Source organism: Podarcis cretensis, assembly GCF_951804945.1.
Source record: "Podarcis cretensis genome assembly, chromosome: 2".
Classification (NCBI taxonomy): Eukaryota; Metazoa; Chordata; class Lepidosauria; order Squamata; family Lacertidae; genus Podarcis; species Podarcis cretensis.
In genome coordinates this window covers 18,746,930-18,891,108 of record NC_137171.1, presented here as the reverse complement: position 1 = coordinate 18,891,108, position 144,179 = coordinate 18,746,930, and the positions used below count along the sequence as shown (strand labels likewise).

The window sequence follows — 144,179 nt, the reverse complement described above, 5'->3', positions numbered from 1 at the left end:
AGTCTGTGGGCAGGTAAGGTCTCAGCCTGCGTACCAGATGGAGCTGGTAGACAGCTGCCCTGGACACAGAATTGACCTGCACCTCCATGGACAGCTGTGAGTCCAAAATGACTCCCAGGCTGCACACCTACTCCTTTGAGTTGAGTTCCCAGATTCCTGGTCCCAGTTGAGCTAATAAAGGATGTCATTCTGTCTCACCAAAGCCTCTGCTGCAGCCTGGTGGAATAGCTCCTAACAAAACGCAGTTTCAGAAGAGGTGGAGCCAAAATGGCAGATGGTCCCAGCTGAGTAGGTGAATTATTATATTTAGCTAAATAGATCAAATGAGTCCAGTATACCACCCTGCATGACATTCTGGACCTGAACCCCCAAGGAAAAACTGGCCAGCTGCCAGCACAGCATCTCAACTGGCTGGTACTGCAGCAGTTGCCTCAGAAACAGGGATGGTAGAGGGTGTGAGCAGCTGAATAGCTGTTGACAAGAACCTTTGCTCCATTGCCAAGGCAACAAAACCAATCAAGACCCAGGGATCATGCTGGTGTGGTTTAGGGGGTTGACAGGATGCAAGATTTGCAGCACTGCAAACAGACATTGAAAGTTGGGTTGTTGGAGGTTCGGCTTCCCACAGCTCCTTTGACTAGATGGGAGAGGATACATGGGGAACAGGAGCTGACCAGATTGCTTAAAACAAATCACTCCAAAGATTAATGAAAAGACAAGTATTTCAATTAGTTTTGGGTCAGGCCCCAGGATAGATTACTCAATGTCAGTGCCAAACATTGGGAATTAATCATGAAATGTAAAGCATGTCCCGAAATTGTGACAAGCATTTAAACAATAAATAAACCTGACACATTTTAAAGCTTGATCGTTGAAGACAAGCCAAATGTCTGATCCATCTTGTCTTTCCCAGAAACAAATTGGTAATATTACATTAGTCAATGAATTCTGCAATGTCATTGAAATTCAAGGCTGACAACAAGCAATACAACAGAAGGTGCCTGAAAAATTGCTTCCATATCAAGTGGGCATCTGTGCCAAGCTGTTGTCCTCCCTTCAGTACATCTGTTAGTCTGGAAAAATCACCAGGAGTTGAGTTTATCAGAAATTGTGCAAGCCAATCATAAACCTCTGTAAATCTACTTTAATGCAACAACAGCAAAGAGTCATGTGGCACCTTAAAAGTTAACAGATTTAATGCAATGACCTTTCCTTACAAGTTGGCAGAGAGGGAAAGATTTCTTAAGATGCACAGCATAAACTATGCAATGGAAACTTTCTCCGATAATTTTGTTCTGCACAGACTCTGGATGAAGTGCTAAATCATTCTTGATTACTTTGCAGTAGGAAAGGAAAAACAGGATTTGTATGCATTGGCATTCTACGGTCTTAGCTCTGTAAATTGCTGGCAGGGGTACCAACTCAAGCAGGGGTACCAACTCAAATAAAATATGGGGGGCAGGTAAGCCTCACCCGGCTTAATCGATCACATGATGTGGTGCATGCACACCATTTGAATAGCAATGCTCATCAGCTTTGGGGGGCCTGGCCCCCTCAAATATTTTATTGGGGCCCCCAAAGACCCCTTTGCCCCTAGGAGTTGGCTCCTATGTGTAAAAACATCTAAGGCTGTATAATAATAATAATAATAATAATAATAATAATTTATTATTTGTACCCTGCCCATCTGGGCGGCTTCCACAAAGACCAAAAATACACTAATATGTCATACATTAAAAACTTCCCTGAACAGGGCTGCCTTAAGATGTCTTCTGAATGTCAGGTAGTTGTTTATCTCTTTGACATCTGATGGGAGGGCTTTCCACAGGGCGGCCGCCACTACCGAGAAGGCCCTCTGCCTGGTTCCCTGTAGCTTTGCTTCTCGCAATATGTGTACACACCATACATTTAAAGCACATTTAGAGTACATCTCTCCCCGAATCCTGGGAACTGTAGCTTGTTAAGGGTGCTGGGAATTGTAGCTCTGTGAGAGGCAAACGACAGTTTCCAAGATTCTTGGGAGCAGAGTGCTTTAATGTATGGCTTGTACACAGCCTAATACTTAAAGCAATTCCACTGGCTTCACCTGAAAGAAACAACACATTTGTGTGCTTCATTTTGGCAGGTATTTGGGCTTCGCACCATTTGGTTGGGGGGAAAGGCCGACCTTTGCTCTCTAGGTCATTCTCCATCATACTTTGTAAACAAAAGCTCTGTTCTGAAATTCTGCAAGACTACTACTTGCCAAAACAGTCACATGAGTAAGACTTGCTAATCTCTTACTCCATACCCATGTGGTGGGCGGACTAGTTTTTAAGTATGCCAATCCCAACTTTTTTTCTTTCCATTCTCACTCTTCAAGAAGACTGAACAAACTAAATCAACATACACCAGGAGGGAGCCAGGATTCCTGCCTGATTACTCTTCTGTTACTTAGGAGGACTTTGGTGTTAAAGAATGTCCAACAGCTCATGGGGCAAAAAAGGGAAATCTTTGACCAACAAGGATTCATTTGAGACTACTAAAAACCCAGAAAAGTGAGTATTCTCTGGGCAACAAGTCAGAACTAGCAGGTAACATCTGCCTCTGAAATTATAAGCAGCAGTTCCATGCTGCACTCACTCAAACTAGCACTCAACATCTGCTACATCAAAAGTTGACTGATCTTGCTTCTATTCTCCACCCCTATCCCAATGTTTGCTCCGAGACTTGTAAGTTTCTCATGCATAATCTTATGTCTGACTGATTTCAGTTGAGCCGTGTTTTGGTTGAGCCATGGACTGTGTGTGGTCATTATGACAGCACCACTGGGGCTTCTGCATGAATTTACAGATCTATATTGTTATCAAATGTTTCTGTGCAGGGACTTACTCACTGCTAGTACTAACCTTTAGACTTACCATGTAGTGTTGGCTCGCAGCACTGGAAGCTTTCGAGTATGTCCTTTTTCGTCTTGGTTGAGGTTCCTGTCATTTGGCTTGAGCGATCTGTGGTATGAAGGATTTGATTTGGTTATAAAATGAAGATCGAAAAGGCAGCTGTTAGAAGAACTGCAAGCACCTCGTTTCTGACCTGTCACTCTGCTAGGTTTCTGTCTCTCAAAATGAACAATATGCACATATAATTCAAAGTGACTGTGATACGCATGAGGGTAGGGGGCTGCTGCAGAGGAAACCCTTGTATATCAGAGATTAAAATGACAACACTGGAGTCTTCTAAGAAAATAATCTGTGCTTGTTAAATTCACCCTGGTGAGTTGCTGCTGGAACAGATATTGACAATAATGAGAAGTTGCATTTTGTAATTTGAGTCTCTACCAGGAATGATGCAAGTTTAGTTTTTAATGGCAGCTCCCTAAATTTACTAAATAGCCTTCAGAAGGCACCACCTATGATTATATATACACTATGTTACCACGCTATTCAGGAGGAAAATGGCAATCCAAAGGGTATATAGGTCTGTTATTCAGATTGTGCTTTTTGATTTTTGGTGTAATCCAAATATTTAAATACCTAGAAAAGAAATAGTAAAGCCAGGAAGAGATAGCATTGGTTATATTCAACAGACAATTCAAACTGGCATTTCTTGCATTTAAAGCTTCCCATTTACAGCATCTACTATAACCTCCCCTTAGAAGGAAAAGCCTGGAACATAATAGCAGCAGCCGGAGATTAGAAGAGATTGCCATAATCACATTCATTTATATATTGTAATTTTTGAAGATATTTTGTTGTAAGCCACTGATATAAATATAGGTTAGATATAATGAACAACCCACTGATTTCTATGATACTACTTTGAGTATGACTTCATTGTTTGTTTGTTATGGGTTGACTCCAGAGTTTGACCCTTTATGTCCCTGAAGCAGAAAAATAGTGAGGATGATATGCTAGTACTTGACCCATACTAGTGACGAGGCTGTTCTATGCTTTATTTGGCAGCAGGCCCACTGGATGGTAGGTAGAACCCAGGTTACAGCCAAAAGTGGCATATCTATACCCTGTCCCCCAAAGATCTGGTCCAACTTTCTGCACAATGTGACATCAATGTGACATCATTCTGTAAGTTTCCTTGCCCCTGCTAGTGGGAGCCAGTGAAATGGAATAGGGCAGGCTTCCTCAACCTCTGCCCTCCAGAAGTTTTTGGCCTACAACTCCCATGATCCCTAGCTAGCAGGACCAGTGGTCAGGGATGATGGGAATTGTAGTCTCAAAACAGCTGGAGGGGTGAGTTTGAGGAAGCCTGGAATAGGGTCTGGGTGAACCCCACAATTTAATGGGATCTCGTTACACAGGGAATTTCTTTTCTTTTTTCGTTAGGTGAACAAGAACTAGGCGCTGGTATAGCTATCCCCCTGGTGCCTAATTCTACCCTGAGAAAGGGATCTGAAGCCAATCCTGCCTCACTTACACGTGGGCATGATTTGTGTTTCCCAAACACATTTGTCTCATTTGTACTATATTTTTAGATGCGCACTTAAAGCTTAGGTGTGTACCTAAAAATGTAATGTTTGAATCAGTGTTAGTTTGCACTGCTTCAGTGACTGGCACAGCATTACTCCTTTGCAAGTCTCACATCCATAGGATCAAGCTGTCAGTCCGAGTCAAAATAATGGGACAATATGAAAAGCAGCTTTGGGAATGTGGCGCAAGCTGGCTTGAATGCATCTAAGTGTTTTTTAAACTGCAGACTTAAAGGATGTTATTCTGATCTATACTTTTCGGGTGCTTGGCAACAATGCGGGTTGACAACAATCATTCATGATACTTTCCTCATCAATCATTTCCCTCTTTGCTATCATTTTGCTATTGCTAGCCTTTTTCAAAGCAATTCCTTTTTGTTCTTGCATTCTTCTTCCCCATAACACCTCTTTGATAACAAAACTTCCCCCCAGCTTTGTTACTTCTTTATGTCCAGCTGCAGTTGATGTGCTTTGAATACGGCCTTTGTTTTTAAGCCTCAGTTACACACAAAGGGCTAAGCGGGGGGGGGGGGGGGGGGTGCTGTCTTTCCGCTGTCATTTGAAGGAAATTCAGTTTGTTTGCCAGCCTGGTAATTCTTTTTCTTTAAAAGGACACTTCTGCTTGGTTTCAACTGCAAGGCTATGTACTTCGTAGGACAAAGTGAACTGTATTTAGCTGCGCCTCACATGGAAAAGAAATTATGAGCTTTAAGAGGAAAAGAGAAATAAATGTGTTTCGAAACAATAGTAGTGACGCATAAAACATCATTAGAAGTTGCTACTTTGGCTAACAATCGCAGAGCAGCTCCCTCACAACTGAATGTTTAAATGACTCAGCTAAGAGGGCAGTGTTTGATTCCATGAGTCTTTCAGACATAATGGAAACCGTGAAAGATGCCAGTTATATGATAAAGGTAAAGGTAAAGGGACCACTGACAATTAAGTCCAGTCACAAAAGACTCTGGGGTTGTGGCGCTCATCTCGTTTTACAAGCCAAGGGAGCAGGCATTTGTCCACTTCCGCAGACAGTTTTTCCAGGTCATGTGGCCAGCATGACTAAGCCACTTCTGGCGAAAGCAGAGCAGCACACTGAAACGCCATTTACATTCCCGCCAGAGTGGTACCTATTTATCTACTTGCACTGCGTGCTTTTGAACTGCTAGGTTGGCAGGAGCTGGGACCGAACAACAGGAGGTCACCCGGATGTGGGGATTCGAACCACTGACCTTCTGATCGGCAAGCCCAAGAGGCTCAGTGTTTAGACCACAGCACCACCCATGTCCCAGTTATGATAAAGATCCATGCAACTGGGTTCTCATGCTGTTAGTTCTTTCAAACATTCTTCTGTTTGCAAATCAGTGACTCTCATGCAACTGGAAGAACATCTCTTAGTATCTGGCTGGTGGTAGAGACCACTGCTTCTGCAGCACCTGACCTGCCAATTGACCAGCATCCTAAACTCCTACCTCTTTCTCCCTCACCGCCTGCAATTCTAGGCTGCGATTCTGTGACCTCTTCTTCAGCAGAGGCTCAAAAGAATTTCTATGGTCAGTTTACCAACACACCTATTTGCAGCTCAGCCATTGCAAATTGTTACAAATAGGCAAAGAAAGGTGTTCAGCAATGCATAATGCCGTGTTTCCCATGTTAGCAACAGCTGTGTGTGTCTAAGCGTGAATCCTGACCGAAAAGAGGTAAGCCCAGGCCAGCGACTCATGCAGAGATGCAATACTAAAGTCAGTTTATGGTCCTGCTTCATCTCCAATTCGAACAACCCAATAGCATGCCAAAACCACTGGATCCCAGCAGAGGTTGAAGGTCCAGAACAGTGACTCATGAAGAGAAGCACAGGGCAGCCTCTTCTGTGGAGAAGCGCAAGTGTCTTGCATCACACTGTTCTCTTTTTCTTCAAGCACCCAATGTGAGAATTACAAGCGGAGCATCTCTCTTGAGGGAGATGCGCTGAGCGGGGTGAGAACAGGATTGGCACAGAAAGGCCCTCGAGAAACACCTCTTTTGGACTCAATAGTTCTTTCTTTTGGGGGCTCTTTAGAGGTGCTTCTTTGTGTTTGGGTCAACAAGACTTGAGGCGGCCTTCAAGAACCGTCCCCATTTTCAACCATGGAAGGTCAGAAGAGAACAGCTCCTTCCAAGAAGACCCTCTTTTCCAGGGCCAGTCCCTGATTTAGAGAAGCAGTCCCGGTTTCTGATTTTGATCCTGGAATGTCCCACTTTTCCTTAGGACGTCCCTATTTTCATTGGAGAAATGTTGGAGAGGATAGCAGTTATCTGGCCCCTGAACCAAGGAGATAATTAACTATACAGCCTTTAGAAGACACAGGAAAGCAGGCCTGTATAGGGAAATTGTTTAATGTTTATTATGTTGGAAGCCGCTCAGAGTGGCTGGGGCAACCCAGTCAGATGGGCAGGTTAAAAAGAAGAAGAAGAAGAAGAAGAAGAAGAAGAAGAAGAAGAAGAAGAAGAAGAAGAAGAAGGGTGCCAAACTGGGTCTTTGACTCAGGTGAAACAAAGCCTGTTTTCCATTATTATTATTATTATTATTATTATTATTGAATAAGATGTCCCTGTTTTCATAGAAAGGAATGCAACAAGCCCCCTAGGGGGGTTCCTACACGTCCCAAATTTTCTGGACACGTCCAGGATTTAACTGGCGTCTGGGGGAACTTTTGGAAAATAGGCAACAGTGTCTGGGATGTTGAGGTCCCTGTGGAGATGGCAATATTGAGTCAGTGGCTCGTGTCCTTCTGGCTTGCACTCTATTTATAAAGATTTGAGGAGTGAGGTTTTTACCCCTTTATTATTGTCCACGCTGGGGGTGCCCAACCATTGCTACTGTGTCCTTTACTTTTAGCAGATCAAGATGATTAGGTGACAGCAAAAACTGCAAGGTTTTTTAATGGGGGGGGGGCGATGAGAATAAGATCTATATTTGATTATGGTTGTAAACCCCCCAAATGTATTTTCTATTGTTATGTTTTAACAGTACATTTTTATTTTATCCCCATGGCTAGTGGCTGATGCAAATAAAGATTCTTCTGATTATACCCTGGTACTGGTTTGAATTAACTAAATACTGCTTTTTGTTTGATAGCTTGTTTTGCTAATTTTTCGGTTTTATCATCATGCATTTTTCTTTTTCTTCCCTCTTTTTATTTCTTTTATATATTATTTTATATAATACACATTTATTCTAGATGCTTGACAACTGTAATAACTACGTAAGATTAGTTTGTGGGTTTTTGTTTTCTTTTTTGGATGTAATGTTTGTTTAATAAAAGTTTTTTTTAAAAAAAGATTCTGCTGATTCTGATGTTGAGGTCGATTGCCTAAAAAGAAGAAGCTTTTCAAGGAAACTTTAGAGTTTCCATAAAAAAGAGAGAAAGAGCTCAACAAGTTTGGAGTCCTGAGTTTTACTTCTAGAAAAAATGGATGAAAATAAACTCAGGCAGCCAGAGGGCTCCTCCTTCCCTTTCTGAGGTGGATTCCCCTTTGAGAGGAGAGGCAGCCGCTGCCCTGACTCATCCTCGCCCCGGTTTCTAAACCGCGTTCAAATCGAACCACCCTCCTTTTTACCTCACCGCCCGCCGCCTCCCTTTTCCCGCCCACCGCGCGCGCGCTCCCCGCTCCCCGCCAACCGCCCATTGTTCTCCCGCCGCTACCCTCCCTCTCCCTCTCCCTCTCCCTCTCCCACCCCCTTCTTCCTTCCCAACCAATCGGCGTCTCCGGCGGTCGGGCGTGGGCGGGGCTTCCCGATACGGCCTCGGCACCCGACCCGAACTGACAACCGGCGCGCGCGGAGGGGGCGGGTCCGAGCCGAGGGCCGGAGCGCGCGGCGCGAGAGCCGACGGCGCCGCTTTAAAAAGCGGGAGCCCCGCCGCCGGCCGGCCGGCTGCCTCTCTCGACTTCGCGCGCGACCCCAAGGCAACGGCAGCGGCAGCAGGAGCCCCGGGCCTGGCTTCGCCTCGCCTCGCCTCCTCCAGCTACCTCCGCTCGGGGCTGGCAAGCCAATGAGGGCCCGGACTCCGGCCCTCGCCGCCTCAGGAGCCGCCGGGAGCCCCCCGTGCCGACCCCCAGCTCGCCTGGCTCGACGTGAGGCGGCTGCGCTGGACCCCCATGCGGCGCCTCCAGGAGAAATTCAGGAGGTGAGGCGCGCGCGGGCGCCTGGGCGTATGTGTGCGAGCGGCAGATTTCATTTATTGGGATATATTCAGGGTTTCTCTCCCGGGATGATATTTTTCTCCGCTTAGGGTCGAGGCGGATTCTTCTAGTGCATTTCCCTCCGAAGCCTTTGATCCTCACCCGGGGAAACTCCGCTCACTCTTGGGGATCCCCTTCCCCCCCCCCCCCCCCGCGATCGTCTCCTCCCGATTGCACGGGCATCCAGATCACTTGGTGCAGATAAGATACCCCCCCACACACACTTTTAACATGGGGTGTTAAACCCACCTTCCTAGTCTCTAGTCGCAGCCTTTCTCAACCTGTGGGTCCCCAGATGTTGTTGAACTACAACTCCCATCACCCCTAGCTAGGAAGGCCAGAGCTCAGGGATGATGGGAGTTGTAGTCCAACAACATCTGGGGACCCACAGGTTGAGAACCGCTGTGTGCTAGGCATGACCAAACTTGGCCCTCCAGATGTTTCGGGATGAAAACTCCCATGCCTAGCTAACAGGACCAGTGGTCAGGGATGATGGGAATTGTAGTCCCAAAACATCTGGAGGGCCAAGTTTGGCCATTCCTGCAAGTTTAGTCTATTGAACCCTCTTCTCCTACACCCACACCATAGTTTCTTACGTTTTCCGCGAATGCATTTGGGGAGGCTGCCCTGGTGGTTTTGCAGAACCCCAAGATGCTGTCGCCTAGGTTAGTTTATCCCTTAGCAAGGGTGCAAACTTGAATAAAATATTGGGGCTGGGGAGGAAGGGGTAGGTAAGCATCACATAATTGCATGATACACCATTTGAATGGCAATGCGCAATGGCAACCTTTTTGGGGGGCGGCCCCCCCCTCAAATATTTTATGGGGGGCAAAAGTTGGCCCCTATGTCCCTTAGCCTGTTGTGATACTATCACAGATCTTAATTCCACACAGGGTAGACCTTGCCTAAACAAAGCAAAGTGATTGTGCGGGTCATGGAGAGATTGCGACAACAGAATTGAGTGGTGGTAAATATTATGAATGAGTTAAAACTGAGGGAGTGCTGTGAATGAAGTAAAGTGTGTATGTGGCACCAGGGAAGGTGCTGGAAGTAGTTTCCTTTGGTTGATGTAAAGTAAAAGGGTGTAGCATGCAATCCTTTGTTTCCTGTTTATTTGACTCGTTTGTTTGGACACTCATGAGGGCCTTGGCTTAAGAAATCAGTAGGAATTTCTGTAGTTGATACGGATTTGATATTTCTTGTCTTGGAAAGTGCTTTGGTCTCCATCTATAAAACATTCTCATAACAGTGTTTGTGCAAAAGAGCAGCTGAATAGGACTAAGTACAAACAGGTTTGGGAATACGTGTGCTGGGTGAAAATCAATAGTGAGAGAGAGCAGTGGAATTGGATAATTCAAATATGACTTCTCCAAGATGGTGTGGAAAGGGGAAATGAGATGCTTTTCAGCTAAATTTTCCTTAAGAGAGATCTTACTGTAGTTTATAATGTAGTGAATTTTCTGCTTCATTTTGCGTCTCCTTCATGTTCCTGTTGTACCTTCATTGATGGGGTACAGATCCTTTTAACTCTCCCAGGGCTCTTCCGCATATTGCACTGTTCAGAAAGTCACACTTAAAATCACATTCTTAAAGTGGGGATGCTCTGACAAAATTCTTTTATTTTCTAGAGGGGGAAAAACATCTCACATATTTACTTGCAAAAGCCAGTGGAATTTGATTGTGCATTCCTGCACTGTAGTAACATGCATTGTTCTTGTATGAGCAAAGCAGGAAGGTTGTTTTCATGCATCTGACCAGAAAGAAGTCACCTCCAAGATTAATCCCTTGAAGCAACAACACATTTACCCCAGAAATAGCACTTGACTTGACCTGTTGGGTCATATTCAACTAATGTTTGCTCAGAGTAGTCTTATAGTACTGTACCTCCTTTACTGCCATTCTTCCTGAGAGTGTTAGCAATGATCTTAGGGAGGCAAGTGTTCCTGGCCCAAGGCTGGGTATGAAAGGCATTTGAAATTCAACCCCCTGCACTAATTTCATGCTCTTGCTTCTCTCCAATTCTTCCTATGATTCTGTATTTTCCTGTTCATCTGTGGTTTTCATGACACCCCCTACCGCTTTACCATAAGGGTAAAGCAAACAGAGTTAAGAAACTTTTTGAGAATAAGAGCTGGGGTTTTCAGAGAATGTGGGTATCCAGTACTGCACATTGCTGTTGTTTACTGGACTCTTAAAACTTTATATGCAAGTGGAAGTCTTTGTTTGCACAATTTTCTCTCTTCGAAAGGTGGGTAGGCATCGGATGGCTGAGAGAAGAGGTGAGTACAGTATACTGCTCTGCTTTTAGAAAGGAAATAGATCACGGTGAAAGATGAGGCTTTTCCATCTTCTGGAAGTGGGTGAAAGTTCATATATCCGGTGTTTGTCATACTCATGTTGGTTGAACTAAGCTTCTCCTTCACGTATGGCTGTTAGAGAGGATTTTCAGCATTTTTCTCCTCTCTCTTTTGGATGATTGACTCTGCAGTGAGACAGGATTCATCTGTTTGTTTTGGCTATGTTACAGTCTAGAACTGGGAAAGAGGGGCAGCAAAGAATGTAAAAACAATTTGGAAATCATTAAAAAGGGGCAGAAATAGATTCTTGCTCAAATTAGGTCATTTCTGTCCAGCAATGTGTTGGTTCATAAATGGAATTAAGATGTCAGTAGGAATGTTTGTATTGCATAAAGAGGCTAATATCTGGAATTTAGATGTTTATGATATTTATTTTTTCCATTTGTACAGTATTGCTACTTCAGTGCTTGCAAAATACATCTATTTATTTTTTAAAAGGAAAGGAATAATAGAAGTATGGGGGAAGGAGGGAGGCGTAGTTTAATGATTGAGCCAGTTTTGTACAAGGTTCATCCCCATATTGATAAGCTTGCCTCCATCTGTTTTACACATGAGGCATACTGAAGCAATGGCTGCCTTTTTCCTCTTGGTTTCCCAGCTTTTCATTCTTACTTTGAACAGACCTTTCCTCTTTACTTGTATGACCCTGGAACTGTTGACTATGGTCAAGTAGGTATATTGTTAAAATTTGGGCTCTGGTAAAGAGGTATAGCAGTGTTATATTTTATCTATTTCATTTCACTTTGATACAGCCTCTGAGTTGTAGCCAACTAAATTCTACTCAAAAGTAGATTCATTGAAATAAATGGAGTTAAGTTAGTTATTCCCATTGAATTCAACCGGTCTACTCTCATGTATGGTTAACATTGAATTTGACTCTTTGTCAGAATGTTTTTGGCTAAAGCCAGAATCACCTTTCAGGTACAGGCAACAACCATTTTGCATGGGGGTTATTTTCCTGACCCCCACACATGTTGGTGGAGCATGCATAAATCTGCTTTGCCAATGCCTCGCCCCTTTTCCAGACACTTCTGGGTTGCAGTGATGTGTGTGTTTGTGTGGTTGCGCACATACTGGACAAGCATAAAATGGTCATTGCCTGTGTATACGTTCCAGCACCCAAATTCTTGGGGCCAATATAAATTTTCTTGGTACCAGCCTTGGAGAAAACTAAGTGGTTCTTAAGTGTCGTTGGCTGTGGTACTTGCTAGAAGCTTTTACCAACACAACTAGCACACTCTAGCCATAATGCCTCAAAAAGCTCATAACCAAGTTATAACAATATGAGCTTTCCAATCTTTTTCAGTTATCCATACAGCTGGACACAAGGGCAACTGAGATTCGTACTTGGAATTGCAGGCAGAACAGCTGCAATTAACTAATCTAACCTCTGAACATTGACCTAAAAAAATTAAAAATACTATATTTTTATCTAGTAATTGTTGCCCCTTTTGTAGATAGGCAGGCACTAATCCATATGTGTTTATAGGTTTAAAGACATGTTTGAATCTGTAAGGAGAGAGATGCAAAGCTGTGCCTTCTGGCAGAGGGATGTTGCCAGGCTGCAATATTGAGTTATTCAGTCCGCACAGCCGAAGACGTCTTTGAGCAGCTGTACCTTTGTGGATTGTCAGGCAGCAAAAATCTTGGTGGTGGTGTGGCAATGGATAAAACACTGCAATTCTTCCAATGTTTTGACCCTCACAAAAAATGTTAATCACAATGGAGGGAAATGGAAGATATTTACCTTAGAGTGGGGAATATTTTTCTACCTGAGGGCCACATTCGCCAGTGCTGGGTGTGGCCAGATGCACAAATGAACAAAGTAGTGAATGCAAATTAACCATTGCACAGTCGGCTCGTTTTCTACACACACTTGCATAGCCTGTTGTATCCCCCATCCAAGCAAGGAAGAGGCGTTGCCTGAGTTAGGCAAGAGCACTCAAGGAGAGGATGAACCATAGGGTGTGTGTCTGGGGCAGGGGTGTGGCCTGGGTGTGGTGTAGTCTTGAGAGGCACTTCAAAGTCGGGAGTAAGGCTGATCACTTGTCACACTTGCCATGGTAAGAGTGGCATTGACAGAACTGTAGAAGCCTGAGCATGTGTAATTTAATACCTGTATCTGGAGCCATATTTGCAGAATGAAAACCCCTAAATCGGGATTTTCTCCAGATTGTCAAATTGCCCAGATTTATCACTAAAGAGAAGGTTTTCCAGGGCAAAAACCTCTTAGACCTGTGCACAGGACAAGTGCAAGTCTGAATGAGCCCTCTATATCCTCAGATGAGGCTTTTGGCAGCTGGGTGTAGCCTGGAGAATAAATTCCTGATATATAAGATCCTGTGTATTTAGGCCATCAGATTCTTTTTTTCCCCTCATCAGCTTTCCAAATTAAGAAATAGCAGGCTAAGTGTATAGCACAGTTGATATTGCCCTCACAACCTGAGGCTGTTACAAAAAGCAATTTAGCAAAACCATATCTTCCCCTTGCTTCCAAGGCTATTTAAAAATTGACTCCTTTCTTTTTAGCATGCACACTGAGCAATGTGTTATATAAACTCCTGTATGAGACTTTACTGGCGCAGCATAAAAGAACTTGTATGAATACCCATTTCCCCATCTCTTTTGTGTGTTACTTCTAGATTTTATTTTATTTTATTTTGTGTCTCTCTTAGATGGTGAGCCTGTGGGCAGAGACTGTCTTTCAAAAAATTAAGTGTGTATAGCTCTGCAAAACAAACTATTGTTATGAGTGGAAACAGGATATTGTCTGTCTCCACAAAGTTCAAAGAGTTTCTTTAAACAAATTATTTGTTAAGGCTGCAGTTCTAAACACATTAGCTAGGGAGCAGGCCCTACTGAATGCAGTAGGACTTAAAGCACAGTCCTATACATGTTTTTTTTGGAGATAAGATGATAGGTTTTTAATAATTGTTGGTGTTTGCAGCCATATGAGTTTTGTTGCCAAACTGCTAGATTGATTCTGTGGTCCTCTGCTGATATAACTGCAGATTTCAGATGGACTAAAACAGTCTGGTGTGTATTATCTACACTGTGACAATATAATTTTTGAAAGCAAACAATTTTAGTGCAAACAGCTATCCATTTACTACTTTAAAATCATCACTTCAGTAATGCGGTTTCTAGCAAGAAATTTACCAAGTGGCACTGGCACTATAGTTGTTTATAGAGATTAGCACAAAATTTTATGCATGTTTTGGGAGTAAATAAAAATATATAGACTTTGGCTCACTAGTATTTGCAACTAGTATGTATTATGAAGCTTGTAATTATTTGGTCACCCAGTACAGTAAGATAGGAAAATAGTATTTTCATATTGTACAGGTGGGGCACTGAGAAACAGAAACAAGATAACCTAGAAACAATAGAGAGATCTGCATAAAATTTTATATTCAGATGCAAAGTTATTCCTGTTCATAGCAAATGGTATTTGCATAGCCACAGTAGGACAGGCAGCAGTACTGAAGACTATAGTTAGAAACATTCATACTATTTCAGTCTACAAACCTTCTAGATGCGCCTCAGTGTATTTATTTGAGATGAATCCCATTGGGTTAAGCTAGATGTACTTCCCAGTAGTCCAAGCAAAGTTAGGCTTTGGGGTTAACTAGTCTGTTTGCTTATTTGCAATGGAATAACTCCATGGAATTTTGCAGGAGTGGAATGGAATGGGTTGCATACATCCGAAACACAGTTGGATATTTCAGTTTCAAATCTCAACCCTTGTACGGGTTTTGAAGGACACCATATTGAATGTTCAATGTGGCATCTCCCTTGAAGATTGAGACATCAGGGTGGAAGCTGGTGTGCATATCAGGACAGCTCTCTACATTTTGTGTACAAACCATAGTTTTATCCTATGTCTATTTTTGAAAGGGACCATGAATAAAACAAAATAGATTGTAAGATCATAACGTAATATATGCACTGGTGAGTGAGATATTAAAATTAAAGTTGGTGTGTATGTTCAGGAGATAGTTATAAATTACATGTTAATGTATGAACTTGCCCCCTACCCCCATTTTGAAAAAAGGGTCCAGGAGCAAGTGAGATCTCTTAAACACTTCACTTCACTACTGTTGCTGTGGTGTAATCTTGCCAGACTACTCCAGTTTGTATTATTATTATTATTATTATTATTACTATTATTATTATTAAATTTATATCCTGCCCATCTGGCTGGGTTTTCCCAGCCATTCTGGGCGGCTTACAACATATATAAAAATGCAACAAAATCTCTAGCAGTAAAAAAACCAAGTAGCCTATAAAAGCAACAAACAAACCAATAAATCAATAGAAACCAATAATAATAATAACAGTAACAATAACAATAATGAACAGTTTACAGTTATGCCCGAATTAAAATATCTGCCAACCCCAACTAATCATTTAACCAACCCAACAAAAACAAAACAGAGAAACCAAAATTAGAACCATTTAAAACATTTTAGCTAGTTGCCCCAACCCAAGAGTTGTTCCAGCAATGTCCCTTCGGCCTCCCAGGAGCCCTTTAGCTATTCAGGGTAAGTCTGGACCCTACCCCCTAGGCCAGGTGGAAATGGGCCTTGCAACGGGAAGCAGTCTTTCTTCCAGCCCTCATGGTGGCAGCAGAAGTCATAAAACCAGACTGAGCAAAAGCAGTGTTTCAGCATTTGTTTGATAAATACTTCAGAGTTGTGCAATTTTTTTAAAAAAGGAAAGTTACTGGTATGAGAGCTTCAATGTATCCTGATAATCGTGGTGTTGTAAGTGCCACACATAATTTCTTAATTTTATCATTTCGGGTGTTACTTGTTAAAGTATCCTTATTGGGTTCATAAAAACAGAATGGCCTGCTTAGTAGTTTCAAAAGTGTCTGTAAGCTTCCAGCATTTGCTGAAAGTCAGTTGACAATTGGACAATTGGTGTGTTTGGCCCAGTTGTATGCTGATAATAAACGTTATTGGTAACTGTAAAAGCTTGTGTTGGTGGTGTGATACCAAGACAACAGATGAAACCAGTTTCTCATATGCTTGTGACAAGAACACCTCTGTATGTGTCTCTCTCCTCCCCATTTGTGGAAACAAAGACAAAGTATCTGCAACTGCATTTAGTCATTGTTCTCTTTCATCCCTTCCATTTTTGTAAACCCAAATAAGTCCATGGTGGTATATGAATAAATAAAAGGCTTGTGGCAGTCCGTTGAAGTCCTAGGGCTTACAAAAACTTTTTTTTAAAAAGATGCCTGTGGTTGGAGGATGTGATGTGTATGTTGAGATTTTTATTTTATTCGTAATTCACGTAGGCAGCTAATTGAGAAGTAGGTCCCTTGACGATAAAATCTGACTTGCTTTTCTTGTCACGAGTAAAGAAAATACTGCTGCCTTTTGTACTGTAGGAAAAAGTGTGGAACACAGTGCTTCCAAATGATGCATTACATTTCTTCACCTCCCAATTAACCTTGGTCTAGGTCACAAACTGCTATTGCTGAGCGTTCTGAGCTTGTTCCTCTACATCCTTTTAAGTTAACAGTTTGCATCAGTAGTATGCTTTGCTTGTCTCAACAGATTCATGAACCACCCAGCTCCAGCAAATAGCCGTTACAAACCTACCTGCTATGAGCATGCTGCTAACTGTTACACTCATGCGGTAAGTAAATTGATCTATTGGCAGCACAATCAAAAGTAATTCTAATTCCCATCTGTGTAAGATTTTGTTTTATTCATAGTTTGAATATAGGCTGGTACTGCTGAATTGTCGTTGATACAGTTGAGACTGCTGCAATAAGTAAATGTTCTGGTACAACAGCCGAGTCCACACATTCCATTGATTACTCATTCATTCATTCATTCATTCACTCATACATAACACATACGATCTTTTTCCATTCTGCTCCATGTTTAGGAATCAACAGTTCGCTAAAGCCTCATGAGGATCTACTTTCCCTAAACTAATAATTGCTTAAAGATTTTTCTCCCACTTTGGAGGATCTAGAGAGATTTATTTCAAAAACGTTTTGACACTCTTTTTAAAAAATAAGACAGCAGCAGTGTTTTAAACTGAAGCATATGTTCCATCTCAAAGTGGCTTCTAAGGCTGCCTAAAGTATTGTCCCACAAACAAAATATTTACTAGTCTTGCAGCCCATGCATACTGTTAGTAATCCGTGGCCTAAAAAAGAAAAAGCACAAATTCTTATAAAGCTTTCCTATCCAGAACCTAAAATGGAATTATTTATTTCTCTCCAGGCTTTCTGCTGAACAAAACTCTGATTAATCTTTCAAACAAGGCTGCCTTAACTGTTGCGCACAACATATTATACCAGAGATTTTTGCTTATGTTTTGCTTTTTAAAAATTCTAGTTTGTTCTGCTTTCAGGATAAAGGTAATGATAAATTATTGCCAGAAAGAACTTTGTCTTTTGATTGTTGTTTCTACTTTGTCTGAGTTTTATGTTTTGTTTTATGTTTTATTTAGTAGCATTGATTCATTCTTTGCCAGCTCATGGTGAAATGTGTGGTTTATTCATAATACAGCCTTGGTGGTGTTTGTCAGTAGTTTCCAGTGGGCCATCAGTAAAATGCAAATACAGTGGTACCTTGGTTTAAGAACAGCTTAGTTTATGAACAACTTGGATTAAGAATGCTGCAAACCGGAAGTAGGTGTTTTGGTTTGTGAACAGTGCCTTGGAAGCAGAACATGTTCCGCTTCCTGTTGTGTAAATTGAGTCCCACACTGCTATGGGAAAGCATGCCTTGGTTTAAGAACGGACTTCCGGAACGGATTAAGTTCGTAAACCAAGGTACCACTGTACATTTGTATGTTTAAATGTCAGGTTTCATAGAAGCACTACAGCGGAAGTCAGTCCATGTGGTATCATAATGTGCTCCCAGTGTTCACTCTCACAGGAAGTGGGGCTGCTCTGAACCAGCTGATTCTTTTAAACAAATAGCAGATAATATTTCAGTAGCATAATGCATAGCAGCTTTTCTTAAAATTTAAAGGCTTGGGACATTAAGAGATGAATTACTTTTATCTTGCTGTCGAATGGATTGCTTTCCTGCTATAAAGCTGATAGTTTACAACATCTGCAATGTTTGTATATTGGCATTAAGAAGGCATCTGAAATCACCTCCTGACATCACAGTGCGCAGAAAGTTTTACCTTGGGTGTGTGCCATGGATCACTAGATACTGCAGCTCTTCCTCAGTTTTAGAGTATTTAATAAACTGTTACATTGGTGATTCAAAAAGCAAAATGATTCATTGGGCTGGAAAACCATCAAGCAGGTACATAGTGGGCAAGATGTTGAAATATTTTGGAAGTCTCACTTTGTAGTTTGAAATCAATGAAACAGTTGCAACAAATCATAATGATAGCAATAGTAATACCAATACTTTAGACTTTCAAGTAGTCACACTTCACCGACAATATCTAGTTGTGATCCTCACAACAACCTTTTAAGGTAAGCCAATATTATTGTGCTTAATGCAGGGTGTGAGGGGCTGGATGAGACTAAGAAAGAGAGGCTAGGCGGTCTCAACTAGTGAGTTCACAGTAGAGGAGAAATTCAGACGAGGACTTCCTGATTTGTAGCTTAGACTTTTAACACCACATCCACCATTACTTTCCAAGCTCCCTCTTAAACTGAAAACTTAGTGGTATTTCTAAGGGTCATGCCTTGGTTCATAATTTTCCTTAAAAGAAATTCCTATCTGTAATTTAAAAAAAGTAGGAACAATTTACCGTTTTTTTCGCTTTATAAGATGCATCAGACCATAAGACGCACCTAGTTTTTGGAGGAGGAAAACAAGAGGGAAAAAATTCTGAATCCCAGAAGCCAGAACAGCAAGAGGGATTGCTGTGCAGTGAAAGCAACGATCCCTCTTGCTGTTGTGGCTTCTGGGATAGCTGCGCAGCCTGCATTCGCTCCATAAGACGCACACACATTTCCCCTTACTTTTTAGGAGGGAAAAAGTGTGTCTTATAGAGCGAAAAATACAGTAAGTACCTAAGAGTGAGTAGGTTTGTCTGGAGAACTTGTAAAAATTCCAGCCTTCAGTAATAAGGCTAGAAAATACTCTTCGATTATTGAAAAGGCTTCCGATTAAAATGAAGCACAAAGGGGTAGCCGAAGAGGAACCCTGATCTCATAATAAAAATATCTTCTGTAAAATCTGCAACTTGAAAGGCCTTCCTTATCCCAGTCATGCAGTTTCTCCATTTCCACTTCCTATTTTAGTAGCTTTCATTATTTTGAAATTCGAATTGCTGCAGCTGCTGTTGACCTTGGAAGTAGCATTGAGGTTGACTTGTATGACAAGTTGTTGTTTGAGTGTTTTAAAGGGCGGGGAGTAAATCAGGACGTTATTTATACATCAGTGTGTCTGCATTTGTGTTAGTCCTTCTCTAAGCACTTTGCAGTTTTTGCTTGCACAGTTAACTTTAACAAAGTGTTACTTCCAGCATATTTTAATCCTAGATACAATATACCTTCTGACATTTTGGCACAGCGTTGGGATGGGATGGGTGGGTGACACAGCAGTTCTGTGACCTTCAGCCTAAGCAAATTCTTAAAAGTCTTACTGATGTCTCTGATGTAGAGATGTTTCTCTCTTCCATGATAAAGACAGAAATAACAATGTCTTTTCAACTGTAACAAACCTGGGTATAATGGACAACTTATAAAAACCACTGCTTCTTTTTATTCCTCTTTGAAGCAAAAGGTAGATAGTAGGTGACTGGGGCCTAGGCATAGCAAGTAGAATGTTAAATGAGGTTTGGTAGACTAGCAAATAAACATGTTCTGTTGTTTCCCTAGTTTCTCATTGTTCCAGCCATTGTGGGTAGTGCCCTGCTCCATAAGCTCTCTGATGATCGATGGGAAAAGATAACAGCATGGATGTATGGGATTGGTCTCTGTGCGCTGTTCATCGTTTCCACAGTGTTTCATATAATTTCCTGGAAAAAGAGTCATTTAAGGTATAAATCAAGTATCCATTTGGGGTTCATTCATGCTGCCGTGCACACAACTTGCTGCTTGTAAATTAGGTTGTGATTTATCCGTGCTGCAGCCATTACTGCCGTTCTGCTCATGCAACAGACATCTGCTTGAGCAGCCGAACTTCCTCTCCCATCCCTTGCAGGCCTGCGTGCACCCTCAAAAACCACTCCAGAGAGTTGGAGCAGAGGTGAAGGCCACGCAGGGAGAAGAAAGGGAAGTCCTGTTGCAGGAATAGAATGCCGCCTCTGTGCCATTGGATGCAAACATCCTTGCCCAAAGGAGGTTGGGATGATTTACCGTAGTCACTCTGGGTAATAAGAGTTTTCCTGCTTGAGGATTCTACTGAATTTTGCGCATTATTGGTCTTAAAAATGTTACGTGTATAAAGTTTCAGAGTAGAATAGTGAAAGACACAAGATGGAAAAGATTTGTCGTTGTGCTGCTACTTTTACAGTATAGCCACAGACCACAAAACATTTAGTTAAGGCATCTGTATCCAATCTGCTGCACAGGTACAGGAGAGGAGGGAAGGGATGCACTACCTGTGCTGCTTCAGCACAGGTAATGCAGCAGCAGGTAGTGCACCCCTTCCTTCCTCTCCCACACACTGTTTCTGTACTTCTTCACAAGGTGTAGCTGAACGCAAACTGTATTTGCACAGGATTCCCTGACTTTCTAAGTGCCTGTCTGTCTATCTGACTTATCTATCTACATACATATCTATCATGTGATATGTTGGGATTGTGATTGGCTTCTTTAACCTTAGGTGAACAGCAAAATACCTTCAGTAAAACTAAGATTTAGGGCTACCTATTCCTGAAGAAAGGAACTCTATGGCATGCCTACCATCCTGCTTTTAGATTTTTTAGAATAATGTTTCATATTGGCTAATGTTTCTAGTAACATACCAATTTTTTTAAAGTGATCTATTCCCTTGTTTGCCTTTCCATTTAGGACAATGGAGCACTGCTTTCATATGTGTGACAGAGTGATGATCTATATCTTCATTGCAGCATCATATGCACCATGGTAAGGGTTAAAAATGTGTACTTACTGATAGGACGAAATGGTGATGGCATATTATCAGTGACAGCTTCCACTTAATGGATTGGTTGACTAATTGCTCATGGCCTAATCTGCTGAGAGTTAGAAGCAGGGCAGTGAAATCCTTTTTCCATTTAATAAATAAGGGCTTTGCATTTTTGACAAAGCTGTTCTGATCCATCAAGGACAACGTGCATACATAAGGAGGCTTCTCCTTAGTCATCAACTGCATTCTTGGTAACTGCATGGAAAACAGTGTGTTGCAGATGTACAGGGGCCAGGATGTTTCATATATGACTATAGTAACTGATACTGCTTTTCAGTTCTGCTCTCCCAAAACATCAGTGATCTTAATAGGATTTATAGCATGTAGGGAGTTACTCATTTGTATTGCTTACAGTAGGGGGGGCCGGCCTTTTGGGGCCTGGGGCGCATTTGAAAATCAAAGTAATTGTTGTGGGCACCACAAATTACCCGTTTCACACAAGGAAAACTGGCAATACTCAGGACCTAACCCTGCCACCATACAAACAAAAAGCCTATGACACTCCACAGCAAATAAAACTAAAAACAAAAAGCAGGCAGTACCCTCCCCCCCAAAAAATAGCAACCCAGAAAACAACCCCCAAAGGGACCAAAACACGTAGAACCCGGGGTGCAGGGGAAGGCACCAGTGGGATATCTGAGGGCATCATGGTTGCAGTAAATTCCTTAAAGTTGTTGTAAATTGTTTTATTAGTAAATTCTTTAAAGTTGTTGTAAGCCACCTCAAGAGTAAAAAAAAAAAATTGCTGTCAAGCTGAAGGTTAAAACTAAATATTTGCTGTAAAATGTAAAAACTTCATAGGTATCATCTTTGCACACATCAATATTTTAAATTTACTGAACTAATTTGGGAAAAAATACTTCATGAATTGAATGGTGTAGAAATGAATATTTCTGTCTGAGTAGTTTTAATCCTTTTGTTATATCTGCACGTGGAATACAAATCGTCTTTGATTTGATCTGCCATCAGTTCTGCATTTCATTTGATCACCTTAATATTTTTTTAGGTTAAATCTTCGTGAGCTTGGACCTCTGGCCTCCCATATGCGATGGTTTATCTGGTTGATGGCTGCTGGTGGAGCCATTTATGTGTTTCTCTACCATGAGAAGTAAGACAACATTGTGATTCGTATTTGAATTGGCGTTTCGTAGACTTGGAATCTGTGCAGATGTAAATATTAGTCCTGGTTTTTGGAACTGGGACCAGTTCAAGTTAAGGCCAAGGTTGTGAGCTGGAAATCCAGCATTCCCGTAAGTGGAGTTAGGACATGTTTAACTGAGTTTAGCAATGATCAGGCATAATGTTGAAGCAGTATAGAAGAGAGGAGGACTGGAGCCCTTATCCCCATTAGCCTGCTTCTGATTTCTGAACTATGGTTAAAACGTTGTCAACACAGAACTCTAATATGTGTACTTAACTTACGATTTTGAAAATGGCAAAAATACATAAATGGAAGGGTATCGTGGCTTGTGAATGAACATTCTACATTTGGAGAGACACCTCTTCTTTGTGTATTTATTTTATACGTGGTGTTTCCTTGTAAGAAAAATTGGAACAGATAGTCATCTTGCTTATTTTTATTTAATGAAAAACAAAACAGTTTTAACATAAGTGTATTCTCTTATCTCTTTTGAGAAACACAGACTGAAAAGGCTGAATTAATAGCCAGGCAGTCTTATTACATGTTGGCACCAGGCACATCACCAGAGTGTAGAAAATTACTCCCTTTCACTTGTGAGATTTCTTTTTGATAAATAATTCAATATGAGTGGGTGAAAAGAACCTGGATTTCTATCAAAGAAATAGAAACTCTGGGTGCAATCCATCTTCTATTCCACCAAGTGGAGACAGACTGTCTGCTTCTGATATTTGATATTTATCATTTTCTAGCAAGATTAATAGGTGTAAAAATTCTAGCCACATCAACAAGAGGAAGGCAGATTCTCTTAACGTATGTCCCTGCTCCTTTTCACGTCACCCAAATTTCCTCATCCCACCTCCCAGCTTTTTTGCTTTCGGCTGCCCAAAAGATCTCTGTTTTCTCTGGAGGATATCTTTCCAATGCAGGGACACACTGAGCCGTCAAAGGATAAAGCCTTCTTTTTTGATATCTGTTGGACATTTGTTTTTCCAGATAATGGAATGCTGAACCAAAAAAAAAATATTTCCATTCTGTGGAAGCCCAGTGCAGTAGAGGGTATAACAAAAGATGTGCCACTAAAATTGGCACTGTATTGCTGAGAGAGATAAATGTATGCAAGTGAAAACTGCTGTCTTTTTGAGGCGGGAATGCATGTTTCTTTTGCTTGATTGCAGGCTTACTTTACTTTATTTTTGTAGGTATAAAATTGTGGAGCTCTTCTTCTATCTAGCAATGGGCTTTTCTCCTGCTCTAGTCGTGACTTCCATGGTAAGTATGCTTGCTAAAGAATTTTAAAATCTAAATCTTGGGAGCTATTATTAATACTTATTATAGGTTTGTTTTTTAAAAAGACTTCTGTATTCATTTAGAACTTTGCTGTGTTTCTGTTGCCTAACTTTTTCTTTTTCCCTCCATTTTTTAAAAACTCTAAAAACAACACCAGTAGCAGCACCCACTGTGGTGGAAGTGGAGTTGCCATCCCAACCCCAGTATCTCTGCAACTTACCTGGATGGGACCAACTGGCAGCAGCGAGGTTGGGGTCACATGGATGCCCTGGCAGAACCAATCAGATGCAGGTTCGTTCATGCAGCCCCAACCTTGCCCCAGACCCTCCTAGGTAAGCTACAGCGACATTGGTGTAGGGAGGATGACACCATGGCTCCATCCCACCACTGCTGGCAAATGTATCTTCCAGTGAAGCAGGCACCAACTTAAGGCATCCTGTTTAACATAGCAGAATGATTATATATGGCACCATCCAAATGTCTATAGATTAACAGTGTTGGCCCACATATGCAGTACAGTGGTACCTCGGGTTAAGAACTTAATTCGTTTTGGAGGTCCGTTCTTAACCTGAAGCTGTTCTTAACCTGAGGTACCACTTTAGCTAATGGGGCCACCACGCCACCGCCGCGCAATTTCTGTTCTCATCCTAGAGCAAAGTTCTTGACCCGAGGTACTATTTCTGGGTTAGTGGAGTCTGTAACCTAAAGTGTCTGTAACCCGAGGTACCACTGTATTGTCAGTAAAGGCAATGGAATTTGGGATATACAGTCGTACCTTGGAAGTCAAACGGAATCCATTCTGGAAGTCTGTTCGACTTCCAAAATGTCTGAAAACCAAATTGCGGCTTCTGATTGGCTGCAGTAAGCTCCGGCAGCCAATCAGAAGCCAGTCAGACATTCGGGTTCCAAAAGAACGTTCGCAAACTGGAACAATCATTTCTGGGTTTGCGGTGTTCGGGAGCCAGAACGTACGAGTTCCAGGGCGTTTGACAACCAAGGTACGACTATACTGCTAGAGCCTAGATAAACCAGCAATGCCACACTTGTGCTATTAGCAGATTGAAATGGTTTCTTGTTTGATGGAGCAGCATGCAATGTTTTTTCCATTGGCTTTTAAGCAGTATATTGATAAATTACTCTTAGTTTGTCAGATACGCAAAGCGGATGCAATTAATTTCACTTTCACATATCCATTCAATTAAACTTCCATTACATTCACGTAAGAATATTATTTGGACTAATGCAGCTACCCTTTTGGAAACGGTTTCAGTTTGGCTCAGCTTGTAAGCCTTGGGATAAGAAGGATGTGATTAAGAATAGATGTTGCTGGAACTGCAGCCAGAAATGGTAGCAAACTGGTGCAATATATATAAATTGTAGACATGAAAAAGAGTTGGAATATTCCATCCCCACCCCCAGCGTGTGGCTTCACACCAAAGATGTTTGCATGTGAAGAGTTGGCACTTGGTCTCTTCAACCTGAGTGAATGGTCAACCAATTGGCAGATGAGATTTGATATAACTAAATATAAAAAGGTACACACTAGAGCAATATATCCCAACTTAACATATGCACTGATACAATCTGAGTTGACTTGTCATTCTCCAGAAAAAGAATCTTGGTACAGTGGTAGATAGTTTAATGGTGAGAGCAACTGAGTCTATGCTGACAGGGGAAAAGGCCAATTATGTGTCAAGTGGTATTCGTAAGAAAATGGAAAATGAAATTGCCAATATTGCAATGCCTTTCTGTACAGTTATGATGTAGCTGCACTTTGAATACTATCTACTGCTCTAGTTACCCTATATAAAAATGGATATCCAGGTTGGAAAAGATGCATAAAGGCAAGCAACACTGTCAAAATGTTGGTGCACCTTCTTTTAGAGAAAATGTTAAAGCAATAGAATCTTATTATTTTGGCGTAGTGTGGGGGAAGGAAAAGAGAACAAAGACAGGGAACAACATACCGTATTTTTCGCCCTATAGGATGCACTTTTCCCCCTCCAAAAATGAAGGGGAAATGTGTGTGCGTCCTATGGGGCGACCCCTCTCGCTCTCCAGGCTTCAGGAAGCTATCCGCTAGCCGTGGGAGACCCAGCTCTCCCAGGGCTAGCGGAGAGCTTGCCTGCACCCAGAAGCTTGGGGCGCGCTGAGCTCCGCACGCCCCAAACTTCGGGATTAGCACAGCGCTCCGCTAGCCATGGGAGAGCGGCGTGGCTCTCCCACGGCTAACGGAGACCTTGCCAGCAGTCAGAAGCTTGGGGCACGCTGAGCTCCGCACGCCCCAAGCTTCGGGATTAGCGCAGCGCTCCGCTAGCCGTGGGAGAGCCGTGCAAAGTTGCACGGCTTTCCCAAGGCTAGCGGAGACCTTGCCGGCACCCAGAAGCTTGGGGCGCGCTGAGCTCCGCATGCCCCAAGCTTTGGGATTAGCCCAGCACTCCGCTAGCCGTGGGAGTGCCGCGCGGAGACCTTGCCGGCAGTCAGAAGCTTGGGGCACGCTGAGCTCCGCACGCCCCAAGCTTCGGGATTAGCGCAGAGCACCTGGGGAGAAATAATTTTTTTCCCTTTATTTCCCCCCAAAAAAACTAGGTGCATCCTATGGGCCGGTGCGTCCTATGGGGCGAAAAATACAGTAATAGTCTTTATAAGCCTCAATACAGTGGAGACTGCATAAAGTGGTGCTTTTATCTCCATTGCATTGCGACTTTGAGTCACCCAGAAAATTTGCAATAGATTTAGGAGAGACAAACAAAATTACTTTACACAGTGCAGGATTCATTTGTGGAATTTTCTACTGCTAGGTGAGATGATGGTTCCTGGATTAGATGGGTTTTAAAAGTGCGTAAGACCAGTTCTTCTGGAATTTTTCTAAAGGCCATGATAGCTAAATGGAACCTGCATGTTCAGAGCCCGCATGCCAGCAAATACCAGTTTGCTGGTATATCAGGATAAGCTGTTGTGTTCAAGCCCTGCTTGTAGCCTTTCCAGAAGTCTTTTGCCGGCTGCCGTGGGATCGGGATGAAGGACTACATGGCAACTCCGCCTGAAGCTGCAGGAACAGCTCTGTGCTAACACTCCTTAATAGTTTGACAGCTTTTGCTTGTCTGTGTATACAGTCTCACCAGGCGAGATATTGCTGTACCACTCAGTAGGGGGAGTAGAATGTTATGACCAGCCTCATTCTCTCACAAAGAGTGCTTTAAAAATAAAATAAAATCTTTATTAATCCACAGAACAACACCGATGGACTTCAAGAACTTGCCTGGGGAGGCTTAATTTATTGTATGGGAGTGATCTTCTTCAAGAGCGATGGGATCATTCCATTTGCCCACGCCATCTGGCATCTGTTTGTCGCCACGGCTGCTGCAGTTCATTACTACGCTATCTGGAAGTACCTTTACAAAAGTCCTGCAGAAATCATCCGTCACTTATGATATTAAATACACAAGACACGCACACGTTCGAGCTGCACTATGCCTCCGACTCAGTATTACTTGGGTAAAAAAAATAAATTCTGGGGAAGTGGGGAAAATATTGCACAGGGTGGGGGGGGGGAATGCACTGACTGATAGTTTTTCAAACACATTTACTGTGAACTAAAGTGACAAAAATGTGTCCTTGAATCGCTGTTCATATATCAAGTCCTGGGCACACAGTCCCCACAAGCATTTTTCCTGTGGAAGCCCCTAGTGGAATGAATGGGAAAAGCGCAAAATCACTGTACAAGGCCCATTCTTTTCAGCTGGGGTTTCCACAGAAGCATTTCCCTTTCGTATTGCATCTGCTGTCCGTCAGCAGAAGCTGCACTCCAGCACACAAAGTTTAGTGCACTTAAGCCAATTGGGTGTAAGCATGCCTAACTTTGGTTTGTGGTTTAAAACACCATGCTGCATTATTAATAGTCCATTCTACATTAACAGGGAAAACAGTGTAAAAATGGTTGGTGGCCTGATGTTTACAAATTCTTTTTTTTAAAAAAGATGTATTTAATGGGTTTAATTTCTTCGGTTTTTAAACTGCATAAACTTTTTGAAATGGCAGTTTTGAATTGAGGAAGTTGATGTAACAGCAAATACTTAATTCTTTTCTTTTTAAAGTTGCTTTCTACCACTTTTTCACAAACAATTTAATAAAACGCAAATCATGGAGAGATAAGTTTAAGCTTCCTCCTCCCCCCACCACTTGTACTGATACGACTTTTTATATAAAAATGTTTTTTTAAAAAAATAATTTTTAAAGTATATGCAGCTGCTGTTGTGCAGTTGCAGCTGCAGTGAAACTTTGCAAGAAAACAACTACATTCCACATACTGTCCTGACCTTATATACCTCTTCCAAAGCTTTTTATTAAAAGTGTGTGAATGATCATTATGAAGTTTCAAAATTGGCTCTGCCAAGCTCTTACCTAACAACCTGCTACCCTCCACATTTAATTTAATTATCAGATTTGGATTTATTAAAAAAAACAAAAAAAAAAAACAAATAGTGCTAACTAATACAAAAAAACCCATCCCACAGTGCCATTTCTAGACATAGATGCATGTGTTTATGTGAAAGCACTCTGGAAATAATTTGCTCTTGTAATACAGGTGGTTAGCAATTAGCAGTAAAAAAAATGAAATTACTCGTAAAGCGTTGGTAATTTTGGGAGGTGCCTGAGAGACTGGTGCTTAAAGAATGAGGCTTACAGAGCAATCCATTTGCATATTAACCTGAGAGTAAATCTCATTGTGTTCAGTGGGGCTTTCTCCCTAGCAAGTGTGTTTGGGATTGCAAGTTGAGGCAAATGACTCCCAGAGGAAGACTGTGGGAAGCAAATACCTTGCTCATTCTCTCATTTTCTAAAAGTTATCCTATTAACAGTTGTTTATAAACTTTTGAGTATTAATAGTGGTTCATCACACACCCAAATGGCCTTTTCAGGGAGGGAAGCTTGAAGAACTAGATAGGTCTCATTGGTCAGGGACTTGGTAGCGAAACTGGGCTTTAAATGTGCTGCTCTTTAGCATCCGGATCAATGAACTGTGGTAGCAATTTGATTGTAGAGCTTGTGTATTAAGTAACAAGATGTTAGAATCTCCGTTGTGATGATTGCTGTCCAGTTACTGTAGCATGTCCCACTGTATTATGAATGTCTTATATTAAGATTGAATTTATTCTTTTTCTAACTTGCTCTTTTTCATATCAGTGTTTTAAAAACTAAAACGGAACATGTTGCCTTTTTCAGATTTTATCTGGATATTTTGTCTGTTGGACCAGTAGATATGTACTCTGGGGATGGGAGCTTCCTCCCCAAGGTAATATGTAATTCTCTTCTAGATCTGCTGGTGCGTTGTTACATATATTAGAATTGGGTGCACTTGTATACAGTTTGCAAGAAGGGGCAAATGCTCAGATTAAAGTGGGGCGTTGGAAGCTTGGCTTCCACACAGTATTAGTGGATGACTACAAAATTGTCCCACATCAGGGACACTTCCAAAATTCTTCAGGGCTCCAGGATTTGCATCTGGCTCTGGCAAAGTGGTTGTTGTGTGCCTCTCTGGTCAGTATTGTAAGGTTCCGCATCATTGCAAGAGAATGGAGAAGTTGACACAAAGATCTCATGTGGATATTGGAATCCCTGAATTGGAGTAGACCACGCTTATCTTCTGAGCAGCATGCAAACAAAACAGCAAAACAGAAAATATTTTCTGTGACAGCCCTGGAACATCTGAATGCCTCAGTTGTCTTTGTTGTCGTCTTATTTTCTTGTTTCAACTGATGTGTCTGACTTTAACATATTCACTTTTTGTGAGTTCTTGTATTCTGTCCAAGTGCAGTACTGTTGAGACCACTGAAATGTGTACAAGCTCTGGTTTTTTGTCAGAAACTATGAAACTAGCTCCAATTAATTCCGCTATCTTCATGATGATTTCTTGTGGTCTTTTTAATGTGTTTGTTTTTACGAGTGAAAAGTGTTTTGGTTAAAAAGAAGAAGAAGAAAAAGAACTGAACTCGCCAAAAAAAACGTTGAATCCAGTCTAGCTCCTACAATTTTAAATGTAACTAGATGAATGCAAATAAACATTTTGTGCAATTTGGAAATTTGTATTGTCCTTGTTAAATTGGGTCACAAAAGGCTTCACTGCTGCTCTTTCCTCATGGTGAATACATCCTGATCAAGATTGTGGCCAGCCTAGACAGCCACTAGACTAGCTCTAGAAAATTCAGAAATATCTATGCAGGTGCAAAGTCTAATTTTTTTGAATGTACAGATAACCCCTCTAAAGGGAAGCAACCTGTTTTCACCAGTACTTCGGTACAATATGGCAAATTGCTGCTTCCCCCTATTCTCCCCACTGAGAACATCTTGCAGCTGTTTCCCTAATTGCACCCCAAAAAATTCAAAACAACCTTACCCTATGGTCATTAAGCTAGCCTACATCCCCTCTAAATCCCTTCACTAAAAAGATTTATCCACCGTTGTTGGTTCTGGGCCACAGTCTTGCTATATTGTCTTCAGATCATGTCAGTTTCTTTAAAAAACCCATTTTCATAGATTTTTAAGATCCTATTGTGTTGCCTCTGTTCTATACAGCATCAGGCATGATGGCGCTGTGTTTTTGTTAACCAAAACAATTCTTTGTTTAACCTCAGGAAAGGATGCTTGCTGCCTTCATTCAATTTAAGTCTCAAGTGCTTATTAAAAGTATGTGTTTGAATGTCCCTCTCATTATTAAACATTCAGCTGCTCCTGCCTTAAGACACCCATCCCCTCATTCTTAACAAAGGCATTATAATTAATCAGTAATTGTATGCTTTACTTTTGTTCCCCTTTGCCTATATATCCTGTGTAAATAAAAGTGACGCGCAGGTTTGGGTGGTGGTATACAAAGCCCTTGACCCCCTGTGACATTACAACCGATAATAATCTTTTTGCAGTTTCCTTGTTGTTAGCTGAGTTACCTGGATGCCAGTTGCCATCTCTTGAGTCCTACACAGCAGGAAGTTTCTACCAAATCTCAGGAGACGTCAATGGTGGCAGCAACTGACCGCTAAATCCGTTTTCTGCTGTGTTTAACGTAAGCCAGCAGGAGAAGCAACTCGGCTACATTTGAAAATCTGCTTTTGCACTTTACGTAGCGTCATGATTTTTTCGAATGTGCCTTGCACAAGTGGCCGTATGATGTTGCTTGCTCACTTTAATCACTAAAACCTTTCTTTGGTGATGGAAGCAAATTATTTCTGAAATCGCATACTTGGGCAAGCTGAGAACACCGAGGAAGTGCAATGCTACCACAAGACCGTTAAGAAGAAATGGTCTATTCTTAAATATAGCCTCCCTAATGAAGCTAGTCATTCCTGGTTACTATCATAGAATTTTAGAGTTTGAAGGGACCATGAGGGTCATTTAAGCCAACCCTGCAATGCAAGAATCTTTTGCCCAGTGTAGGACTCAAACCCTCAACTCTGAGATTAAGTATCTCGGGCTCTACCAACTGAGCTATCTGAATCATCACACTGCCCCATTTGTAAGGCGTCTTGCTTTTAATAGTGTGGAAATCAAAACATAAGATAATCATTTAAAACATGCCAGCGTCACTTATTTTTTTTCTGATACGCATATCGAGAGAATCACCTTGCCCATCTGTGCCATGGTGTTCTGAACATTGTCTAGAGTGCTGATTGCACAGTAAGGTAAAGGTAAAGGTACCCCTGCCCGTACGGGCCAGTCTTGACAGACTCTAGGGTTGTGCGCTCATCTCACTCTAGAGGCCGGGAGCCGGCGCCGTCCGCAGACACTTCCGGGTCACGTGGCCAGTGTGACATCACTGCTCTGGCGAGCCTGCACCAGCGCAGCACACGGAACGCCGTTTACCTTCCCGCTATAAAGCTGTACCTATTTATCTACTTGCACTTTAAGGGTGCTTTCGAACTGCTAGGTGGACAGGGGCTGCGACCAAAAGACCGGAGCTCACCCCGCCGCGGGGATTCGAACTGCCGACCATACGATCGGCAAGTCCTAGGCGCTGAGGTTTTACCCACAGCGCCACCCACGTCCCGATTTCACAGTAGTTGACACAAAACAAGCATGCGGCTCACTTCCTCAAATACACTGCAAAGTTAAATGTTGCAAGAAGATTTCAGCAAGTTACTAAAATATATTTGCCCTTTGGAAATCAGCTTGCCTGGCTGTTATTTTGCTTTTCTTGCACTCTGGCTACATGGGTTAGAACAGTTTGGCACAACTTGGTTCTTGGTTTCCGAGCACGATTCAAAGTGTTGGTGCTGACCTTTAAAGCCCTAAACGGCCTCGGTCCAGTATACCTGAAGGAGCGTCTCCACCCCCATCGTTCAGCCCGGACACTGAGATCCAGCACCGAGGGCCTTCTGGCGGTTCCCACATTGCGAGAGGTGAGACCGAGGGCCTTTTCGGTGGTGGCGCCTGCCCTGTGGAACGCCCTCCCATCAGATGTCAAAGTGATAAACAACTACCTGACATTCATAAGACATCTTAAGGCAGCCCTGTTCAGGGAAGTTTTTAATATTTAACGCTGTACTGTTTTTAACACTTGATTGGGAGCCGTCCAGAGTGGCTGGGGAAACTCAGCCAGATGGGCGGGGTATAAATAATAAATTATTATTATTATTATTATTATTATTATTATTATTATTATTATTATTATTACTATCTATGGCTAGGGCAGAATATGAACTAAACAAACTGCACCCTTGCACACACTGTAATGTGTAATCATTTGTTACATACACCAGAGGTTTTCAACCTTTTTGAGTCCACGGCTCCCTTGACCAACTACATTCTTTTTGCAGCACCCCTGTGGGGCTCAGGAGCCCAGTTATGTCACCCCTTGCCTGCAGAGCTGGCAGCCTCTCGTCCTTTTTCAAACACCCTTGTGGATTGTTTCTTCAGCCTCCCCTCTTTCCTAGGGAGTCCCCTGGGCAGCTGCAGCTGCTGCCCCTGGTCCCTGAGCTGCCCCCCCCTACCCCAAAGAGTGGTGCCTCCTCACACTGCCCCACAGGGCCCTGGGAAGCACCCCCTGGCCTGCCCCAGAGGGACCATTCACCCAGGGAGCTTGTAGCCAGGGCTGCTGCAACAAACAACTGAGCAAGCCTTTGGGAGGAGAGGGCATCAAGAGGAAGAGAGGGAAGGGAAGAGGGGACAGAGGCCAGGGTTGCCCCCAGCACCCCTGACCATCATTCAAGGCACCCCAGGGTGCCACAGTACACTGGTTGAAAACCACTGGCATACACACTTCAACTGCTAACCGGAGCAGAGTTTGTTAGCTTTAATATTGAAGCCCAAGTTTATTGATTTCTCTGACAATAGGTCTCCCCCTCCTTTCAAATGTCAAGACATGGATGCATAATTCTCAGGTGACAAATCAGGCTACCTTTAAAAATCAAACTACAGCGGTACCTTGGTTTACGACCATAATCCATTCCGAAAGTCCGTTTGTAAACCAAAACAGGTTGTAACCCAAGGCGTGCTTTTGCCAATGGGCCCTCCAAATTTTTTTTGTTCGTAATCCAAAAAAATTGGGTTGTAATCTAAAAAAAGGTTGCAAACCGGGACACACACTTCTGAATGTGACGTGTTTGTAATCCAAAACATATGCAAACCAAGGTACTACTGTACTCCTAATAGGGTACAGAAGAAGGCTGAGAATTGTCATCACTTCCAGATGACCCATTTCGTGACCAGAGCACTCATCCTGATTTTGCTTGCATAAAGTTTGCAGGGAGGTTATATGGCATTGGCTGATTGAGCATCCTTTTTCTTCTTTTTTTTCAATTTATTAAATTTTATTTAACATAATTATTACAAAATACAAATACATACATATATATTTCAGATAAGTACACATATATAAAAAAGAACAAAAAAGAATAAAAATTGGAAGTATTTCTTCCAAATTTATTCTACAAATATCTCAATAATAAAATGTCATTGATTGTCTTCCATCATTTACACTGCACTTCCTATATACATTTTAAGCAAAATTGTATCTGTTATTCCATATTTTCCCCATACAATCTCATACAAATATTCTAATCAATAAGTTTTCTAAATCTTTCATAAATCTATTCTAAACACAACCAATACCTTACACTTAATCATTGTCTTCATAAATAATCATTTAAACATTTCCAATGCTTCTGGATTATATTTTTTTGTTTTTGTCTTATCAAATCAGTCAGTTTTGCTAATTCCAAGTATTCATATAATTTATTCAGCCATTCTTCTTTGGTTGGAACGTAATTCCCTCTCCAATTATTGGCTATTAACATTCTCACTGCTGTTGTCGCGTACAAGAAAATATTAATTTTGTCATTCAGGTTGTCACCATTCAAAATTCCTAATAATTATGATTCTGCTCTTTTATTATCTTATCTTTTTATTAGCTTTTAAATTTCCTCATGTATCATATTCCAATATTTCTTAATTTCCGGACATGACCACCACATATGGTATAATGTTCCAATCATTCTATTACACCTCCAACACCTGTTATCACCCAATTTTTTTCATTTTTGCCAACCTATCTGGCGACATATACCATCTATGATGCGTCTTTTCTGATTTGTTTGCAGGGAGGTTATACAGTGACTTACCAACTGATAGCTATACTGCACTTTCCAGAACACTTTCCTGTCGCTTTCCTTCCCACAAAATTGCTAGGTGGGGTGGAGAGAATCCACTTTAGTTGGGGAATCTGATGCAGTGATCTCTTATTTTGTGGGTGGGATTCTGTCTCGATGCAGCCTATGTATAAAAGGTAAAGGTACCCCTGCCCGTACGGGCCAGTCTTGACAGACTCTGGGGTTGTGCGCCCATCTCACTTAAGAGGCCAGGGGCCAGCGCTGTCCGGAGACACTTCCGGGTCACGTGGCCAGCGTGACATCGCTGCTCTGGCGAGCCAGAGCCGCACACGGAAACGCCGTTTACCTTCCCGCTGGTAAGCGGTCCCTATTTATCTACTTGCACCTGGAGGTGCTTTCGAACTGCTAGGTTGGCAGGCGCTGGGACCGAGCAGCGGGAGCGCACCCCGCCGCAGGGATTCGAACCGCCGACCTTTCGATCGGCAAGCCCTAGGCGCTGAGGCTTTAACCCACAGCGCCACCTGCGTCCCACATGTATAGCTGTATTCTAATTACACAGGATTTTTTTATTTTTTATTTTTTAAGATAAACTAGACTGGCTAAGTCAATGGTACTGGGGGGGGGGAATGAGGCTCCATAGCAGTTTTCTCAACCTTGGGTCCCCACTCCCATCATCCCTAGTGAGAAGGGTTGATGGGAGTTTTAGTCCCAACAACATCTGGGAACCCAAGGTTAAGAAAGGCTACTCTAATCTCTATTTAAAGCCACCAAAATAGTACCATAAAAGGAGGGGTCAACCTCTAGTCTTCTAGATGTTGTTGAACTACAACTCCCATCATCCTTGACCAGCAGTCATGTGTGCTGGGGCCAATGGAAGCTGGAGTCCAGGAACATCTGGAGGACCAGAGGCTCTCCCACCTCTTCAACAGGTAGTTAGCTTGGGTGGAGGTTTTAGAATTGAATGTGCAATGATCTTAATGAAGGGTTCATTTTTAAATCATGCCACCCTCCCTCAAGGAATTCAGGAAGTGGGAATTCACACATTCCTGCCCTTTTCACATCGGGGCTGAAATATACTCAGAGTTGAGAGTGGATTTCATGTTCTTTATTCAGCTCAGTGGTGAAGAGGAATGGAAGGTCCCCAAGAATGTCTGCTTTATATACATTATTTACACAATGGGCCCCACATGATTGGCTAATTCCGGGATTCTCCTGTAGGCCAATCAGGTTGCGGATTCACTTCCACCTGGAGCCGGATTGGGTAGCTCCTGTGGACCAATCAGACTGCTGCATTCTGGATCCTATTGTTCTAGGACCAATCAGACTGCTGCATTCTGAATCCTATTGTTCTAGGACCAATCAGACTGCTGCATTTTGGATCCTATTCAACTCAGTACATAACAAGGGCTTTTTTTCTCCATGTTCGTGCCAGAATATTTGCTTTCCTTCTCTCCCAACAGTGAAATGTGACCGAGACTGTGAATGAATTTGCCTGAGGGATTGAGATAGACGATGGTTGAATATGTAGCTCTTGAATGACCCCTTGTGTAGAGAGAGAGGACTGCCTTCCTTGCTTAGACAAGGGGAAAGAGCTACAAAAAAAAAAACATGCGCACAACACACATCAGTAATATGCAATGGTAATAAAAAAGGGTATAATCAGATCGAACCGTTTGCCACAAGAGGGCACCAGCCACTGTAGAAATCTTGAAAAAAAATGCTGTACTGAGCATGGATGGAGTTTTCAGAAACTTGCCTTCTATGCAACACTTTCCCCCGTCATTATCTTCTTAAATTATCCTGATACATACTTTTTACAAAGTAAATGTGGAGGTGGGGAACAAGACTGCACAGCTTCATAGCCTCGTCTTGTGCCTGCACATAACACTAGGGTTATAACTTTTTTACAACCTCATGTTCCTGTAGCTAAGTTAGAAGAACATTTGCTGAAAAACAAAGGAACAAACTGTCATTTCTAAATCTTGTGAAATAAGGTCACCCCGAAATCAATAAATTGATTTTTGTATATATATACGTAACTGAAATGTGCATAATTATGTAATGTGCATAGCATGTATACAGGAAAAATAGAGCTTGCAATTTTCCTAATACTTGTACAATGTTTTGTACATTGTACATCACTTCTTATTGCTTAGAATAAATCGAGATTGCAGCTTGTTTTTGTTTCTGCTGCAAGGACCATAAGGTTCCCACATTACTCTGTTTGCGCGTTCTGCGCATTGATTACTTCTTGGTATCTGGAGTACGGATGGCTCCTGCTTCCAGTGATTCTCCAATAAGGTTTTAGGAAATTCCAGACAGCTGTAAAAGTTCTAAACAGTTCCACAAAGTTTTTTAAAGTGCTAATTCTTATGAGTAGTAACATTATGGGAGACCTTTTTTTCACAACTAAGAAGAATTGGTCTCTTTTTCAGCATTTCTAAGCAAAAGTTCGTCCCTTTATGACACAGAGAATCATTTTTTTGAAAGAAAGAAAGAAAAAGTCAAAAAGTTAAAAAAGGAATGGGATTGGTTTAAAAACTACCTGATAAAATATGGTTCCAAAATTAATACCTGGTTGTGCTTAGATTAATGTCACAGTTATATGGGATAAATGGTGTTAATAAATGAATACAGAATAATTGTTGCTTAAGGAAAGTATTGAAACCGCAAAGAGATAAGAGGGAAGTCAACCAACATAGAAGGGATTCAAACTAGTTTTCCGGAACAGAAAGAAAGTGACTGTAAAAAAAGGAAGGAAGGAAGGAGTACAAATGTAATCTCCTTCTGGGAACTAACCAAATCACTGTTTGTTTCCTTTGAATAATTTGGTGTGTGTGTGTGTGTGTGTGTGTGTGTGTGTATATATATATATTCTTTTTTCTCTTTCCTTTTTTCAATTTTTTCTTTTTTCTTTTTTAATATTTGTATTTGTGTGTGTGTGTGTTTTCTCTTCTTAGCTTTGAAGATTTGGATGTAATGTTGAATACATGCTTTCTTTGTAATTTTAAAAATGCAATAAATAAATTTTTAAAAAGAAAAAAAAAACAGAAAGTTATACCCCAAGTGCACACACAAATGTATGCAGGTTCTTTCCCATATTTCCAAAGAGAAGCATGCAATAGCTACTAGCGGCAATGGCAATGTTCTTTCTCCACTGCCAGAGGCAGTACGATGGCGGCCAGGACAGCACATGCAATCGATTAGCTCCCATTCCTTCTTCCCCATCATCACATTCACAATAACACATCAATATGGCTTTCCTGGTGATCTCCCTTATGCTAGTCTAGTTGTAGCTACCTCCATGGGAGCTGCCAAAGGCAACATGGCCTTATTCTCATAGCCACCAAGAAACTGCAGCAGCTTTAGACAGGTCCATGATAAACCCCAAACGAGAGGAATATACATTTACAGTTTAGTTCAGCCAGGACTATACCACTCCAGCCTGCAAGCCTAAATGTTTCCACATGTAGAAAGCTTCGTGAGCTTTAAGAAGGAAGAAACTGGCACTCCAGAATGAAACATTAGTGTACTTCTCTCCCATATGCACCATTTCCTACATGGATGTAGAGAAAGGGATTCAAACATGCATTCTCCCACCTGCGGGATAAATTTATTTATTTATTTATTTATTTATTTATTTATTTATACATACATACATACATACATACATACATACCCTGCCCAGCCACTCTGAGTGGCTTCCAACAGAATATTAAAAACGATAAAACATCAAACATTAAAAACTTCCCTAAACAGGGCTGCCTTCAGGTATCTCCTAAAAGTCAGATAGTTGTTTATTTCCTTGACATCTGATGGGAGGGCGTTCCACAGGGCGGGCACCACTACCGAGAAGGCCCTCTGCCTGCTTCCCTGTAACCTCACTTCTCGCAGTGAGGGAACCGCCAGAAGGCCCTCGGAACTGGACCTCAGCGTCCGGGCTGAATGATGGGGGTGGAGACGTTCCTTCAAGTATACAGGGCTGTGGCTGTTTAGCGCTTTAAAGGTCAGCACCAACACTTTGAATTGTGCTCAGAAACGTACTGGGAGCCAATGTAGGTCTTTCAGGACTGGTGTTATGTGGTCTCGGCAGCTGCCCCCAGTCACCAGTCTGGCTGCCGCATTCTGGATTAGTTGTAGTTTCCGGGTCACCTTCAAAGGTAGCCCCACGTGGAGCACATTGCAGTAGTCCAAGCAGGAGATAACTAGAGCATGCACCACTCTGGTGAGACAGTCTGCGGGCAGGTAAGGTCTCAGCCTGCGTATCAGATAAAGTGGCAAAGCCTCAGCAGGGCTGCACCACATCATCTTTCTGGGCATGTATGTTCTCTCATCTCACAAGCAGTGGCATTTGGTTTTCACTCGCATTGGCCCTGAATAATGTGGCAAACACCAAATAAAACACACCTCTCTTAGCTGCAGAGGAGTCCACAGAGTAATGTCATCAGAGTATGTAAATCAGGGAATCGGAAAGCTTTCCCAGCCCGAGGGCAACATTCTGGGCTACCTTCCAAGGGCTGCCAGCCAGTGCTGGGTGTAGCCAGAAGAAAATGGAGCAACCATTGTATCTTTGTAGAGCAGGCTAGTTTCTGCACACACTGAAACACTCCTCTCCTCTATCCAGACAAGCAAAAGGCGTCGCCACAATCCAAGGACACATCCCAGCTCTGCATCAGCATATACCCTCCAAGTGTCCCAGTTTTCCTGGAAAGTCCTGAAATTACAAAAGCCATCCCAGCTTCTGATCTGATCCTGGAATGTCCCCATTTCTTCCGCCAGTGCTCAGGGAGGAGCAGGGCGGGATTTAGGTTTGATGAGGCCCTAAGCCCTTTATATTTCCAGCTGTCCTTTGTCAACAACAAATAGTCACTGTTTTTTTGTGTTGAATATATGCTATATGGTAATTTAATGACCTAGTTGCTCTGGTTATCTCCCGCTTGGACTACTGCAATATGCTCTACATGGGGCTACCTTTGAAGGTGACCCAGAAACTACAACTAATCCAGAATGTGGCAGCTAGACTGGTGACTGGGAGCGGCCGCCGCGACCACATAACACCAGTCCTGAAAGACCTACATTAGCTCCCAGTACGTTTCCAAGCACAATTTAAAGTGTTGGTGCTGACCTTTAAAGCCCTAAATGGCCTCGGTCCACTAAACCTGAAGGAGCATCTACACCCCCATCATTCTGCCCGGACACTGAGGTCCAGTGCCGAAGGCCTTCTGGCAGTTCCCTTGCTGCAAGAAGCCAAGTTACAGAGAACCAGGCAGAGGGCCTTCTCGGTAGTGGCGCCCGCCCTGTGGAACGCCCTCCCACCAGATGTCAAAGAGAAAAACAACTACCAGACTTTTAGAAGACATCTGAAGGCAGCCCTGTTTAGGAAAGCTTTTGATGTTTGACAGACTATTGTATTTTAATATTCTGTTGGAAGCCGCCAAGAGTGGCTGGGGAAACCCAGCCAGATGGGTGGGGTATAAATAAATTATTATTATTATTATTATTATTATTATTATTATTATTATTTATCTAAAGCCATTTGCACATAACAAAATATGTATTTTATCAAAGTAATTGTTGAACTGAAATACAATTAAGAAGAAGTATATTCATAGTGAAATACAATGTTTTTGGGGTTGTTTTTAAAAGTCTGGAACAGATTAATCTGTTTTGCATTACTTTCTATGGGAAAGCGCACCTTGGTTTTGGAAAGCTTTGGTTTTGGAACGAACGTCCGGAACGGATTAAGTTTGAGAACCAAGGTACCACTGTATATAGAAATGAGCAAACCAGTGATATTTTAGGGAGCAGGCTAGCAGGCGGGGCCCATGACTTACATCACAGGGGCCTACACAACACAAAACACTGTTGCTGTATGTAGGTTTTATTTTATTTGTTTTTTTATCTTATATTTTGGAAAGGTACATCCAGGTTTTTTCCCCTTTAAATCTTTTGGGGGCCCCCAAGAGAGTGGGGCCCTAAGTTGTAGTTTGTTTAGCTTATACATAAAACCGGCACTGGGGAGCAAGATGAGCCAGGGCTTGCCCTGAGCAGCAGTGGTGGTGGTGGAAGTGGCCACAAGGGAGCATCTTGTTGCCTTCCCTGGTCCTTTGGGTGGCTCGTAGTAGCTGCTGGAGAGCAGTCAAGGAGGGAGAGAGGGCACCACCACCGCCAAGGCCCAGCCTCTCATAACGCGCCAGCTCTGAAAGGCAGGCAAAGCTCTGGGCCACTCTGGGCATGAAGAAAGGGGAAAGCAGAGCATGAGGAGTGGAATCTTGATTCTTTTATTTTACAAAAAATGCTTGGTGCGTCCATGCCTAATCTTTCCCTTTCTAAAATTCATTTATTGGTGTGTAATAAACCTACCAGGGATGCGGGTGGCGCTGTGGGTTAAACCACAGAGCCTAGGACTTGCCGATCAGAAGGTCGCCGGTTCGAATCCCCGCGACGGGGTGAGCTCCCGTTGCTCGGTCCCTGCTCCTGCCAACCTAGCAGTTCGAAAGCACGTCAAAGTGCAAGTAGATAAATAGGTACCTCTCTGCCGGGAAGGTAAATGGCGTTTCCGTGCACTGCTGTGGTTCGCCAGAAGCGGCTTAGTCATGCTGGCCACATGACCCGGAAGCTGTACACCGGCTCCCTTGGCTAATAAAGAGAGATGAGAGCCGCAACCCCAGAGTAGGTCACGTCTGGACCTAATGGTCAGGGGTCCCATTACCTTTAATAAACCTATCAAAGAATCAAATCAAATCAAAGAGAACTACCTGAAAATGATTTACAGATGGTATTTAACTCTGAGTAGACCTGCTAAAATGTTTAAGACTGAATCAGTTAAGGGCTGGAAACGCAATGAGACTGAGGGTACCTTCTTTCATATGTGGTGGACTTGTAAAAGGGTAAAAGAGTATTGGGAAATAATTTATAATTAATTGAAAAAAATGTTTAAAAGTACTCCCCCCCCCCCAAAACAGAGTCCTTTTTGTTGGGGATAATTCAGACTGAAATCCCCAGATATCAGAAAAGGTTATTTATGTATTCCACAACTGCAGCCCATGTTTCGTTAGCCCCAAAATGGAAAACGAGTGAGGTCCCAACTACATATTAAAAAAAGGCAACTCAAACTGATGGAATATGCGTGGCTGGAAGACTTAGAGAACAAGAAGAATATTCCTTTAAAGAAGATTGGATTTTTTAAAATTAATATATGGGTGAAAATTGTGTACATTTGAAAACTTGGGCAGCATTAAGATAAATTGAACAGTGTGAATAAGTTTTGATGGATCTAAAAATGGAATACTAAATGGCTTAGTTTATGTAAAATATGCAGGGATCTATGGCATGCAAATTGAACCACGGAAGGAGGTTTTGAATTGAATATTCTAAAATGCAAAATAGAAAAACCTAATAAAAATTATACCAAAAAAATTCTAATAAAATCAGGATTAAGAGGTTTTCTCAGGACGGTGGAGGGCTTGTGTGCTGTATCCCGTTGGTGAAGTGGTGGAGACACTCGCCCTTCTTGTGATAGGAAATGCTCTCCAGGGGCAGGAGGACACACAAAAATAGTGGGTCGAGGGGGGTCAGTTGGGGGCATGGCCTGGGGGAAGCCCCGAGGGCCAGATAGCGAAGCCCCGAGGGCCAGATAGCGAAGCCCCGAGGGCCACATTGCCCCTCACCCCCTGGTCTGAAGTTCCCTCCCCCGGTGTAAATTCTCTGCTTCTCTCCCCCAGCCCTCCCTCTGCTTTTCTCTTTTGGCATTTCAAAATCAGTTACGATTTATGAAACCATTTTACAATGCCAAAGGGAGGCAAACTTCACAAGCCTGGTAATAATCCAGTAGCTAGCTCGTATAAAATATTTTTAGGGGACATTCCCACATCAAAGAAAGAACTTTTTTTGTCGTTACAATTAGGCTGAACAGTGTTCCAGTAATTAAAACAACAACATAACCCAAGACTAATAAAAATGCCTGAAGGTTATTCATCTCCTCACATGCTCCTAAAACAAGGTATGTTCAAGGTAATGACAAACTTAATGTTGTTCAACAGGCTGATGTTACCCAAGTTCTTTTCCATTTGCTTATTAATTTCATGTGCTTTCCTTTCTTTCTCCAAAGTCTTGGGGCAGGGAAGAATACAAGCATCCTTTGGGTCACAACATACGTATCACAAGTCAAATTTTGCGGGGTTCACATAACACAGGTTTCCTTCGTTCTGTTCCACCAGCACAGAAAGGCAGAAAAAATCCATTTGCTATGCTATTCCTGTTCTTGCTATTCCAATGCCGTCTAAGAAATTATGGGCTATGGGAGCTGGAGGGGGTGAGCAGAAGATCATGTTTTACACCCGTCTCACAATTTGACCGCCAAAGTCCTGGAAGTGTTTTTTGGTGTGCTCCAAATGGCAGGAGACCAAAGTTCCCATCTTCCAAGCAGGTATTTCCAAAGAGCTTGTCTCCATGGTGACGTGGCCTTGATATAGTCATTCTATACGCTGAACATTTCTCCCATGATTCCTCTCTGGCTATATACCTAGACGCCACGTATGTGCTCCAACTTATTCCACAAAAATTTCCATATCCTCGCCCAAAGACAACCCGAGACATTTCACTCCCTATGGCAAAGAACAAGATGGTTTGGTCATTTCCCACCCCCCGTGTCAAGCGGGGAAAGTCCTTGTCTCCCTTCGGTAACTTCACAGATAAGAATTAATGAGCAGTTGATATATTTATAGTCCTTTTATTACAGCATCAAATTGCAAGCACAAATGCACAGAGGGCAGGTGGCTACTCTAAATCTTCCTCCCGACTTCTGCAGCATTTGGGGCACCAATGCGAATTTCCTCCCTCCCTCTGACTCCTTTGCTCTCTGATACATTCGGACCTCCGATTCTGTGAAGAGGAGAAGGTCACCCACACTCTCAAGTGACGTCTCTGCTAGCTGCTCCCTCCCTTCTGGCTCCCTTGTCATTATCTCGAAACTGGGTAACTCCTCCCTAAGCTGTTCAGCTTCTGTCTCTCTCTCTCTGCTTCTGAACATGCTGTGGAGGGGGGGGACTCTTCCCCCTCCAGCTTTCCATCAGAGAGAAGCTGGCCTGCCATAGAAGGCCTAGGACCCTCGAACCTATGGGACCGCCTCTCCCAGTATGCCCCGCGGAGGACCTTAAGGTCCATAAATAGCAACACCCTAGAGGTCCCGGGCCCTAATGAAGTTAGATTAGCCTCAACCAGAGCCAGGGCCTTTTCAACACTGGCTCCGGCCTGGTGGAACACTCTGTCTCATGAGACCAGGGCCCTGAAGGATCTGATTTCTTTCCGCAGGGCCTGTAAGACAGAGTTGTTCCGCCTGACCTTTGGCTTGGAATCAACTTGATCCCCTCCCCCTCTTTCCTTTCTCCTTCTGTGATGGAACTCCTATTTGGGGACTTCCCTGGCTTTTTTCTGGCCCACGTAGAACTAGTCTGGATAGTTGGCCTTGGTGAAGATTTGACGTTTTCATCCCCAAAAAGTTTTTGATTTGAGTTTCTACTGAAATGAGGCTGCATTTTAACGTTGTATTCAATCTTGTTTTTAAGTTGTATTTTAATCAATTGTTTTTATACCTGGTGTTAACTGCCCTGAGCCCGGTCTTGGCTGGGGAGGGTGGGGTATAAATAATAATAATAATAATTATTATTATTATTATTATTATTATTATTATTATTATTATTATTCCCCAGTCCTTGTCTTCAGATCACCCCCTGAAATCCCGACTCCACCTCTATTCCATTTACAAAATCTAACTGGACTAGCGTTTGAGTGTTACCTCAATGCTGGCGGTGGAACAGCGTCCTCCACTGTCCTCAAGAGCAGCAGGCTAGCTTAGGAGGTTGGCTTATGGGACATGAGGGGGATGGTGGGAAGGGCTGCTGCTGAGGCATCCCAGCATCTGCTGCCTGAGGTAGCTGCTTCACACTGCCTAATGGTAGGGCCGAGCCTACGCCCAGCTTCTTTCTTCTAAACAGGGACTGGACGGACAAGTGAGGCAGATTTATTTGTAATTGTATCTTAGGAGTGAGCTCAAAGCAGCAGGCAAGGATAATTAGAATGACTCTACTGCAGAGGTTTCCAAAGCACTGTGGCAAAACGTGACCTCAAGCTGAGAAGGAAGATTTCATCCTTCTTGAAAGGAATGCAGTTGTCTTCCTTCCTGGGGCTAAATAGTTCTAGCTGACCTCCAGGAAAGTGAATTTGGGTACAGCTGTCCTTGGCTCCAGCTTGGCCCTGACACCCCGTATATAGAACTAAAGGGATATCTGAGAATAAGAGTCCATTTTAATTAACGGTTCTTCGTTTCCCAATCGAGGCCTGAAACCTCTGTGTCCCTCTTTGAATAAATAACAGTCAAATGCGTGTCTCTGTGTCCTCCTTTAAATCAATAGCAATATAATTCAGGATCAGCTGATGTTAATTGAAAACAGGAAGCGATGCGGGGCTTTTAAATATGAGATAAATGGTGTCCTGATTTGAATGACTGGAATCTGGAGAGAGATGGGTAGCGGTGGAGAGAATAGAGAGAGTTTAAGAAGATTATTGACCACATATTGAAGATTATGTGGGAACTGAGGCTTGCCAAGTGAGGGATGGGATGAGATAAAATAAAAAAATAAAAATCCACCCAAGCAACCCCATGGCTTGTTAACAGGTGTGACGCCTCTTGCTTACTTCCAGGAAAGCAGCCAGCCAGGTTAATTTCCTCTCCTTTAGAAGATTATGTTCCCTCTTTCCACATTACAGCCAGACAAGAGTAAGCAATTACACAAGGGGCTTCTGCATCAGGTGGATTGCCTGGTGTTTATACAGAAAATAAATTTCCAGCTAATAGCAAACGATGAGCAAATGGCAGGAACATGTGGTGTTTGCGATAGGCAGAACTCACCCAGGCTGCTGATCTGAGGTGTTATTCACACAACGGGGACAGATGTGTGTCTCTCTCTCTCTCTCTCAGTAAACATCTTTGGGAAAGGCTTCCTTCCACTTCTAAACTACAAATGCCCTCGATCAGGGTCGGCACAAGACATTTTGGCACCTGAGGCGAACCACAAAAGGAAGGAGGAGTGAGAGTGAGTTGGGAACAAGGAGGGGGAATAAAGATCTACATCAAGATCTGCTACCCCTGTGAATTCTGCTGCCTGAGGTGGTCGCCTCACCTTGCCTCATGGCGTCAGGCTGCAGAATAACCAACCCCCACGGCCTTACCATCTGTTTTTATTCAATATTTACAGAAAGAGGCTTGGGAATGTAGCCTCTTGGAATAATGGCATTGCCCCGAATAAATCTCCCCTCCCCTCCTTCATTCATCATCCCTTCTACAGGTGGCACTGAGGGCCCTTTGCTTCTGAGCCCTTTGCTCTCCTACTTTTTTCCATACATAATTTTTATTGTTTTTAAATCATAACAAACAAAAAATAAAACAATTTACACCTTATTATCACAGATTCCTTTCTATGAGACTTCCTTCAGCTTCCCCTCGAATCATCCATGCCCTTATTTAACAAATTCACACAAATCCTAGTTTATATTGACATTATTTTCTCTTTCCTTCTTTTTCTCTTTAGACAATATTCCAGCCTTTTCACAGAGCCTTTTTAAACCCAACTAGCGTTATCTGACCCTCACTTATATTATCCAGATATTCCACAAATTTCCCCCAGTCATCAATGAACCTTTGGTCTTTTAAATATCTAATTTTTCCCGTCAATCTGTCCATCTCCGCGTATTATAGTAGTTTTGCTCTCCATTCCTCAAGCGTCGGTATGTTCTGTTGTTTCCAGTTTTGAGCTAATAGGACCCTTGCGGCCGTTGTTGCATATTGAAAAAATTTGCCGTCATTGTTCTTTATATCACTTCCTGCTAGTCCTAACAAAAAAGCCTCCGGTTTTTTTCCAAAATTGTATCTTAATATACTCTTCATTTCATTATATACACTTTCCCAAAAACCTTTGACCTTTCTGCAGTCCCACCACATGTGGAAAAAGGATCCCTCTTTTTCCCTGCATTTCCAGCATTTATTGCAAGTTTTGTATATTTTTGCTAATTTTGCAGGTGTTATATACCAACGGTAGAACATGTTCATGAGGTTCTCCTTTAACGTTATGCAAGCTGTAAATTTAAGGTTTTTTTTCCAAAGTTTCTCTCATTCTTCATAGTATATGTTATGGCCGATGTCCCTTGCCCAATGAATCATCACCGACTTTACTTCCTCATCTATCAAATTATACTCTAATAGCAGATTGTACATTTTAGAAAGAATTTTATAATCGTTATTTATTATTTCAATCTGGAATTTAGATTCTTTGTCCGCATATCCTCTCTCTTTAATGTCTTGTTTAAACATTTCATTTATTTGGAAATAGTGTAGCCAATCATATACTTTTTCTTTGACCTGATCATACGGTTTCAGTTTCCATGTCCCCCCTGCTTTTGTTAACAATTGTTCATAGGTTATCCAATCACCTCTCATGTTTACTTTTTTCACACTCATAACTTCCAATGGGGATAGCCAGTGTGGTACTTTAGGTTCTAGTAAGAATCTATTCCTCACCCAAACTTCCATCAAAGGGCCTTTAAAGATGTGTGTTGCAAAACCCTTGTGCTTCCTCTTCCCCTGCCATAAGTACGCGTGCCATCCTGCTCTGTTGTCGAACCCCTCCAAATCTAATAGTTCCTTATTTTCCAATTTTATCCACGTTTTCACCCAGCAAAGACACGATGCCTCGTAATATAATTTCAGATCTGGCAGAGCAAATCCCCCTCTTTCTTTAGCCTCTGTTAACAATTTAAACTTAATCCTTGGTTTTTTGCCCTGCCAGACATATTTTGAGATTTCTCTTTGCCACTCTTTAAATATCTTAGTGCCCTTGATTATCGGTAAGTTCTGGAACAGAAATAACATTCTCGGAAGTACGTTCATCTTAATTAAAGCTATCCTACCCCAGAATGACAATCTCAGCTTCCCCCACCTCTCAAAGTCCTTTTTTATCTCTTTCCATACCTGCTCATAGTTATTCTTGAATAAAGCTATATTTTTCGGGGTTATCCATATTCCTAAGTATTTCACCTTTTTGGCCACTTCTATTTCTGTTTGTTGTTGTATTTCCTCGATTACCTTCGAATCTAAATTCTTCACCATTATTTTGGTCTTTCTTTTATTTAGCTTGAAGCCAGCCACCTTGCCAAATTGTTCCAATTCTTCCAGTATCTCTTTTATTGAGCTCAACGGATCTTCTGTTGTTATTACTAAATCGTCTGCGAACGCCTTGACTTTATATTCATTTTGACCAATTTTAATCCCTTTTATCTTCTTATTTTGTCTTATTGAGTTCAGAAGTACTTCCAAAACTATTATAAATAGCAACGGGGAAAGTGGGCAGCCCTGTCTTGTACCCTTCGCTACCGTTATTTCTTCTGACACCACGTTGTTTATAATCAGTTTGGCCTTTTGCTCCGTATAGATTGCCTTTATTCCGTTAAAAAAATTCAAGCCGACCTCCATATGTTCTAGCTGTTTTAATAGAAAGTCCCAAACTATATTATCAAATGCTTTCTCTGCATCCACAAACATCAATATGGCTTGCTTATCATACCTGGCAGACAAATATTCTATAGTATTTATTATATTTCTGATATTGTCTTTCATTTGCCTGCCCGGCAGAAAGCCCGCCTGATCTCCATGGATATATTCTAACCATATATTTTTGACTCTACTTGCCAGTATTCCTGCGAAGATTTTATAATCAACATTTAGCAACGAAATCGGCCTGTAGTTCTTAACTTGTAGCAGATCAGAATCTTGTTTTGGGATTAAAGTAATGAATGCGTCCTTCCAAGTATCTGGTATTTCTTTTTCTTTCAGAATATTATTCATTACTTCTCTCAGTGGTGTTGATAAAATATTTTCCATTTCTTTATAGTAGCTTGCCGTGAAGCCATCTGGGCCCGGGGCTTTCCCTCTTTTTAAATCTTTTATTGCTGACTTTATTTCTTCTGTCTCTATTGGGGTGTTTAGTTGCTCTTTTTTCTCTATTGGAATCTTCTGTACCTGCTTATCTTTCAAGAATCTTTCTATTTTTCTCTAGTTATTTCTCTCTCTATTTTTGTATAATCCTCTGTAATAATCCAGAAAAACTTTCCTTATTTCCTTGGGATTAGTTATTTCTTCTCCGTTCGCTACAATTTTATTTATTGTGCTTTGTTCCTTTCTTTTCTTGGTCTGCCATGCCAGAAGCTTCCCTGACTTATTCGCAAACTCAAATGTTCTTTGTCTTAGTTTTTTTATGTTCCATTCCACTTCCCTGTTTATTAATGTGGCATACTGGGCTTGCAATACTTTAATATTTTCTTTTATTCTCTTATTGTTAGGTTTTTTTAACTAACTTCCCCTCCAAATCCATTATCTGTTTCAGAATGTCCTTTTTCCCTTTTTCTCTTCCTTTATTTTTAATGGCATTCTGCTGGATAAAGAAGCCCCGCATCACTGCCTTACCTGCATCCCATACCACCTTAGTTTTGGTGCCTTTATTCATATTATCCTTAAAGAATTCTTTCATCCTTTTCTGCACTTTTTCAACTATTTCTTGGTCGTCTAAGAGATAGTCCTTCAGTCTCCATCTAAAAGTACCTTCTTCCAGGCCTTTCAGTTCCATCTTTATTGGATTATGATCAGATATTGTTTTAGCCTGGATCTCTACCCGTATAATTCTTGGTGTTAATTCATTCGAGACCCAGATCTGATCTATTCGGGACAATGATTGATTGGGCTCAGAATGATACGTGAATTGCTTTACCAGTGGATGTCTAAGTCTCCAGGCATCTATTAGGTTGCAATTTTTAACCAATGAGAAAAATGTTCTGGGCAGCTTCCCTTCCTTACCCCCTCCATCTCTAAGTCTGTCCATTTCTAATGAGACCACCCCATTCATATCCCCCAGTATGATAATTTTTTGATCTGCATAGTCAGCTAGTTTTTCTTCCAAGGTTTTATAAAACTCAGATTTATTATCATTTGGAGCGTATAGCCCTACTATAATTAAGTTTTGTCCATGCCATTTAATTTGTACCATCATTATCCTTCCGTTTTCGTCTTTAAAAATTTGCTGAGCCTCGATTTGTTTTTTAACATAAATGACCACACCTCTTTTTTTGACTTTATCGGATGATATGAACTCGTTTCCCAGTCTTTTATTTATCAAAATTCTTTTATGTCTTCTTGCTATATGGGTCTCCTGTAAGCAAATAATGTCTACACTTTCTTTTTTCAGGATTTGTTCAATTTTATTCCTTTTTTTCTTCTCATTTATCCCATTAATATTCCAACTCCAAATCTTTAACACCATGGTGTTTAAGCCTAACTAATTTACTTCTTTTCTTATATTTCAGCTGATTCTTCTTCCTCCTGTTCTTCTTCTTCTCCTCGTGACCCTTCTGCTACCTCCTCTGTCTCTTCCTCTGCACCCCCTGCTGCCTCTCCTATTTTGTCTTCCTCTTTTTCTAGTCTCAGTTCTTTATATTTTCTTAAGAATTTGCTAGTTTCTTCTGGATTAGCCAGTCTATGCCTCTTACTCCTATACATGAATGAGATGCCCTCCGGGTACTCCCATTTAAACTCTATATTATTTTTCTTCAGCATCTGTACCAATGCTTTATACGGCTCTCTACGTTTCAGAATTCTAATTGGTATGTCTTTAAAAATTATTATGTAGTTCCCATTAATGCACAGTCTTTTTTCTCTGTTTCTTTGCAAAATCATATTTCTCATTTCTTTTTCTTTAAATGTAATCAGGCAGTCTCCTACAAATTTTTTAGCTCTGGTTGTTTTTATTTTTAATCTGAATGCCATTTGTACTGATTTTGCCATCTCTTCTATTGGTATTTCCATCCATTGAGCTAATTCTACTATCAAATTCTCTTTAATGTTTTCTCCTTGTCTTTCTGGCACTGCTCTAAGTCTTAAGTTAACCTCCCTTTGTCTTAGTTCATTCATAGCAATTATATCTTTCAAGTCTTCTTGCGCTTTGCTTAGTTCTAATACCTCTGCTTTGATCCTCTCTTCCTCACATCTTACCTCCTTCAATTCTACTCTCGTCTTTTTCAGCCCCTCTTCTGTTACCTGAGTTCTCCTAAACACTTCCTTTATTTGACCTTTTAATTCATTAACTGTTTCGTCCATTTTTTTATCCATTTTCCCTATCTTATTGTCTACTTGTTCTAATTTTACTTCTAAATTTTTTTCACTTTGTCTGCCTTGAAGTCTTGTTCTTGCTTCGATCCCTTTCTTTCAGAGGGTGTCCCCCCTCCCCCCTCTTTGCTGTATTCGACATTCTCACCAAATTACAATTACAGAGTCCACACACTTCACCTAGTTGACAATCAGGTATCCTAACCAGAATACACACACCCTGAATTTACACCGACCCCAACTAATACCACTATAACCAATATAATCCAGTAATGACTTCAGTAGGTCAGCAATCTTCTTACACCTCTTCTTGCCTCTATTCAGGCTATTCCAAGTATTTACTCAGTCTTCTTCCTCCTCCCAATCCAGAAAGAAAAAAAAGAAACTTGAGGAGATCATAAAGAATGCTGATGTCAAGATAAAGTCTATCTGTTAAATATTAGGTGTATTCCTGTTAGTTGAACGTCGTATGGGGGTACAGGGGAGTCACCAAAGTCACAAAAGTCACAAGAATTGATAAAGTCTATGAAGGGGAAGGAGAGAAAACAAAAGGTAAAAAACCAATTGCAGTGTTGTATTCTCTCCACTAGATGTCGTCTGTTCTGGTAGCAGATTTTGTAGGATTTGTAGAAGAGGAGACGGGCTTCTAACGAGAGTGACCAAATTTCCACATTATCTCTGTTAAATATTACTGAGGCCCCATTTCGGAGAAATCCTTCATAGGCTGGTGAGTAGGGATTATTTACTTCAATACAAACTATCAGAGTGCGTTGATTGTTATAAGCTGTTAGTCACCGCGCTTCAGTTTCTATAATGGTGTCGGAACCTTCTCTTCCGCTTTCACTGGCTTTGCTCTTTGCTCTTTAATTGCCTAGAGAGGGAGCTTCCTTTCTTTACCCCCCTCAGTTCATTGAGTGTTTCCCGCTTACAAACTATACTTTCTGTCCCCTGTTTGAGTCAATCAGCCTCTTAACATTGATATTAAGTGTCCTTCCCTTTGGTTACTTTGTAAATTGTAAATTAAAGTCCTTCAGGGAAACAAAGAAACATCGCTAGGGTATTTTCACTCCTTTTACTCCGCTCCGTGAATTACCTTGCGTCCGTACTGATTCCGGGCGAAGGCTGAACTCCTCAATTCTCTTGTTTCTCCCCCCAGATTTCTCTTATTCTTTAAATTATTCGTAGACTTTAGCTTAATCCGAGGTTTCTTTTATTGGAGAGCGGTGCGCTTCTCTCGGCAGGGTCGGGGCTTCGCTACTCGGGGGGTAGGAAATGGCTTCCCATGACCTGCTGCTCAGCTCCGCCGTACTCTTTGCTTCTTTTTGAAGTTACCTGACGGCCGGGCGAGCCGCTGTTGGTCTTGCTGGGATCCTCGCCTTCTGGACAACCTCCAGAGGTAGTTTGGGGGGCCTCTACGCCCTTAGGCACCCCTTCTCTCCCCGAAATAGCTCGGGATTTTTCCTCGCGGCAAATCCCCTCCTGCTACGAGCTCGCGTTCCGCCAGAAGTCTTGCTCTCCTACTTTTAAGGCTCGCCGGGTTCTGGGAAATGGAGGGTTTGGAATGCTTTCTAGTGATAACGTGTCAGCCAGCTGCTCCAGCTCTGCCTGCTCCTCCTCTCCCATTATTTCCCAACTTTTCCCCTCCTTTGCCTCTGAGCTGTTACCTCCCTCAAACCCCTGTTGTAATTCTGAACTGTCTTCTTCTTCTCTGGAAGGGTCAGGCTGGGGAAGTGGTCTCCACCATTCCTCCTTTGCCCAGTCCCTGATTCATGGTTAGGCCTGGGTGATGTATCAGTACATAGCCTGAAACCAGTTTAAATTTAAAACCGTGAGAGTGGTTTTAGAATTTCTGATCAGGCAATGTATCAAGAATCCCTGGCGCACTGCGATGCCCGGCTAGCAGCCTGCAAAGACAGCTTGCACCTCCTGAGCCTGAAAGTTCAGGCAAGCAGCAGGGAGAAGCTCGAGCACTGCATGTCCATTTACCTGCCTGGGACAAATACAAATAGCGCTGGCCCAAGGAATCTCCTGAGTGGAGGGCAGGAAGTGGCACATCCATAGGTGGAATGGGAGCTCCCCTGGCAAATTGGCACCAGCCACTTGGGTTTCGCCTACCTGGTAGCAAATTGTCACAACTTTCTTGGTATTGGCAGTTAGGCATTGGTATTGGTATTATTTTGTAGATGGAAGAGGGAAGGAAGCGCCATCACCTCCCCCGCATATTGAAGGGTAGTCCGATAAAGGATTCTGGGCGGACGTGGCCCTGTCCAAAGCCTATGGAGGTGAGGGCCTAAGGCATGCCCCCGAGCGGTGACCCCGGGGGAGTGCCTGGCATGCTCTGGTCCATGGAGTCACAAAGAGTCGGACACAACTAAACGACTAAACAACAACAACATAATATGGTGATTTTCTTGAATCAAAATGAGAGTACCCCTAAACATTTTTTTTAAGAAAAAAAAAGCACTGGGTGAAGATAAGATTTATGTTATTGGGGGCTGGGCAGGACACCCACCTGTCATCGTCCTCTGTCTGGCTCTATCAGATTCGGAATGAAACGTCTCAACAACAGTTGTTTTACTTTCTTTCCCTCCCCATGTGCTCAGAAAAAATGGTCAATATCTTCAGTCATTTGAAAACCAGGAAGTTAAATTAAAAAATAACACCAGAGAGTACCTTACATGCAGTATATTTTGCAAAATTACAGAGGAAACACCTTTTTCATCTTTTTTTAAAAAAATCCAAACTAAAACAAGTTTTCTTGGATTTGCCGAAAACCTTTTCAGCGCTTCTTTCTCAAGTTCCTCCTTTTTTCCAATGCAGTTTTTCTGTGCACACAGAAGGCATAGCCCATTTCTGCTTTTAGTTGAGTATTTTTATTTATTGATTTGTTGTGGGGGGGGCAGCTGTTCCCCTGCCTCCTCTGACTATTCCCATGAGTGCAATATTTTGCACCGTGAGCATATCTTATGAAGAACACTGAATGCACAGCGAAACATATGTGTCAATGTCAAGGGCAAAACTGCTATTTCTGGTGCGCCATTCGAAAAAGCACAAGACGGTTGATACTTGAATATGGAAGTGTTGGAGGGAGAGGGGAGTAATTACAGGCGTGACGGCAAAAGTTAAGGCAAAGAGCTATTTTGGATCTCTGCACAAAATCACCTTCGAAGGCAAAAATGGAGAAAAAAGGTTTGATCAGCTGGGCTTTGTCTCAGTGTTATCACCGGACTTGAGAGCACTTTGTGGAGGCACTTTCCATAAACAGCATTTCTCAGGATGCACCTGGAAAAAGTCTTGGGCAAGCAAACGGAGAATGTCAACAAGTCGAGAAGGAGGAAAAAATTGATCACCAAGAAAGATAAAGAAATTAAATAGCTGGCAGGTTTTATCTGATCCCCAGTGATGACAGGTGAAGGTCGAACAAGGTGAGGATGACTTAGAACTTGTGATTCATAGAATCATAGAATCATAGAGTTGGAAGAGACCACAAGGGCCATCAAGTCCAACCCCCTGCCAAGCAGGAAACACCATCAGAGCACTCCTGACATATGGTTGTCAAGCCTCTGCTTAAAGACCTCCAAAGAAGGAGACTCCACCACACTCCTTGGCAGCAAATTCCACTGTCAAACAGCTCTTACTGTCAGGAAGTTCTTCCTAATGTTTAGGTGGAATCTTCTTTCTTGTAGTTTGGAACCATTGCTCTGTGTCCGCTTCTCTGGAGCAGCAGAAAACAACCTTTCTCCCTCCTCTATGTGACATCCTTTTATATATTTGAACATGGCTATCATATCACCCCTTATCCTCCTCTTCTCCAGGCTAAACATGCCCAACTCCCTTAGCCATTCCTCATAAGGCATCGTTTCCAGGCCTTTGACCATTTTGGTTGCCCTCCTCTGGACACGTTCCAGTTTGTCAGTGTCCTTCTTGAACTGTGGTGCCCAGAACTGGACACAGTACTCCAGGTGAGGTCTGACCAGAGCAGAATACAGTGGCACTATTACTTCCCTTGATCTAGATGCTATACTCCTATTGATGCAGCCCAGAATTGCATTGGCTTTTTTAGCTGTCACGTCACACTGTTGGCTCATGTCAAGTTTGTGGTCAACCAAGACTCCTAGATCCTTTTCAAATGTACTGCTCTCAAGCCAGGTGTCACCCATCTTGTATTTGTGCCTCTCCTTTTTTTTGCCCAAGTGCAATACTTTACATTTCTCCCTGTTAAAATTCATCTTGTTTGTTTTGGCCCAGTTCTCTAATCTGTCAAGGTCGTTTTGAAGTGTGATCCTGTCCTCTGGGGTGTTAGCCACCCCTCCCAGTTTGGTGTCATCTGCAAATTTGATCAGGATGCCCTTGAGTCCATCATCCAAGTCGTTGATAAAGATGTTGAATAATACAGGGCCCAAGACAGAACCCTGTGGCACCCCACTAGTCACTCTTCTCCAGGATGAAGAGGAACCATTGATGAGCACCCTTTGGGTTCAGTCAGTCAGCCAGTTACAAATCCACTGAGTGGTAGCATAGTCAAGTCCGCATTTTACCAGCTTCTTTACAAGAGTATCATGGGGCACCTTGTCAAATGCCTTCCTGAAATCAAGGTAGGCTACATCCACTGCGTTCCCTTCATCTACCAGGCTTGTAATTCTGTCAAAAAACGAGATCAGGTTAGTCTGAAATGACTTATTTTTCAGAAATCCATGCTGACTATTGGTGATCACAGTATTCCTTTCTAGGTGCTCACTGTTTGCTTAATGATCTGCTCCAGAATCTTCCCTGGTATTGATGTCAGACTGACTGGGCGGTAATTGTTCCCTACCTTGATCCTCTTGTTTGTCATGACTGCACAGCTCCCACTTCCTTTCCCTTAATTACCGTATTTTTCTGTGTATAAGACGGCATTTTTTCCTTAGAATCAATAGGCAAAAATTGTGAGTGGTCTTATACATGGATAGCAGAGGGGGGACGGGCGATTGGTGGCAGCAGCCAGCAGGATATTGACAGCGGTGATTGGGCATGTGATTGGTTGCTGTGGCAATGCCTGCTGACAATTGGCTGTGGCTGTGGCAATTGGGCGGTCGATTTACGGCTGCGACATGGCGTACATGCAATCGGCTGTTGTTCCGTCTAGTTTGCAGGTGGGCTTTTGTGGCGAGTGTGCAGATGACTGCTGGAGGTGGCGATTTGTGCAATTTGCAGTGGCGAGCAGTCAGTAGAGTGATTGGTCAGTAGAGTGATTGGTTCCCCCAAAAGCAGAACAACTCTGGGCAATTTTCCCCCTCCTCAAAAAAACTCCACAACTTTGGGCAACCCCCCCCCCCAATTTTTTGTTGCAGTCCCCAGAAACAGGGGTCATCTTATACATGGGGGCGTGTTATACATGGAAAAATACAGTATTTGTTGTTTAGTCGTTTAGTCGTGTCCGACTCTTCGTGACCCCATGGACCAGAGCACGCCAGGCACTCCTGTCTTCCACTGCCTCCCGCAGTTTGGTCAGGCTCATGTTTGTAGCTTCGAGAAAATACAGTATACTCCCTCTTATCTCCCTGCTTGTCTCATTCCATGTTGCTCCATAGATAAGCCGTTTTAATTATTGGATCCACCTCCTATCTCATTTGCCATTTTGCTGGTACCACTGTTCTCCTGCCTTGCCTAATGAGTGAGCTTTACCTAAATAAATACTTCCTCAATGATTCATTTCTTGTAGTGAGGTTAAAGCTCACTGGGAAATGATATACAGCAGTATCTTGGTTGTCAAACGGCTTGGCTCCCAAACAAATCGACTCCTGAACACCGCAAACCCAGAAGTGAGTGTTCTGGTTTGTGAACATTTTTTCGGAAGCCGAACGTCCGACATGGCTTCCGCGGCTTCTGATTGGCTGCAGGAAGCTCCTGCAGCCAATCGGAACCTGCGCCCTGGTTTTCGAACAGTTTCGGGAGTCGAACGGACTCCCAGAACGGATTAAATTCGAGAACCATGGTACCACTGTATAATGAATTGAAAAAGATGTTTAAAATAATGTTTGTTAAAAAAAAAAATCACTTTTGGTTTTCGATCATTCGGGAGTGTTTGAGAACCAAGGTACGACTGTGGATGAATAAACGAGTAAATTAAGTTAATTTGGAATATGCTTAAAAATTTAAGGAACCGCAGAAAAGGGGGGAAGGAAGTCGAGTTTTGAAATGTTAAAATGATTGTAAAATTATTGAAATGTATAAAATTGAAAATCATAAATAAAATAAAAAGGATTCATTTCTCAGTGGGGCCTGTTCTCCAGACTGAATGTTGGAAGATTTAGCCCAGATAAAAGAAAGTACATTGTCACACAACGCTTTATTAAACTATGAAACAACCTCTGTTAACCACTCGTTGATGGGTAAGTAGGGAGCTGGGCAGGAGAGGGTTTGGCAATCCTCATGCTTTGCTTCCCCTATGAATGTCTAGCGATGCAGAATCCCAGAGTGCTAACACTTCTTTTACTTCAGCCATGCAGAAATTTGCCTCAAGCTACATTATAGTGTCAAAACCCCGCTGAGGCCAACATTTACACATGACCCAAATAGGAACAGAAAGTCGAGTGCTTTCTCTCTCCTGGTTGCGTAGTAGGAACGCATGAGAAAGGTCACACTTTGGTGGTTGTTTTTTTAAAATAAAAATAGATAAAACTTGCAGGTCGTGCGCCTCTGTTTTGTCACTGGGACAATCTGGGTGGTGACAAGTCAGGAATGGGGTGTAATTGGCCTTAAATTGTTACAAGCTTTTGATCACCCACTTTTGTTGTACCACGGAGTCTCTAGTGGAAATATCTAAATCCCCCAAATGCAAAATTCTTACCAAAGTTCAAAACTCATTACACAGTACCCAAAAAGAGTTTGGGTTTGATATCCTGCTTTATCACTACCCGAAGGAGTCTCAAAGCGGCTAACATTCTCCTTTCCCTTCCTCCCCCACAACAAACACTCTGTGAGGTGAGTGAGGCTGAGAGACTTCAGAGAAGTGTGACTAGCCCAAGGTCACCCAGCAGCTGCATGTGGAGGAGCGGAGATGCGAACCCGGTTCCCCAGATTATGAGTCTGTCGCTCTTAACCACTACACCACACTGGCACTACACCACACTGACCAAGGTTTCAAGATCTAGTTCCCAAGTGCAATTGAAGCGATTCATGTGATCAGTTTGGGCTAGATTTATTAGGTGAAGGGAATTAAAATGCAGCTCGCCAGCTTTGCTGCCAACTCATCTATGATTAAATAGTTACAGCTCCTATCTCCTGTTGTGTACAGAAGTTGTACCAATAGGTATTGAATAGTTGGTGAGGTGCCAGAATCAATGCTAGGTGACCTTCCCACATGACGAACTTTTGGGGTGGCAATTTAACTTGCTGCTGTCATCCTGAGGGCACCTAACCTTGCCAGTACTTACCTGTTCTAGTGTAGTAGGGCTTACTTGAGAGATGTTTATATTTATCATACTTTGTATCATGGGAGCATCGCCTTGTACCAAGTCGGATCAATGGTCCATTTACATGGTCTACACCAGGCATGTCCAACCAGTTGATAGTAATCTGATGGCTGATCACTGGGCATCCCTGGTCGATCGCGGGATCCTGATTGATCACCCCCAAAGGGAAAAAACCTCAGCAACTCTGGTCTGTCGTCCCCCAAAAAAGCTCCACAACTTTGGTCAATCCAATGGGTAAATCACTGCCAGTTTTTTAATAGTGGGATGAGATCACAATCTCTTGGGAGTTGTTTCTTAGTTGGTCTTTAAGGTGCTACTGGAAGGAATTTTTTTATCTTGGGATTTGGACGTGCCTGGTCTACACTGATAAGCAGCTAAAGTTAGAGCTCAACTGCTCTATGGAATTTCAATCTGGATGTCAGGGTTTACCTAGGGTATCAGGGTTTACCAGTGTATCTGAAGAAGTGTGCATGCACACGAAAGCTCATACCAAGAACTGACTTAGTTGGTCTTTAAGGTGCTACTGGAAGGAATTTTTTAAGGGTTTACCTAGTCAGTGGAACGAGTGCAGGCAGCCCTTCTATTTAAGATTTTCCCTGTCCCACGCAGCGTACCTTGCACAGCCCTGTGTTTAGAGGGAGGCCAACATAAGCTAGATACAGTTGCCAGGACTTCTTTTATGCTGGCTAAACATTTGTTTTTCAGCAGACAAAGACACTTTACTTAGCAAAGTTCTGCCAGACTCCTTCCCTTCCTCAGGGCTACAACTGTTTTGCACAAAGATACGGCAACTCGGGCTTTCAGAGGATCTCCTGGGTGCTGTGGCTTTCCCAATCGCCAAGGCCATGTTAAAAACTAGGCTATGGGACATAGATCGCCAGGAACCAATCTCAACTGTGGAAAAAACATGTTCCCCTCTTTATTTTCGACTCTCTTGGGCGCAGGAATTTAACCTTAATTATTTACAATTTTTGTTTAACCCACAAGAAAGGGCTTTTTCGCTGGCTAGGTTCAATTCTAATCCTTCTAACCTCCTTTGGGGTAAGTCTGCGGGTTTGGCAGAAAGAGATAGGATCTGCCCATGCGATGCCCACCTGGTGGAAACTGTAGCTCACATGGCCCTTAAATGTAAAATGTATGATGATCTCCGCCAACAATTTCTAGACCATCTATGTATTCCGACATGGAAACCGGAGACAGAGGTTGTACGCTTCTTATTACAGGGGAGAGACCAGAAGCTCACCAAGACAGTAGCTAAGTTCCTCTATTTGATTTTTTGTCACCGAAGTACGCTACAGGATCCTGCCCTTGCTGGAGACCCACAGAGATGAAACAGATTGCTTGCCTCTTCTTCCCTTTGGCAAATGACTGTACTGTTGAAATGGTGACGAGATCGCACTGGCCTATTTATTCTGAATGTTTGTATGTGATGCCAATAAAGGTTTGATGATGATGATGATAAGCAGCTCTTCAGGGTTTCAGACAGGTTTATTTCCTGGCCCAACGTGGTGATGCCAGGGATTGAACTTGGAACATTTTATATACAATATCAGCACTCTAGATCTTGGGATATTGCACACGAAATCACCCTGTTTTAGGAATCTGCAAGCTTGCCAAGGAGTTGATGAGTTTCATTACTGAGTTATTTGTAGTTCGACAGATCACTCTCCTCCCCGGGTTAGGAGGGAAAATGGCAAAGACAGATTATTTATTGGGACAGAGTGATTTTTGCACCTGTTGTTAAAGTTGCAAAACAACGAAGCACAGGACGGAGCAATGGAGAATTCCTGAAACAACAATGGGATATTAGCTTTTCCCAAGGCATGATGGATAACAGCAACAACTGGGAAAAGATAGGCATAATATTTTACAAGGACAGGAAGAAACATCACCGAAAGAAAGATTGTCACACAGGAAGAACAAGGATACAGTTTGAGTGCATCACTTGTAGATTTATATATTATTTAATGTGTCGATACGAATGGAAGTTGTCAATATTGCAGTTGTTGTATAGGGGATTGTTATTTTGACTGGAGTGTAATTGAAATTAAAAAGATTCAGGAACGCAAAAATAAAGTAAACCATCAAACCATCAATTCTAGCACTTGGGGGCCACCTAAATTATGTAATTTGGTATTTGAATTATTGGTATTAGTAATTGTATGATAATCTGGCATTGTTATAATGAGGCTATTATTGGAATGTAACTGAAAACTAATAAAAATTATTATATATATAAAAAACTGCTCTGGAAGGTGGAATAAGTGGAGATAGAGGATGCTCCAAGGACAGCCATTGGGCTTCATGCATGGGCGAGGATTTTGATATTGGTCTCTTTGCTCCAAATTGATCACTTTCCAGAAAATTACACAGGCTCTTTATGAAGAAACACTGTCGCTAATGACCGTGCCAAAATTAAGAATCCCACCCAAACTTTGGGTGCAAGCTCACCTCCCCTGATGCATGAAAAGAAATCGACACTCAAGAGAAGAAAAAAATTAAATGATTTTATTAAACATTAAAGAATAAAAGACAGAAAGATTTGGGCTGAAAAGCATACAGAACGCAATCCATTTCATGACATACATTAAATTTGATCTTATTTGTTAAAATCCTGTTAACAGAGGTGGTCTTGTGGTGTGGCCAGAAATACAGTGGTCGATCATGGGAGAGAGCAAGTGAAAAAAAGATTGGTACCGGACTAAGTTCACTGTATTTTGGACACAAAGAAATCGGTGGGACACAAGGCCTGTCATGACTCAACTTCTTGCACTGATTTCAACGGGACATTTAACATAGTCCGGATCTAGTATTTTGTTTTATATCCTTTTCCAAGTTAAAAGAATAATCACTATTCCGTTTTTCAAAGTACATGCATGCGCTAATCCAACCTCACAATCTCTCTCTCTCACACACACATACACACACTCCCGAGTAAAAACAAAGGCAGGTATCGCAGGAGAAGAAACATCAGCTCAAAAGATAAGGCTAGGTTTTGCTCCTCTACATACACCTGACTCTCATGGAATGATGTGTGATCTCAAATCCTATACAGCAGGGGCAGACAGTTCATGGTACCAGGCCAGACTTGGGTTATTGACAACCGTCAGGTATAGAGAGCCTTTTAGCCATAGTCAGGCTTCCAGTTACTGGTTTCCTGTAACCTCCCTCCCAGCAGATGTGCCAGTCTGGAGATTTTAGAAGGGATATCTCTTCGTATCCCCACACAGCCATCTGTCTTAGATTGGCCCTCCAGCCTGTCGAATTGCTGACCAGAGTTACAGAGTCACCAATCAGAACAAAATCCAGTTCTGCCATGGGATCGGGTCAGGGAGCTTTTGCTGGCGGGTTCTGTGCCACGATGCAGTCCAATAGCAGCCACCCGTCTCTTGAGATTGTGCCTGTTATTTTCCTGGCGCCTGGCTTGTTGTTTTCACTCGCTTTGTCCTTCCAAATAAGTTGGCCACCAGTGTGCTTTGGCGGGCCAGCTGTGAGGCTGGCCAGCTGGTCGGCCGGCCAAAGTGGGAATCCTCTCGGAAGCAGCAGGAAATTCGCCTTGAGTGTTTGCAGACCAAGCAACAGGTACAGGGTTAAGAGGTGAAGCGATTGCTTCACCACATGCTCAGTGCCACACAATATAGGCAGTTGTTATAAGTTACTACCGCTAACTGTTTGTAGAAACCTTTGTATAATTTGTGCAGTATAACCAAACTTAATCGAACATACCCCTAACCACTCTGCCTGGAAAATTCAAAGTTTACCTGGAACCATAAGATAAAGTCATTGCTTCTGAAAATAAGCTTTTAAAAGAGCAGTGCATACAAGACCACGAAGTCTGCAGCAGAACTTTATGTCTTGCAGATATATATATATATATATATATGCATATGCCATATGTATTTCATCAATGCCTCTAAAGGTTCCGCTGAAGTCTAGCAACTAAAGATGCGAAAAGGACTGATTCACCCAACCCAAAAATTTAGGCTGAGTTTGGTAAAGCAGCCATGTTATTGGCTTATCACTTGGGTCTCCAACTACAATTCCTATCATCCCTGACTACTGGTCCTGCTAGCTAGGAATGATGGGAGTTGTAGTCCAAAAACAGGAGACCCAAGTTTGGGAAACCCTGGTTTACCGCAAGCCAAAGTTATTTTTTTCTTCTAAGGTTGCAGTCCTATACCTACTTACCCAGTGGGATTTATGTCTGATTAGACTTGTGAAGAATTTGTGGTATCATATTTTTTTTTAAAAAAAAAATCACTGACACTTTTCCAGGGTATGTAGGTTCTACGCCAGGGACAGGGGATGTGTGACCCTCCCAACTCCCATATATAACTCCCAATGTCTCTACTGGCCGTTCTAGATGGGGATGATGGGAGCTGGACTCTGACAACATCCACCAGGTTCCCTACATTATTGCTTATGGACACTGTAACCTCGAGTCCTTTCCTCCCAACCTAATTGCACATTGGAGAATCAAAACACCCATGGCAGACATCAGATCAGCGCCTGCAGTCATATTCAAACATCATGTTGCAATCACCACATGAAACAGTCGTGTGCATTCTGTCATAGAAATGTGAGAATTATAATTTTTAAAAGGCCTTCTCCCCCCTTTTTTTTTTGCTCCCTGAAATGTGCCCACAGCCTGGCATTGTCTTTTTTAAGGGCATTTTTTAAAAAACAAAAACCTGAGCATGAATCAGCCAGAGTTAAGCACTATTAAGTCTCGTTGATTTCAATAGGAGGGAGTTTGAATATGTGCTCTCCTCCCACACTGGACTCAATGGGACTCCATGGAACTTTTATCTTTGTTTGGGTTGCATCTATGACTTTCGTTTTTACAGACGGTGGGATTTTTTTATTTATTATTAAAAAACTTTTTCCTTTTTCTTTTTTACTGGCCAGTAAAGAATAGCTTACATTCTAAATAGCTACAACATATTCCCTCCACTGGAATAATGGTCCATAGAAATACAGACGTGGTCAAACAAGTGGTACATTTTTTGGAGGGGCAAAACCCTCTCCAGGAAATCTGCATAATAATGGGAAATCAAAATTGCCTATGCCACAATAAGGTGTATTTTTGACTAAATCACCTTCAGAATAAGGTGCGTTTTATTGGAATAAACAAGTGTTTGCTTTGAGAAGAAAGCAATTCTCGAGAAACCCATAGCACCATAACTTCCTGATGTACGAATAATGTGCACCCATTTTTGTTTTTGCTTTGTTAGAGCAAGCCTCATCGTGACAAGGAAATAACTGTTCTGGCCTGTTTGAGTGTAACAATGGCAAACCATAATACAGATAATTCACCTGGCTGGGCCTGACCTAGTCCTCAACCAGAGGCAGAATGAGGTGGGCAAGGAAATAGCAGAATCAGTGTTTCACGCGTCGGAAAGTCATAACCCACAGGCAATAAGAGGCATAGGGATGACCCTGGCCCCAAGAATCCACACAAAAGGGTGCAATTCAGGTCAGCTAGGTTTTACACAGAGTAGACCCACTGAAATGAATGAGCATGACTATGAGTAAAAGTTCAATACCAGCCAGTCTACCTTATAATTTCAACAGGAATTAAAAGCACCCGAGACCCGTCGCATACATTGCAATTTTCAGCTTAACTTCTGACAGTTTTCTTTTAGCTGGAACTCACTAGAACTCAGTTGCAGCACCTCTCAGGTGGGAGCCATTGCCTCACTGGCTGACAGGGCCAAAAAGGATGTTTTTATTATGATTTATCACTGATGTTCTGTAATGTGTTTTTAATGTTGTACACCACCCTGAGATCTTTTAATAAAGGGCAGTATATAAATTGTAGTAGTACAGTGGTACCTCGGGCTACATACGCTTCAGGTTACAGACTCCGCTAACCCAGAAATAGTACCTCGGGTTAAGAACTTTGCTTCAGGATGAGAACAGAAATCATGCTCCAGCAGCGCGGCGGCAGCAGGAGGCCTCATTAGCTAATGTGGTGCCTCAGGTTAAGAACAGTTTCAGGTTAAGAACGGACCTCCGGAATGAATTAAGTACTTAACCCAAGGTACCACTGTAGTAGTAGTAGTAGTAATAGTAATAGAATAAGACAGGCGTTCATGGTGAGTTCCAGCACCTCTTTTTCTAGAAAAATAGCACCGACATCTGAAAATGTCAGGCATACAGGTGACAAATGTGGTGTTGCTCCTCAAGAAGCTATGAATGGCTAAACCTCCTTGTTGTGGAAAAAAAGCATGGTTTGCCTCTGTGTAATATGTGAATTGTTCCCCAAGGATGGTGCATGAAGCTTACAGTCTCCTTCTTCAATAGAGATGTTCATCAGGAAGTCATCCAGGAGACTCCACAGCTTGACCTTCCTTACAACTAATCCAGAAAGCGGCAGGAGACTGGGAGTGGCCGCCCTGACCATATAACACCGGTCCTGAAAGACCTACATTGGCTCCCAGTACATTTCCAAGCACAGTTCAAAGTGTTGGTGCTGACCTTTAAAGCCCTAAACGGCCTCGGTCCAGTATACCTGAAGGTCCAGCTCCAAGGGCCTTCTGGTGATTCCCTCCCTGCAAGAAGTGAGGTTACAGGGAACCAGGCAGAGGGCCTTCTCGGTAGTGGCGCCTGCCCTGTGGAACGCCCTCCCATCAAATGTAAAGGAAACAAACAACTATCTGACTTTTAGGAGACATCTGAAGGCAGCCCTGTATAGGGAAGTTTTTAATGTTTGAAGTTTTATTCTGTTTTTGTCCTCTGTTGGGAGCCACCCAGAGTGGCTGGGGCAACCCAGTTAGATGGTGTGTGTGGGTGTGGGTGTGTGTTTACAAATTTTAAAAATTACCGTATTTTTCCATGTATAAGACGCCCTCAAGTATAAGACGCCCCCCTCTTTTTTAAAAATCCAAAATTAAGAAAACGCACTATGCACGATCTGTGTATAAGACGATCCCTTATTTTAAACTTCAAAAATTTAGGAAAAAATATAGTCTTATACACGGAAAAATGTGGTATTATTATTATTTGGGAAGCCTGCCTCACTCTAAAGAACCATTGGGTTTGTGAAGTGTATAAATGAACAAAAGTCACACAAACAGGATGCTCCTCAGGGTAGAGACAACACCTTACCTCAGCAGCAAATGTGAAATGTGAAAGAAGGCAGGGAATGTGCAAGCTTTATTACTGTTTTGGGCAAGATGCTGTTTAACTTAAGCCCTGTGATGAGCATCACAGAGTATTTTGTGCCTTTTTTCCTTGGCAAATGGGACTCACTGCATTGTTGTTGGAAAAAAAACATCCTCATTACATGAATGGGAAAACAGTTATTTATTTATTAGAAATACAAAGGACCCTGGAGAACCGTGGTTTGTTTGTTTTTTTAACTTTCATAAAATGTTTAGGGCACAATCCATCCGAATGTGGGCAAGGCCAGCTATGCATGGAGGAATTCCGCAAAGACCCAGTGAGGTATGTTCCCTTTAGTGGCTTTCATACACTGCAGCGCCCTGAACCAAGAAATGGATATATTGCACGACTCCCTGTCTCAATCCGGCCCATGGTCGCCCACGTGCGCAGTGTTCATCCTCTGAGCATGCGCCAAGGTGGCACGTGCTGAGGAGCGCAAGGAACAGCAGTGCCCAATTCAACCCAATGCGATCTCTTCGCATGCAAGCAGCTGCACCCACATGGCGATGGATCGTGCCCCAACGTAAAGCACAAAACCCTTCCAAAGTCTCAGTGGTAAGCAAAAAATAAGAAAGATCTCAAGGGGGAAAGGGGAACAACAATCTAGAAGCGTCTTCTCTCTGTACAATGCTAACGAATATATAAAGAGATATATATCTTTGCTCTGCCTTTAAACGTGGAATAATTTCTTTTTATTTCTCCTCGCTGTGATATATGCTCTCTCTCTCTCTCAAAATACACAATCAGCATTTGTCCTTGAAAAATACTGTACAAAAAAAGCACACTCTAATGATTCTGTAGAAACTTTATACATATTGTAATAATCGTGTTCTTTTGGTCTTCAGGAAACATTTGTATGGATTGGATTCGCCACAGTATGACAACACCATCACCTTTCAATACAGACCTGCATCTCCTACATTCACTTTTTTTAAAAAAATTTCCTGCTGAAAGTCCACTATAATATAACACAAGTTTCGAAAGCAAAATGAGAACAAAAAGCAGAAAACAACAGGAGAAAGCTTGAGAGCCATCGGTTTTATGATACAATCGGAAACAAAACATCTCAAGGAAAAGCAGGATTTGCAAAAAGTGACTTCTCGCCGATTCAAAAGAATCTGGAGAAACAGCAAGGGAGAAGTCCACAGAAAGTATTTTACAGAAAAGTTGAATATAGAGCTGAATTTAAAGTCTTTAATCACATAAACAGGACTTGAAGAAATGCAAATGGCAAAGGAAATAACAATCGTAACAGCAATAATAACAATAAACCCTCCAAACTCCAAAAGTGGTGAATATTTGAAAATTTTCGTTTTTGTTCTCTTGCCAACGAATTGCCACGTGTCTTTTGCACCCCAATCCAGCAAGGGCAATCACTGCCTCCCTATCCCCTATTAACACCAGTGGGCTGTTTGAGGAATGGGGCAGGTGTGGGGCTGAGTCCAAACACAACCTCATCCTCTCCCCATTAATAGGGTATTGACATTGCCATAGGTGTCTGGACCAGTTACTTATACTTTCAGTTGGGGGCAAGGGGTGGACATCGGCAAGCACAGCAGTATATGTGCACCAGGCTGGCCCAACTGTAGAGGTAAAACTACACAACCTCTTGTGGTGCCACAATCCGAGAGCTGCCTGTTTCGGCTGTCACAGCCTGCAATTTCGGAGGAGGTCCATAGGGGCAGCAGAGCAGCTTGACAGCTGGGTTTAATATCCCACGCAGCAACAACGGGAAAGTTGTAGCCCTCCAGTTGCTCCCGGACTCCAACTCCCATGAGCCACAGCAAGTGTGGCCAATGGCCAAGGATGATGGGAGTTGTAGTCCGGCAACATCCAGCGAGCCAAAGGCCTCTCCCCGTTCCTGCAGTCAACAGCCTTTTGATTTCTGCACAGACACACCCCTCACTAGAGGGCAGACATAGCTGTATGGAAGTGTAAAAGAAGTTATCGGGCAATTTTTAACAGAACAGTATCCTACGTCAGCACTTGATAACGTTGTGCTCAGCGTATGGCACCAGCAGGGGGAGCAAGACTTTGATTTGTCACAAGGTGGCAAAATGCCTAGACTGGCCCTCTAAGTGCACCTTCTGCTTGCACCATCGCTTGACTGCTTTAGAAAACTTATCCCCCACTTTTCTGTTTGAGCATTTGAACTGCTCAGTGGGGACGGCTTCCAGCAATTAAAAACCAAACCATGTTTGAGAGGTTCTTGTAGCAGCCTATCAATAAGTTTTTTACAAATTACAAAGGAAAACCCAGTGGAAAATTATCTTATCAGGTAGGGCAGGTGATCCTATGTCCACCTGGAACATTGCAAGTAACATACCAGAGTGCACAAGAGGATTATTGCTTAGGTTCAGGCTGTGCAAAACAAAACAAAAAATAACACTCCCTGTGATTTATTTGCAGTTTTTGGGTTTTAGAGCCATGAAAGGAAACTATCAGCTGTTTCTTACGAGATCTACCGAGAAAACTATCAGCAGCAGTGCGAACCTGAAGATATCTTCTTTTTTTTAATCCCCAAAGCTTAAGAACACAACAAAACAAAAGGAGAAAAATCTATAAATTAAATATTTCTGCAGTGTAGCATTAAAATATCATCTGTGCATTTGCAGTAGCAAGTTAAAAATGTCTGATTAGGCATATTTAAACAACAGATTCAGGGAGGGTAGGCTTTGTTTTCTTCCTCCTCCATTTATAGCGCGATTCATTCTTTCCGTTCTCGTTTTCAAAATTAAATCAAGAGAATGGCAAAAGGGTAAAATAATAACAATAGTAATAATAATAATAATAATAAAACCTAGTTCAAAGCAGCACTGGAAAATATTTAATTATTTAATGAAAAGCTTAACTATGGCAGGTTTCAGCAGTCCCAGTGAAAACGAGTCACCCTTCCATTTCCATAAAAATGGGGAGTGCTGAGGTGAACATGCACACACGCCCACACATACACAGACCCGCGCATGCGTGTACGCACATAGAAAAAAAAAGTTGTACGCTGTTTTTTTGTTTTGTTTCTGTTTTCCTGGTAAAGTGCTGATGGTGAAAGGTTGGGGGCGTTTGGGTGTGGTACTATCAAGGAATAAACACACTGTCCATCGATTCAAATGCCAACCCACCGAAAAGAAAAAAGAAAGAAAAGAAAGAAGAAGGAGGGGCAGAAAGGGAGGGCAGAAAGGGGTGGGTGGGAATGCCATTTACAGAGGACCATGCCGGGCTTCATACTTGGCGAGGACATTCTTGTATTTGCCCAGCTCTTTCCGTAGATCGGCCACTTCCTGGCGCAGAGCGGAGTTCTCCTTCTCCAGGAATGAGGCGCGAATGGCAATCTGGTTCTCCTTCAGCCTCCGAGCATCTCTGGACCGCTTGGCAGCCATGTTGTTCTTTCTGCGTCTTGCCCAGTATTTGTCATCCTGCTCATTAATCACAGAGAGGGAGAAAGGCAGCGTTAGACTTCAGCAGATTAATGGAGCTTCTGCTACAAGGCACCAGAGCAGGGTCGGCACAGCGCACTTCTACTGGCAGGGCTACATATATTCTAATCGGCCTTCGCTGCATACATGTCATACTGGGGACTGGGAGCAGCCGCCGGTACCATGTAACACCAGCCCCGAAAGACCTACGCTGGCTCCCAGTACATTTCGGAACACAATTCAAAGTGTCGGTGCTGACCTTTAAAGCCCTAAACAGCCTCGGCCCTGTATACCTGAAGGAGCATCTCCACCCCCATCGTTCAGCCCGGACACTGAGGTCCAGCTCCGAGGACCTTCTGGAGGTTCCCTCACTGTGAGAAGTGAGGTTACAGGGAACCAGGCAGCAGAGGGCCTTCTCGGTGGTGGCACCCTCTCATCAGATGTCAAGGAAGTAAGCAACTATCTGACTTTTAGAAGACGTTTGAAGGCAGCCCTGCTTAGGGAAGTTTTTGACGTTTGATGTTTTATCGAATTTTCAATATTCTGTTGGGAGCTGTCCAGAGCGGGGTATAAATAATAAGTAGTAGTAGTAGTTGTTGTTGTTATCACACAAAGAATTCTCAGCCTATTGTTAAAGGTGCTGTGGGGGTAAAACTACAGTTTCCAGGATTTCTGGTAGGATTTCTTTAAAGGTATGCAGACCAGATCTGAACATCCCAAGTAGTACGGGTTTCTGTTGTTAGAATAGACAACTTATATCAAATAAATAATCTCTAATAATCTGTTCGAATGTATTAAATATTAAATAACAGCAAATAATAATTAAACAGTTTGTACTTATCAATTGCAACGAAGAATTACTAAACTGTAATCCGTAAAAATAACAGCAAGTCACATAAAGCATACAAAACCATGTAAAAGGATCAAATTGAGAAGCAAGAACATAATTTATAATATTACTTTTTTTAAAAAAAATATCCCTCAACTCCCTGTTGCCCAGAGAGGAAGACTGGAATAAAATGCAAGCACTTTAAGCTACCCAAAAGCAACCTTTGCATGCTGTGAAACCATCCTTACAATGCAACCCTATACAAAGCTACTCAGAAGTAAGTTCCACTGAGTTCAGTGGAGCTTGCTTCCAGGTAAGTGGGTACCAGACTGCAGTATATCTCAGCAGCCTGGCTCCAGAGATATGCCAAAACCCTCTTTCCCCTCCCATTCTTCCTACACCCCGTAGGCTACATCTTGGCTTTATAATTTCCCATCTCCGTCATCATCTCTGCAAAAGAACACAAAAACCAGCTTCAACTTCAGTTCATTCCTGGGCTTATCCAGGCCACGTACAACTTTATTTTAACAAATTGCAAAGGCAAATCCTTTAATCCGGTCCTGAAAGAAGCAGGGCTTGCATCTAGAATCACATGCAGCTGAGAGACGACTGGCCGGCCTAATCTGTTTACCCCTTTCCAGAACTACTCTTCTGCACCATGGGAAACGGGAGAAAGCTGTGACCAAACATTCTGGGAAGAGCCGAGGGCAACTCTCGCTGCTATCTTAGAAGAAACTAGAACGACGGCCATGAATTCCTCTGAGCAAGCAAGGGGCTTGACAGCACTTCCCTGCTCTTAGTTTTCCCCAGGTTCTAACTGTTCCAATGTATTCAAAGGTTTATGTTTCTTGAGGCAAGCCAGTAAATGAACACGGTGAATATGCACACACTGGTTGCACTAGGATGTTATCTGGACTTAATAAGCTGAGATATGGATTAGCCTTGTTCCCCTGCACACAGCTACTTTGTTCCTCCCTTTGTGCAACTGGGGAAAGCAGGTCAGGAAGCCATAGTTGGCTACAGTTTCTAATTTATGCCTGAACTGAGAAACTATGGTTAAGGGCTTCCGAGCAAACTACAGTACAGTCGTACCTTGGAAGTCAAACAGAATCCGTTCCGGAAGTCCGTTTGACTTCCAAAACGTTCAAAAACCAAACTGTGGCTTCTGATTGGCTGCAGGAAGCTCCTACAGCCAATCAGAAGCCATGGAAGCCTTGTTGGACGTTCGGGTTCCAAAAGAACGTATGTAAACCAGAACAATCGCTTCCGGGTTTGGGGTGTTCGGGAGCCAAAATGTCTGAGTTCCAGGGCGTTCGGGAGCTTTAAGTTGCACTTAAAGGGTAAAGGGACCACTGACTGTTAGGTCCAGTCGTGGACGACTCTGGAGTTGCAGCGCTCATCTCGCTTTATTGGTCGAGGGAAGCAAACAACTTCCGGGTCATGTGGCCAGCATGAGTAAGCCGCTTCTGGCGAACCACAGCACCGCACGGAAACACCATTTACCTTCCCGCCGGAGTGGTACCTATTTATCTACTTGCACTTTGACGTGCTTTGGAACTGCTAGGTTGGCAGGAGCAGGGACCAAGCAATGGGAGCTCACCCTGTCGCGGGGATTCGAACCGCCGATCTTCCAGTCGGCAAGCCCTAGACTCTGTGGTTTTAGAGCACAGTGCCACCCGCGTCCCATAAGCTGCAGCTCAACACACCAATATTAAGAATATGATTTCTTAGACATACCCCTCTATCCCTGTTTTACAAACAACAAATCCCATACATAAGAATTTTAGGCAATTTCCCAAGGACATAATGGTGCAGCTGGGAACTAAATTATCCTGACTATTTATTTTTAGTATTAGTGTTATATCTTTTACTGTTCATTTTATTTATTTTTAAATGTGTTCCTTGATAATTTCAATATTCCTTGCAACTCAAAGGTTTTACAGTCGTACCTTGGAAGTCGAACGGAATCTATTCCAGAAGTCCATTCAACTTCCGAAATGTTCAAAAACCAAAGCACAGCTTCTGATTGGCTGCAGGAAGCTCCTGCAGCCAATCGGAAGCCACGGAAGCCCCGTCGGATGTTCGGCTTCCAAAAGAACATTCGAAAACCAGAACACTCACTTCCAGGTTTCGATCATTCGGGAGCCGATTTGTTCTGGAGCCAAGGCATTCGAGATCCAAGGTACGACTGTACTACAATTGAGCAATTTATATAGTTTTCTTTGAATAAAAGCAAGAAATAAATTTATATTTATAATTACTGTATATTTATGTCCTGTCCTCCTTCCCAAGGGAACTCAAACCTTTATCTCACATGGGAACTCAAGGATACCTACTTGATTTTATTATAGATATTTTTATACCGCCGCCAGGACCCTTCCCATATTCATGGTTGCCCACCCTAACATTGACCACACATAAACCCGCTTAGCTTCAGCAAAGTTGCTATATCCTGCACCTTCAGATCATGCCATGTTATGGGCAACCATTAAGATGTTTCACCCGGAGACCCATTCCACCCCTTGCTCTGTGAGTTTCACCATTCATTAACTTTTAATCCACTTGGCTCTCAAAGTCTTATGTGCCGACATTATTTTTGGATGATTAAATAGCAGCTTCTTTCATTCCAGAGAATGAGGGAACCAAGGAAGTACTTGTCTAGGGATAAAAACCTGCCACACAGAAAAATTGAAGCAGATTAGACTGGTCAAATGAAAGCAACACAGCTCAGATTTTTTAAAAAAGAAGGAAAGAAAGAAAGAATAAAGGAAAGAAGGAAGGACGGACGGATGGAAGGAAGGAAGGAATATAATAATCGGAGATCCAAGGTATATTTTTATTTTAATAATATTTTAATGTTTCACTTTTAATTGCATTTGACCTATTAGATAGAATGCAGGAAGGGAAAGTTTTGATTTGTAAGGTTCCTGTGCGCTTCAATTTGACAACCTTATTGCTCTCTGGGCCATAAACAAGAAACCCTGTCTAACCCTGAAAGTGGTACAAGTGGCCCTCCAGGATGTTATTCGATGTCCTAATCCCGGAACATTTTAGTCCATCTAGAAATCAGCAGAAGGGCTCTAAGACCATGCCTTACTCTCTGTACCTCCAGAGCAGTTTCCAGGAGGTTGGACACCGGTCCCAATTTACCTTCAGATCCTCTGGGATGAAGACTTTGCGGGCTTTCTTAATCATCGGCTGCGGCTTCAGTTCCTCCTCGGAGAACTTGCGCTTCCGGGGGTCAAACATCTCCTGGCCAGGAATACTGGAGAGAGCAAGATCAGCCGGGTCGGGTTCATACCCCACTGGAACCTGAATGGTCTCTGGATCGATGGGGCTTGGCGTGTTGCGATTTGCAGGCACGATTTGACCTGCAGAAAGCAGAGACACCATGGTAAGGAAACCAAAAGGGAGAGAACGTTGCAAATTTGTGGTATAACACACACACAAAACACACTCCATGACCCACGAAAATGGGGAGACCGAGGACCTCAAAAACTTTACTGAACCTTGCAAAGATGGCAACGCACACCTCAAATATGAAAACACTTTTACAAGCAACCACACCCTAGGCCAACCCCAACCTCTCTCACCACCACAAGTGAACAGCAGAGAACCTGCACAAGCAACGCTGACCCCAAACCCTACAGATATTAAGTAAAATAGAAACATCTCCACCTGACCCCACCCCCACCCATCTTTCCCCCCCCCACCCCTTTCCCCCTTTTCTTTCTAATGTCTCAACAAATGAAACCGATTTGTAAAAATGTTACATGGAAAAATATGAGAGAGAATTACACCTACTTCTGTAAATCAAGAAAATCTTTAATAAAAATACATTAAAACAAAACAAAAACAAAACAAAAATATGAAAATGCTTTTTTAAAAATCAGAGCATATATGAGTTATAAAGTACAAATAATCCTGGAAAATATATGAGATCGATTACAGAGGAATAGTCAATCCTAGAACGATGAGACTTAACTATAATTTTCTTTCCCTGTTCATAAAACCCGCAAGTGGATAAATGAGTCAAGTGGAGGCCACTCATGTTCCTCTATGTTTGTAAAAACAATGAAATCATTCCATATTGTACCCAAACAAATCTACATTGGTCCTCCAGACTGGACTCCAACTCCCATTGTGCTTTACCACCGGTCTGCATGGCTGGGAATGATGGGAGTTGGAGTCCAATACATTTCCCAAGCCCTCTGCTCTATGGTCCATGCTCCTTGTTCCATGGAACTGCCAATGTTTGCGCTCAAACTGAAAAAAAACAACAACACACACACACCCAAATGTCATTTCTCTCATCTGAAATTGGTTCTCAGCCTTCCATGTCCAACTTTCCAGAATAACAGGACATTATAAAGAGGTGTAGGGGGGAAATAGGGTGAAGTTAGAGGTGCCACAAAGGACACGAGCCAAGCTGATTGTGCAACACATTCTAGAGAGGTACCAATAACATTTGCTTCCAGGAAGGGCTGGGCAACACTTGGGAGATGAGAGAGGCAGATCAAAGGGATATTTCTTCCCCAGAATACACAAAAAAATGGAAAGGGGCAGCAAGGAATTCAATTGTTATCCCTCGTACCCACAGAAGAGTTTCCTTCTCACACTGTGCGCCATGTCACTCAATGCCAAGATCTGAAGTGCTGAAAACTGGGCATATCCTGCCTGGTTTCATAAACACCGTCCCATTGATTAAACAGTCTTGTCGCAGAGAATCAAAAGTTGATGTTGGAGGATAAATCAGGACATTTTAATATAATTCCATTTGTAGGAAGGGTGGCTAAGGAGCATTCTCAGAAAATCAGCTGTGAGCCAGAAAGTGCCTGGTGGTCGCCGGCTTGTCTCATACGTTTTCCTGTTTTCAGAGCACTTTTGAACATGTTCGGAATGCGCTCTCTAGATACGGGCCTGGATTTGAGACACTGGAGCCCCTTGGTTCACTTTGCCAACTCTGGGCTGGATTTGGGTCATTTTCACCACCCACCAAGCAATGTGTACATTTCCATTCTATTTAAGCAATCCTATCTTGTGCTGCTGGGACGCGGGTGGCGCTGTGGGTTAAACCACAGAGCCTAGGACTTGCCGATCAGAAGGTCGGTGGTTCGAATCCCCGCGACAGGGTGAGCTCCCATTGCTCAGTCCCTGCTCCTGCCAACCTAGCAGTTCGAAAGCACGTCAAAGTGCAAGTAGATAAATAGGTACCGCTCCGGCGGGAAGGTAAACGGCGTTTCCGTGTGCTGCTCTGGTTTGCCAGAAGCGGCTTAGTCATGCTGACCACATGACCCGGAAGCTGTATGCCAGCTCCCTCAGCCAATAAAGCGAGATGAGCGCCGCAACCCCAGAGTCGGCCACGACTGGACCTAATGGTCAGGGGTCCCTTTACCTTTACCTTATCTTGTGCTGCTATGTGTGACTGACAGTTGGTCATATCTTCCTGTTTACTTCGAACCAGTGTTTCTCAAACTTGGGTTTCCAGCTGTTTTTGGACTACAATTCCCATCATGCCTAGCTAGCAAGACCAGTGGTCAGGGATGATGGAAACTGTAGTCCAAAAACAGCTGGAGACCCAAGTTTGGGAAACACTGCTTCAAACCTACTGCTATCAAAGGGGATCATTTGATGCTCTGCAAACTCGCCTTATGATGATGCTTCACTGGGACTTATTTCAGAGTAGTAAATGCTGATGATCCTTCACTGGGACTTATTTCAGAGTAGTAAATGCTGATCTACACTAGGATGCCTGTCGAATCTCCGGCCAGCCTCACCAAAATTCGCTTTTACTGAGCTGTGTTTTCAAGATATGTCCTCCGCCATCCTAGATGGCTGATATAACAGGGTACCATACGAAGACAGACTCTGAATATGTGGGCAATCGCAGGTGGAAGACATATTGCACTATTTACTATATTGCCTGCTATTCATTGGACCTGGGGGGCGATTTGTCACCATCCGTACAGGAAAGATGTCTCTCCCCAGCAGCGAAGGTCCTATGGCTTCTAAGTGATGTAAATGCTTCAGTGACTCATAAAGTTGCCCTTTTCGCTTTGGCGGCAAAAAAGATCAGAAAGAAGATCCTGGACCATTTAACAGTGAGCTGTAAGGGAGCCGCAGAGATCTAAATAGAAACCACTATTTGTGCCTCAACACCCCTTTGGCTTGTATTTATTTTTGATTCAGATCTATCATGGCCATGGCTAGTACAATAAGATTTGTTGTATTCACACACACACTAGAACAATGCTAACATGGCAACCCATGTACCATATTGTTCCTGCACACAAGGGGACAAACTATTCGTCTACCTGCTTCTGGCTCCTAAAGGCCAAAATAGGATCGTGGGAAGATTTCAAACTGACTACCACTTCCCTTGTGTGCCTTGCTTAATTGGTGAAAAAAACCGCAACACAATTCTAGGTGTGTTTACTCAAAAGAAAATCCTCTGGAATCTCTATGGCGCTCTGAGGTCAGTTCGGGTAGGACGACAGCATTGCTACAGGATTTGAAGATGCCAGCCCCCGCTTTCACAGCTTTATGCCAGAGAAGGGGAACCTGCGACCCACCACAGACCTTGTTGAACTCCAAGTCCCATCAACCCAGTCAACACAGCCAATGGATGATGGGAGTTGCCACACGTTGCCCATTCTTGCTTCTATAATTTGAAGCACAAAGCTCTGCCTCTCTTCAGGAACTTGTACTACAATGGTACCTCGGGTTACATACGCTTCAGGTTACATACGCTTCAGGTTACACACTCTGCTAACCCAGAAATAGTGCTTCAGGTTAAGAACTTTGCTTCAGGATAAGAACAGAAATCGGGCTCTGGCAGCGCGGCGGCAGCGGGAGGCCCCATTAGCTAAAGTGGTCTTCAGGTTAAGAACAGTTTCAGGTTAAGAACACACCTCCGGAACGAATTAAGTACTTAACCCGAGGTACCACTGTATTATGCAGCCTAACTCACATTTCACAAAATCGCATCACGTGATCTACAAAAATTACACCAAAGAAGAAGCTAAAAATAGTTTTGATATCTCTACAAGAGCAACTGAAGACGGATTTCGAAACATTACAAAAATGAACAGATAAGACACTTTATCCATCTGGAGAAGCTTCCAATAACAGAAATATCACCCATTGTTTCCAGGAAGTACAGATAGCAGAGGCCTGTAAAAAAAAAAAAGGTAAAGGACCCCTGGATGGTTAAATCAAGTCAAAGGCGACTATGGGGTTGTGGTGCTCATCTTGCTTTCAGGCCGAGGGAGCCGGTGTTTGTCCACAGACAGCTTTCCGGGTCATGTGGCCAGCATGACTAAACCACTTCTGGCACAATGGGACACAGTGACAGAAACCAGAGCACAAGGAAACGCCGTTTACCTTCCCGCTGCAGCGGTACCTATTTATCTACTTGCACTGGCCTGCTTTCGAACTGCTAGGTTGGCAGGACCTCAGAACAGATGCTTCCCCACAGAACAGGGCAGCCATACTAAAAGCCCTGCTCTGAGTTACTATAGAGTGGGTTTCTGATATTTGGGGGGGCTTTAAGAAAAAAACAACTATGATGCAAAATGCAGTGACCTGCTGAGTCTATATAAGAAAAGGCAGTCTCTTCCTATTTTGCTAAATAGGAAGAAATAATCCACATGTGAATGAGAGAGATCAATGAGAGAGAGAGAGAAATCAATTCCTCTTTGAAACAAAAGCATTCCAGAGCTTTGTGCCAATTCACTCTAATGCTATCAGGGATACCAACCCGGAACATTATCTTTGAGGGACATTTGCTGTCTGCGAGCAATCCTGCCAGGAGACCCACACAACCTAACACAATTCTTATATGTGCACAGGTACTCCTTTTTCACGAGCAGACAATAGTTGGCTGCATTTTCCGTCCCGTTCCACAGGTATTTCTGTTGAAGCGCCCACCAAATCCCTACTGGGCCTGGTGTGCTATTTTTAGAAAGGATGGGTTCATCCCAATCCAAGGTGGGTCAAATGAGGACAGTGTACAAAAGGTCACATGTCTAGCAGAGAGCGCAGGGGACTAATCCTGCCTCAGCAAACTCCGCAGCTGTGACAACATCCAGTAGGAGAGGTGGTCAGCAAACCGCAGTCAGCTGAAAGGGAAACCTACAAGCAAAGGGGAACACTTGGTTCCCTCTTCAAATTGCCCTGCAGTGTTTGCGCTCATCCTTCATTCTAAATACAGTAAGAAAGAATTCAGTTCCACTGACAAAGGAACACAGGATACCAAGCCAGACCACAGGTTTATCTACAGTAGCTTTCGTTTCGAAAGAAAACACAAGCAGTTCCTGCTGAGCCTGAACACCTTCGCGCAGGCGAAGAGTTCTGTGACGCTCAAAAGCTTGCTTCCAGTTGGTTTATTTATTTTATTTTCTACAAAAAAAATAACAAAAGAGCTCTGCTCATTCCGTGGCACCAGCCTGATTTGGGCAGGGACCTTTAGGAAGTCCTGTGAAAAACAATATTGGGGTGTGTATGAGTCAGTGCCCGGGTGCCTTTTCTGTTCCCTACAGAACAACCTTCGCAATGTCTCTTCTGCGTTTTGTGCACCACGCCCATGTGGCATAACTCTGCAGGAATCACCGGGCTGCTTGCTGAGCTTCCCAAGCAACAGTGGTGGTTGCGATACTTAAACTCTGTACACAACCCCATGCTCAGGTGCATGCCTTCAGTGTAAGCGATGATTACCCTCAACTGAAACCAAGAGGATTAAGTAAAACATATTGTGTAATGGGAAACAATGTTATGTTTTTGGCATGTACAGTGGTACCTCGGGTTAAGTACTTAATTCGTTCCGGAGGTCCGTACTTAACCTGAAACTGTTCTTAACCTGAAGCACCACTTTACCTAATGGGGCCTCCTGCTGCTGCCGCGCCGCCGGAGCACGATTTCTGTTCTCATCCTGAAGCAAAGTTCTTAACCCAAGATACTATCTCTGGGTTAGCAGAGTCTGTAACCTGAAGCGTATGTAACCTGAAGCATATGTAACCCGAGGTACCACTGTACTACCTTTTCACCTGCTGTTAATAGCGTCCGGGCAGATTTTTCTATTTAAAATGTCCAGGAAAATCCAGCCCATACTGGAAGTGGAGTTTTTTTTGGGGGGGGGGGAGATTTCCTTTAAAAATTGCTCAAAAACTTTCTCTCTTTTTTTGAGATTTTGCAAAAAAAGGAAGAAGCTCAAAACTTTGGGCAAAACAAAACAAGAGCTCAACAACTTAGCAAAAAAAAACAAAAACAAAAACAAAAAACCCCTACCTTTATGCCAGGATCACTTTTTGAAATATGGCAACCCTAATTTTAGTGTAAAGAGTGAACTGCATTTTATCCTGCTTTTTTGTGTTGTCGGCACTGCTCTCCTTTTATTTTCTTGCACAGCTGAGATTTTTGGATATTAAACTTTTGGGATATGAACCGATATCCGTTATGGATGCTTTAGTTGAGATCCCTGCATCACACAGGGTCAGACCAGAAAACCTTTGGGTCTCTTCCGACTCTACAAATCGACAATTCTAGGAGATAGATGATAAATAGGTAGATAAAGAAATAAGCAGGGGAGATCAGTTCAAAACGCTGCTCAGGCATGAAGCTGAGTAGATGTGCCGAGGCAAGGCGGTCTTTATCAGCCAACCTGCCTTGTAGGGTTTTTGTGAAGATTAACCAATGAGGAAGGGTGGGATTTAAACGTGATAAAATCATATGCAAAGCCTTCTTCCCACAGATGAGTAACAGCAGAAAAATTAAGTGCAGAAGTGATTTTTTTAAAGCGTCTATTTGTTTTCCCAGTAGTGATGTATGGAAGTGAGAGCTGGACCATCAAGAAGGCTGATCACCAAAGAATTGATGCTTTTGAATTATGGTGCTGGAGAAAACTCTTGAGAGTCCCATGGACTACAAGAAGATCAAACCTATCCATTCTTAAGGAAATCAGCCCTGAGTGCTCACTGGAAGGGCAGATCATGAAGCTGAGGCTCCAGTACTTTGGCCAGCTCATGAGAAGAGAAGACTCCCTGGAAAAGACCCTGATGTTGGGAAAGATGGAGGGCACAAGGAGAAGGGGACGACAGAAGACGAGATGGCTGGATAGTGTTGTCGAAGCTACCAGCATGAGTTTGACCAAACTGCGGGAGGCAGTGGAAGACAGAAGTGCCTGGCATGCTCTGGTCCATGGGGTCATGAAGAGTCAGACATGACTAAACAACAACAATTTGTTTCATAGTCCTATAGGGTGTTTTGTTTTGCTGCCCCTGTTTCTCAGTGTGCAGACTAACATAGAGAAACACAAGCAACAGCACCTCACCATTTGCGAGTTATTGAGAAATTTGAGAATCGTGTATTCTCCAGCAGGGGGAACACTTTCCATGCCACATTTTCCCTCCACACCTGAGATATTTATTGAAACGAAAAGGATGTTAAGAATAACCTTTGTAAAAAACAACAACCAGAAGCTTTTCTTTTGGGAATTATAAAAAATTGTATAGAAGCTTATTCATGTATGCTACTACAGCACACTTGCCCAAAAATGGAAAGAAGAAGAAGAAGAAGAAGAAGAAGAGGAGGAGGAGGAGGAGGAGGAGGAGGAGGAGGAGGAGGAAAAAGTAGTAGTAGTAATAGTTCCAGCAAGGGAAGAATGGATACAAAAACTTATGGAATATGCAGAAATGGCAAAAACTCACCGGACGAATAAGAAATCAACTTCTAAAAAAAGAATGGAAATGGTTTACTGAATATTTACAGATAAATTGTAAACAGATAAGAACATTGGCATTGTAATAAACTGCAGTTTCATAAGAGCATATATTTAAAGAAGATGAATAAATGAACAAATTAGGTTCATTTGGATATGCAGAAGATATTAAAAATAAATTTAAGGAATTGCAGAGGGGGGGGAGGAAGTCAAGTTTTGAAATGTCAAAATGATTGTAAAATTAATGCAATGTATAAAGTTAGTGAAATGTGTAAACTTGAAAAGTATAAATGAAAATTCAATGGAGGCTCTTTACAGCAGAGAAAACCATCCCGGGGCCTTTCATGTGGCGCTGCGCTATAACTCCCACCGCCTCTTACCAGCAGCTATGCTAGCTGGGGCTAATGTAATCTGGCGTTGGTTGCCCCTCCTCTATAGTGTTTCCAAGTATTCCCCCCCCCCCCAAGCAGTTTGCAAGGCCTGGTGCTTGAAAGGATCGCCAAACGCGCAGGTGCGTTGAAGGAGCACTCAGCTGCCTCTTCAGTCAAAATGCCTGAAAATCTGGCACGACCAGTCACAGGGCACTCTGAGGTATTCGTCATGAGAGCAAAAATAAATGATGCTGCGTTGAATGGCCAGGTGATATTCAAAGCCACGTTCAGCTATGTGCGGTTGTGAGACTGAGCTGCTACTGAAGCTCTGAAACAGCAAGTCAGTAATAAATGTTGGAAATGTAAAGAAAAAGAGGGAACATTTTATCACATGTGGTGGGAATGAAAAAAAGGTGAAATGCTTCTGGGAGGTGATATATAATGAGTTGAAAAAAATGTTGAAATATACATTTATAAAGAAACCAGAAGCATTTCTATTGGGCATTGTGGGGAGTGATATAAATAGAAAGGAATGTAAGCTCTTCTTATATGCAATAACAGCAGCAAGAATATTATTGGTCCAAAAACGGAAGCAAGAAGAGTTACCATCGATTGAAGAATGGAGGATGAAGTTAATGAACTATGCAGAATTAGATAAACTAACAGGAAGGATTCGAAACTGGCGAGACCAGAAATTCACAGAAGACTGGAGTAAATTTACGGACTATTTGAAAAGTAATTGTGAAAAATAGATGACGTTTGTAGGGTTGCAAGAAGTTTTGTGAGGAGTATTATTAGAAGTATGTAAAAATGGACAAGGGGGAGGATGATTTCCTAAGAGATGTAAAGGCAATATAAAGTTAAGAAATGCATAAGAAGTGATTAAAACAGTGGATCATCAGAGGTGCTGATGGAAGTCCAAAAAGATTGTAGAAGTGATAAGTTTTGTGGTACATTTTATAATTTATATGTTAAAATTAATTTAAAAAATTATAAAAAAGAAGCTCTGAAACAGCGTCTTGAAGCTGCTCTGAGGGTCAGATATTCGGAACGGAAGGATCCCAATATTGGCCACCCCCTCTAGCCTACCACGAAGCCTCTGGTATATCTCTGTTGACTGCAATACAGCGGTACCTCGGTTTATGAACTTAATCCATCCCTGAAGTCCAGTTCTTAAACCAAATCCGTTCTTTCTTTTTTGAAATGAATTTTTATTATTTTCTTCATATAATCCTTTTTCCAACAATCCTTATTATCACAATATAATCCCTTTGACTCTGCCGAGTCTTGACTTCCCTCCCTCCCCTCAGCTGGTATATACATCACATAATTATTGCGTATATTATTGTCATAACTCTACTATTTTACATTGAAGGTATTATTCCAGTCCTGCTAGTGTCTTTAGACTTTTATAGTTCTCCTTTAAATATTCAATAAATTTACTCCAGTTGTTATTGTATCTCTGGTCCTCTTGGTCCCAGATCCTCCCTGTCAATTTGGCAAGTTCCGCAAAATCTGTCATCTTCACCTGCCACTCCGGGATGGTTGGTAAATCTTGTGTTTTCCATTTTTGGGCCAGAAGAGTTCTTGCGGCAGCTGTGGCATACATAAACAAATTCTGATCTTTTATTTTAATTTCTCTTCCCACTAGACCTAGCAGAAATGCCTCTGGTCATTTGGGAAAAGTGTACTTTCATATGTGGTGGACCTGTGACAAGGTTAAAAGATTCTGGGAATTAATTTATAATGAACTTTAAAAGATATTTAAGTAAACCAAATCCGTTCTTAAACTGAGGCGCGCTTTCCCTAATGAGAACTCCTGCTGCCGGTGCCCTTCCACCGTTCAGCCTCCGTTCGTAGACTGAGGTAAAGTTGGCAAACACTACATCCGGTTTTGCGGAGTTCGTAAACTGAATAGTTCGTAAACAGGATTGTTTGCAAACCGAGGTACCGCTGTACTTAGGACAGGCCTAGATGTTATGTAACTGCATATGCAGTGCTTTTTTTCTAGGAAAAAAAGGCACTGGAATGGCCCGCTTTTTCGTGGCGGGCTTTTTCGTGGCAAGCTTTTTCGTGGCGGGCTGTCACTATGCTCGAAGTGATCCATTTCCGATTGTGGCACCAGCGGGCTTCTCAACAGGAGGGAGAGGCAGGCAGTGGACCACCGGGTCGGAGCCAGCCAGCTTCTGAGGGGGGCGGAAAGGGAGCAGGGAGCAAGCAGAAGCCGAAAAAAATCAAGGAAAGAAAATGGGATGGAGGGAAGGGTAAGGGGGTGATTGAACCTAGAGTAGAACATCTCACAAGCACCTCTCGGGTAGAAACAGTGTTAGAAACTCAGATCTGTGAGCTAGGCGCCAAATGGCTTCTTATACTAGGGTGACCAATCGAAAGATGCATTTTTCAATATGACTTTTGGGTTCCTGAAATTCATTCCGATTGTGCGGATAAATTGCTTGCGGTCCACATATAGCTCGCCTCTGCAACAGATGATCCAGTGTGAAGACCCTTGAAGTTTAGACCTTTTCAGAACAAACCAAATGTCTGCTGTCCCTCATCGGAGGCACCAGGAAGGCCTCACAATTGCTTTGGCAGCAAGGCCAACCCGAATTCATCGGCTTGGGAAATTCTGTGTGATCTACTGTCGTGAAGTCCCATCTCTGTCCTATTTTTATAGAGTCGGCGGTGTTGCCGCGGCAACTGTCATGTCATCTCACTCCTGCTGTATTTGACATACAGATCCATCACCATCATGGGAGGAGGGGGGGGACAAGTGGTGTTTTTTATTATTACTTCACAACCCCCACCCAGGAATATAATAAAACCAATTTCAGAAAAGCCAAGTATAAATGGAAGGGGTTTTTTTAATATAAAAAAACCAGCCCTAAAGTACATGCCACACGTCTCATCATCTGAAGGTTCCTGTCCCGTCCCACCCCCCGCCTGCCGTTGCTGAGGGAACAGTGAAGTCAGCACTTCTAAGAAGATGCTGATTTATATATTCCCCATAATAATGTCATTTCCATGCACTGGTGGGAATTCTAAGAGGAATTGCTGGTTCAAGTTGTGGAAGAATAAAAAAGAAAAGAAAAGAAAGAAAAGCAAAGAAAGATCTAGAGAGACATCAAGAGAAATGTGCTTGGTCTCTCTTCATATGCATTCATTCCACATTCGCCACACCCTATCAAGACAGTATTTACACACCCCCACACAAAAGCAACAAGATCAATTCTGCCCAGGTCAATTTTGCATCCAAGGCAGCTGTCTACCAGCTCCATCTGGTATGCAGGCTGAGACCCTATCTGCCCGCAGACTGTCTTGCCAGAGTGGTGCATGCTCTGGTTATCTCCCGCTTGGACTACTGAAACGCGCTCTACGTGGGGCTACCTTTGAAGGTGACCCGGAAACTACAATTAATCCAGAACGCGGCAGCTAGACCGGTGACTGAGAGTGGCCGCCGAGTCCATATAACACCGGTCCTGAAAGACCTACACTGGGTCCCAGTACAGTTCCGAGCACAATTCAAAGTGTTGGTGCTGACCTTTAAAGTCCCATCGTTCAGCCCAGACACTGGGATCCAGCTCCGAGGGCCTTCTTGTGGTTCCCTCCCTGCGAGAAGCAAGGTTACAGGGAACCAGGCAGAGGGCCTTCTGGGTAGTGGCGCTTGCCCTGTGAAACGCCCTCCCATCAGATGTCAAGGAGTGGAAGGTTGCGGTTCGAATCACCGTGATGGGGTGAGCTCCCGTTCCTCGGTCCCATCTCCTGCCAACCTAGCAGTTCGAAAGGATGCCAGTGCGAGTAGATAAATAGGTACCTCTCCAGCAGGAAGATAAACAGTGTTTCCGTGCACTGCTCTGGTTTTGCCAGAAGAGGCTTAGTCATACTGGCCACATGACTCGGAAAAACCGTCTGTGGACAAACGTCGGCTCCCTCATCCAGTAAAGAGAGATGAGCGCTGCAACCCCAGAGTAGCTTGCGATTGGACTTAACTGTCAGGGGTCCCTTTACCTTTACCTATATATGCTGTAAGCTGCCCAGAGTAACTGGGGAAACCCAGCCTAATGGGTGGTGTATTATTATTATTATTATTATTATTATTATTATTATTAACAACTTACAATACACAGGACACAGTGGTTAAGAGCGGTAGTCTCGTAATCTGGTGAACCGGGTTCGCTTCCCCGCTCCTCCACATGCAGCCAGTCACACTTCTCTGAAGTCTCTCAGCCCCACTCACCTCACAGAGTGTTTGTTGTGGGGGAGGAAGGGAAAGGAGAATGTTAGCCGCTTTGAGACTCCTTCGGGTAGTGATAAAGCGGGATATCAAATCCAAACTGAATTGCATGGAGTTGGACTAGACGACTCTTGGGGTCCACAATTCTATGAACTCTCCCAACGGGACTGTTATCCACACGTCTACACTGGTCACAAATGAAGCACTGAAGGGGGTGGGTGGGAGGTTTCGGGTGTTGAGACTATGTGTTGTTTCTTTCAGGGGAATGATTTGGGAGCGACACAGGGAGAGGTCCCACCGAACGGTACACAAATGTTGTGTTTGCCTTTCACCCTTTTCTTCACTGTTTGTAAAAAGTGGAGTTTAGCTTGCTGTCAGAAAAGCTTGTCCATTAGAGCTGATCTGGTAAAATGGAACTAATAGAGAATCAATACCTTTGAACTGAACTTTGACCCCTCTAATCAACCACCCTTCTTTTTTTTCTTTTTTCTTTTTTGCAAAGGAGCAAAAACAGGTTCATTTCAACAGTGAGGAAAAGTGGGCTTCTACAAGCTTAAAGATATTTTTTCTTTACTAATAGAAAACTACTTACGAGTCCAGAATTAAACTTCAGACTAAGAAACATTGCCTGTAGCTGGTTAGAAATTCATCAACTCACACATTTTCTCAACCAGCCAAAAAAAATTGCTTAAGCTACATGACACCAGAAGCCCCAAAAGGAAAAGGAATAATTTACCAAACTCCTGGTGTTGTTGTTGTTGTTGTTGTTTTTACCTTTCTACACACACCTCTTTGCCATTTTTCAAATGGTAACTCATTATTCACATTATTATTGGGTAGGTCAAGTATTGAATGCAACCAGATGACTCTTTGAGACTCATCTGATTCAGAGAGCGCTTATGAAGGCCCCCACAAAAACTGAATTGCAGCACCAGAACGTAAAGTACCGAGTAAATGAACCTGTCCTATAATTACTTTGCCCGGGGAAGTAAATTGGACTCTGGAATGCCCATCTCCTCGTATTTGCTATTTAGCTTTGAACCACAACAAGTTGAAACTGATTCACACACACACACACACCTACATCCCTTGGTATGTCTCATTGACTAATTGCGGGATTACTTGCAGCTCAAACCCGCAAACTGACTTCCTTAAAGGCTGGTCTACACATGCAAGAGAATGAATTGATGGACCATTCAGTTGGAAGAATGGACGGCATCACTTCAGCCTGTATGTGGCGATGGGGGGGGGGGGCCTCCAGTTTGGAGTGCCTGTCAACATGAAAAACAACTTGCAAATGAAAAGATGATTTATTATTATTATTATTATTATTATTATTATTATTATTATTATTATTTTGTCCCACACCTTTGACCCAAGTATTCTAGTTTTCTATCTCCAGTGAGCTTTTAGCACATCTTTCTTTCTTTCTTTCTTTCTTTCTTTCTTTCTTTCTTTCTTTCTTAAAAAGGGTTCATCCATCACCCATCATTGCGCAGCCAATAAGGAAACTCCACCTGCTGCATTCTGATCTGGGATGCCTGTAAGGCTGGGCGATATCTGCTTCTCAACATCGCAGTCTATCGCCAGCTAAACATCACAATATACCGACACATCACAATGTCTGAAATAAGGAAGGAGCTGGTTTTTTCAACTTTGTGATACATCACCAGCTAAACATTGTGCTATGCTGATATAACTTCTTCTTCTTCTTCTTCGATCACTCGTAGCCAAGTAAGATTGTCTTCCATAAACACGGTTTTAACAGTGAGTCCGTAAGTGACTGTGGAGGCCAATTCTGGATCCACACGTCCTTCCACAGTGGGGACATAGGTTTCTGGGTGGGAGGTGATCACGGTGAGAGTTTGCCAAGTGTGCCTTCCTCTTAGCACATTTCTCCCTTTCGTCCTGAGTTCAAGCATCTTCAAAGCCCATGACATCTTTGCAAAAGGCTGTTCTCCAAATGGAGCACTCGCAGGCCAGTGTTTCCCAGTTGTCGGTGTATATACTACATTTTTTTAACACTTGTCTTGAGAGAGTCTTTAAACCTCTTTTGTCGACCACCAGCATTACGCTCTCCATTTTTAAGTTTGGAATAGAGTAGTTGCTTTGGAAGACAATAATCAGGCATCTGCACAACATGACCAGTCCAAGAAAGCTGATGTTGAAGAATCCTTGTTTCGACACTGGTGATCTTTATTTCTTCCAGTACACTGGCATTAGTTTGCCTGTCTTCCCAAGTGATGTGTAAAAAATTTCAGAGACACCGTTGATGGAATCTTCCGAGGAGTTGGAGATGGCATTTATAAGTGTTACATGTTTCACAAGCATACAGTGATATATCACAATATCTGAAAAAAGGATGGAGCTGGTTTTCAACTCTTTGATTCATCACCAGCTAAACATACTGAGAAAGATAGATAGATAGATAGATAGATAGATAGATAGATAGATGACAGATAGATAGATGGATGATAGATATATAGATAGATAGAACTATGTAGAAGCCATCGGCTAGCTTCGTGGTTTTTCCCACATTGTGCATTTTGCATCACACACACACCCTAATACATCGCAATTTGCAGTAGGTCAGAAATTTTTAAACAAATATCTTGATATGGACTTCAAACCGGTTTTGGATGATATATCACCCAGCCCTAACAAACATCATGATTTGCAATATATTGCCTGGTTAAAAACTATGAAATCACAATATGAACTTCAATATGGAGGCCCCTCGACTGTCCTCGGGTCCTGTATTGGACCACTTTGACCGGATATCCCCAGCCGATGTGGACAGACTTCTCCGAGCTGGAAAGCCCACCACCTGTCCTCTTGACCCGTGCCCGTCTTGGCTGATTAGAGCGTGTCCAGACGAGGTGCGGGCCCCCCTGGGGGATATCATAAATTTGTCCCTTGGCACCAGGATATACCCAGGGGAACTGAAGGAGGCAGTGGTGCGCCCGCTCTTAAAGAAAACATCATTAGATCCCTTAGATCTATCCAATTACCGCCTGGTTTCGAATCTTCCATTCCTGGGTAAGGTGATTGAGAGAGCGGTTGCTGAACAGCATGGCAGGTTTCTGGATGAAACATCGGCTCTGGATCCATTCCAGTCCGGCTTCCGCGCTGATCATGGGACCGAGACGGCTCTGGTCGCCCTAACAGATGATCTCCGCAGGCAGCTGGATCGAGGTGTGTCGGTGCTGCTGATTCTTCTAGACCTGTCAGCAGCCTTCGACATGGTCGATCACGGACTCCTGGACCACCGCCTTGCCAACATGGGGATCCAGGGCACAGTCCTTCAATGGCTGCGCTCGTTTCTCTCTGGTCGGGGACAGAGGGCGGCGCTTGGGGGGGAATTGTCATCGCGCCACTCCTTGGTGTGTGGAGTGCCTCAGGGTGCGATACTCTCCCCGATGCTTTTTAACATCTTTATGCGCCCCCTCGCCCAGCTTGTCCAGAGTTTTGGGCTGGGTTGTCATCAGTATGCCAATGACACCCAACTCTATCTGTTGATGGATGGCAATCCTGACTCGGCCCCAGACACACTGACCAGATGTCTGGAAGCTGTGGCTGGATGGTTACGTGGGAGCCAGTTGAAGTTAAATCCTTCAAAGACAGAGGTCCTCTGGCTGGGACGGGACGATATGGGATTGAGGGGGCAACTCCCATCTCTTGCGGGGGTGCAATTAGTGCCAGCACCGTCCGTTAAGAGTTTGGGTGTAATCTCTGATGCCTCCCTCTCTATGGAGGCGCAGATTACAGCTATAACAAAGGCAGCATTTTTTCATCTCCGCCAAGCTAAGCAGTTGGCCCCTTATCTCTCTCGCCCTGACCTAGCCACTGCGATCCACGTGACGGTCACCTCCAGACTGGATTATTGTAACTCGCTCTACGTGGGGCTGCCCTTGAGACTGACCCAGAAACTCCAGCGGGTGCAGAATGCCGCGGCGAGACTCCTTATGGGGTCTTTGCTGCGAGATCACATTCATCCGGTACTATACCAGCTGCGCTGGCTCCTGGTGGAGTACAGGATCAGGTTTAAGGTGCTGGTTTTAACCTTTAAAGCCCTATACGGCCTAGGGCCCTCGTACCTACGGGACTGCCTCTCCTGGTATGCCCCACAGAGGAACCTACGGTCTGCAAATAAAAACATCCTGAAGGTTCCAGGCCACAGAGAGGTTAGGCTGGCCTCAACTAGAGCCTGGGCTTTCTCGGCTGCGGCTCCAATCTGGTGGAACGCTCTGTCACAAGAGACTAGGGCCCTGCGGGACCTGACATCTTTCCACAGGGCCTGCAAGACAGAGTTGTTCCACCAGGCCTTTGGTCAGGGCGCAGCCTGACTCCCTCCTCTGGCAACCTGCACAGAATTTTGCTTAACAGTTGCCATCAATTTGATTTTAATTAATTTCTATAATGAAATGTTTTTAGAATGTTGGATTATTTGATTGTCTGATTATTTGATTGTTGTTAGCCGCCCTAAGCCCGGCTTCGGCTGGGGAGGGCAGGATATAAATAAAATGTATTATTATTATTATTATTATTAAACCTGTTTTTGGAAGATATATTGATGCATCACCTAGCCCTAGATGACTGTTTCTCACAAGTATACCATGATGCTGCGTTGGTCATCAAAAATTGAATAAGCATGTGTGTGTGTGTGTGAACTTTTCCTCAGTTCAGCTCTGAATAAACACAAGCAGTGCCATTTGTTGATTCATATAAAGCAGGGGGTGGGGGGAGAGTGTTCATTGTTATTGCTACGTTTACAGTCCCCACACCCACATATTATTTTTCTTCCCAAAACTATGATTAATACCTAGAAACCCAAGGTTTCTTCAGGGATTTCAAGGCAATACGCTGCTTTGGCTAATGGGGATCTCAGAGTCAAGCTTATCTCAAGGCATGGTTCAAGTTTGCAACAAGTTTAGCACGTCCACTGCCTGTGACAAAATATATTTATATCTCTTTCCTTTGAACTGCTTCCAGCCCCAATCCTAAAAGGAGGGGACCCTGACATCTGAGACCCTCCAATCCCACTTTCAAGTGAATGGGCCTCTGGTGAAGGCCGGACGCCGTAGTTTCACATCTCAAAGAAGACACTGTGTCACAGACATGCGCTCTGTTCAATTTATTCAAGCATGAACCGGGCTTCCAAAAGTTCCGATTATTACAAATCACGATAGCCTTGGCAGGAAGAGAGGGAGGCGGAAACAGTGATCCCCAATCCCTTGGAACCATCTTCGCACCAACGCTTCTAAATTCTCTGAACAGTTCTTCCGTTGAACAAAACAAAAAAACAAAATGTGGGATCCATCCTTTTCTGCAGCCAAAGTCAAGCTGTCATTCTGGAGCCAAGCAGAACGTCCCCTACGGGCCGATTCCAAGGACCGCGAAACAATCCTTTTCAGACGCAGGTGCAAATCTTATGTGAACTCTGCTGAACTTGAAACAGACACACACCCTGTGGCTGTTAGCCTTAAAAGAAAAAGAAAAGGGGCTTGCACAGGAATGGCTTTGAAAAAGATGAGGCTATCACAAGGAGGGATGTGAGCTCGACTAGATACAGTCCTAGGGTGAGCTCCAGCTTAAAGAATTAGAAGTTTCAAATGCTCACCTGGCGCATTTTGCATTGCTACTTGGGGCTGAGCCTGATCTGTGCGCATGAGACCAAGCATGACACTTTACTGCTCAGCGTCAGGAAAAATCTCTTGGTTTTGCTTCGTATTGTTCCTGCCTCCTTGGTTCCTGAGAATCACAGGATTTAACAACAACAACAACAATTTATTTATACCCCCGCCCATCTGGCTGGGTTTCCCCAGCCACTCTGGGCAGCTCCCAACAGAATATTAAAAACACAATAAAACATCAAACATTAAAAACTTCCCTAAACAGGGCTGCTTTCAGATATTCTCTAAAAGTAAGATAGTTGTTTATTGCCTTGACATCTGATGGGAGGGTGTTCCACAGGGCGGGTGCCACCACCGAGAAGGCCTTCTGCCTGGTTCCCTCACTTCTTGCAGGGAGAGAATCGCCAGAAGGCCCTCGGAGCTGGACCTCAGTGTCCGGGTTGAACGATGGGGGTGGAGACGCTCCTTCAGGTATATAGGACCGAGGCCGTTTAGGGAAGGCAAATGGCAACAGCCCTGTTCTGGAGCAGGACCTCACATCATGCTGCCGTGACTCAAAGTGCCAACTCTTGCCCAATGCTTTCCATGCTGGCCTGCCTTTCGAGTGAGGGAGTTCCTCCCAAACACTGCATAGATTCATAGGTAACCATAGTAAGAGAAGGTCAACTAGTCCAGCCCTCGTTCAATGCAAGAACTGTTTGGCCTCTGAACTCTCTCTGCTTCTCACTCAAACACATGGAAGCTGGGTGGTGGAAAAGTCCCTGTCTCTAGCGTTCACACATTCAATGGGGATGCCCAGCTGCATTTGGTTGCTTTTTAAAAAAAAGATCAGACAAATTCACAAAGGAGTTGAGGTTAGTCAGTGGCTGAGGTTACGTCAGTGGCTGTTAGTCATGATAGCTAAAGCAGGGTTTTTCAAATTTGGGTCTCGGGCTGTTTTTGGACTACAAATCCCATCACCCATGACCACTGGTCCTGCTAGTTTGGGATGATGGGAGTTGTAGTCCAACAACAGCCGGAGACCCAGGTTTGGGAAACCCTAGCTAAAGGGTTGCTAAATGGGACATTTTCAGCAGGATGTCTGCAAAGGGGCCCTGGCTCAATGCCACAGTTTCCCCTCCTGATATATTTTCCTTTAATTAAAAACTAGCAAACAATTCCCCCTTAAAACCGTATCTAAGCAGAACACATGTATGGAAGTGAGAGCTGGACCATAAAGAAGGCTGATCGCCGAAGAATTGATGCTTTCGAATTATGGGTCTGGAGGAGACTCTTGAGAGTCCCATGGACTGCAAGAAGACCAAACCTCTCCATTCTGAAGGAAATCAGCCCTGAGTGCTCACTGGAAGGACAGATCCTGAAGCTGAGGCTCCAATACTTTGGCTACCTCATGAGAAGAGAAGACTCCCTGGAAAAGATCCTGATGTTGGGAAAGATGGAGGGCACAAGGAGAAGGGGACGACAGAGGACGAGATGGTTGGACAGTGTTCTTGAAGCTACCAGCATGAGTTTGACCAAACTGCGGGAGGCAGTGGAAGACAGGAGTGCCTGGCGTGCTCTGGTCCATGGGGCATGAAAAGTCGGATATGACTAAACGACTAAACAACAAGCAGAACACAGCCAGAGTCTTCTAGAGAATTCAGGGCCTTTTATCATCATCATCTTTGTAGATAGCTCTCTTCTTGCCTCTCTCCAAATGAAATAAAACAGGAGGAGAAGGAGGAAGGAAGGGGTTAAACTTTTGTGTGTGTGTTTGAAGAGAGAATTAATCTTTGGGAGAAGCACTATTCCTCTTTCTGCTCAGCTGGTTAATTGCTTAACAGGAACCTGTCTGATTAGTTTTAGCGCTAAAAAGAATCATCTGAGGACATCGAGGAGGAAGGGCTGTGGTTGCGAGATGAACTCTCTTGAACCATGAGGACCAGAGGCTTGCTTTAAAAAACAAACAAAAGAAAGCTGAAACTAACAGGTACGCAGCAGAGAGCATTTCTTGCAAGATTTTCAAAGGCAGCCAAAGCAGTAAAAATAGAGAGTCATTTAATAGGATGAGTTAGGCAGCACACGGTGTGTGGTAAGTCTCCTCTGTAATATCTATATTTCTGGCCAACTCCCTGGCTCAAACAGCTGGGTGACAATGCTATTAAACAACTAAATGAAGTCATGTCAAGGAAATAAACAACTATCTGACTTTTAGAAGACATCTGAAGGCAGCCCTGTATGGGGACGTTTTTAATGTTTGATGTTTTATCGTGTTTTTAACATTCTGTTGGGAGCCGCCCAGAGTGGCTGGGGAGACCCAGCCAGATGGGCGGGGTATAAATAACAAATTATCATTATAATAAATTATTATTATTATGTGTTATGTGCGCACACTCAAGGAACATATCCATTTTGCCGAAAAGAGTGAAGCTGGGTTGACAATGCTGCTATACTATTAGATGCAGAACAAAAACAGTATAACGTCAACAAAGTCTCTTTAAATATATAGCTTTTTTCTATTTAAAATTTGCTGAGAGCCCCGAATTCTTAAAAAGTGTCCCTGCTGTCACCTCAATTGTAGCAGCAAGCAAATGTATTCAATGCGCTGGCTATTTTCACAGACGTTGTCGAGTGGTGTGTTTGACCTACCAAGATGGACATGGAAAGTGGGAAGGAGAAGGGAGGTCTTATATGGGACTACAAAATGGGTGTGTACACACACACACACACACACACACGTGCACACTCATTTGTGTGGGTGGTTATCAAGCACCTAGCAGGTTACATTACATGGTGGGCACAGTGTTTAGCACAAAGGGCTGCAATTTGCATAGACCTGAGTGAACAAGCCCCAATAAACGTGGCAAAACTTACTTCCAAGGAAACCTGCATAGGGTTGCGTTGCATGGGCATTTTTGTACAGTGGTACCTTGGTTCTCAAACTTAATCCATTCCAGAAGTCCGTTCCAAAACCAAAGCGTTCCAAAACCAAGGCACGCTTTCCCATAGAAAGTAATGCAAAATGGATTCATCCGTTCCAGACTTTTAAAAATAACCCCTAAAGCAGCAATTTAACATCAATTTTACTATTGATCCATGAAATGAAAGCAGTAAACAATGTACTGCAGTCACACAATCAATCAGTAGCTGAACTGGGTTCCACACAGTCACAAAAACAAAACAAAAAAAGCTGCAAAAACACAAGATAAATAGCAAAAACAGACAGACCTTAGAGTAACACTCAAAATGGGAATATGGCACTCAAAACGGAAGCGTAACACTCAAAACAGAGCATGCTCAGCTTCCGAGAAATGTTCACAAACCGGAACACTTACTTCCGGGTTTGCAGTGTTTGGGTTCCAAGTTCTTTGAGTACCAAGGCGTTTGAGAACCAAGTTACCACTGTATATGGATTTTTGGCTGACAGATCATTATCTTCCTGGTTTAAAGTGTGTTTTTTCTTAACTAGCAAAAATTGAGGGGGGGGACATAATTAACATGTTCTGTTCAGCTCTCTCTCTCCCCTCCCCCCCCCCAATTTGTGGAGATCCTTCTGCATGCTTGCGACTTGCAGATCTCAGCCACGGTGAAAATTCTGCAGATGATAGTTGCTGCAGATTCTGCATTGTGCTGCCCAGGCAAATGGAACAACCTTCATGGGTTAAAACAAGGGTGGAGGGAAACAAGCAAACAACTTGAAAGGATCATGTGAGCCACTCTAACACTTCTGGCATTGAAATATGCTATTTCTGAATAATCAGACACATAAGGTGACATTAAGCCTAGGTGAGATAAACAGAAAGGTATCTAGAAGGAGAAGAAAATAGAAAGCCCAATTTTAAAACTTCAAAGTCCCAATGATATCAGCTGGAGAGATTTAGCCTTAACCCATTTGGGGGGGGGGGGACGAAGGACTTTGGAAAGGCCACATTCAAGGTTTTGAAAGAAATTTAAACCTACATTTGAGAGAGAAAGAGAAAGAGAGAGAGAGAGAGAGCACACATTCCATATAATTTAGGGCAAATAGAGGGAACAATTATATTAGGGTTTCCCAAACTTAGTTCTCCAGCTCTTTTTGGACTACAATTCCCATCGTCCCTGACCACTGGTCCTGCTAGCTAGGGATGACGGGAGTTGTAGTCAAAAAACAGCTGGAGACCCATGTTTGGGAAACCCTGATAAAACTTTCCTCTATTTGCCATGTACAGAAGTGTGTGCCATCAATTATGCAGCCAAAACAGCACCCCACACATACTAGATGAACCCCCTAAGGTTTGCAGAAGTGCAAAACAATTTAAAAATATCATTTGGGGGTGAAAAACACACCCCTTAGCCCAATGAAAACATTCACCGTAAAACATTAGTGAGAGTTTGCATTGGAAAAGCTTCCTCTTCCATCTCCCATCTCAAAGTTTAGGTCTTCCAGGGTGCTAAAATCAAATCTGTTACTTGGTTTAAGTTATGGGCGCAAGCAATCTGATTGAGCGCAAGCAACTAGACAGAGCAAAGTAGGTGCTCAAAAGCCAACCGGAAAGAAGTTTGCAGAAGATAAAATACTTTCTCTGACCACATACTGCTATTTTCCCTACGCAGTGACTGGTCTGCCTATGAGCAATTTCGTTCCACTTAGCCTCAGGGCAAAAACAACCATTTCAAAAACCAGGAGCATTAAAACACGCAGGAAGGGGAAGAGAGATGTGCTTGATTTGCTATTTTGGATGCCCAACCAAAGCTGCTTCCTTTCCTATTTAAACTTTGATTTTAGGTTTTTGATCTGAGAGAGGGTAACAACAATATCATCAGAAGCTGAGCCAGAAAAACACATTAAACTAACAAACAAACCTTAGAATAACCTTCCCCAAGCTGGTGCTCTCCAGATGTTTGTAGTGAACTCCCACCATCACATGCCGACCAGGGGTGTTGTGAATTATCATAGAATTGTAGAGTTGGAAGGGACCCTGAGGGTCATCTAGTTCAATCCCCTGCAATGCCGGAATCTCAGCTAAAGCATCCATGACAGATGGCCAGCCAACCTCTGCTTAAAAATCTCCAAGGAAGGAGAGCCCACAACCTCCAAAGGGAGAGCGTTCCACCGACGAACAGCTCTTAGTATCAAAAAGTTTTCCCTGATATTTAGTCGGATTCTCCCTTCTTGGAGCTTGAAGCCACTGGTTCGAGTCCTACCTTCTAGAGCAGAAGAAAACAAGGTCCTAAACATCTGAAGGAGAACAGGTGACTGACTTAACAATTGCTTGGGGTTCCAACAGTTTAAGGCTTTCAGTCATCCCAGTGAGAAATCTCAACGCTACGGTTTGCCACGCAAGCCCCAAACACAAGTGTTTAAACTAGATCTATGTGAAGCAGAAAAGACTTTTTACGTACACTACGACAACCACACAGATGCTATTAGCCCAGAGATGGAAAGAAGATAAAGTCCCTACCAGAGAAGAACGGCAAATTAAACTGTTGGACTATGCCAAAATGGCAAAACTGACCGGAAAGCTCAGGAACCAAGAAGACCAAAACTTGAAGAGAGAATGGGGGAGATTTATAATTTATCTTGGCGACCACTGTAAGCAGATGAACACTAGCAAGATTGCAGTGACACTCGTAATGTAGCAAGTACCATGGAGATAATAGATTTATATAAGATATAGACTACTGGAGAAGATGCAGTAGAAAAGGTTTCATAACAGGTCTCACGGAAAGGAAGGTGGGAAGTCCAGAGGAATCTTCAAATGTGGATGTATATGGTTGTATTGTTAAAATCAAATAAAATTTATTTTTTAAAAATAAATAAACTAGATCTATGTACAAATGGACTCTGGAAATTTTCTACCCTGTTTGTGGGCAGAGAAATTGGAAGTGTGTGGGGAGGTGATATTTGCCAAGGGAAGAAAAGTATCTCCATCAGGGATGAGGCTCACCATTAGCAACACAGCTTCTTCTTTGTGGTCTCAAACCAAAAGTGTAGAAAAGTGCATATATTCAGTGCTTTTTCCCCCAGCTGGAGCACGGCGGAGCGCAGTTCTGGCACCTCTCTGGTGGGCGCCATTGAGGGCCGGCGCTCCCCCTGCCCACTTCTTGCTTTTATGCGTGGGTGGCGCTGTGGTATAAACCACCAAGCCTCTTGGGCTGGCTGATCGGAAGGTCGGCGGTTCAAATCCCTGTGATGGAGTGAGCTCCCATTGGTCTGTCCCAGCTCCTGCCAACCTAGCAGTTCAAAAGCACGCCAGTACAAGTAGATAAATAGGTACTGCTGTGGTGGGAAGGTAAATGGCATTTCCGTGCACTCTGGTTTCCATCACGGTGCTCCATTGTGCCAGAAGTCGTTTAGTCATGCTGGCCACATGACCTGGAAAGCTGTCTGTGGACAAACGCTGGCTCCCTTGGCCTGAAAGTGAGATGAGTGCCACAACCCTATCGTTTAACCTTTAACTGGACTTGACCATCCAGGGATCCTTTTACATCTACTCCTCCAAAACGAACCTTTCAAGTCAAAATGAAAGCTGGTGAGTTTGTGTGAATCCACACATTTTCCAGATCTATGATGCCTCCTAGTTCTGAGCCGCTCCTAGCCATGATTGGTCAAGCTACAGGGCAAGGCCAATTCATATTTCCTTTTCTTTGATCCACCTCTGAGGTAGCAGTGGCAGGCCTTAAGCTTTCTAGCCAGGCTTCTAATGTTGCACACATGTGTGTTTGTGCAAGGCCCTAGCTACCTGCTTGAATCCACTAGAATGCGGGAGGTGGGGATGCATTTATTGGACCTGCACCAGAACCAGGGGCGACCCCCAAACCAGCTAGGGAGACAGCTTGCAATTGTTTTTAGCACCTCCACAGGAGTTGGACGCTGCTGATGTCAAACTGGCATCTGTTCACAGCTGCCTCGAGTCGCCAGGCGACTCTCTGTAATGACTTAATGGTGAGTTCCAGCGCCTGTTTTTCTTGAAAAAAAGGACTACATATACAAACCATGGGTAGGCAAACTAAGGCCCGGGGGCCGGATCTGGCCCAATCACCTTCTCAATCCGGCCCGTGGATGGTCCGGGAATCAGTGTGTTTTTACATGAGTAGAATGTGGCCTTTTATTTAAAACGCATCTCTGGGTTATTTGTGGGGCATAGGAATTCATTCATTCCCCCCCCCCCATATAGTCCGGCCCTCCACAAGGTCTGAGGACAGTGGACCGGCTGCTGAAAAAGTTTGCTGACCCCTGTACTAAATGAAAGTGCTCATCAATGCACCTATTGGTGAACACAGCACCTCCAATATTAAAAGCTCCCTGCAAATTAAAAACACCAACAGCATAGCTGATAAAATGCTGAGCTAGAACTTCTTGCCCTGATGTGCTAGGTTTCTAGATGCAGGGAGTGGGTGGTTTGTTTTGCTTATAAGGGAGCTTCCACCAATGGAAACCTCCACCTATCGTTCAAAATAGTACAGCCCATCCATTCTGCTGCACCTCCGGCCTCTAGGCAGTATAGCGTGTTCTCCTTCACGGAGAGCACGTGTTGCGGTGGGGGTCGCCAGGACACTCCAAAGTTGGGGGCGGGCTAATTGATCGTTGGCCACTGATGCGATTGGGGCTTCCCTTGTTGTTGGGAAGAAGTTACCGGTAATGTTGCCATTTGTTGATTGACAGCCAGAAATGCTAAAACTTTTTGCACGAGGCTAGGGCTTCCTCTTTTCGCCCGTGCATCGGATTGCCTGTCCCTCCCTCCCTAGAATTAGGGTTGTTCGCTTTGACCTTGCTATGCCTGTCATGGAGTCGTCTGCTTTGGAGCAGGGGCCCGGTAGGAATTTTGTCCATCTGGCTAATTGGCTGGGGCCATTTGGTTTTTGCCTACTGTGTAGCAAATCGTCACAACTTGTAAGGTTCGCAGTTAGGCATTGGTTTATGGTTTGGTTGGATTGGCTGTGCCTGCCCCTCTAATGCTGCTGCTGCAAGGGATTCCGTTAAAGGAATTGGGGGCTAACTATTGCTTGTCCACTCTGTCAAGGGGGCTTGGGCCATAGCAATGAGCTCCTGGTTGCATTTGGGGAGGGCTGAGGGCAGGTTCCCTGCTCCGACACTACCCCCAAGTGTATTCCCCTGTTCTAACTTTTGCATCGTGCGGAATGTCAGTCTGTCCCCCATGGTGGGAGCAGACAGTCGCAACCAATGCCTAAGCAACCACTCACAAATTTGTACAGTGGTGCCCCGCAAGACTAATGCTTCGCAAGATGAAAAACTCGCTAGACGAAAGAGTTTTCCATTTTTGAGGTGCTTCGCAAGACGAATTTCCCTATGGGCTTGTGAGTTTTTTCCCTCCCCCCCCCCCCCCTTTTTCTAAGCCGCTAAGGCGCTAATAGCCGCTAAGCCGCTAAGCCGCTAATAGTGCTAATCCGCTAAGCCGCTAATAGCCGTGCTTCGCAAGACGAAAAAACCGCAAGACGAAGAGACTCGTGGAACGAATTAATTTCGTCTTGCGAGGTACCACTGTATTTTAATAAAGTTGTGGCCAAAATTATGCCAAAAATCTTAAACAAAAATTCTTTGTGATGTGTGAGTTATTGAGGTGGCCCTGGGGACCTCGAGACGCAACAACGGGGTTTATCCCGTTTCCCCCGTCACAACAACCCTGCCGAGTCGGTTAGGGAGAGAGACAAACAGAAGCCAGCCCAGAGGTCTCTCTGTGTTCCCCGCAGCCCATGGTCTCCCTGTTTAGGTGCGTGTCAGCGCTGCATGTGCTTTCCCGAAAGGGGTCCCGAGAAAGAAAGAAAGCGAAGGAGAAGGAAGATGAACTGTACTAGATTACTATCCAAACAAACCCTGGCATGGATGTCCTGCCAAATAGCAAATGTGTGACTGCGTGCTCCAAGCTGGAAGGAAAGCTTGGCTGGCAGCCTAGAGCCTCACTGTATTTTGCTCAGCCAGCCCCAGTCTGGCAGAACACAGTGAGCACACTCTGGGACACGTGACGGAAGGGTAGCTCAGGCCAAGCTGATTTCCTTGTGGCGGTTAAATGTAATCTTCGCACTGCACAGACACCGGCAGCTCCGGGGAAATGTGAGAAAGCAAGAGGAGGAGAGGAGGAGGAGATGGAGGAGGAGAACACAAGACACAGACAAGTACTCTGAGAAAGTGCCTGTACCTTGAAAGAGGTGTATTAATAATAACAACAACAACAACGATAATAATAATAATATCATCTTGACAACCCACTTACAACATTCAGCTGTCATCTGGAAAGACCTAAAGCCTGCTGAAATCTAGCTGGCTTTAAATGGATCTAGACAGCCAGAGTGCAGGATTTTCTCCAACGCCTGTCATCCCCCCCCCCCCCCATTCTCAAGTTGCTTTTCCAGGTTTAGCTTTTCCAGTGGTACATCGGGTTAAGAACTTAATTCGTTCTGGAGGTCTGTTCTTCCCCTGAAACTGTTCTTAACCTGAAGCACCACTTTAGCTAATGGGGGCCTTCCGCTGCCGCCGCGCCACCAAAGCACGATTTCTGTTCTCATCCTGAAGCAACGTTCTTAACCCGAAGTACTATTTCTGGGTTAGCGGAGTCTGTAACCTGAAGCATATGTAACCTGAAGTGTCTGTAACCCGAGGTACCACTGTAAGGGTAAAGGGACCCCTGACCATTAGGTCCAGTTGTGGCCGACTCTGGGGTTGCGGCACTCATCTCGCTTTATTGGCTGAGGGAGCCAGCATACAGCTTTTGGGTCATGTGACCAGCATGACTCAGCCGCTTCTGGCGAACCAGAGCAGCGCACGGAAACACCGTTTACCTTCCCGCCAGAGCGATACCTATTTATCTACTTGCACTTTGACGTGCTTTCAAACTGCTAGGTTGGCAGGAGCAGGGACCGAGCAACGGGGGCTCACCCTGTTGCGGGGATTCGAACCGCCGACCTTCTGATCGGCAAGTCCTAGGCTCTGTGGTTTAACCCACAGTGCCACCCGTGTACCTGAAGGTAACTCAGAAGTGGAGGTGCAGCGCCAACAAGCCCTTCTAGAAGGAAATATCCTGCTAGGACTTCGCTTTGTATGTGTGTGTGTGTTTTCCTTTTCAAACAGCGGCAAAGTAATAGAAATAACGACGGCTGCCAGCCTAAAAAGCATGTTATTTATCTTATCACTGTTTCATATTGACAATTTGCGTTTGTGCAAACGACTGAAGTGCTTGTAGAAGCAAGCTGGGGCCCATTCCTTAGGAAAAGAAGGAAAGCAAAGTCTGTGGTTGATGCAATGTTTTTTTCAGCCCCGGGATGGACGCCATGAATGACATCTCGGGCGTGGGAGGCTCAGGTGCGAGAGACTATTTAGCCGCATCGCTCTGGGTGAGTCAATTCTTCTCAGCCCTGCCCCCACCTCACAGGGCTGTTGTGAGACTAAATGCAGTAATAATATTTGCGCAGCAACTTATGCATCGACTCACGCTGCGTTAGAATAACGTTCACTGGGTGGCCTTACTGAACTTGAACCCAAGTCAAGTGGCAGCAAATCAGATAAAGTTTACAGCCACGGTGATCCATGCAATGGTCACCTCCAGGCTTGATTATTGTAACTCACTCTATGCGGGGCTGACCCAGGAACTCCAGCGGGTGCAGAATGCCGCTGCGAGGTTCCTTACGGGATCCTTGACATGGGATCACATTCATCCAGTGCTTTATCAGCTGCACTGGCTCCCGGTGGAGTACAGGGTCAGGTTTAAGGTGCTGGTTTTGACCTTTAAAGCCCTATGTGGCCTAGGACCCTCGTACTTAAGGGACCGCCTCTCCTGGTATGCCCCACAGAGGATCTTAAGATCCACAAATAACAACACTTTGGAGGTCCCGAGCCTCAAGGAGGTTAGATTGGTCTCAACTAGGGCCAGGGCCTTTTCAGCACTGGCCCCAACCTGGTGGAACACTCTGTCACAAGAGACCAGTGCCCTGTGGGATTTGACATCTTTCCGCACGGCCTGCAAGATGGAGCTGTTCCACCTGGCCTTCGGCTTAGACTCACTCTGACCCCTTATATGGGATTTGGTATATAAATTTTCCCTTGGCTTTTTTGCTGGCCCATGTGGGACCAGCATGGATAGCTGGCTCGGGTGAATATCTGATGTTTCCTTCCTTTGTGGTCTTGATTTATGGGCAACTACCAAAATGAGGCTGCATTTTAAGCTGTATTTTGAGCCATATTTTAATTAACTGCTTGTTTGTTGTTGGTTTTTTTCCCCTATTACGTTTTATTGTACAGTGGTACCTCGGGTTACATACGGTTCAGGTTACAGATGCTTCAAGTTACAGACACCACTAACCCAGAAATATTACCTTGGGTCAAGAACTTTGCTTCAGGATGAGAACAGATGGGTGAGGCCCCATTAGCTAAAGTGGTGCTTCAGGTTAAGAATGGTTTCAGGTTAAGAACAGACCTTCAGAATGATTTAAGTACTCAACCTGAGGTGCCACTGTAATTTATATTTGGTGTTAACCTCCCTGAGCCAGGCCCTGGCCGGGGAGGGCGGGGTATAAATAAAAATGTGTTGTTGTTGTTGTTGTTGTTGTTGTTGTTGTTGTTGTTGTTGTTGTTGTTGTTATTTTTACTCAAAATGCTGGCTGTTTCCTAACTTAAGTGTGTTGCTATAATGTCCATGTGGGTGATCCATCGCAAACTAAGCAACCGTGTTTTGAGCCACTTTCCGTTTTCTTTTCTTTTCTTTTCTTTTCTTAAAAAGCAGTATTGAAAAGAAAATCATCATCACCAGAGCCTTTTCCCTGCTAGGAAATGGGGTGGCGGAATGGCCCCACAAATCCACTGCAGTTTGCCAGAATTGCCAAGACAACAATCTTCACCATCAAGCACAAAGTTTCCTGGACTTCAGCATGGATACAATCAAAAAAAATCACATGATGGCATCTCAGAAACATTCACCTATAAAAGTGGCTCCGTCTTCCCTACATAATTAAGCCTCAGGGTGGGGGTGTTTTCATTTCACTCCGTGTCAAAACCTTGCCTTGAGATCCTACCGGGACAAAAATCCCAAGGCGGTATTCCATTACAGTTCTGCAGTAAAATAAAAATTGCCGGCATGGTGTACTCAGTGCTGCGTTGCTTTTGGTAAGTTTTTGGGAAAGCATAGCTGCCGCTGTAAGCAAAAAGGTTTTTGAGATCATTTCTTTCCCTATGTTACCATAAAAGCAAATTCTTCGGGCCCAACGTTCAGCTGTGCGTGGAAATGTTTAATGTGTGCAGTTCCCTGGGGCAAACTTGCTGCTCCTGACAACTGTCCCTGAAATCATCGATGTCTCACTAGGGAATTTTGGAGCAGGTGTTCGGAACTGGGAGCCTCAAACTGGGAAACTGGTACCAACCAGCTTCTTGCTCTCTGGAACCCCCCATGGGTGAGGGGACCCACAGGCTCACTAAGCCAACCAGTAAAATCCTTTGGACAGCATCTTTCCAGCCAGGAAATCACGTGGTAAAGAGGAACCATTTGCATACTGAAGTCACAGGATCTCCTCTTGCACCTCAGCCTGAGCAACAAGATGAGATCAAGGCCCGCCCCCTTGATACCCCAGCACTGGACACCAAAGTCGGAATCTGAATGGCTGATCCCACCGCCACTCTGGGATCAGATATTATTAATAATACAATGGCAGGAAGCTGGAGCCTTGAAAGAGCTGGCCAGCCCTGCAGGTTGCTTTGCAGTGTGCACTGGCAAGCGACCTAATAACAATAAGAATAAAAATTATTATTATTATTATTATTATTATTATTATTATTATTTCTACCCTGCCCATCTGGCTGGGTTTCCCCAACCACTCTGGGCAGCTTCCAACAGAACATTAAAAAGAATAAAACTTCAAGCATTAAAAACTTCCCTAAACAGGGCTGCCTTCAGATGTCTTCTAAAAATCAGATAGTGTTTTTTCCCCTTGACATCTGGCGGGAGGGTGTTCCACAGGGCGGGTACCACTACCAAGAAGGCCCTCTGCCTGGTTCCCTGTAACCTCACTTCTCATGGGGAGGGACCCACCAGAAGGCCCTCAGAGCTGGACATCAGTGTCCGGGCTGAACAATGGGGGTGGAGACGCTCCTTCAAGTATACTGGGCTGAGGCCATTAAGGGCTTTAAAGGTCAGCGCCAACACTTTGAATTGTGCTTGGAAACGTAACTTGCCCTCTCTGTGCCACACAGCCTACAAGCATGAGGGAAGAGCAGTGGCAATGCACTGTCACGGACAACAAAAGGTTAAATAAACAAGGCGGGGGGGGGAAGGTTGAGGGGGGAAGAGATTGGAGCAGCCAGAGCAGGGTGAGCAGGGCTGGAGGCGGGGGCAACTCAAAGCTGGCAGGAGCTCTGGGTGCAATGCCCTGAGTTTGCAGCCTTGCTGCCAAGAAAGCACGTTTAGTTTGCTGTGGGGAGAAACTGGGTGGGTGGGGAATCCCCAGTAAATCACAACTGGGAAAGATTCCCATGCAAATGCCACCCCTGTCCCAAGTTTGCATGTCAGGTTGCTCTTTTTATATATAAAAAAACAAGCGTCTTGGGTGGAATCAAGTGCTGCCAGGGGAGAACATAAAACTCACCACAGCACACCCAAACAACGCATTTAACTACCTTGGCAAAAGCTGAAGGAAGTCTCCCCTGCGCGGCACAGCTGTGCGATTATTCTCCTCCCGCAATACTTCTCTGGCATGAAAACTCGAGGTCGACACACCCATATTTACAGCACACTGTGTACTGTACCCGTGTGCCCCTTGCCAAGAAACTCAACCTATCTAACTGGCGGAAAAACAGAGTCATACCAGGTTAATCCGATTCTTAAAATTGCACAACTTCTATAAAACCGATGGGGGGGGGGACTCTCTCTCTCCCTTCCCCTCCTATTTTCATTTCCCTCCCTCCTTCTTTTTGATCCTTTCCCTCCTCTCCTGGCATGCTGGAATTCATCCCTCTCTCCCTCCCTGCCCCCTTCACAGTCAAGTTTGTATCTCACATCCAAAATAGTAATAATAGTACAGTGGTACCTCAGGTTACATACGCTTCAGGTTACACACTCCGCTAACCCAGAAATAGTGCTTGAGGTTAAGAACTTTGCTTCAGGATAAGAACAGAAACCGGGCTCCGGCAGCGCGGCGGCAGCAGGAAGCCCCATTAGCTAAAGTGGTGCTTCAGGTTAAGAACAGTTTCAGGTTAAGAACGGACCTCCGGAACGTATTAAGTACTTAACCTGAGGTACCACTGTAATAAAAAGGCTCTTCTATTCCTTCTCTTTTAGTAATCCAGGGGGGCAGGGGAGAGGCAGCAGCTGCGGGCAGCGGGGGGGGGGGAGGTCGATGCATAGGAATGACACCCAAGGTCATTTGGACGCATTTCTGCACTTGTGATACGGGAACCGCTTTGATAAGATGAAAGGCTCACGATAATAAATCCCCAAATTTAAACTCCGGAGAGCCGAGCGCATAATTGTTTCCAGGAGGCACCATCTACTAGCGGGAGGTTCCCAAAACTCTCTTTTTCTTTTTTGTGTGTGCCAGCCTCTCATATAGACCTCTCCATCCCCAATTGTGATCCTTTCAAAACTGTCCATTTGTCTCTTCCCCTCCGTACCCTGTCAGCCTTTGCCTACAATGGCATCTGCTCGCTCATCTCTCTCTCCCCCCCCCCCAGGACTCAAGGGGTTTAATGCCATCCCTCCACTGCCAACAGCGTGAGCTCGCCTCAAGCCAGGGATTACTTGGTCGCAAACTGGGAATGAGCGTTTGCTTAAACAGCTGCAAGCAGCCTGCACCCTTCCCAGCAAGCCATAGATGCTCCCTCCTGTAATTAACTTTGCATGGGGCACGGCTAACTTCTGACCGGCTTGTCTGGGGTCATTGTCTGCTACTAGCAACATGCTTTCCAAGCCCCCCACCCCACCCCAAAGCAAATTATTATTATTATTATTATTATTATTATTATTATTATTATTATTATTATTACCCCACCCATCTGGCTGGGTTTCCCCAGCTGCTCTGGGCGGCTTCCAACAGAATATTAAAATACAATTATCTATTAAACATTAAAAGCTTCCCGAAATAGGGCTGCCTTCAGATGTCTTCTAAAAGTATTACTAAGTAACCCACCAAGACCTTAACGAAAAGCATCACCACCATCAAAATCTTGCATTGCTTCTGAAAGATGCTTGGGTCTGGGTTTGGGCAGACTTTGAAGAGCATATTCTACAACCACTGGAGAGGGGTGGCAATTACTATGAAGACACTTCCGGTTAGAGCGTGGTGCTGATAATGCCCAGGTTGCAGGTTCAATCCCTGTAAGGGACGGCTGCATATGCCTGCATTGCAGCTGATCTGCAGGGTCCGTTCCAATTCCGATTCTATGATTTCTCGCCTGCCGTGCTGTTTCCACTAGCTGAAAAGGCCACTTTTAGTAGCAAGAAGCCACCAATGGCTGATTTCAGAGCTTACAGGAAAACAGTAAGACAGCACTGAGGTGCCTTTGCTGTGTTTTGCTGGCTGTTGGGCACAGTGATGGTGGGCTTTAATGGTTCAGAGTCAACAGAGGCTGCCTCCTTCCCCGTACCCTCCAACATTTCTCCGATGAAAATAGGGACGTCCCATTCCACAATGATAATTCTACTATTGATACCCCACACACATCTTACTGGGTTGCCCCAGCCACTCTGGGCAGCTTCCAACATATATAAAAATGTAATAGAACATTAAACAATAAAAATACAGGATTGCCTTCAAGCTCTTGGGGGGTCAGATAACTCCATATTCTCCCACATTTCTCCAATGAAAATAGGGACATCCTGCGGGAAAGCGGGACATTCTGGGATCAAATTAGAAACCAGGATGAATTCTTGAAATCAGGGACATCCCTGGAAAATAGGGACACTTGGAGGGTCTGCGTCCCTTTTCCTGAACTTTGCAATCCACCATTTATGGAGGTAAGAAAGAAAAGAAGGAGTCAGGCTCTGTTAAGCATCATCACAGTGCTCAACAACCAGAAACAAATAAAATACTCCCTCCCTCCCTCCTTCCTCCTCCTCCTCCTCCTCCTCCTTCCTCAAGCTCTCCTATTGTAAGGTAAAGGGTAAAGGGACCCCTGACCATTAGGTCCAGTCACACACAACTCGGGTTGCAGCGCTCATCTCGCTTTACTGGCCGAGGGAGCCGGCATACAGCTTCCGGGTCATGTGGCCAGCATGACTAAGCCGCTTCTGGCGAACCAGAGCACGGAAACGCTGTTTACCTTCCCACTGGAGCGGTACCTATTTATCTACTTGCACTTTGATGTGCTTTTGAACTGCTAGGTTGGCAGGAGCCGGGACAGAGCAACGGGAGCTCACCCCGTCGTGAGGATTCGAACCGCCGACCTTCTGATCAGCAAGTCCTAGGCTCTGTGGTTTAACCCATAGCGCCACCCACGTCCCTCTCCTATTGTAGGCCATGCACATTTCTTAGGTATTGATTCTAATTTTAGGACATGCCTCTTTCACAAAAGATAGTGATATCAAACTAACACCCCCCAATGCTCAGCTTTGTAGAACCAGCCGGACCAAAGGTAAGACCTATTGGGGACACACACACACACACACCCCGACCTTCTGAAAGCAGCTCCCATTTTGCAGAGAGATTGTGTGAACACGGCCACGAGGAGTCCCTAATTGACCCAGCGCAGGTAGGGCTCACTGCCTTGTGTCAAGCCCTACCCATTGGTCCACAATGCTTTTGCAGACTGCCTGCCCCTTGAGAGAGGCATGCAGCTGAGCACCAGTGGAACAGAAGTGTAATGTCTTCCCTCACCCCTCTAGCTTGGGCCACAAAAATATCCAGGACGAAAAGTGTAGGTTCGCATCTACTTCCCCCACCGGTGGTTATTTGCAGAGCTTGAGCTTCTCAACATTTCCCTCTTAACTCTGCAACGTGTCGAGTTAATAGGCTACCTGAAACACAGCCATTGTCACTTCCAGGTTCTGAAGGCCACAGAGAAGGCTTTAAGTGGTTTGTCAGGCAGGACGCCCAATCTGTGCCATACAAGAAAATGGATTTCTCTCCCCTCTTATTTTCTCTCCTTCTGCGCACTACAGATCGGCAGCTGTATTCAACAGTTTGTTTATCAAATTAAGTGGCACTGGGCAGGGTTGGGAGTGTGTGTGTGTGTGTGTGTGTGTGTGTGTGTGTTTCCCTCTCTCTCTCTCTCTCTCTCACACACACACACACACACACGCAGTGCTTAATCTCTGACCTATTGTCCCCAGCCATGTTCCAGGCAAGAAGAACACATTTCGGGCTGTGCTCCCGAAGGATAATTGGGCAAGAAGTTTGTTATGGCCGCCCCCTCCCTCCTCGCCACCCCCCCCCTCAGCTTGACATCGTCAATGAGAGATCCCCTGCCAAAAACAACGCATGCAGGCCTCCTATTTATGTGGCTGCACATTAGCGAAGGACATTTTGTCACGACTGATTTATCGCCAGAGCTAGTTTCTGACATCTGCCAGTGACAAGTGTGCACTAATCGAAGGGACACATTGATTCGGAGGCACCTGGCAAGGTCTGTTTCCCTAATTATCGGCCTGTTCTCTCACCAGCTACTAAGCCCTGCGGGGTTATCCGAGGCACTGTTCCCCTCTCGAGCCCTCCCCGCCGACACAAACACAGCCCCTTCACCAGTTTGCATAGTATCTTCTGCATACTTGTGAAGAGCAAGCTGAATTATACCCAGGCAGAAAATATCAACAAGCTGCAGCAAGGGCTCATGTGCCACATCAGGACGTGTGCATGGGCGTGCATCAGCCCGGACACCGAGGTCCAGCTCCGAGGGCCTTCTGGCAATTCCCTCACTGCGAGAGATGAGGTTGCAGGAAGACAGGCAGAGGGCCTTCTCGGTAGTGGCACCCTCCCATCAGATGTCACAAAGATAAAGAACTACACAACTTTTAGAAGCCACCTGAAGGCAGTGTTGGGAAGTTTCAAAACGTTTCATGTTTAATTGTTTTTGTATATGCTGGAAGGTGCCCAGAGTGGCTTGGGCAACCCAGTCAGATGGTCAGGGTACAGTGGTACCTCAGGTTAAGTACTTAATTCATTCCAGAGGTCCGTTCTTAACCTGAAACTGTTCTTAACCTGAAGCACCACTTTAGCTAATGGGGCTCCCTGCTGCCGCCGCGCCGCCAGAGCACAATTTCTGTTCTCATCCTGAAGCAAAGTTCTTAACCCGAGGTAATATTTCTGGGTTAGCGGAGTCTGTAACCTGAAGCATCTGTAACCTGAAGCGTATGTAACCCGAGGTACCACTGTACTACTACTACTACTACTACTATTATTATTATTATTATTATTATTATTATTATTATTATCCTTCCACTGCCCTTTCCTGGAGTCTAGAGCAGGAAGGAGACAAGGATAAATGCACGCCTGTGTTCTGCGGGCCAAACCAAGGAAAACTGAGAGAGTTCTGTGATCTGGGTTCTATGGAGTGGGGGAAGGATTGACTTCAGAACAGTGGCTGGGTTAGAGGTCAGAATCCAATGGTGTGGGGGGGCAGTATTTAACCTTTGCCACCTGCATCATTTTCCTGATCTAAATTGCCCCTGCCTTACTGCTTTTTCTGTCTCACAGTAGAAGGCACACCGCGTTTCTTTTTCCAGACACATTTTATTATTACTATTAAAACACATTTCTTCCAAAGTTACAATACAGCTTTGTCCACTGCCATAATATCACAGAACGATCACGCCAATCCTCAATCACTGTCATGTTGGCTCGCCTAATAGCCCCAATAGGAACCCAACTACTGATGTGGTTTACTAGACATTGCAAGGTAACCACACTAATTAACCCTGGAGATTGAGGGATGGATCATCGGAGTAAGAAAAGCTGCCTTATACTGAACCATCCCCATATATCACCCAAAACTGCTTCGAAGTGCATATTGTTTTTTATATTTTGACCTGGCAATATATTGCGCATCATGATGTGTGCCAAGACTGGGCAATATATTGTCCAAAACCAGTTTCAACTACATATCATGATATTGCTTTCATTTCTGACTTGGCAATCTATTGTAAATCATGACATATATGTGTGTGCTATGCAAAAAAAACACAATGTGGGGGAAACCATGAAGCCAGCCAGCGCATCTATGTAGCTCCATCCTCATTTCAAACATTGTGATACAGTGGTACCTCAGGTTAAGAACTTAATTCATTCTAGAGGTCCGTTGTTAACCTGAAACTGTTCTTAACCTGAGGTACCACTTTAGCTAATGGGGCCTCCCACTGCCGCCGCACGATATCTGTTCTCATCCTGAAGCAAAGTTCTTAATCTGAGATACTATTTCTGGGTTAGCAGAGTCTGTAACCTGAAGTGTCTGTAACCCGAGGTACCACTGTATATCACTATACTGAGATATTTAGCTGGTGATAGATCACAATGTTGAAAACCAGGTACAGTCGTACCTCAGAAGTCGAACGCCTTGCACCTCAAATGTTTTGGCTCCAGAACGCTGCAAATCCGGAAGTGAGTGTTCTGGTTTGCGAATGTTCTTTGGAACCCAAACGTCCAACATGGCTTCCATGGCTTCCGATTGGTTTCTATCTAATGTTTTGGAAGTCAAACAGACTTCCGGAATGGATTCTATTTGACTTCCGAGGCACAACTCTATTGCCCAGCCCTATTCTCAGGACTCCTGACAAACTATAGTTTCCATGATTCTCTGGGGGAAAGCCATGGTGGTTTAAAGTGGTGTCATACTGTTTTCAATGAATGTCACGAATGTGGCCGTTATTAATTCAGCACAATCACCCTATATTCTAATAGCAGGTATCACATCTCTAAGTGCTGATCCTCACAAAGCCAAAATACCTCACAAGAGAAGAGGTACCAGAAGACTTGGGGGAACCTCGGAGTTAGAAGAAGTATTAAAAAAAGCTGGGGGGGGATGCACAGGGAGCAGAAACCCCCCCCCCCAAATAAAACAGTCCATGGGGGATTGATGCATGCTCAGTTGCCATTGCAAGCTGACACCTACACATGCCTCTCTGAAATGAACAGTTCTTGCATATTTCCTATTCATTTCTCTCTGTGTGTTGTTGTTTTTTTGCCAGGGGTGTTGTTGTTCCGCGCCAGTCAATTCCTGCGACTTGTGCCAAAAAGGTGCCTCAAACGGGTCTACTCTGGAGCAAGCAGATGGAGGGAGCATGCACATGTTTATAATTGAACAAACAAACAAACAAACAAACACAGTGACCGTTGCCATTTCCCCTCCTCCCCCAAAAACATTTGAGGGCAAATATGATTAATTGCAATTTTACGGCAAACATTACGCCTCAACCTTCTAAGTCAAAAAAGAATGTGTTTCTCTCTCTCCCTCCCTCTCTCCTCCAGTCTTTCTGAGCTTGTGCATTCAGCAATTTTCCTTCCTTTGCCCCAGGAGAATCTATTTTTAAATTTGCCTAAATGTATTCTACATCTCCTTTTGATCTAAACTGCAGCTTCTCGCAACCCAGAGAGGGAGGAAGGGAAGCGAGGAGCAAGGAAATCTTTATTCCTTTCTCCCCCCCCCCCCCAATCTCAATCGGCACGGCATATACCACCCGGACTGCGGCTGAACTTTCCCATTCTGCTCTGCGTTTCACTCCAAGGCCTGTCGCGGCAGGGACACGGGCTAAGGGATATGCCTTGCTCTGCGCTGTTCCAGATAAAGTCATGCTCTGCACAGCATTCTGCCATGTGCCTCAAGCACATGGTGGTTCCGGCTACAAACCAACATTGCTGTGGTTTTTCTCCTCCTTCCTCCATTGTGAAAAGGCAGAGCTTTAGAAAAGACCTGCTTGACAGATTAGCCGCCTCTCCTCCTGCATGACCCATGTGCGGAGGCCAAGGATAAGGGAGTTTGCAGCAAAACGACACTCTCCAACCTGCACACTCGTGAAAGCAGCACACAAGGGTTGTCTACACATCGTGGAGCTCCGGAGCAGTGTTAGAAACTCAGATATATAACCTAGGTGCCAAACGGCTCCTTAAACCATGATTACAGTCGCAAAAAAGGAATGTCTAGTTGCCATTTTTTGACAAGACGGCTCTCAAGTCTTATTTTTCAAAGGACGAACTGGCTGTGACGTCTGGCTAGTTCACATGACAACCTTGAGCTAGGTTAAGAACTTTGAGAACTTAAGGAAGAAAAGTCACTTAATCCAGGGACAGTCCAGATAGATAATGGCCACTTCCGATGGTGACTGCTCCTGCTCAGGCTCCACAAAAAAAAAAAAAAAAGGAATTTGGTTCCAGAAATGCAGCATTCCCAGTTCAGATAGTGCAGCACATGTGGTGCTGTGGTCTAAACCACTGAGCCTCTTGGGCTTGCCAATTGGGAGGTTGGCGGTTCGAATCCCCATGACAGAGTGAGCTCCTGTTGCTCTGTCCCAGCTCCTGCCAACCTAGCAGTTTGAAAGCACACCAGTGCAAGCAGATAAATAGGTACCACTGTCGCGGGAAAGTAAATGGTGTTTCCTTGTGCTCTGGTACTTTTCACAGTGTTCCAGAAACAGTTTAGTCATGCTGGCCACATGACCCGAAAGCTTCTGTGGACAAACGCCAGCTCCCTCGGCCTAAAAGCAAGATGAGCGCCACAACCCCATAGTTGCCTTTTACTGGACTTAACTGTCCAGGGGTCCTTTACCTTTACCTTTTTTAAAAAAAACATGTTGTACCTTTACAGCTCCTACCAACCTAGCAGTTCTAAAGCACGTCAAAGTGCAAGTAGATAAACAGGTACTGCTCTGGCGGGAAGGTAAAAGGCATTTCCGTGCGCTGCTCTGGTTTCGCCAGAAGCGGCTTAGTCATGCTAGCCACATGACCCAGAAAAACTGTCTGCGGACAAACGCAGGCTCCCTCGACTAGTAAAGCGAGATGAGCGCTGCAACCCCAGAGTCGTTTGTGACTGGACTTAACTGTCAGGGGTCCTTTACCTTTTTACTTTTAGATGATAAGCCTGCCATTGGACACAGGGCACTAAAGGATTCTGAAGAAGGCAGGGTGATCACAGAGGACTCTGTGGGCCTATGTGATCATCCCTGAATGGGAAGAGTAAGGCCAGACTGAGCCCTTAGAGAACAGCCCTTGGAGAACAGCTATGGGAAACCTACTCTGTCAGAGTAGACAGTACTGGCCTACGTGGAGTCTGACCTGGTGACCATTGGCCACAATGCTCATGGGAGTTGAGTACACGTTTTAAGCTGGGTTTCAGAATAACTCTTCAGAATAACTCTTCTATCTTTTCAGTGAGGTCTCATAGGACAGTAGATGGGAAGCTACCCTAATACCAGGTCAATCTGTTTCTCCATGTTCTGCCTGGACTCTGACTGGAAGCTGCACTCCAAGGTGTTTTCGCCTGCCAGGGATAGAACCTGGAATCCTTTGGCATTCAAGGAACTGCTCTACCAGTGAATTATTGTCCTTCCTTACCCAGAGGAAGGTATTCAACGTAGCGCTAAGCAGGTCTCTCCACCGGCAAAAGCATTTCTGCTTGTCGGATGAAACCATCAGTACGAGCAAGAGTAACAAACCATTATCCTTTTAAAATGTATACTCTGCTTTTTGAGGAACTTCCTCCACAAAAGCTGCTTACAATCCTTGGCTTAGTGTTGCACCTGAAAACAGACAGTGGCTTGTTTCACTCAAACAGACCACAGACTAAACTTTTGTTTCGCATAGCAAATTGGTTTTTTGTTTTTGTTTTTAAGGAAGAAATTGCAAAGCCCAGTGCACATGCAACACTAAGATAGCGTTCATGATTTGCTGCTACTTCTCATATTAGGTTTCTACTTCTCATCCATAGGAAGGAGCAAAACAGGAGTCATTTGTTCATTCACAACAAACCACTTACCACGGTTTACTGTAGTAAGTGAGCATAGTCAATGATCTTTTAAAAAGTCTTTAGCTAGCTAGAAGCTAATTACATCGTTCAAACTATGATCAACTTCAACAGCTGCTCTTGGACAATGTATCCATAGAGCTTCAATTAAAGCCATCATCCAGCAGAAAATTAAAACAATACCCCCCCCCCTTTAAAGTAAGTTTATTCTGTGTAAGACAGGGGTAGGCAACCTAAGGTCCAGGGGCCGGATGCGGCCCAATTGCCTTCTCTATCTGGCACGGTCCAGGAATCAGCATGTTCTTTACATGAGTAGAATGTGTCCTTTTATTTAAAACGCATCTCTGGGTTATTTGTGGGGCATAGGAATTCATTCATTATTATTTTTTCAAAATATAGTCCGGCCACCACATGGTCTGAGGGACGGTGGACCGGCCAACAGCTGAAAAAGGTTGCTGTTGTAAGACATTCCCTGGCTGCTTACCCATCTGGGAAGGAATGTGAAAATTACTTTTTCTGCAAGCTTCCCATTGCTGCTATTACATGTTATTTTTGCTGCTATTTTGGGGTGTGTGCTTTTTAAGGAACTGCACATGTTTTTCTGCCGTTACATTCTCTTTGATTTTTTCCCTTAAATTATAATGTAGTTTTACTTATGCTCTTAAGTATGCTACTTGGCAGTGTATTAAATTCACCAGGCATGTTTTGCACCTGGCGATCTGCCACTTGTGACCAAGTGAAGATGCCCGGGCGCCAGGATAGCACCTGACGTTTCCACCATCTGGAGGTGCATGCCTGGGGATCCTTGGATCCTGACTGTTTTCCCACACTAGCAACCCATCCTGTAGAATTCTGTTATATTTTAACTGCACAATCAGAATGAATTTCAGGAACCAAAAAGTCACATTGAAAAATACGAATTTCGAGCCATCTGCCCCCAAAATGGCAACAAGGCATTCCATTTTGGAAGGCCTCATTGCCATTTTGGGGACCGTAACCCTGGTTTAAGGGACGTGGGTGGTGCTGTGGGTTAAACTACAGAGTCTAGGACTTGCCGATCAGAAGGTCAGTGGTTCGAATCCCCGCGATGGGGTGAGCTCCCATTGCTTGGTCCCTGCTCCTGCCAACCTAGCAGTTCGAAAGCACGTCAAAGTGCAAGTAGATAAATAGGTACCTCTCCGGAGGGAAGGTAAACGGCGTTTCCGTGTGCTGCTCTGGTTCGCCAGAAGCGGCTTAGTCATGCTGGCCACATGACCTGGAAGCTTTACACTGGCTCCCTCGGCCAATAAAGCAAGATGAGCGCCACAACCCCAGAGTCGGTCACGACTGGACCTAATGGTCAGGGGTCCCTTTACCTTTACCTTTAACCCTGGTTTAAAGAGCCATTTGGTACCTAGCGTATATAACTGAGTTTCTAACACTTGGAGCTTTAACAAGGGATTAACAAGTTCAGTTGATAATGGCACTAAGGATACAGGTTGAAGATCTTCAGAGATGGCTCTGTGAACCTCCTGCCATAGGAAGCATCTTCCGTAGGGGTGAAGGTCTTCTCTGCCATAGCCCTACACACCAAGGAACAACCTCACCAAGGAAGCCCATGTATGGAAGCTAACTTTTCAAACCTTCTGTTTTCAGAAAAGCTTTTCCTTGTAGCCACTGAGGTGGTACAGTGGACTGCACCACTCCAGAAGGTAGGTGAGAGGAACACTGTTTTGAAGTCTCTCCTGTTCTTTTTGCTCTGTACCAATTCACATGACTGGTGAGGATTTATGGTGTGACAACCATGATTCCCCCACTCCATTCTACCACATGCCCTGCCTGGTCTGGTCTGGACTCCATATTTACCATCATCTGTGGTAGTTCTACTGTGGCCTTATACTGAAAGCTCAAATACATCGTTCCAAAAGCAGAGAGCCCCACATGCCCTGAGTGGTCATGTGAACTGGTCCTCAGGAGATTTAGTGGGGCAGAATACGTCACAAATTTAAACTTGCTTCTGTGGGGCTTGTCAGTTCTCATGACTCGCTAGCATGACTCACCATCATGTCTTCAAAACATATTTCTTGAGGACTAGAAACTTTTTTTTAAAGGAAACACACTACACAAAAAGTGCCTCATAGGCACTATATTTTCTAGCCCCAGAGTACAGTATTTGGCATGTTTCTATCCAAAAACCATTAAAGTTGCCTGAGGGCTTACAGAATTTCTTCTGAGAGCAATGTGAACTGCACTTCACAATATTCTGAAAGAATCAGTGTTGGTTTGCTTGCTTGCTTGCTTGTTTGTTTGTATGACTGTGCACAAAGCTTGATTTCCAGAATTAATGTGCTGGAGTTCAGTTCTGTCAGGAAAACAAAGCACCCCTGAATTTGGAAGCTCCCCCTGCGTTCCCTCAAGTTGAAGGACTCTCCCTCCCTCTCTAGTTAACTTCGTGATAGAAGAAATGAATTCTGCGCCTGCTCTGGGACACTTCGATTTCGTTTTACTTCATTTGTTCCAGGGTGGAGGCCTCATATTAAAAACAGATGCCAGGGCCCAGAGGTACAGTAAGCCTTGGCTGTATATCTATGCCATCCATGCTACATACATTTCAAGGGAAGTTTTAAGTCGGCAATCCTTGCCTTTAACCCACATGCACAATGTGCTAATTCCGCCCCAGTGTTTTGCGCATGACTGGCCTAATTCTGCCAAGAAAACTCCTCCAAAGCTCAGTGAACTCGGCAGAGGCATTCCGTTCAAATTTGTCGAGCTTTGATCACACAGGCCCCGGGTTTTAAGGTGCTACAGGCATAGCGGGTTTCATCGCCTGCACCTTAAAGTTCAAGGGACGCAACACACAAGCCAGGTTCCCAAAGCAACCCTCTAAGACGATACGACAGAATGCATGTGCTTCAGGGTACATCAAGGGTATAATTATCAAAGTGACACCACAGCTTTGCCAACAACACAGGCTGGGGAACGGCACGTTCCCAAGCCCAATAATAACTTCAGAGTTTTGCAGTAAAATAATGCAAAATATATTAGAAAGCCAGCCACAGGGCAAATTTAAAAAGCACAGCCAAATCCTGAGTTAGATCTCCTTGCAGACTCCAAACTGATTTCTATACTCCCCTCTAAAGGAAGCGCTCACATCCGAAGGCTTCTTTTTATCAATTTTTTCTCCAAATCCGGATTTTCAGAACCTTGTGTTCCCTTTCAGGAGCCAGATTTAGGAAGCAACCCTATACAAACGCAACCTGGGATTAAGTCCTATTGACTTACTTCTTCTTCTTCTTCTTTATACTTTATTTACAACATAGTCCACAACAACTCATACATACAAACAAACCCACCACCATTGACAATTCAATTATCGAAATTGAACTCCTATCCCCTTACACAAGGAAAACATAACATAAAAATAAAAGACTTCCTTTATCCTGGAAATGGCCTCCTTATTTACTTCTTGTATACTGTTTCTTTTATATGTGATTATTACAATTTTTCCTAATTATGACTTTAAAAACCCGCAAAGTCTCCTGTAGAAATTAATCGAAACAAGTCCAGGTGTCTATTTTGGGGCTCTGTTTGGTAAAGTGTTCTCTGCATTTTCCCCATTCTTTTTGAAATTCTTGTCTGGGTTGTCCCCTCATTGTCTCTGTTAATCTGGCCAATTTAGTATAATCTAATAATTTATCCTGCCATTCCTTTTATGTTGGCACAAATTCTTTTTTCCAATTTCTGGCAATTAAGGTCCTCACCACGCCTGTGGCATAAAGGAATATTTTCCGATCTTCTTTTGCCATACCTGTGTCGTCTGTTATTCCTAATAGGAAAGCTTGTGTATTTTTCACAAAGTTATATTTAAACATTTTTTAAAGTTCATCACATACTATATCCCAGAAGCTTTTGATTTTTTCACAGCTCCACCAGATATGTATAAGTGTCCCTTCTGCTTTACCACACCTCCAACACAGGTTTGCTTTTGCTTTATACATTTTAGCTATTTTGGCAGGTGTTAAGTACCATCTATAAAACTATTGACTTACTTCTGTTCCTAACTGCAAGGTAACCCTATGTCTGCCTAAACATCTCATTTCTTTTGCACACCTTAAATACATTTTATGGGGTCTATTAGGACATTGTTCTGGAGAGCAGATGAACAGCAAACAACTTCCCAGTTGGAATTTCTGGCCTTCCTTCAAAAGGGGAAAGAGAGGTTGCAAAACGTCCATTTTGTTTATTTAGATACACTCAAATTGTTTTATTTAGGAAGAGGGGTGGAGTGGGGAGTCAAGAAGCACACTCTTAATTTTATTTCGCTGCTCAGCACAATTCCCTGTGACGGATGAGCAGCTCTGGGGATGCTGAATTTGAATTAAGACTCCTCAACGCAGACGCACAACAATATTATCCATGCTTAATGAGGTGGCTGATCATGGCATCGACCGTTTTTGTTGCAGAGTAGGCTCTGCCTTGCCTGGTGGAAGACAGACTTGGGTATAAAGGTGAAGCCGGATTTCTTACTTGAAAACAGCAGTCATTATTCGTTAATGGGAGAAGTGAGGAGGGAAGGAGATGGAGAAATTTAACTCACAACTCCAGAAGGCCACTGAGCTCGCCGCTGCCTTAGTGGCTTTTTAACTCTCAGTATGTGGGTCTTAATTAAAGTCTGTTTCTTATTCTAACAGTTTTGGGCAGCAGGGACACAGGTGGTGCTGTGGTCTAAACCACAGAGCCTAGGGCTTGCCAATCGGAAGGTCGGTGGTTCGATTCCCCACAACGGGGTGAGCTCCTGTTGTTCGGTCCCTGCTCCTGCCCACCTAGCAGTTCAAAAGCATACCAGTGCGAGTAGATAAATAGGTACTGCTCCAGTGGGAAGGTAAACGGCGTTTCCGTGCGCTGCTCTGGTTCACCAGAAGCGGCTTAGTCATGCTGGCCACATGACCTGCAGACAAACGCCAGCTCCCTTGGCCTATAGAGAGAGATGAGCGCCAAAACCCCAGAGTCGTCCAAGACTGGACCTAACGGTCAGGGGTACTTTTACTTTTACCTTTACCTAGCTCTCCAGAACCCTCAGCACAGGTCTTTCCCATTACCTGCTACTGCAGGGAGCTGGAAACTCGTAGCTCTCTGGATGTTTATGTATTGCAAGTTCCATCATCCTTGCGCATTGGCCATGCCGGCTGCATTTCGTGGGGCCCGACAACACCTGTAGGGGCACCAGTTCCCCATCTCTTTACTACTAGGTCCTTTTAACTGAAAGCTGCACCCACTGCCTTGCCCCCAGTAAGCAGTAGTCACACTGAGGTCAATAGGGTGCCTCAATGGCACTTCCCCAACTGGCCGCTGTTGTCCTGGTGTATCTCAGTTGGTAGAACTTGAGACTCTTAAGCTCAGAGTCGTGGGTTCAAGTCCCACATTGGGCAAAAGATTCCCACATTTCAGGGGGTTGGACTAGATAATCCTTGTGGTCCCTTCCACCTCTACAATTCTTTTATAACATATTTTATTAAATTTCCCTAAATTTCCCACAAGGTTCCAATTCATAATATATATTTTTCTTTTGTTCTATCGACTTCCTGTCCCATTTTCCATGGTGTTTTTTTTATTTTACCCCTTTGCCGTACCCTAGCGTCACTGTTTTATTTTTATTTTTTTATAAAATCATTTTTATTTGATTTTACAAATATAAAATTGTAACAATCCCAATGCTCATCCATATACAGAGATAACTCTGAATCTCAAGACTTGCCACCACCGCCTTCATGGATCCTATTGTCAGCATTTACAACTGCATATTACGGTATTCTATAATCTATATTTTATATCAATCCATATTGTGCATAATATTTATTACATTACAAGTGAGATTAAAATCCTGCTAATGTTTTCACCTGCTTGCAATGGTCTCTTAAATAGACTGTATTTTTTTCCATTTCTTTTTAAAAGTTTTTTTTGTCATTTTATCCAAGAGGACTAGCTTCACTGTTTTCTATCATAACCACAAGACAATAATCTCTCATTCTTGATGTTGCTCGTAGTTCAAATCCTGCTTGTGAATTGTTCATATTATAATATTTCTTTAAATGGTCTGGAAAAGGCTTCCATTCTTCCATAAAACCAAGTCTATGACTCTATGACCTCCCACTAGCCCCAGACCAGGGCTGGATTTAGGTTTGACGAGGCCCTAAGCTACTGAAGGTAATGGGGCCCTTTATATGTCCAGCTGTCCTTTGTCAACAACCAATTGTCGCTGTTTTTTGCACTGAATATATGCTATATGGTAATTTATGGACCTGGAATTAGGTATCTAAATCCATTTGCACATAACAAAATATGTATTTTATCAAAGTAATTGTTGAACTGATCTTATATTTTGGAAATGTACACCCAGTTTTTTTTCCCTTTAATTTTTTGGGGGGCCGCAAGAGAGTGGGGCCCTAAGCTATAGCTTGTTTAGCTTATACATAAATCTGGCACTGCCCCAGAGGTCAGAGATGATGGGAACTGCTATCCAACAATGTCCAAAGGACACCACACACTGGCTACCCCTGCGTGTGACTGAACCTTAGATCCTCTCAACAGGAATTGAGCGCTCTGCCACTGAGCTAGTTTCTACAGTGAGCAGAGCTGAGATTTCCTGAAAGTCAACATCCAGAATCCCAAAGCTCATAAGCGCTACTTGGGTCACTGAGCGGTGAAGAAAATGCACTCTCCATATGCCCCAAAGCCCCTTTCCTTGTTATTAGTCTCGCATGTTGCCGAGCTAAACTGAAAACAACTTTCCTGGACTTAAGCCCTGGTGAGTCAACGTCAGCCTTGGGCCTTGTTCTTTCAGTATGAGAGGAATCCATGAATATTAAAAAAGAAAACCTGCAACCAGAACAACTTTGCTGAAGGAAAAGTTTATCAGCATGCTTTGAGATTTCCAATGGTGCTGCATGCAGACTTCGGGGGGGGGGGGGGAGGGTGACTGGGACCGGGGGGGGGGGGGCTTTGAATGACCAACCAAGAGCACAAATCACACGAATGACTGACCCATAACAGAGGTTGCAAATTAACTCTGACAGGTGATCATTAAAAAGTTGGCAGTCTCCCGAAACAGCAGAAGATTGCCGTTCTAATCATTTGCCCTCCCTCGCGACACGTCTTGGTGCTTGTGGCTTGTGTTAGAGAGCTGATTCAAATGTCCGGCAAGGCAACTGGTACAGTACTCCCAACTTGTTGAGCGGTGTGGAAGTTGCTTATCTGAATGTTTCTCCCTGTATCTTGAAAGAACAGACATGCCAAAGGGGCCCAGATGGGCCTTTTAGCAAACACCTTCTCGCCCCTTATGTTCGAGGCTCAATTTTACCTAGACAGCCTTATGCTGCTGAGGACCCCAATACAGTGGTACCTTGGTTCTCAAACTTAATCCGTTCCGGAAGTCAGTTCCAAAACCAAAGCGTTCCAAAACCAAGGCGCGCTTTCCCATAGAAAGTAATGCAAAACGGATTAATCCGTTCCAGACTTTTACAAACAACCCCTAATAAAGCAATTTAACATGGATTTTACTATCTAACGAGACCACTGATCCATAAAATGAAAGCAATAAACCATGTACTGCAGTCACGCAATCAATCAATCAATCAGTAGCTGAACTGGGTTCCACACAGTCACAAAAACAAAACAAAAAGAGCCACAAAAACACAAAATAAATAGCAAAAACTGACAGACCTCAGCGTAACACTCAAAACAGAAGCGTGGCACTCAAAATGGAAGTGTTTCACTCAAATCGGAAGCGTAACACTCAAAACAGAAGTGTAGCACTCAAATCAGAAGCACAACACTCAAAACGGAGCACATTTGGCTTCTTTCCAGGTTTGCTGTGTTTGGGTTCCAAGTTGTTTGAGTAACAAGGCGTTTGAGAACCAAGGTACCACTGTACCTCAAGGATGACTTTTCCCCACATAAACCAAACAACACCTTGCAATAATAATCTGAAGCCCTTCTGTGTGTTCCCCCTACGATGAGATGCAGAGTGTGGGCCTTCTCAGTGGTGGCTCCCTGCTTAGGGACTGCTCTCCCCAGGAAGGCTTGTCTGGCACCATCATTATGTATCTTTCAGTACCAGGCAAAAACGTTTCTTTTCAGCCAGGCCTGAGGTTTTTATCTGTGGCTTCCTTCAGTGTGTATGATATTTTAGTTCTGAGATATATATATATATGAAAGTTCTTTTTTAGCTTTTGCTCTCCTTTAGTTCTATATGAGCTTTGATGCACATTCTGTTATTTGTAAGTTGCTCTGGGTTACACACACACACACAAATAGCTGAGGGCTAAACCACGTGCCTTTCTAATCGGCTCTCGGAAACAAACTATCGAATTTTTGTGGCCTTTTCACGCAGATTGAACACACCTTTGAAACAAAGAAGCTATGAGACTTTTCTCCTTCTCTCAGGGCTGACCTACATAGAACAAGAGATGAACTTCTGCTGGAGGTTGTGGTAGGCATTTACAGGGAACAATCAACAGGTTGCTCAGCCGTTCCTATGCCCACTTATGATCCATTGGAAAAGGTCCTTTTGGTCCAAGGACTGTAGCAGAATCATAGAATCTTCGAGTTGGAAGGAACTCCAAGGGTGATCTCGTCCAACCCTCTGCAATACAGGGATCTCAGCTAAAGCATCCATGACAGATGGCCAGCCAACCTCTGCTTAGGGACCTCCAAGGAAGGAGAGTCCACCACCTCTCATGGGAGTCTGTTCCACTGTCGAACAGCTCTTACTTCCAGAAAGTTTCTCCTGGTGTTAGTAGGACTCTCCTTTCTTGTAACTTGAAGCCATTGATTTGGATCCTACCCTCCAGAGCAGTTTGCTCCATCCTCCATGTGACAGCCCTTGAGATATCTGAAGATGGCTATCATATCTCCTCTCAGTCTTCTCTTTTCCAAGCTGAACATATCCAGATCCTTCAACCACTTCTCATAAGGCTTGGTTTCCAGACCCCTGATCATCTCTGTTGCCCTCCTCTGCGCATGTTCTAGCTTGTCAACATCCTTCTTAAATTATGGTGCCCAGAACTGAATACAGTATTCCAGGTGTCGTCTGACCAAGCCAGAATAGAGTGGCCCTATGACTTCCCTTGATCTAGACCAGCCTTTCTCAACCTGTGGGTCCCCAGATGTTGTTGAACTACAACTCCCATCACCCCTAGCTAGCAATGCCAGAGCTCAGGGATGATGGAAGTTGTAGTGCAACAACATCTGGGGACCCACAGGTTGAGAACCCCTAATCTAGACACTACACTACTGTTGATGTAACCTAGACTAGTGTTAGCTCTTTTTTTGCTACTGCATCACACTGTTGACGCATGTTAAGCGTGTGGTCCACCAAGACCCCTAGATCCTTTTCACATGTGCTGCTAGTAAGCCCAGCTGGAGGAATCCTGGCAATGAAGGTTGAGAATCAGCAAGACCCAGGAACACTTAAGCACATCTGTCCCATTGAGCGATTTCTTCCCAAGCAAGTTTGAATTTGGGAGCATGTAGCTCAGGAAGTCTTAATAACGTTTTCTATCAACACTCCTTCACACACACAAGCTTTTTATTTATACATCTAAAAAAGCAACAATGTGACCCATTCACACTTGTGGTGCATGTAACCGTGTCAGTAAGCCCAGATTGGCCGTGGTCCTCTGTCATGCGCACGTGTGGTACAAAACACATATTTTTATTCCAGCCATGGGGTTGCCACTGAATGACACCGCAAGCAGCCCTTGGAAGCCAAGCGAAACTACATAAACCGCAAAGAGCAGCCTTTTCAACTCAAGGAAGCCACTTGGGAGCCATTTCACACATGCATTCAGATCACTGGTTTACTCAACACTTGACGACACTTAAGGGAAAGTCCTCCATCAGAGTCAACTTCATTCAAAACACAACTTTTATCTCTGATGGTACACAAGTCATCAAGCAATGCTATGACATTAGGCCCTGTTTTCAGAAGAACAAAACTAACCACAGGATAAAAACAACGCCAAGTAGTGGCAGAAGAACCAAGCGCAGTTCTGGCTTTTCACAGACAAGAAACATGTTTTTATAGGTTCCTCAGGAGGAGGTTTGCACCATGTTCCACTCCCAACGCTGGTCATTCTGTTTATTTATCTGGACTTCTTATCTCATGCTTTTGAAAGCAGTCTTGGATTTGAAGCCTGTCCCAGGATAGGGGAGAGAGGAGCAGTTCCTGCTCCAGGAAACTGTGTCTGGCTCCAAATAAACACATTTGCGTGCGCAATTTTGCCCAACGCACACATTTTTGCAACACGATTTCCCCGAAGATAATGCTTCAGGAACGCGTTTATCTGCACACTTTAACCCATGCTTGTACACATTACTTGCCTGGAGAAACAAAATTTGGAAAAGTGCGCATTTCGAGGGATGGTTAAATTTCAGTTAGCGTATTGTTTCAGAAAGTGAATCCTTACTTCCGAGTAAGGATTCCTAGGGTCGTGCTAGAAGGCCCACTATATTCAGTGAAGCTTATTCCCTATGAAGCAAATTTTGAACTCCCCCCTTAATTTGAAACCACTTCCAGATTGCTTCTCTATTATAAATGCTCCGAGCTGTTTTGCAAATTTCTTTCAGAACTCAGCAGCCCCGGGTCCGTTTGCAACACGATGTTCTGAGCTCGCTAAGAGGCTTTCCGAAGTTGTCATGTGAGCACTTCCAGAAGGAAACGTTATGTGGGGAGGACAACCTTTCCAGGATGAGCCCATTGACAGGCCTCTGCCAGGGGAAATCCTGCTCACAGATGCCACTCAACACAGGCCCTATAGATAACTAATCCTTTTACCACAGTTCCATGCAAATGATCTCATAATGCTGCCTGTGCAAATGAGCCCTTGCCAAGAGAACATAAATGCAAGGCTGCTTTTCCAAGGGAGAATCAGCAGGTGGGAGGCAGGCCGGTGCAACCCTCTCCTGCTAATACCCACCAATTCCCCATTGCACATCCTTCCCCTAGTACTTTTAACTCACAGCAGGGCTTGCTTCCAGTTTCGCAGCCCAGCTGCAGGGCAGGGAGCTGCAGAAGGAAAGAATCAGGAATCGAAGAAACTATTCCCCACTCCCATTAGCTGTATCAGGAAAACGCCAGTTAGGAAAGCTTGCTTTTCTCACAACATCAGCCCCCAATGAGGCCCCACAGTCCCTTGTTTTGGAAATCCAGACTCGTGGCTCTCTCCTCGCAAGCCAGGTCCTTGGCATAATCACAGCAAAAAACAACAACACCTCACTAATATAAGCCCTTGCTGGCACATGTTGCTGCTGGAGCAGCCGGATGCTGCTTTTTACAGGTTGCAAAAGAAAAGGGGGGTAAAATCCAAGCCAGAAATTTCATATCCTTATCAAGTTCCATTAAATCTCAAACCGTTTTAATTTTCTAGGCTAATGTGCAATAGGAAACTGAATAGCTAGATGACTTTCTCCTACGGAAAGCAAATGAGGACTTGGTTGCTAAAAATACAGCAAGTTCCGCTTGCCTGCAAAAGCCTTACATGGAAGATGCAGGTTTCTTGATGTTTTCTGTGTTTGACAGTAGCTACTTTTAGGAGTTCTTTCCCACTGATGGAGAACCCATCGTTCAAAAGCCCTGGAGCAGGAATCTAGAATTTCATCCATTTTTAAGTCGTGACCGACAGGCCAGCCTCGACGCAAAAGAACAAATGGATACAAACCTGGTGCCAGAAATGGCAAAATGAATAAGTAAATAATAGTGGGGAGTGGGGGAGCATTTCAGCCTCCCTGGTCACTCCAGAACTGACTTTAGCAGCCATCTTTCAACAAAGAAACTTCAAGAGGGAAAACGCAGCTTGAAACCATAGAATTGCAACTCATCAAGAGATTTGGTGCCATCCACTTGTAGATTGAATCAAAGGATTTTTATCACACTGTATGTGTCGATTGGCTTACCAATGCTGGGATTTCTGTGTTATAAACAACAACTGGGTCTGGGTTTTGTTTTTTGTTTTGAAGAAACGCAATTCTCACAGCCTGTACTTTTCTGCATTCCATTTCCTGCTCACTTCAGCTACAATTCTCTCCTTCCACCCCACCCTAGAAACAACCAAGAATGCATATGTATGTATTTGCAACTCAGGATAACACTTCATAACATTTGGTGAAGGGGACTGCGGTCCACAAAAGCTCGCGCCGTAATAAATCTGCAAACTGTCTGTTGCAGCAAAAACAGCAGTTTTTCAATCTGGAGGGCCATGTCTGAATGGGAATTGGAACCCCTTGTGTTCTTCCTGTACTAAAGCACAGTACATTTCCAAGCACAGTTCGAAGTGTTGGTGCTGACCTTTAAAGCCCTAAACAGCCTCGGCCCAGTATACCTGAAGGAGCGTTTCAACCCCCATCGTTCAGCCCAGACACTGAGGTCCAGCTCCGAGAGCCTTTTGGTGTTCCCTCACTGCAAGACGTGAAGCCACAGGAAACCAGGCAGAGGGCCTTCTCGGTAGTGGCACCCACCCTGTGGAACGCCCTCCCATCAGATGTCAAATAAACAGCTACCTGGCTTTTAGAAGACATCTGAAGGCAGCCCTGTACAGGGAAACTTTTTAATGTGTGATTTCAGCGCTGGAACTCACTTGGACTCCATTCTGGCACCTCTCAGGTGGGTGCCACTGCTATCATAGAAGAATAAAGGGTGAGTTATTCATGGTGAGTTCTGGCTCCTCTTTTTCTAGAAAATAGCATTATGTGATGTTTTACAGTAAAACCTTGGTTGTCGAACGTAATCTGTTGCGGCAAACCGTTCAACTTCCAAAATGTTTGACAACTGAGTCGTGGCTTCTGATTGGCTGCAAGAGCTTCTTGCACTCAAGAGGAAGCCGTGTTGGACGTTCGGGTTCCAAAAAATGTTCAAAAACCGGAGCATTTACTTCTGGGTTTTCGGCCTTCCCGGAGCCGAAACGTACGATAATGGAAGCGTTTGGGAACTGCTGTATTATGTTTTTATATATGTTGGAAGCCCCCCAGTGTGGGTGGGGCAACTCAGTCAAATGGGCAGGATATTGCTATCCTTCTTATTGTTATTTTATAAAGGTTACTGGGATGGCACGGGAAGGAGCTGCTGGAAAAGCAATCCTTGTTGCTAGCAACATACAAACTGGCCACAGAAATAAATCTCCTTGAATAAGCTGGAACTTTATTCCAAATTAAGTAAGTTCATGATCAGGGTATGTTGTGTGCAAGGCTTTTTTTCCCCCTGCTGGAACTCTTTTTCTAGAAAAATAGCACTGGTTGTGTGGAATTCATGATCAATGGGTGGGGTGTGGGAATGTAAGACATGGGGTGGGAAGAAGCAGCTCTGGGAGGGGGTTGCGCTGCCCCTTATATAATGAAGCAAGAGAACGATTTTTAGCCCCTAGTGTGTATGTATGCACGCACACACACTCACACAAAAACACACACAATCATTCTGTTTGTTTGCACTCGAGTCTCCCCAACAAATCTCCTACGGCTGATTTACCTGGCCTGACTGGACTCTGCATGCAGTTCTGAGAAACCATGGTAGGGTGGGCCGACGTGGATGCTCTGCTGCTGAGGTCCATGACGGAAGGTGATGCTGAGGTAGATTGCTGAAGAGCTGGTTGATGAGGACTGTGGTCGTGCTGGGCCGGGCTGGGCGGAATGCCGTTCTCCGAGAGAAACTCTTCCAGGTCCATGTATTCCAACTGGAAAGTGTCGCCATCGTAGGGAAGGGTCTTGTCCCATAATGTAGGACCCAGGAAAGCGGACTGTGGGACCATAGCATTGGTATTGTCCTCATCCAGCTTTTTCTCTTTGTCTTTTTCTTTATAAAATGCTGAAAGGGAAAGAAAAGAGAAAGAGAGAGGGGGCAGAAAGGGGGCAAAAAGTCAGTACGTCCACAGAGGAGTTTGTTTGTTTGTTTGTTTCCTTGCTTTATAGGAAAACGACAACAGCAACCCTAAGAGTTGGTTCTCCTCCTGCAATTACGGCTCTCTCCGTACGGAAAGCTCTACGTTTCGGTATAGGGTTTTGAAGGGCCTGGGATAAATTATTTTCGACTCATTAAATATATGCAGGGTTTCCGCCTCTGTTTCTAATTAGCAATTCATCTGTACACTTGGCTTTGAGCAAACGTCAAGATCCAAACAACACTGCAAGGTTTCATCAGAGCGTTCGCAGCAGAAGACGGAATTGGAGGCGGGGAAAGGGAGAAGAGGGAGAGAGAGATGGTAGAATCGTAGAATCGGAAGGGACAACAAGGATCATCTAGTCCAACCCCTTGCAATGCAGTGAGGGAGGGAGGGAGGGAGAAATTAGAGCAAATATTGTCTAAAAGGACATGCCCCACAAGTTGAGAGCGTCATTTTAGAGGATGAAACTTAATTTTTGCCAATTTAGTCAATGAGGGGCGGTCTTAAAATAGCGTGTGTGTGTGTGTGAGAGAGAAAGTCAAATCTGCTATTATTTTTGTGATTGGGCAACACTTCGCTTTGCAACTCTACGTCTAATTAAAAAGCACATAAACTGCTCTCGGGAAAACCAAAGAGATTTAATTTTACCTTCTGAAAATGCCAGGTAACGCTTAATGATGTAATAATAATGATAATAATAATAACAATAATAATAAAAACTGCAAGTGCGTGACAATCCTTTTTAGTGATTTCCGTGCAATTTTACACACATTTTCCTTCCCAAGCAAAACTAGACTGTCTTCATTTCAGCAAAACATCTTCTGAATTCCCAAGTCATGTTACAACTTTTTAACACCCCTCGTTTGGGGAATCTGAAAGTTGAAAAATCCAACAGGCCCTTACTCTGCCAGCAAGTTCTCTTGCACAAAGAACACTGAGATGGATCAGAGTCTCGCAGGGTTCCAGTTTATCCCAATAGGGTTTTAACGGGAGAACTTCCGAAGAGCTGAACTTTTAAAGGAGAATTTTGATCCCCACCCCACTCCTCTCAAAAAACTTAATTGTCTGGCTCTGAAGAATGACCTGAATTGTTTTCTGTTTTACAAAGTTGCGGAGCCTATAGCTCACAAGACATACCATGGTCCCATTGATCAAGACAAATAAATATAATAGCCTCTATCGTCCACAAGAAAGCAGAGTTTACAATATACTAGAATGTCCTGGTGATTAAAAGCACGCAGCACACAGGCAGAAGTGGTCTTTGATTACAAAGATGTAAACGAGCAAACAAAAGGTTATTTAATGTGGAAGGAAATCGTGTGATTTAAATGAATCTTTCCCAACAAAAAACGGTGGTCGCTGTACTGCATAGGATGTTCCCACAAACTACACATTGATCTCTCTTGGTTTTTAACTAAACTGCTTTAGCAGCAAGAACAGAGAGCTGGAAAGGCAAGGCTGAAGTCCCCCACTTCTGTATCTACCATTGTCTGATCTATTCTGCCCCATACACCTAAAACATTTGGGTGTTGGTTTGGGGGGGGGGGGCGGGCAGTTGTTGCGTTTTGTTCTTCGCAGCTCACATTTGCTTGAAGCCACAAATGCATATGAACTGTTTGCCCCTTAGGACTGAGGAATACAGGCACTTTAGGACTAACAGCTGCCATAATTTAGGTTTTCACTGGGGAAGTGGCCGTGGGGAAAGGGAGGCGTCAACACACCCATTCTTTCCACTACTCAGAGTAAAGCCACTGGAGTCAGTGTAGCATAGTGGTTAGAGTATCAGACTAGGACCTGGGAGACCAGGGTTCAAGGCCCCGCTTGGCCATCAAGTTCACTGGGTGAGCTTGGGCCAGTAACTGCCTCTCAGCCTAACTTACCTCACAGGATTGTTGTGGGGAATAAATTGGGGGGGGGGGCATTAACACCACCTTGAGCTTTCCCAGAGGAAAAGGTGGGATATAAATGCTTTATACACACACAAACAAATATGTTCACTGCATCCCACAGCCGTGTTTCAGTACAGAAAGAAGAGAGACCTAATCAAGGGTTTCCAACGTATCTTGTAGCTCAGTCTTAACTTCCACATAAACTGGGTTTAAGAGTGAGATGCATAAAAAGAGATTTCCTGTCATTATGCTGGATAAAAAAGGCACTATAACAGCCCAAAGATTCAAATAAGCAGAGTTACACATCTACTCAGACATAAGTTCTGTTCAATGGGGCTTACTCCCTGATGGGTAGAGGATCCTATAGACAAGTTAAACTGCAGCCTAAATTTCTAAGATAGTTAAGAACCTCAGGTTACATACACTTCAGGTTACATACGTTTCAGGTTACAGACTCCGCTAACCCAGAAATAGTGCTTCAGGTTAAGAACTTTGCTTCAGGATAAGAACAGAAATTGGGCTCTGGCAGCACAGTGGCAGCTGGAGGCCCCTTTAGCTGAAGTGGAGCTTCAGGTTAAGAACAAACCTCCAGAACGAATTAAGTACTTAACCTGAGGTACCACTGTATTTTTTTTAAAAAAGGTTTACAGACCCATATATGTTTCCAGGATTTAGGGAAAGAGATCAGCTGTCCACAATTGACCGTTTATGATTTGCCATGATCTTGGATTAATTCTGAACTTTCCTTCCAGATATGCTCCCTCTGGAAAAATCATTATAATCTCTGTGTCCTTTTCTTATTTATGGATTCCGTGGATTGCTGTGTGTCACTCACAAGACCGAATGCTACAGGTCCATGCACACTTACTTGGGAGTAAGTCCCACTGAACGAAGTGTGACTTGCTCTAAAGGAAGCATGCCTTGGATCAGCCTGCACAGGCAATACTCAAATATCACATGCGGTATATGAAGCTGTCTAGAAAACTACAGGGAAATACTGAGTGCTGCGCAGTCTGCAACAGCTAACAAGCCCCATTGCTGTGGATTCCAATGGAGTGTGCATTGCACCCTCTATGTCAAAAACACCACAAACACTCACACTCTTAGAACCTACAAAAGATGTAGAATAAGTCTTTGCTAACATATTTACAGTGCCAGTACCACACCAGTGCCTGGCGTGCTCTGATCCATGGGGTCACGAAGAGTCGGACATGACTAAACGACTAAACAACAACAACATATTTACAAAAACCTATTGCAGCTTTTTAGTGTAAAGAGGTATTTGGTAAGGGTTCTGTTTTGCTTACGTGCAAATCCAGAAGCATAGCTGAAAGACATTTTGCGTGCTTTCTTCTCTTTAAACTTTTAAAATAATAATAATCTAACACATAAATCCATTCTCCCACGTGAGAGAAAGACTGAATTTTTTAATAGCTGTAATTCTAGGCATGCACTTCCTTGGAACTCGGGTCCACGGAAATAAAAGATTAAGACTTCCAAGAAAACCGATGGCAGGAGCTGATTGATATCTAAAAGCACTAAGACGCCAGCGCCTTAACTTCCCATTTAAATCACCTTCAGAAGTAGTGTTCCAAGTGTGCTTTACAGACAAACAAGGAGAATAATAAAAAAGCAATAAAAATCATAATCAGCTGGCTTACTCTTTAACTACACATGCCATAGTAAACAAATTAAAGTCCAACCCTATGAATGTTTCTATTACAGTAAACCCACGGTTACAGCACAAGCCTAACGCATAGACTCCGGCTGCGCAATTCTAAATACACTTCCTTGGGAGTAAGCGCCCCTAGACCCCAGCTGAGGTTCCAGCTGAGCAAAACTCAGCAGTATTTTCCGGAGAGAAAGCACGGCGCCTCTCAACAAGCAACGGAGTTGTAGGATCCGCAACCTAAAGGAAAGCGCTCCGGCTCCTGCCCGGGGCGCACGGCGGACGCGCCGCGCTCTGCATTGATGCGCAAACTTAAATGTGGGCTTTTGCGCGCTTGCACGAAATGCGCTTTTGCGCGCTGCTGCTGCTGATTAGGCAGAAAGCAGTCTTTTAAATATCTTTGCGCGCTGTACCGTGTGTGTGTGTGTGTGTGTGTGTGTGTGTGTATTGGTCCAGAGGAGAGGAAGAAGCAAGCGGGATAAAGCGGGAGGGGGAACCCCAAAACCACTACCCCAGCCTTTATTTCCCTTGCCCCCGCTCCCCATTTCTCTCACCGTCTTCATGCTGCAGCGGTAGCTTGAGCGGGTTTTCCAGCAGAGATTTCAGCACCCCGTAGGTTGGAGGTAGGAAAGTTGGATTCAGAGGCAGAGGTCGAGCCATGGTCCTGATCTCTCTTTCTCGCTGCCCCAAAATTATTCTTTTTCAAACCAAGAATAAGAAAAAGGAGGGAGGACAGGAGGGCGGGCGTGGGTGGGAAACCCAAATTAGGAGGTAAAAGGAAGAGAATGGGAGGGAGTGGGAAGGAAAAAAAACACCCCACTGCTAATAATTTTTCTGAAAAATAAAAATAAAAATCATCAAGGGCTCCTCCTTTTGGCGAAGTTCTAGCCGGCTCCAGACGCTCCGAGGAAATGGGGACGTCCTTTTGCTCGCTTGATCCCCTTTCGCATCAACAACAACAGAGGCAGCAGGAGGAGGGGAGTAAAGGGGGGTGGGGGAGAAAAAGAGGAAAGAAAAGAAAGAAAAGGAGAGAGGCAACCCTGACAGCCAGGCAGCCAGGCAGCCAACCAAGCTCCCTCGCTCGCTCCGCCCAGACCGAGGAGCTGCCGGGGGCCGCCTGCGCCGCGCTCAGAGCAGTTGGCTGTCCATGTGCGGACGCCGACGAGCGTGACGCCCAAGGGCGGCCCTGCGCCCAGGGAGGCGGAGTAAGGGAGGGGCCGGCCAGATCGCCGCCCCCGGCCCGCGATCGGATCCCGCTTATCCGCCGCCGTCGCCACCCTGGTTGCTCTTCTCGGGCGCTTTACTCCTCTTCTGCGCCGGAGAAGTGGCGGGAGAAAGGATGGGCGAGAAAGGACTTTTAAAGGCGATTTGGGGTGGGGGAGGGGGGCACCGGAGAAAAGCTGCAGAGGAAGGGAAAGGATGGGGAAGGGAAAGGTTAAATTCGTTCCGGAGCGCCTGTTTTGCAAGATGCACTTCTGGAAACAGAGAACTATAGAGTTGGAAAGGAAGCCTGAGCAGTGCTTGCCAAACGCGGGTCTCCAGCTGTTTTTTGGACTACAATTCCCATCAACCCTGACCACTGGTCCTGCTAGCTAGGGATGGTGGGAGTTGCAGTCTAAAAACAGCTGGAGACCCAAATTTGGGAAAGGCTTAATTCTAATCCAACTCCCTGCAGTGTAGGAATATGCAGGGATGGGACCTGGAGCCTTGGTGTTATCAGCATCATGCTCTAACCAACTGAGCTATGCTATGCAAGCTTTCTTCTTGGTTGCCCTGTGATAGCTCCATTAAAAAAAATAAAAATCGTGTGAGAACAAAACAGTTTGCCACATGAGCATGAATGAATGCTGCAGATACAACTGCAGTTTAAAAGAGGCAGCGTCAAGAAGTCCGTTCGAAAGTTGGCTTCCTCAGGGCAAGTTCTTGCCTGAGGGGAAAGAATGGTTAGCCATCGTTGTATTTGTCTGCTTGCTTCTTTGGTGGGTCTCAGGGCGATTCACAGAAAGAGTCTTGGGAGACTGCAGTGGGCATGCCCCCCCCACAACTCGCTGGCAAAGTGCTGGTTCCCTTGGCCGTACAGTGATACCAATCCCACCAACATTTCTCCAATGAAAATTTTGTTCCGACTCTCCATGACCCCATGGACCAGAGCATGCCTTGGAAACTCTCACTTCCTTCTCATAGTGTCTCCTTTTTTACATCCATTGAGTTTTCTTGGCAAAATACTGGAGTGGTTTGTCAGTACCTTCTCCAGGTGGATCATGTTTAGTCTAAACTCTCGGCTATGACCTATCCATCTTGGGTGGCCCTGCAAGGCATAGCTCATAGTTTCTTGGAGTTATTCAAGTCCCTTCGCCACGACAAGGCAGTGATCCATGAAGGGGCTGGTGAAAATAGGGATGTCCTATTCAACAACAACAATTTTACTATTTATATCTCTCCCTTCTGACTGGGTAGCCCCAGCTACTCTGGACAGCTTTCGTTATGAAAACATAACGAAACATTAAACTTAAAAAACCCCAACAACTTCCCTATACAAGACCTAAAGGTTGTACTTATCTCCTTGACTTGGGGTACGCATAACTCCATACCCTCCTACATTTTTCCCAATGAAAATAGGGATGTCCTAAGGAAAAGCGGGACATTCTGGGATCAAATCAGAAACCGGGACGGCTTCTGTAAATCCGAGACTGTCCCTGAAAAATAGGGACACTTGGAGGGTCTGTGATACAAAAACATTGTGGGTTATGCAGATGGAGGTGTCATGATCTTTTTCTAGCTGCTGGGTTGTGCCAGAAAGTGTCCCAGGTTCAGTCACATCATAAGTTGTTCTGCCATTGCCGCATCTTGATTGACGCCTTCCACTCATGTGCAACAAAGGGTCAATGTGCAAAATCGTGATTGATAGGTGACAGTTTCCAGGGACGCTGTGGGAACATTTGTTGGTATTACCACATTAGCTTTGATTTCTGCAGCTGCTACTGAGCTGTGGGTTCTGCCGTTGGGCGTGCATCGATGGAATCACACCGGTGTTGTACCAGTGCTAGCAGGGGCATAATATCACCCATCAGCTTGACAGGACCACAGGATCAGTCTTAAGGATCATCTCTTAAAGATTTAGGGGGCCTTCTTCAGCTGCAGACTTAACACAGCTACTGTGCTACAGTCTTTCTCCTGTGCATATCAAAAATCTCAAGATTTAAAAGTATGCAGCAGGTATTTTAGAGACAGATGATTATTGCTGGTGCTAATGATACTCAGAGTAGAACTGCTGAATTAAATGGACTCGGCCTGGATAGCTCAGTTGGTTAGCGTGTGGTACTTCTAACACCAAGGTTGCAGGTTGAATTCCCCTATGGGACAGCTGCATAGGTTAGACTAGATAATTCTCAATGTCCCTTCCAACTCTACGATTCTAATTTTATTGAGCTCAACCGGTCTGTTCTGACTATGACTTGATTGTATATCACCTGGAGAAAATGCCTCCTAATAATGCTGAAAATAATTACAGAGAGGCTATTAAAGAGGCTTGATCATGGATCCATCATGGATTTCTATGGAGAGTTTCAGAGCATAACATGGGCACAGTGCGTTAAAAGCCATCCCACTCAGGAAGGACCACTAGATTAAAGATTTGGACACATCCATGCTATGCAAAAAATACTAGTTACTGGACACTTAAGTACATAAATATAGGGCGATTGACACCAGCAAGGGAGAATGGCTGGCACTGCTGCATGGGGAGATATGGTACATAATGAATTCCTATTTGATATGCACATAAATAAAGGTGGAAAGAAGCCTTTGAGAGGTTTAGGGTTAAGGGATAAAGAAGGTAAACAGAAATATAAGCTCCAGGAGGAAAGGAGAATCTGAGAAGTGCTGATAAACAATATTAATCTGAGATTAGTCTTAGAAAAAGGATCCCTTGAGAAGGGAGCGCAGGACAATTCGAACTTTTAAACGTATATTTTCAGCCCAAAGCAACAAACACACAGCACAATGTTATTAGATGAAATGTGATATTCTGCTGGACAGGAAAACCAAATGGACCTGTCTCCTTGTTAGATTGCGATACAAACTGTTGGTTCCTGTGAACCAGAAGAATCTAATCCCTAGCACAAAAGGGTAGAAAGTGGCCTGTTTATTAACCATATAAGTATTCAACAGGAGCCACTCAAAGTGCCACCTCCACCACATGCATCACACCATCACTGAGATGTTCTGAGTGTCAGGGAATCACTGCCACAAAGCTAAGTGTTGTTGTGCAAATCAGCCAAGCATTCTCTCTGTCTGGAGTCTGGAGCCTACACTCAGAGCATGGCTTGCAGGGATTTGATTCAGCAACCCTGCATGGATCAGAGACAACCAGGGACCCCAAATAATAATGAATTATTATCATTACTCTGGGCAGCCCCCAACAAAATATTCAAAACACCACCCTGAGTTCCATGGAAGAAACAAAGAATATGAATGTAATAGTGCCACTGTATTCTGCTCTGGTCAGACCTCACCTGGAGTACTGTGTCCAGTTCTGGGCACCACAGTTCAAGAAGGACACTGACAAACTGGAACGTGTCCAGAGGAGGGCAACCAAAATGGTCAAAGGCCTGGAAACGATGCCTTATGAGGAACGGCTAAGGGAGCTGGGCATGTTTAGCCTGGAGAAGAGGAGGTTAAGGGGTGATATGATAGCCATGAAGGGGTGATATGATAGCCATAAAAGGATGTCACATAGAGGAGGGAGAAAGGTTGTTTTCTGCTGCTCCAGAGAAGCAGACACGGAGCAATGGTTCCAAACTACAAGAAAGAAGATTCCACCTAAACATTAGGAAGAACTTCCTGACAGTAAGAGCTGTTCGACAGTGGAATTTGCTGCCAAGGAGTGTGGTGGAGTCTCCTTCTTTGGAGGTCTTTAAGCAGAGGCTTGACAACCATATGTCAGGAGTGCTCTGATGGTGTTTCCTGCTTGGCAGGGGGTTGGACTCGATGGCCCTTGTGGTCTCTTCCAACTCTATGATTCTATGATTCTATGAATGTAATAAACAACCATCCAAATCCACTCTCAGGTCTGATTAGGGATGGTGTGGGGAGGAGAAATTCAGCTTGCATTGAAAGACAAATCTACCTATTTCGGAGTTTCCAAAATTTGCAGTTTCCAAAGCAATTAAGTGAATTGAAACACACCCATCCTTCAAAATTTGCATTTCTCCCAGTTTGGCAATGCATTTCTCCAGCCCAAGCAATGTGCATATATTTTTGTATATTGGTGAAACCAATATACAAAAGATGTGTTATATTGGGGAACACCACTTTGCAAATGTGTGTAAACGAAGCAAAATTGCACACAAAAATGTGTATATTAGGAGAATGTCACACTAAAATTATGGTGAATTTTCGTGAGGAATTTTATAAATAATAATCCCAAACTGATGTGAAAATTTGAAGAACTGAATTTAAGACTGGAAAAATGAGGAATCGAGAGGACCCAAAATTCACACTTTAACCCACCTCTCATTCTCTCACGTATGAAAATTTGAGTCTACATGTTTCATGTTGGGTTGTAAATTTGCCAGTCATGTTGGTAAAGGGACCCCTGACCATAGCTGTCAACTTTCCCCTTTTCTTGCGAGGAATCCTATTTGGAATAAGGGAATTTCCCTTTAAAAAAGGGAAATGTTGACAGCTATGCCCCTGACTGTTAGGTCCAGTCGCTGACAACTCTGGGGTTGCAGCGCTCATCTCGCTTTATTGGCCGAGGGAGCTGGAGTACAGCTTCCGGGTCATGTGGCCAGCAGGACTAAGCCACTTCTGGCAAACCAGAGCAGCACACAGAAACACCGTTTACCTTCCAGCTGGAGCGGTACCTATTTATCTACTTGTACTTCATGCTTTCGAACTGCTAGGTTGGCAGGAGCAGGGACCGAACAACGGGAGCTCACCTTGTGGTGGGGATTCGAACCGCCGACCTTCTGATCGGCAAACCCTAGGCTCTCTGGTTTAACCCACAGTGCCACCTGCATCATGTTGGTATTCAGCACCTAATTCCACCACCCGTCATCAGCTCCCGAGGAAGTGAAGCAAAAACCACCTAGCAGCACCCATTCGTGCAATGGGCTGTCATCATTCTGCATCTAAAGGACTGCACTTTGATTGGAGATGACCGGGGGGGGGGACTACTGCTGACATGCAGGATCATAGCAAAGGAATCACTCAGCTGTACCGCTACATGGCAGAGAGATTATCAACTTCCTAGGTAAAAATCAACCAGTGTTTATGTTCCTTTTACTGCTGTTACTTTCTTCAGAGGAACTCGGCGCGTTTGAAGGTCAGGTTCAAGGAGTGCGTTGGAGGAAGCTGTTACCCACTTTATTACTAACCAATTAACAATTATTGTGATGGATGATGGGGGGTTGGGAATATGTGTGCTTGCGGTCCACAGTGGAAATCCTTCCCAATAAAGGCTGGGTCACCCACTGGGCCTGGGATAGCTCAGTCGGTAGAGCACGAGACTCTTAATTGCAGGGTTGTGGGTTCAAATCCCATGCTGGGCAAAAGATGACCCCTGTGGTTCCTTCCAACTCTATACTCTATACCAGGGGTCAGCAAACTTTTTCAGAAGGGGGCTGGTCCACTGTCCCTCAGACCTTGTGGGGGATTATATTTTGAAGGGGGGGGGGGGAATGAACAAATTCCTATGCTCCACAAATAACCCAGAGATGCATTTTAAATAAAAGCACACATTCTACTTACGTAAAAGCATGTTGATTCCCGGAGCATCCGCAGGCTGGATTTAGATGGCAATAGGGCCAGATCCGGCCCCCAGGCCTTAGTTTGCCTACCCATGCTCTATACTGTGCATTGTGCACAGAATGCAAGGGAATTATAGCTTTAGCAACTGCCCAGCATCATTGCTAGAGATGCGGGTGGCGCTGTGGGTTAAACCACAGAGCCTAGGACTTGCTGATCAGAAGGTTGGCGGTTCGAATCCCAGTGACGGGGTGAGCTCCCATTGCTCGGTCCTAGCTCCTGCCAACCTAGCAGTTCGAAAGCACATCAAAGTGCAAGTAGATAAATAGGTACTGCTCTGGCGGGAAGGTAAACGGTGTTTCCGTGTGCTGCTCTGGTTTGCTAGAAGTGGCTTAGTCATTCTGGCTACATGACCTGTATGCCGGCTCCCTCGGCCAATAAAGTGAGATGAGCGCCGCAACCCCAGAGTCGGTCACGACTGGACCTAATGGTCAGGGGTCCCTTTACCTTTACCTTTACCAGCATCATTGCTAACTACATCTCCCAGGTCCCGTTTTTGGAACTTTCACTATACAGTACTTATCAGCCATTGTTATGGGTGTTCACCACTGGAAGCATGAAATTTAAAAATGGAAATGAAGAGCAGTGGTTAGATCAGCTTTTGCCAACCTGGTTCCGTCCGGGAGTTTTGGACTGCAACTTTGAGTCAGCCCCAGGCAGCATGGACCACGGGCAAGGCAGCATAACAGTTAAGGAACTCTGCTGCTCTATCCTTTCTTAGTCTGCACAGGAAAATTGCAATTTGCTCTTTTCCAAAAGCTCTGTCGGCGCACGCACTTCGCAGCTAAGTCACAAGGCCGGCAACTTCTACTATTTTATTTCGAACCATGCTATTTTTAGAAAGCTACTTAAAGCCTAAAAACAGAGACTCGTAGCAGAACCAAAGGAATTTCAGACTTCATGTTAAAAATCCGAGTGCGCTGTTTTTAGAACTGAACACCTGGGCTGTCTCAAAATTACACTTGGAGGTTTGAAGCTGGCCCATCTGTTATGTTCCTTGACCTCTAAACCATCCTCAGCCCCATTCTCCAGATTCTGAGCAAGCCATACATAGTCGTGCTGTTACAGGATTTCACGTTGCGATCAACGCGGGGATTGCTTTTGTTTTAATGGCGTGTTTTTGTTTATTTAAATGAGATCACTGGGATGTACCTGGGGAAGGCCCATGACTCAGTGTCACAGCATCTGGCTTTGTATATATAAGGATTTGGGTTCAACCACAGCATCTCCACATAGGAAAATGGGTTGATACCCTGCCAGTCCGTGTAGACAGAACTGAGCTAGAACTGGGCCTGACTTGGTACAAATCTGCTCTTTTGTGTGAAAAGCTGTACACACATCCAGCAGTGTAGCATTAGCTGTCAGTGCCCAGGTGTCCAGGATATGGGTAGGCAAACTAAGGCCTGGGGGCTGGATCTGGCCCAATCGCCTTCTCAATCCGGCCCGCAGACGGTCCAGGAATCAGCGTGTTTTTACATGAGTAGAATGTGTGCTTTTATTTAAAATGCATCTCTGGGTCATTTGTGAGGCATAGGAATTTGTTCATTCCACCCCCCCCCCAAAAAAAAAATATAGTCCGTCCCCCTGCTGAAAAAGTTTGCTGACCCCTGGTCTAGGAGGTCAGTCAAGTATTTACTTCCAGAGTCAATGCTCAACACATTACCTCTGGTAAATGAGCGAGCATAGCCGCTAGAGGGCTGTGAAAATTTGTGATCCAGGCTTTTGAGACCCATCTACCCATGTACTATGGGACGTGGGTGGCGCTGTGGGTTAAACCACAGAGCCTAGGACTTGCCAATCAGAAGGTCGGCAGTTCGAATCCCCGCGACGGGGTGAGCTCTCATTGCTCAGTCCCTGCTCCTGCCAACCTAGCAGTTTGAAAGCAAGTCAAAGTGCAAATAGATAAATAGGTACCGCTCTGGTGGGAAGGTAAACGACATTTCCGTGCGCTGCTCTGGTTCGCCAGAAGCGGCTTAGTCATGCTGGCCACATGACCCAGAAGCTGTACACCGGCTCCCTTGGCCAATAAAGTGAGATGAGCGCCACAACCCCAGAGTCAGTCACGACTGGATCTAATGGTCAGGGGTCCCTTTACCTTTACCTTTACCCATGTACTATCTCAGGGATGTCCAACCGATCGACCCCCAGTTGTTAGAAGTCGATCGCGGTGAATCGCGGGCTCAGTTTCCTTTGTGGGGGAAAAGGAACATCCGTCCCTGCCTCCCTCGCTCTCTCCTTTAACCACACACATTTTCAAGAACGGAAGACGGAGTTACTGCTGGTGGGATTACTTCTTGTTTAGCAATTTATGACACGCCCAAAAGCAGCAGAATTCTTGGTTTCCCTCTCCAAAAACAGCTGAACAGATTTGGCTATTCGCCCCTAAAAAATGCTCAACAACTTAGATTCTCCCCCCTAAAAAAAGCTTAAAAACTGTGGCTTGCCCCCTAAGAAAAGCTCCACAACTTCGACTCATCCCCCGACAAAAAGCTCAACAATTCGCCCCTCCTAAAAAGAAAAAGCTGAACAACTTTGGGTCCCCCCCAAAAAAATGGGTAGCTTACTTCTAAAAAAAATTTTTCCCCCTGGATCGTTCCAGTGCCCCCCTGAGAACGGTATCACCCACTTTAGGAAACACTGGCATAGACCAATGTAAAGAAGAAGAAGGTACCTTTTATCATATGTGTTGGTCAAGTAAGGTAATAAAAGCTTTCTGGAAAATGGTATATAAGGAACTGAAAAAATATTTAAAATAACTTTTGTAAAAAAACCCCAAAAAACCAGAAAGCTTTTTATTAGGAATTGTAGGTACTGATATCCCAAAGGAACAGAAAAGACTTTTTATGCATGCGGCATCAGCAGCACATGTGCTATTAGCCCAGAGATGGAAAGAAGACAAAGTCCCTAGCAGAGAGGAATGAAAAAGCTGCTAGACTACGCTGAAATGGCAAAACTGACCGGAAAGCTCAGGAACCAAGAAGACCAAGGAGACCAGAAAGAATGGGAAAAAAATTATAATTTATTTAGGAGATCACTGTAAGCAGATGAAAACATTAGCAGGATTTCAATCTCACTTGTAATGTAAAAAATACTATGGACAATATGGATAGATACAAAATAAAGACTATGAAATAATATACAGTTGAAAATGTTGGCACTAAAACCCATCGAGGGCGTGGGGGTGGGAAGTCTCGAGATTCAGAGAAATCTCTTTTACCTCAGGTTACAGACGCTTCAGGTTACAGACGCTTCAGGTTACAGACTCCGCTAACCCGGAAGTAGTACCTCAGGTTAAGAACTTTGCTTCAGTATTGGAAGACGCAAGAACTACCTACTCTGGAAGAATGGCAAACAAAGGTGATGGACTTTATGGGACTGGCTGAGATGACGGGCAGAATCCGTGACCAGGGGAAGGAGACAGTGGAAGAGGACTGGAAGAAATTTAAAATATACCTTAAAAACTGTTGTAAAATTGAGGAATGCTAAGATGTCAAGGGGTAAGAAACAGAGAATTACAGCTGTAACTAAAAAACTAAAGGAAATTTAATGAAAGGGAATCAGGATAAATTGACCAAAGGGTTGCTAAAGAATCATAAAACAAGGATGCAGGGATGGGGAGGTATGGGGAAGTCGAAGGAAAGAAGGTGTATGAAAATACAATTTTGAAGTTATATTTGTTTAAATGTTTTGTATGTTTTTGTTTTGTGTTTTGACTTTTTGTTTTGTTCTTTGTTTTTATTATGTGTTTGAAAAATGAATAAAAATTATTTTTTTTTTAAAAAAAAAAGAACTTTGCTTCAGGATGAGAACAGAAATCGTGCTCTGGCAGCGCGGCGGCAGCGGGAGGCCCCATTAGCTAAAGTGGTGCTTCAGGTTAAGAACAGTTTCAGGTTAAGAACAGACCTCCAGAACAAATTAAGTTCTTAACGTGAGGTACCACTGTATATGGATATGTATTTGGTATTGCTATAAATTCATATTTGTGAAATCAAATAAAAACGATTTCAAAAAAAGAAGTAGGAAACACTGGCAGAGACCAATTTATTCAAAAACAAATAAGTTACATGACTCTAGGAAATGAACTTAGGAGGAACAAGGTTTATGATGAGGACGATGACGACGTGAAAGCTGTTGGTCCTTTCATTATAACTGCAAAGCCTTTTTTTTTTTACAGAACAGGTTGTGTCCCGGCAAATTACAGCAGAGCAAATCAGGCAGGAGGAACCGTGTGCAGAACATGTGACGATTCACCGTGGAAGAGCAGCCAGTACTTTTACATGGTCATCTGAATCCCGTTGCTATGCAACGGGGATAACTTGCTCGACGTCAGGCCCCGTTCAGATACAGTAGATAAGCACAGGGTGCTGTGCCCACACTACTCATGAAACCTCTTTTGCTAAGCAATATTTATGGGGGGGGGGGGGGGGATGATGCGAATAAAGGGGCATGTTTGTGGAATCAAGGCTATCCTATGCTGCCAATAAAGCATGCTGTTTGCAAGTGCTAATTAAAAGTGGAAACCATTCCTGCTTCAGCTTGTTGTTGTTTAGTCGTTTAGTCATGTCTGACTCGTCATGACCCCATGGACCAGAGCACACCAGGCACTCCTGTCTTCCACTGCCTCCCGCACCTTGGTCAAACTCATGTTAGTAGCTTCAAGAACACTGTCCAACCATCTTGTCCTCTGTCATCCCCTTCTCCTTGTGCCCTCCATCTTTCCCAACATCAGGGTCTTTTTCAGGGAGTCTTCTCTTCTCATGAGGTGGCCAAAGTATTGGAGCCTCAACTTCAGGATCTGTCCTTCCAGTGAGCACTCAGGGCTGATTTCCTTCAGAATGGATAGGTTTGATTTTTTGCAGTCCATGGGACTCTCAAGAGTCTCCTCCAGCACCATAATTCAAAAGCATCAATTCTTCAGCCATCAGCCTTCTTTATGGTCCAGCTCTCACTTCCATACATCACTACTGGGAAAACCATAGCTTTAACTATACGGACCTTTGTCAGCAAGGTGATGTCTCTGCTTTTTAAGATGCTGTCTAGGTTTGTCATTGCTTTTCTCCTAAGAAGCAGGCGTCTTCAGCTACTTTACCGTTACAGTGGTACCTCAGGTTAAGTACTTAATTCGGTCCGGAGGTCCGTTCTTAACCTGAAACTTCTTAACCTGAAGCACCACTTTAGCTAATGGGGCCTCCTGCTGCTGCCACGCCACAGGAGCACAATTTCTGTTCTCATCCTGAAGCAAAGTTCTTAAGCCGAGGTAATATTTCTGGGTTAGCGGAGTCTGTAACCTGAAGCGTATGTAACCAGAAGCATATGTAACCTGAGGTACCACTGTATTTGGCTTGTTTCATATGACTGTAGGTAGAATTAAATTTGCAGCTCATGCCAGCTTTCTTTGCATCCGGCATTAAGCATTCGTTTGGCCAACCAATCATACGAATGAGCACAGATTGCTGACAGGCACACGCCAACATCCGCCACCCCCTCCCCTGCAATCCACAGATGAGGAAAGTTCAACTATTGATTTCTGCCTGTCATGTCACTATTCAAAATACAGGAGCTCGTCCAGGGAAAGAAGAAAAAAGCTGGCATCCTATTGACAAGCCGTGTGGCATTTCCTTACGCTGCTGACGATTGGTGATCTGTGCTTGAAACAAATCGAGTGACACTAAACACCGTTTTCAGTACATATCTGAAACATAACTACCCCCAAGAATGGCTTGAGTGGAAATAAACTCAGTTTGCCACAGTACGAGGCAAGCCATTCATGCACTTGGTCAGGGAATGTGCAATTTCGACACGTTCTCTAACAAGTAAAACAGATGGCCAGGGAATATGTTTAAAATTACGAGCGGCTCTATAGAATCATAGAATTGTAGAATTGAAAGGGATCATAAGGCAAGAATCTTTTGCTCAATGTGGGGCAGCATCCTCTGCCTTGTGAACCATGGTTTGTGTGTGGGCTGGTTCTGGCTACTCACATAACCCAGAGAGGGCACTGTAAATATGCTCCAGATATATCCCATATCTGAGCTATGGCATTAAAAAATAAGTTTGGTGGGTCGAAGCCCCTGTGAGTTCTGATTCAAGTTGGACTCGGGATGCTCTCCCTCTCTCTCTCACTCTCTCTCTCCCTCCCCCCATGTGTGCTTGCAGTGGGGAGTGCTTACCAGGAGGACAAGGCAGCCAGAATTGTGAATGACAAGTTGCTGCTCTTCTAGACACCCTGAATCTGCATAGGTAGAAAGCTATGTGAGAACGTGCTGGAGCTTGCTTTCCCCTCCTTCCTCCCATTCCTTTTCCCCTCTATTTCAGTTCTTCAGTTCTCTATTTTTTTTTAGCAGTTCTTGTTCTTATCTGTAAGTTGCCTTGAGTACCATCAGGCTATGGTATGTATAAACAAACAAACAAATATTATTTGTACCACACCCTAATAATATCAATATCAATTTTAGTATCCTGTCCATCTGACTCGGTGACATTTAGCATATATAATACATACATACATACATACATACATACATAACAAAACATTATACAGTAAAAGGCTTCCCTATACAGTGGTACCTCAGGTTACATACGCTTCAGGTTACAGACTCCGCTAAGCCAGAAATATTACCTTGGGTTAAGAACTTTGCTTCAGGATGAGAACAGAAATCATGCAGAGGCAGCGCAGTGGCAGCAGAAGCCCCCATTAGCTAAAGCGGGACTTCAGGTTAAGAACAATTTCAGGTTAAGAACAGACCTCCAGAACGAATTAAGTTCTTAACCCGAGGTACCACTGTACAGGGCTGCCTTCAGATGTCGCCTAAAGGTTATATAGTTACTCATCTCCTTGATATCTGATGGGAGGGTGTTCCACAGGGAGGGGGCCACTACCGAGAA

General features: G+C 43.9%; 2 protein-coding genes and 2 long non-coding RNA genes across 6 annotated transcripts; 3 read left to right on the top strand and 1 right to left on the bottom strand.

Annotated features, from left to right (window-relative positions):
• Window positions 1-2,344: 2,344 nt before the first annotated feature.
• Window positions 2,345-29,642, top strand: MMD (monocyte to macrophage differentiation associated). 2 transcript variants are annotated; one of them, XM_079965680.1, is made up of 7 exons: window positions 2,345-2,537; window positions 16,605-16,686; window positions 19,859-20,019; window positions 20,996-21,070; window positions 22,138-22,239; window positions 23,472-23,541; window positions 26,793-29,642. In XM_079965680.1, exons 1-7 carry the CDS (start codon window positions 2,458-2,460, stop codon window positions 26,991-26,993), a joined length of 771 nt encoding a protein of 256 aa, XP_079821806.1. In that variant the 5' UTR covers window positions 2,345-2,457; the 3' UTR covers window positions 26,994-29,642. The 2 variants fall into 2 exon arrangements, with proteins under 2 accessions (XP_079821806.1, XP_079821807.1); XM_079965681.1 differs by lacking the exon at window positions 2,345-2,537 and adding an exon at window positions 8,276-8,625.
• A 26,763-nt stretch (window positions 29,643-56,405) lies between these two features.
• LOC307209314 lies at window positions 56,406-59,277 on the top strand. The gene is made up of 2 exons (XR_013835539.1): window positions 56,406-56,443; window positions 59,045-59,277. It is a non-coding gene; the product is annotated as an uncharacterized lncRNA (long non-coding RNA).
• A 1,037-nt stretch (window positions 59,278-60,314) lies between these two features.
• On the top strand, window positions 60,315-67,374 carry LOC307210150. The gene is made up of 2 exons (XR_013835877.1): window positions 60,315-61,468; window positions 61,500-67,374. It is a non-coding gene; the product is annotated as an uncharacterized lncRNA (long non-coding RNA).
• HLF (HLF transcription factor, PAR bZIP family member) lies at window positions 65,111-131,474 on the bottom strand. Of its 2 annotated transcripts, none has more exons than XM_079965662.1 (4): window positions 131,039-131,474; window positions 126,515-126,850; window positions 72,381-72,601; window positions 65,111-68,404 (listed from the first exon to the last, which is right to left on the bottom strand). In XM_079965662.1, exons 1-4 carry the CDS (start codon window positions 131,142-131,144, stop codon window positions 68,186-68,188), a joined length of 882 nt encoding a protein of 293 aa, XP_079821788.1. In that variant the 5' UTR covers window positions 131,145-131,474; the 3' UTR covers window positions 65,111-68,185. The 2 variants fall into 2 exon arrangements, with proteins under 2 accessions (XP_079821788.1, XP_079821789.1); XM_079965663.1 differs by having other exon boundaries at window positions 65,111-68,401; window positions 131,039-131,446.
• Between the last annotated feature and the right edge of the window lie 12,705 nt (window positions 131,475-144,179).

Coding starts and splice junctions, on each gene's coding strand:
- HLF (XM_079965662.1), bottom strand. CDS start 131,144: ATGGCTCGACCTCTGCCTCTGAATCCAACTTTCCTACCTCCAACCTAC. Junction 126,851..131,038: donor ACCGCTGCAGCATGAAGACG/GTGAGAGAAATG, acceptor TTTCCCTTTCAG/CATTTTATAAAGAAAAAGAC. Junction 72,602..126,514: donor GCAGAGTCCAGTCAGGCCAG/GTAAATCAGCCG, acceptor TGCTTTCTGCAG/GTCAAATCGTGCCTGCAAAT.
- MMD (XM_079965680.1), top strand. CDS start 2,458: ATGTCCAACAGCTCATGGGGCAAAAAAGGGAAATCTTTGACCAACAAG. Junction 16,687..19,858: donor CTAACTGTTACACTCATGCG/GTAAGTAAATTG, acceptor TTGTTTCCCTAG/TTTCTCATTGTTCCAGCCAT. Junction 22,240..23,471: donor GTGTTTCTCTACCATGAGAA/GTAAGACAACAT, acceptor TTATTTTTGTAG/GTATAAAATTGTGGAGCTCT.